Consider the following 144179-nt stretch of genomic DNA (forward strand, 5'->3'; position numbering starts at 1 on the left):
TGGGGGATCGTGCTTGCTTTAAGGGTGTGGGAAAATCGTTTCTAAGGGGTGGGGGGGATCGGGGTACTAGTTGGAAAGCATTTTTTTTAACACGCATTCCTTTACCACGAGAAATCGTGGTAAAAGAATGCGTGCTAAAAGAAATCGTGGTTTAGACGAAGTCGTGATTGCGAACTCGTTGTTAGGGAAGTAGTGGTTTGGGAAATCGTTGTTCCGACATACAATCGTTATTTTGATCACCTTTTTCACTGTTTTGGTTGATAACAATGTCATTTTTTTCCATCTTTGCTAAGCAGTTAAACTGGCAGAAGCCTGCGAATGTCGCATAGCCAAGTTTCCTGTATACAGAAAATCTCTGTTTTTTTTTTCCTATTTCCCTTACATTTTCTTTTTTAGATTGATCTCAGAGACCATTTATGTTCCAGAAAGCTATTCTTATGCCATGCGGCGTGCCCTTTTCTTATTCAACATCATCTAGGGATCCTTCCTCCCAACGCCCCACAGTATTCCTATTTGAGGGACCTTTGTGGCATGATGCCTGGCTCAAGTTTCCCCACCAATTATCTACATCTGAATTATTTACTACTATTTTTAGGTTTCCCAAGTCGGCTTCCTCATCTTCTTCCGTGTTGATTATCCTTACCTGTCTATTTCTTAATCCTGCATCATACCTTAGAAAATTCTTACCCTTCTGCTCCTTCCCTTCTACCTCTATGTGTATTTCCTCTTCGGATAGAATCCGAATCCCTTCTTTCTGTACCTCACCCACAGTTTTTTCAATCGCACTCTTTACTAGATCCGATACATCAATACTCTGGTCACATCCTTTCCTTCTATATTTTGTCTAACTCCCACTTGTCTTAAATCATTTTACCCTACACATTTCAGATTTGGGCACTTGGCAAACACTTGCAGAAGTTGTGACCTATTCAGCGGCAACCTCTTCCTTAACTTCTTACCCCCTCTACCTGTTGGAATTGGTTCAAAGTATAACCACTTATTCTCTTTACCTTCCTTTCTTGCCCCCTTCAATTCTAGCTGTTGTATAATTTGTACCTGATTTATCTGATTGTTTTAGCCTACTAAATCCTACCTCCCGGATATTTCCGGTTTGAGAGTTTCCTCCGAAGCCGTAACCCAGGCAACTACCTGGGTTTTGAGGCTAAATTGGGATTTTATTCCTAGCTTGTTTCCCTTGCGTACTTAGTTTACTATCTAATTGCACCCTTATGGTTTGTTTCTTTGGGGTTTTCTTCTTTATTATACTCCTGATGGGGTTGAGTGACTCTATTTCTTGCACCCCACCCTCGCCTCTTGTCTCCTCCTCCCTCAATCTTTTCTCTATCTTGTTACTCCCCTTTTTTAGTGGTCTCCTTTCTACTCACCCTACTCTGTTTGCTGGTCTAAATCTAGAGACCTTGCCTTTTTTTATTACTCTCATTGGCCATTTTCAAATATAAGTCTCATGTTATTCTTTAGATAAGTCGGCTAGTGCGGGGTGTTCCTCTACTGTGGACTGTGAATTGGTATCTGAGACTGGTCTTAACATAGCAGGCATTTGGCATCTGATCCCTTGTAGCTCACCCTCTATCTTAGCTAGGTACATTTTTTGTGCTTTTAATATGTCATTATTTGTCAGCGTGACTTCTAGATCCCCTTTTAGGGTTTTATGTAGTATTAAAATAAGGCCCAGCATCGATGAAGCGGGTGTAGCAGAAAATTCCAAGTTTAATTCAGAGGTCAGATTCATTTCCACGCTTTGTTCTATCACTGACTTTTCCAAGTTCTCAGGCAATCTTTGCTTTTCATTTCTTCTTTGCCTTAACTCTCTATCAGATGTATCCTCTTCTTCTATCTTTGAGTCCTCCTTTGAGAACTGGCTATACCGGTGTCCTGTCTCCGGTTCATAAGTGAAGAGACCTCGAGGTGAAGAGGACTACCGTGGTGACGATATCAAGAGTTGTAAGGACTGATTGGCCAGGATTAATGATTCAATTGAGTGATCCTCAAGTGGTAGGGAATTGTACCCAATCCTGTTCCCACTATTACTCACACTCTCATTTTTAATCACACTCTCATTCAGTGGCACAGCCTCTTTTATTTCAATGTCTATATCAGGGGACTTTGCCGGTGAGAGAACTTTATTGAAATGTTTCCCCACAAATTCTTTTAGCGATGTTGAGGCGGTACCACTCTGCTTTTTGCGTCCAGTCATACATCGCTTTGCTCTCTTCGTTGCCTCTTTCTCTGGGCTCGGCTCTCTCTTCACTTCCTTCTGAGGCGCTCGGCTTAGCTAAGGTCACTCTTGATCTAAGTTTATGCTCCAAATTCTTTTTGGATTTCTTGGGAGCCATCCCTAATGCTTTATTTGGTTTAGGGTTTCACAGTCTCTATAATATTCAAATTAGGTTTCTTGATCTTTTAGGGTACAATCCTTCAGTCCATTCAACCTTAAGTCCAATAGCCTTTATCCTGTCCTTTAGTTTTACCCAGATGCCCCCAAAATCGACACTTACCTCTGTTGTGCTTTCCCCGCTCCCGTGGCAAAGCCCTTGTCTGGTTGCAGTGCTGCCAAGCGGCGTTTGCGTTCTGTCACAACGGCCGCTAGCAAACGGCCCCTACACGCTATTCTCCTAATTGTCGTTGTTTCTTCCTCGTCGATTGTGCTAGTAGAGCTCAGGTGCTGGCACTACCTCTGAAGCTCGCCACTCATGCTTTTGCTGACGTGGGGCGTTTCGCATAGGGTAGGGCTGGGCTACTGTTGCAAAGAGCAAGGGAGCAGGGTTTTGGCATTAGGCACAACTGAGTCCTCACTCACAGTCAGTGTTGATTATAGCTCTCTTGCGGCTCCTGCTATCAAAGAAAAATAAGGCTTCACGATCCTTGTCACACCAGAAGCCAACTTGCGGCTTCTGCTTTAGGGGAAATAATATTTCACTGCTTCAGCCGCCTTGGAAAACTGGGGAGCGGCACCTGTCACAGTAATGAACGATTTGCGGCCTCTGCTGCTTGAAGGAAATGTTTGGCGGCTCCTGCTGCAATCAATAAGCACTCACGGATGTTACAGAGAGAAGAAAATGTTTTGCGGCTCCGGCCGCAACAATTGTGCAGTGGTGGCTTCTGCCACATGAAGAATAAAGGTGTAGTGGCTCCGGCCGCAGCTGTGAGGCACTTGCGACTTCCACAGCGCAAAGGAAATGTTCAGTGGCTCCGACTGCAACGGTTGTACAGTTGCGGCTTCTGCCGCTGGAATAACAAAGGTGAAGCAGCTCTGGCCGCAGCTGTGAGGCACTCGTGGGGAAAAACGAAGGTGTAGTGGCTCCGGCCGCAGCTGTGAGGCACTTGCGCCCCCGACCGTGGGAAAAATGAAGGTAAAGTGGCTCCGGCCGCAGCTGTGAGGCACTTGGGGCCCCCACCGCAGGAAGAACAAAAGTGAAGCGGCTCCAGCTGCATCCAGCTGCAACGGCTGTTAACTCGCTGCCTCTGCAGCGGGAAGAACTCACAAGGAAATGTTCAGTGGCTCTGGCTGCAATGGTTATGGACTCCTCACGCTCCGCAGCTCAACTCCGTGATTTATGTCGTTCACCCGAAGCGAGTCCGCTGATTCTGTATCCACTGCTGTGAAGCGTTCTGAGCCGTGGACTTGAGTGACATCCCTTGCATCGCTTTGTGAACCAGAGATCGTACTGAGAACCAGGGAAGGTCCTGTCCAGCATCTGATTTCAGCCTTGTACCACTGATTTAGTTTGACTTCCAAAAAAGGGACTAAGGTTGAATGCAAAACTTGGCCACCTCAGTGACTATGAAACCTACATATGTCTTGCTCTGAGCTTTTTGTGCTAAAAACTAGTAGTATTGTCTGGAGCTCAGCAAAAACAAATCTGTTCCAGGAACTCTTGCTGGCCAAAGCCTTGGACCTTGCCTAGCTGAAAGATTTTGGCTTCCATTTGGGAGACTAAACAGAAGGTAAAAATATTCACTGGTTTACCTCATTTGTTGTGTCTGACCTCTACTCCATCATGATCTACAGGAAATTGAGTCTTGATCCTAGTGAACTATTCTTTTTTTAGATTGGCTGTAGTAACTGGCTCTCTGTACAATGTACTAAAATGTACACTATGTACAGAGTCTGAGAATCCCCAATAGCATTTCTGAGGTATAAGTAGATAATACTAACTCTCTTTTTGTGTTAGTGTGGGCAAGCAGTTAGACATATCAGAGGGTAGAGCTAAGCATATGTTGTACTCACAGAGGCAATAAAGGAGACACACACTTAAGAATACATCTGAAACCCATTTATAAAAATAATATCAATGTTATTATCATTTTTAAAACCAAAAACACAGTTCTAAGGTTAGAATGTACAGAGATCCGATTTAGCAAAGTTTGATCGATATATCACATCTATGCACAATTAAGCACCATAGGAAACAATGAGGAAAAAGCAGAACAATGCAGAAAATTCAGTCAATGCTTTCACGAAGTTAACCTTCTCATTTTAGGTTAATATCGGGACCAGGTCCAAAGTTGCAACAGGAGAACTTTGGGAGTGTCCTTGATTGGCCGGGAGCAGAGTGTAGAGGTCTTGGAAGTTGGTGAGCAAAGACAAAGGGGGCCACTTGAAAATGCACTGCACAGAGGGACTTACAGGTAAGCCCAGTTGGCCTCCTTAGATGGAGGAGGCCACAAGGGCCTGTGAACCATGTTAGCAGAGCTGGTTTGTTGGTGCTGGCGGCAGTGGGGCAACTGCAGAGCAAACTTGTCAGCTGGGTGTTGTGCGCCTTGAGGTCCTCGCAGTCAGGAGCAGGCAACTTGGATCGGCAGTCCATGGACAGCTGGGCCACTCTGGAAGTGGTTCTCAGGTGTCTTAATGTCACTCTATTTCTGCTTTCTTCTAGTGTTTCAAGGGTCATGGGGAAGACTTCTTCTTTTTGTTTGCTATTAGGGGTCCGTACCCTGGGTTTTAATATGCCATGGCTCTGGTAGGTCCTGGTATCTTCAAGCTTGATGGGGAGACAGATCTGACCCTCTGGAGCTGTTGTACTTTCTCTTGCTACAATGCTACACCGAGGTCGTGGGAGAGCCACAAGTTGACAATTCGGACTTCACAGGAGCTTCTCAGCAGTTTCTTTAAGGTAGGAGGGGATCTGGTGTTCTCGGAGTCCTCTCAGGTTTCAGGGCAAAACAACAGCAGCAATTGTCAAGTCCTTGGAGCAGCATAAGGGTTTGGTGACTTTTTCTTCTGCATCAGGGCTTCAGTTCCCGTGCAGTGTATCTTCTTTGTCCTGGTCTTTTCTTCCCAGTGAAATCTAATGTTCATGTCTCAGAGTGCCACCTAAATACTGAAGTTAGGGGTGTTACAAGGGAATACATGTGGTAGCCTTTGGGCTACTTATCTTAAGGGTGTCTATTTCCTCTAGTGGCCACTTCCTGTGGGAAGAGGCACTACCCAAGCCCTGACAGGATGTTTTCACATCACCCAAAGATGGTGAGATTTCAGGACAGGGGTTCACATAGCCTACTCCTCCCTATGGGTGGTATAGGCTAAGTGGGGACCCTCCTCCTAATCTAATTAATTCATCCGCCTTTCCTCCCTCCAAAAGTGGAGCAGGAAAGGGGGCTTGGCTTCCCCCACTATCTGAAGCTTCCTGGGTTGGATTTCAAAGGTGACATCACCTTTGAAGGTTCCTGCCTAGGAACCTGAAGCACCTCTGCCAAGAGCAGGCTTTGTCTTTGTCCACTGGGGGTGCTAGCTCTTGCCCCATGAGGTCATAAACATGTCTGGCAGTGCCAGGCTAACGAAAACAAGGCAGGAACCATACCAGTGCTTGGTAGATTTTCTGGGGACTCTCTAAAAGAGTCTCCTGTGGGAATGTAGTAATAAATCCAACATTGGCATCAGTGAGGATTTATTAAGACAAGATGTTTGGTAGCAAACACCTTAGAGAAGTCATCATGGAGCTATGAAATTCTTGTTGACAAGTTTCCAGTCCATATACTCTTTATGGCTTCCCTGTGAACTTACAACATCTCAGAATAGACTGGACATTGTAGGGGCATATCTGCTTATGCTGATATGCCCACTGTTAGAACTGGGGCTCTCTAGTTAGCAATGGTATACACCTTTGTACAAATAGGGACCCTTGCTTCCAAGTCAGGATAAAGGGATTACACTCCTAGATAACCCCTTCTCACCCCCTTGGTAGCTTGGCACGAGCAGACAGTCTTATCTCAGAGGCAGTGTGTTAAGCATTTGTGAATATACACAGCAATACAGTGAAAACACTACAGATGGACTCCACACAGGTTTTATAAAAATAAGTATTCTTTATATAGACAACACAAATGACAAAAATCTACAATACTGTACTTAAGATTGACTTAAAGTTGGTAGAAGTTACTTAGTTCAAGTTGGTGATAAATGCGACACAGTTCTCACAAAAGTACCTGGATGCGTAACGCAAAACAAACAAATGGCTTGCAGAGTGGGAGATGCGTCGATTCCGTGCTCCGGGGGAGATGATGCGTCGTGCCTCAATGCTTGCGCAGAGTAGGGTATGCGTCATGATCGTTACCGTTGCGGGGGTGATGCGTAGGTTCTCGGCCTGCGGCCCGGTTGTGATGCGCAAAATGGCACCTCGATGCGATGCAAGCTTCCAGCTCCCAGCGACACGCAGGCTTCTGCAGATAGAATTCCCAGCAAGGGAATTCAGAGGGGAGCTGGTGGTGAAGTATTTTGTCCCTGAGACTTCAGCAGGAGGCAAGCACAAGTTCAAGCCCTTGGAGAAATATTCTGTAAGATGATGAAAGTTCTTTGAAAGTTCCTTCTCCTTTCCTTGGCAATAAAGAAACAACTGCAGGCCAACCAAGCAAACAGCACATTGGCAGAAGGGCAGTCCAAACTCCTGCAGCTTCCGTGGTTCTTCTCCTTGGCAAAACGTTCATCTTGTTCCAAGAAGTGAACTAAAATTCTTTGGTCTGGGTCCCAATATTTATACTACTTTTCTCTTTTTTCTATGAAGGCAGAGGGGCCTTTGCCCTGTCCAAACCTGTTCTGAAGCACTCTGTTGACAAGACTCCTTATTTCCTTTAACAGTGCAGGGCAGAAACATCAGACGCCCCACAGGAGGTGGAGCCAGCATTTTGGAGGGAAAGCACAGCCCTGGAGCACTTTGTTGACATGATTCCTTCTCTTCTTTCACAGGGCAGAGACATCAGCCGCACCCCAGGGGGTGGGGCCAGCATTGTGGAGGGTAGGCCCTGCCCTATTCAGGTCCCAGGTGCAACTCCTCCCTCCCATTTAGATGCAGATCTCCCTATTCACCACTGGGCTGACTCATTCTGTCTCCTGGAATCCCTCAGCCCTGTTACTCAAACTCCAGACAAGCAATACACAACCTAGCAGAGGCAGGCTTGGATAGTTAGACAAGTAAATACCTGCTTTCCAAAAGTGGTATTTTCAAACACAGATTCTTAGAACCAACATTACTGAAATATGTATTTTATCATTCTAAGTTCAGGCAAACTAAACTAGATTTCTGCCATGTTCCCTGGGTCAGTAAGGATTATAAGATGTAATAATCAAACTGCCCGTTCTGGCCTATGGAGAACAGGTAGCCTTGCAATAGTGAAAAATTAAAATGGCTGTAACTCACTATTAGGACATGCTACACTCAACAGGGCACGTCCTACCTTATACTTACATTGCATCCTGCCCTTGGGCCTATCTTAGGGGTGTTTTATATCATGAAAAGGGAAGGTTTAGGGACTGGCAAGTGGGTGTACATGCCAAGTCGACATGGCAGTCCCAGACTGCACACAGGCCTTGCAATGGCAGGCCTGAGACACACTTTACAAGCTTCTTGTGTTGGTGGCACAACCAGTGCAGCAAGCCCATCAGCAGCATTTGATTTACAAGCCCTAGGCACACATGGGGCACTGTACTAGGGTCTGACAAGTAAATCAAATAACCCAATCATGGAGTCACTAATCAATACATCAATTTAACATAGCGAGCACTTGCACTGTGACACTGAAAAGCCGTGGCACAGTGCCCAAAGCATATAACCAGCAAAACATATCAAAAACAGAGGAGGCAATCAGTAAAAATGGAAGGGAGACTCACGCCAATGATGCCAGGTCTAACACCCACACATAGGATATAGTGTACCCTAACTTTGGGCTTAAGGCCTTCAGTCGGGGGGACTTACCTATATCATATGCAGATTCGGGTGGTATGGCACACAGGGCTGTGTTGCATGTGGACTCTTTGGATTTCTCTGTACCAAGACATGCAATCTGCAATGGCAGAGAGCTCAGCCTTGGTGAGGGGCCCTGGGGTGGCACAACTGGTGCTGCAGCCCCAGAGGACCCTCCTCAATAACCACACCCCCGGTACTAGGGGTACCACTTACCAGGCACATACAGGGGTAATTAAAGTTGTGCCATTCATCGTACAGGTTTTGGGGAAAAAGTTCTGGCACTGGGAACCTGGTTGAAATGGACTCAGTACACTTAAAGGTTGAAAAGACATTAGGCAAAAAGTGAGGGCTCACCCTATATGAAAGGAACTTTCCCATAGTGGCTTTTCACTTTTCTTTGTGTTTTTTACACTAAAACTGAAAAAGCCATGTCTCCTGTTTCCATTAACCTATTTTAATCACCTTGCTGGCTTTTGGCTCAGAATTATTTGATCTATTTTTCTAAGTTGGTTGAGTCATTTGGTTGTGTTGTATCCTTTACTTTGAAATTGTTGGTACTGCTTGAACTTAACATTCTCTTCTTCGAAGAGAGCCTGCTGCTAGTGTTATAACTACTGGGGATTAAGCAGAGATTTTCTAAGAACTGTCTTTTGACAAAACCAGAGTTGGTTTATTCAGTTGGTAGATGTAGCCCCTTTCAAAGTTAACAACCGTATTCCTGACAACATTCAGGGGCAATTTACACAGATACGCTAACATTGCAAAATGAGAGCCCTTGAAATAATTCCCACACCTTATCTTACTTTAAGAATATATCGCAAAAATACATAACAGCACCTGCACAAACACAACTCTATTAGGGTGTACAAAATGAAAAGCAGGAAAGATGAAATGATAAACTTCAGATTAACTCCTGCAAAGCAATAAAAAAGAGAAAAAAAGCATCTAGAAAAGGGAATGGGGAATAAGAAACTGGCAAAGTGAAGGTATTCAGGCTATATAATTAAATTACAATGATGGCTCTCTATTGTTGCCACCTCCACTTATACAAACATTTCCTAGCACCTGTGAAAATGGCCGAACTAAGTTCACATCAAAATGAAAAACAGAAAACATGATAGAACACTGTTTCATAAGTGATTTATAGTGCATTTATTTACCTATGAAAATCAGTCATACACTGGACATATGCTGAAATGGCAAACTTATAGTTAGATCCTCATGATGGGAGACATCATAAGCAACCCATCCCCAGCAAGTTTCACGTCATCTGGCAATGATTGTCTATCTCCGTCACTGAGCCACACATTCAATGATGCTAGGAGGGCAAGTACCAGTAAAAAGAAGGATGACTGAATGAATAAATAAATTAATTAATTAATGAAAGGCTTTGTTGAGCGCTCGGCTACTGCGAGAGTGTCCTGGTACTGAGGCAGAAGGCCATGATGAGGCCAACAACCACCCAACAATTTAAACAGATTAGTATTCAGTTACCTGCAAAACATTTTTTTAAACCTGGAATGCACCTGAGTGGGAGAGGAAGATTGTTCCAGTATTTAGCTGCAAGAACCGAGCTGGCTGAATCGCCCCATTTCTTCCAATTGGGGTAGCAAATGATCAGCTGCTGGCAGACTATGAGCACGGATATCTATTACGGCAGTATTTAAACATGCATTTGTGCAGGTATTCAGTAAGCATGGGCGTAAAATTCGTTCTGCTCGCGGAATTTGCGGATTTTCGGTAAATTCGCAATCCGCGAACTCTCGCGAATTTGCCGAAAATCCGCAAATTCGCACGCAGCAGATTTTTTTGCTTGGTGATACAATATTGCGGCACGCGGCGTTCACTTACCGTCATTCAGCGTTTGCCGAGTTGTTTTTCTCGATATTTTGCGAGTGCTGCGCCATTTTGGATCTTGCTGCGGGATCCCGCGGGAGTTTGGCGACCGCGATTACGTCATCGCGGCTTGCCACCTTGCACAGCGAGAGTTTGTCAACGCAAGTACGCCGTGATCACGTATCGCAGGAGTTCGAAATTGTAGATGCGGCGGGCAGCAACTATCTCGCACTCGCGAAATTACAAAATTTGCAATTCTGCTCAAGAAATCCACCAGCAAGCAGCATAAACCTTCTGAAAATGATGATTTTTATCAGAATAACTCCTCAGGTTGACATTTACCTGCACTTTTTTTTGCAAGGAGTCTATTTTGGGCAGGGGGGGGGTTGGAAGAATGTACCCCACAGTCTCCAACTTCCTGTTCCTGTCCAGCAGGCTCCTCCCAGTGCTTTCTTCATGGTCTGGTCCCTTTCATTCAGATCTTGACCTGGAAGGATTACTTTTTGTGGATGCTGCTGGATATTTGGATTTGAGGCCTTTTTGACTTTCTTTGAATCACTTTTGGATTAGAAATTTCACAAGTAAGTTTGTTTGGGGCATTACAGTTGCTGCAACTACAATTTTGGAATTTTTGATTTTTGGGCTGTTGTTGGGGCCTTTTGCCCTGGGGTAGCTAGTGGTGCATGGACTGAGTCTTTCTGTGGGGTCTCTTTAATGTAAACTTAAACATCATTGAGGGCATGGATGGCATGGGATTGAGCTGATTTTTGTGTGTTTTTCGATTTTTTTGGCTGCTGTTGGGGATTTTTGCCCAGGGGTAGTGAGTGGTGAGTCTTTCTGTGGGGTCTCTTTAATGTAAACATCATGGAGGGCATGGATGGCATGGGATTGTGCTGATTTTTGTGTGTTTTTCGATTTTTTTTGGCTGCTGTTGGGGCCTTTTGCCCAGGGCTAGTGAGTGGTGCATGGGCCTAGTCTTTCTGTTGGGTGTCTTGAATTTAAACATCATTGAGGGCATGGATGGCATGGGATTGTGCTTATTTTTGTGTGTTTTTCGATTTTATTGGCTGCTGTTGGGGCCTTTTGCCCAGGGGTAGTGAGTGGTGCATTGGGCTGAGTCTTTCTGTGGGGTCTCTTTAATGTAAACATCATTGAGGGCATAGATGGCATGGGATTGTGGTGATTTTTGTGTGTTTTTCGATTTTTTGGGGTGTTGATGGGGACTGGCCATGTGGGTGGGGGCCATTTTGAGTGCTGGTACAGGCAGGCCATGTGCTGGGGGGCAAGGGGCCATTTTGAATGCAGGCAGTGTTCTCTGGCCTGCACCCATTTTGCCTAGATTTCATCCAATATGCCCAGGGGTAGTGAGTGGTGCATTGGGCCTAGTCTTTCTGTGGGGTGTCTTGAATTTAAACATCATTGAGGGCATGGATGGCATGGGATTCTGCTGATTTTTGTGTGTTTTTCGATTTTTCTGGCTGCTGTTGGGGCCTTTTGCCCAGGGGTAGTGAGTGGTGCATGGACTGAGTCTTTCTGTAAGGTCTCTTTAATGTAAACATCATGGAGGGCATGGATGGCATGGGATTGTGCTGATTTTTGTGTGTTTTTCGAATTTTTGGGGTGTTGATGAGGACTGGCCTTGTGGGTGGGGGCCATCTTGAGTGCTGGTACAGGCAGGCCCTGGCCATGTGCTGGGGGCAAGGGGCCATTTTGAATGCAGGCAGTGTTCTCAGGCCTGCACCCATTTTGTCTAGCTATCATCCATTATGCCAAGGGGTAGTGAGTGGTGCATGGGCCTAGTCTTTCTGTGGGGTGTCTTGAATTTAAACATCATTCAGGGCATGGATGGCATGGATTGTGCTGATTTTTGTGTGTTTTTCGATTTTTTGGGCTGCTGGTGGGGCCTTTTGCCCAGGGGTAGTAAGTGGTGCAAGGAGTGAGTCTTTCTGTGGGGTCTCTTTAATGTAAACATCATTCAGGGCATGGACGGCATGGGATTGTGCTGTTTTTAATGTGTTTTTCGACTTTTTGGGGGGGTTGTTGGGACTGGCCATGTGGGTGGGGGCCATTGTGAGTGCTGGTACAGGCAGGCCATGTGCTGGGGGGCAAGGGGCCATTTTGAATGCAGGCAGAGTTCTCAGGCCTGCACCCATTTTGCCTAGCTTTCATCCATTATGCCCAGGGGTAGTGAGTGGTGCATGGGCCTAGTCTTTCTGTGGGATGTCTCAAGTTTAAACATCATTGAGGGCATGGATGGCATGGGATTGTGCTGCATTTTTGTGTGTTTTTCGATTTTTTTGGCTACTGTTGGGGCCTTTTGCCCAGGGCTAGTGAGTGGTGCATGGGCCTAGTCTTTCTGTTGGGTGTCTTGAATTTAAACATCATTGAGGGCATGGATGGCATGGGATTGTGCTGATTTTTGTGTGTTTTTCGATTTGTTTGGCTGCCGGTGGGGCCTTTTGCCCAGGGGTAGTGAGTGGTGCATGGGCTGAGTCTTTCTGTGGGGTCTCTTTAATGTAAACATCATTGAGGGCATGGATGGCATGGGATTGTGCTGTTTTTTATGTGTTTTTTGACTTTTTGGGGGTGTTGTTGGGACTGGCCATGTGGGTGGGGGCCATTTTGAGTGCTGGTACAGGCAGGCCCTGGCCATGTGCTGGGGGGCAAGGGGCCATTTTGAAGGCATGCAGTGTTCTCAGGCCTGCACCCATTTTGCCTAGCTTTAATCCATTATGCCCAGGGGTACTCAGTGGTGCATGGGCATAGACTTTCTGTGGGGTTTCTTGAATTTAAACATCATTGAGGGCATGGATGGCATGGGATTGTGCTGATTTTTATGTGTTTTTCGACTTTTTGGGTTGTATAACTGATGCTCCTCTGTCTTCCATTGCTTTTAGGTGCACAAGAGAACCACCAGTGCCAGGAAGAAGTCCTGCAGCGGTGTGTGTGCAGCATAACGTCACGCGACGTCACGTCTGGCCACAGACAAGACAACTCTGCAACTCGTGCAACTGCGGCCTGCTGTTCTGACCTCTGAGGAAGATGGCCCTAAAAAAAGTTCCCCGTAGCTCCTCTAGCAAGAAAGTTGCCAGTAAGGAGCAGAATAAGCAAGTTACCAAGGAGACTGGTGTGCCAGCCGCCATATTTTTTGGGAATAAAAAAAAAAGTACGCCTGCAGCATCAGCGGGATCTGCTGGGGACCAAGCTGGGAGCAGCACCGCGCTCCATTGGGCTCAGTGCCACCACCACCACGCCAACTTAAGTCCAAGCCCTTGAGTGCTGCAGAGGCACTTAATCTAGTTGTTCAATCACCATCGACCAGTGATGTTGGCTCATCGCAAGAAAGTAGCCGCAATGTCCCTCAATCAACACAGATTGTTGTAACTCATCTGATGAGTGTTCAACAACCACAGCCGCAACAACAACCACATGTGCAAGTACAAGCCCAAGTACATGTGGAAGGAGAGGCAGCGCAAGGAGATACGCAAGCAGAGGTGCATGGAGGGGCACAAGTGCCCACAATAGTTGTTCCTCCCGAAGTAGGGGCACATCAGGAAATCGACATTCAAGCCGAGGTAATATTTGAGGAAGCCACTCCTCCTGATCATTCATTGTCTTCCACATCCCTAGCAAGGAAAAGATCAAGGATGGTGTCTACATCTTCTTCAAGCCCACCTCCTTCTGATGATATGGATCAAACTTGGGAACAACCACTGCCGTCTGAGAGTGAGGCACACCATGATCTGACAAAGGTATCTAAGCGCTAAAGGAAGGTCCCCGAAACTCTCGTACTTATGGAGTGGGGTGCTTAAGAAGAAGTGGGCTTATACTACTCCTGCTGATGGAGACTCTCACGACGACGATGCAATCATCATACACGCCACTCCAGCCTCAGCGGGCATGCAGCAAACAGACATTTTGACCCTAGCCCGAAAAGCTGCTGAGCGTGATGTTGTCGACGAGGAGGCAATGGGAACACCATCATTGGAGTTAACTAGTACACCACCACCTACCGCTTCCATATTTCTTTCTCGCCAGAAGGGACCTCCATCCACCTCGACCTCAATTAGTGGTGGTGCAAGTACACAACGTAGTAAAGTTCGGCAACACACATCCTCCACTTCATCTGGCATTAGCAGCATAACCAACAGTATCGCCTCCTCCACCCCTCACAGACATTTCAAGTCCGCAGTTTGGGACTTCTTTAGGGTTTGCCCAAAAAGGAAAAACATAGCCATTTGTAGCATTTGTAAGCTTGCAGTTAGTCGTGGTAAGCTTGGTACCAACTGTGGTACCGGAGGCCAGAGAGGTCATCTTGAGAGACAGCACACTGTCTAATGGCATGCGCACCTAAAGGAGATCAAGGAAGCCCGAATTGGAAGTCAACAAACTGTATACGTTGATGTTTCATCTGATGAAGACGAGGAGGAAGAAGCGTCAAACACTTCACTTACACCCAGCACCCCTGTCAGCAGCACACCCCCTGTGAGCCACACTAAGAGTGTGGGAGAGAGTGAGACACCAATGCGAAAAAGTTCATCATCACCGAGCGTAACTGGGTCGAAGAAGTCATCACCATCATCCTGTAAAATCATGGTCCAGCCCACCATTAGAAGCATGTTGTTTTCAGAAGCGCCATTTGAACGCAACCACCCACTGACACGTCTGTATAACACTAAGCTGGCTAAAATGCTAGCTCTGGACCTTCTCCCTTTTTCTTTTGTGGAAGGGGTTGGTTTTCTTGAATTAGTGGCAACGCTCAGCCCTAAATGGAAGGTTCCTAGCCGGTTCTATTTTGCCAGAGTTGCGGTTCCAGCACTACATGCAGATGTGCTGGAGGTGATTGGGGCAGCTTTGCAGAAGAGTGCTGTTCACACTATACATGTGACAACTGGGTCTCTTTTTCAGGCGTTACAGCAAAGCTAAGGGCAGGTGTTGACCCGGACAATGTTTTTAAAGCTGCTCAGAAACATGCAACACTAGCCATGTTTGACATGGAGACAAGTCATACAGGAGAAAACATTTTGAAGGAGTTTAACACAAAGGTCTTTCAATGGCTGTCCCCAAAAAAACTCAAGATTGGTTATGTTTCCACAGATAATGGCGCCAATGTAGTTAAGGCCATGGAGCTGGGTAAATATTTCAGAGTGCCGTGTTTGGCGCACTGTGTAAACCTGGTTGTTAAAAAATTCTTGAGTGAAGAAAGTCCAGTGTGCGAGTTACTGACCACCTGCCGAAGAATGTGCACACATTTCCGCCATTCTTTTAAGGCCCGGAAGCGTCTGAGGGGCCTGCTACATGAACGTCGACTGCCAGTGAAAGCACTCATCCAGGAGGTGGCAACACGTTGGAACTCATGCTTGAGCATCTGTATGAGCAGTTTACGGTAGTCGATCAGTATTTCTGTACACTGGGTACAGATATGAAGCACCTGAGGCTAGATGTGGAGCAATGGCAGCTAGTTAAAAGCCTGACAGACATGCTTCGTCCATTTGAGGTCTTCACGCTTGCAGTCAGCAGGGAGGACTGTAATTTGGGAAAAGCTATCCCATTGTTGCGCATGCTAGAGCACCAACTGAAGGCGGTGTCTTCTATGTTTCAAAAAGATGAAGAAAAGCAAGAAGTTTTTGTTTTGGCGGAGAAATTGTTACAGCGCCTATTTGGCGATGAACGTCTTCAAATGATCCACTCAGAACAACATTACATTTGTGCTACTATTTTGGATCCACGCTACAAAAAGGCACTGGCAGGCAGAGCAATCTTTGTTTTGGTGACGCAGAAGTTTTAATGTACAAACATTGGCTAGCTGTGTCAGCCATGAGGTTTGAAAGAGAACGGCAGGAAATTGAAGGAAAAGGCAGTACATCAGCATCAGCAGGCCATCCCGAGTCAAAAGAATCCACTTCTGCACCTGTGGCAGAAGTGACCTCTCAGCCATTAATGACACCAGCAACCGGACCATCTGCACCAGACACAACAGTAACATTGTGTGAAGAAGAGCATTGGCTAACTCAGCTTGGGTTTGCTTCTCAAAAGGTCCCAGCAAAAAGTAAGCAAAGTGAAGGAACCGTGGAGAACCTTGAGTCGATGGTGCAGGACTATCTGAATGACTCAACAGAGGTCTATGTTCATGACGACCCATTGGCGTATTGGCATGGGAAAAAGAATTGTGGCAAGAGATCTCCAACCTGGCTATAAACTACTTGTCTTGCCCACTCGCAAGTGTGTCTTCTGAACATGTTTTCAGTGCTGCTGGTGGCATTGTAACTTGCAAAAGGACCCGCCTCTTGCCCAAAAATGTGGAGAGGTTAACAATGATCAAGATGAATCAGCACCTCATACCACCAGATTACAAAGTACGAGAATACACGCCGGAATAAGACGAGGAGGACACCAACTTAGATGAGAGAATTTCTTCTCTGTTAGGTGACCTACTCCCGCTTGAATTCGCAGAGTATGAGGACGAACTCTTCTTCCCTGACACTGAGCCCTGAAAATGAGCCAATGAATCAATAACTTTCTTTCTCGTCCTTATTCACTTTATTCCTGTGTGTATGTCTTTCTTTGTTTTGCAAAGTCAATATAAATAAAAACTTTAATCACCTAATCACAAAAACAAGCCCATCAGCAGAACTGTCTTCACTTATTTGTTTATTGATTTGAAGGTGCCGCAGTCTGCATTCCTCAGGTTCACAGGTTCACAAGAACATGCTCCTCTATCCTCCTCCTGCAGACTCCTATTTCTCTCAAAGCAGAGGGTTGGATTACGCCCAATGAAGAAAGACTCTGCGCTTGTGGGGGTGTTCTACTGCTTTGCGGGTGAGTTGGCGGGTCTTGGAGCATTGCTGGGAAGGTCTAATACCGGATAAAAGTGTTTGGACAAATTCAGACTTGAAAGCGTTTTTGCCTTTTTGCTCACTGTCATGTTTTCAGGGGCCTGTTTGGGGGGCTTCCTGGTATTTGTGGGTGGGTTTCGGGGTCTGGGACCACTGCTGGGTATGGATACTTTTGATTGCAAGAGGTTTGAAGAAAATCCATGGCGGCAAAGGGGAGTTAGGGCCTAGCTGCAGAGCGCGCGCGGAGTGATTTTGGAAATTGCCCTGAAAATGACTAAGTCCCCATTTTTGTACTTTTGCTTTTTGGCTGTTTGGGGGTCTTCTACTTGTTTTCGCCTGGGTTGACGGCTCTGGGGCCATTGCTGGGAATGTCTAATACCGGATAAAACTGGTTTGGACAAAATCCATGAGGAAAAAGTTTTTGCTTTTTCTGACATTTTGCTCAATTTAGCTTTTTGGGGGCCTGTTTGGCGGGCTTCCTGGTGTTTGTGGGTGGGTTTTGGGGTCTGGGAGCACTGCTGGGTATGGATACTTTGGATTGCAAGAGGTTTGAAGAAAATCCATTTTGGCAAAGGGGAGTTAGGGCCTAGCTGCAGAGCGCGCGCAGAGTGATTTTGGAAATTGCCCTGAAAATGACTAAGTTCCCATTTTTGTACTTTCGCTTTTTGGCTGTTTGGGGGCCTTCTACTTGTTTTCGCCTGGGTTGACGGCTCTGGGGCCATTGCTAAAGGTTTAGCTTTTTCTGTCATTTCACTCAATTTAGCGTTTTTGGGGGCCTGTTTGGGGGGCTTCCTGGTGTTTATGGGTACGTTTCGGGGTCTGGGAGCACTGCTGGGTATGGATACTTTTCATAGCAAGAGGTTTGAAGCAAATCCATGGTGGCAGAGGGGAGTTAGGGCCTAGCTGCAGAGCGCACGCGGAGTGATTTTGGAAATTGCCCTGAAAATGACTAAGTCCCCATTTTTGCACTTTTGCTTTTTGGCTGTTTGGGGGTCTTCTACTTGTTTTCGCCTGGGATGATGGCTCTGGGGCCCTTGCTGTGAAGGTCTAATACCGGATAAAACTGGTTTGGACAAAATCGGAGGCAACATTTTTTTTGCGTTTTTGCTGACTTGCTTGTCTTTGAGGTGCTCTTTGGGGGGGTTCCGGGTGTTTGTGGGTGGGTTTTGGGGTCTGGGAGCACTGCTGGCACAGTCTAATTTTGATAGCATTTGTTTTTTCAGGAAATCCATGGTGGAAAACGGGAGTTATGGCCTAGCTGCACAGCGCGTTTGGACAGAATTGAAAAAAGGCTGAAAAATATTGTAAGTATGAGATTTTCCATTTTTGCTTTTTGGCTGTTTGGGGGTGTTGTGCTTTTTTGCGGGTGGGTTGGCGGGTCTTGGGGCATTGCTGGGAAGGTCTAATTCCGGATAAAAGTGGTTTTGACAAAATCCATGCTGAAAAGTCTTTTGGCATTTTTTGTAACTTAGGGTTCGTTAGGGTTAGCACTAGCAGCAGTATTCCATGTGTTTGGGGGTGTTCTAGATTTTTGCAACTGGATTCTGGGGTCTTACAGCACTTGTGGGAATGTGTAATCTTGGTTGCAAGTGGTTTGAAGAAAATCCATGGTGGGAAAGGGGGGATTTGGCCTAGTTAAAGAAAGCGTTTGCCACTATTCTTAACTTAGGGCTCGTTAGGGTTAGCACTACAGTATTGTATTGCATGTGTTTGGGCGGGGATTATAGATTTTTACGACTGGGTGGGGTCTTGGAAAACTTGTTGTAATGTCTAATTTTGATTGCAAGTCGTTTGAACATAATCCATGGTGGGAAAGTGGGGTTTTGGGCATACTTTCTGAGTGTGTTTAGACACAATTTGAAACTAGGCCTCTGTGAGGCAGCAGCAGTATTCTGCACGTTTTTGGGAGGGTAATGTGGGGTGTTCTAGATTTTGGGGATTGTCATCTCTGAAAATGATAGTATACATTTTGCACTACACAGCGTGCCTTACATATTTTTTTCTCCGAGGTGTCTTTAACACTTACTGTTGTATTTTTCCATCATCAATTACAGGCAGGCTTTTACCCTGTGCCATTGATGTACTACTCAGGCTTACAATTAGCCATCCGCAAATCCGCATCAGGCAGGCAGTGGACAGTGTGTTTAGTCACCAAGATTGATCGACGGAGCATCCAATGGAATGAAGGATTACCGCGAATAAGAGGAATGGCTGGATGCATCGACTTCACAAATTCAACGGGACAACTACAAAAAACAGTAACAGTATCCAAAATTCTCCTTATCTTTTAAATGATATTGTTGTGAACTTGAACTTACTTCTACGAGTGTGACTCTGTGCGTTTGTTTGATCTCTGCTTCAAATTCATCCCTCCCTCCAGCAATTAGATACATTTTTGCTATGTTTATTACTAATTTAATGTTCTAAGTGTTTCTTCTCTCTGAGGGCAGAGAGGCAAATTAAATTGCGTAATGACTGCATCCCTGTACTGTCAACTTGTTTCTTCGTAGTTACTAGTAAGTTGCAGTAAGTAGTAGTACTACTTTTCAGTAACCTAACCATCCATTTACTACTTATGGCATGCAGTAGTGCACTTCCTTTATGTCCCTTTCAAGATTTATCAATATCTTCTAATCCAAAGATTTGTTTCTCTTCATTTGTTGTTTGACTGTCTATGCTGTGTTTCTTTTCCTCTCTACCAAACTTTCCCAAAAACCCCAATTCCCATCCAATTTTCAAACCCTAACCCTCTTCCCCCGAGCTGTGTGGTATTTCATTGAGGTGTGACTGATAACCACAATAAATTCCACACATTTGCTGGGGAGCATAAGGTCAAAGCAACCAGAAGTTCATGTGCACCATCGTGGATTGATAAGAACATCCTCGTCCTACACGACGTTAACAACAATGAAATGATTAATGCTTACCTTACGTTGGCACTGCTTAGACTAGGGCACTGTTCTGTACCGTACTATATATTGTACTGTTTCTAATGCTACACTCAGGCCACTCAATGTTTAATTTCCACTTTTTTTCATATGGTGATACTGCCAGTGTGTACCACTACTGCTACCAGCACAACAATGATATTGCATCCGTCGAGGATTCAAGTCAACAACCAACCTTATTCACCAACCGTGATTTGCAAATCACAGGTAAGATAAGCATATTGGGGAGGTGGTAGAATAATGGGCTAGGACTAAGTTTGGAGGAGAGCAGAGACTAACAGTACTACTAGTAAAGTACAGTAGTAGGGCTACTGAATTGACTAACTCGGTTACTTGCATTTTGGTACATTTCAGGACAAGATGTTTCATTCATGCTGGTAAGTTTGAAAAACCAAACGTCCATTAACCACCGCCAACCCCCACACAAAATAATATGAGCGCGTATACTGTGTTTTTGAATGAAAAATATAATTATTAAGAAATATAAATTATGGATGTTGTTGTCGTCACAAAAATAGAATTACCCCAACTCACCCCCCTCCCAAACCAAACCAATGTCCAAAAATCAACAAGTACCCTTTCCCAAAAACCCAATTCCCACCCCCCAACAGTCTTTAAAAAAAGGACAAGGGACAGTCACTTCCTCCGGTGGCGTTTGGACAGCTGGTGCTGCATGTCCCGCAGCTCTTTGCGGAGGTCCCGGAGCTGGCGCTGATGTTTTTCAGCCAACCGCACCAGGTAGTCCACTCGCTTTCCAAGGCGGCGCTGGCGTACCATCCAGGCTCGGGGGGGGCAGCTGTAGTTTTTACTGATGTGTGGCTGCGGCGGGGGCTGTCGGGCCACGGCTTCGTTTGGCTGGAGGCTGGTGGCTGGTGGACCCGGGGGCAGTGGAGGAGGATATACTGGAGGTTGTTGTAGTTTCCTCCTCATGCTCCCGAGCCCACAACCATCGATACTCGACACAAATAGCCTCCATAGATACATGAATGTAGCTATGACCTACATTCATATATATACACACACATAAATAACACAGTCTAAAAGTAGATACTCATCTGATGCTTCCAAATAGTTCTACCCCAGTGTACCTAACCGTAATGTAGTACGAGGTAAGAAGGAGGTGCTGTTTTCTATAGTATGGTATGCTATAGTTCCTAGTCAGCTCCATACCTTAGAAGGAGAGAGGTGGGAATCTCTTTCCGGATCTCAAACTCCAACACCCCACGAAGGGAGTCAGAACATTGGAAGCTGGAATCTCTGCGAGCAGGGAGGACAGCATCCGGTCAGTGCGTCAGGCGTGGACTCAAATTCCTTCCGAACTTGCTGTGGCGGGCTGTATAGCCGAGCTGTGCTGTATGCAGCCATAACTTTCCATGGCAAGTGATGGTATATTTATACCTGACATACTTAGGAATGCTAGCATTGACATAAAGTCAGGCACAGAAAGACATCATGAATGAACGCCTAAGAAATAGTTGTTCATGCATAATAAATGAGTTCATGGAGAAATCAATAATGCAAGCAGGGAATGTCCTAATGGCTTAAGGGTCTGTTTTCTAAGAACTCGTTGTGACGTGGGATAGACAGATGTAGGTGACCATGCCTGTATTTTGGATTGCATGGCCAATGCCTAAATAAGGACTAGGATTCTATGCCTAAATAAGGGCAATGCGAATTGTACCTATATAAGGACATGATTCAGTAAATCTATGTACGGGCATCTAAATCGACACACAACACCCACTCCAATTTCGATAGAACAACATTACTAAATGCTAAGTTCTAAACATGATAAATATGTAAAATAGAGTATCTCATGATTCACTAAAACATATCTAAAAGCATATTCATAAAAATGTCTTGTAAAATAGTGGCTATGCATGGAATGCAAAGGTGCTGTACATATTCAAGCAAAGTTCCATCCTAAGCATATGGTTATAGTAAATGCTAAATGAACATTAATATATACACATGATGATATGGTTCGTAATTACAGGAGAAAAAGTTTGAGAGCATTTCATGTCAGGTTACATAAATGAAACTGACAAGATGACAATTTGTCTCTGGAAGTGTTCAAATAATTATTTTCTCAATGAATAGTTCCACTGTAAGCAGATTACCTTACCCAAAAAAGAAAAATACAAATTTGGAGAAAAAGTTCCAAGTCTTGTCTATGAATTTTTTTTTTAAATGAAGGCCAAATTCAGAGTTTCTCCCGGTACACTGTGTACTGATTCAATAGTCAGTGTACGGGGATGGAGAAAAGATTAAATCCGCTATTCCTGTAGACAAAAAATCATCTACCGTTGTAGGTAAAAGTTGGAATACCTCGTTTTGAAGATTAACCGCACATAGATGCAAAGCATTGCCTTCAGCATTGGAAGCATCAGCAATGTCCATTTCCAATGTTACCTGCATGCCTGTTGTTTCCTCTCGTACCTCAGAAGTAGCAATTTGCATTTGTGAGATCTCAATGAATGCTGTAATCTGGATTGGTAGCCACTGGGGACAACACAGACAGGGCCGGACTGGGAACTGAAAGCAGTGCTGGCAAAATTTTCCAGACCAGCCAAGTCCGGCCTGTAGTGAGCGAGCGCAGCGAGCATGCCCGACCACTACTAAGGGGGTTTGGGGCGGTTCTCCCCCCAAGAAAATTTGGGAAAAACACAGACCAAAATGGTGAAATTTACTGCACATTTTTCATTACATGTTCAATTGAATCTACTTTCAAAGCACAGTAAATAGCAGAACACCAGGTTACACACCTAGTCATATGTACCAATAGACCTTCTTTCAGAGATCACCAAAATTAGACACAAGTAGTGAATCAGAGAAAATAAAGTAAAAGTGAGACCAGCCCCCACATGGTGTGTAGAGAGCAAGCGCATTGAGCAACTACTACTATGGAGAGTTTGGGGGGTTGCCCCCAAGACAATTTGAGTCAGAAAGGCCAAAACAAAGCATTTTTCAACACATTTTTAATTACATATTACTGTATTAACTTTTAAAGCACAGTAAATGATTACCTTATGGAGCACCAGGATACCCAGTCATAAATCACAGACATTCCTACATAGAACACTATAAAATTAAATGTCGACCACGAAATGTGAATTTAAATATAACCAATTTATTCTTGATATAACATAGCATAAAGTCATTTAAAAAAGCATTTAACTTCAAACAATTGTGCAAAGGTTCATAGTAAAAAGTGTTCAAGACAATGTGGACTTCAACCATTGTTGTACCAACACTTTTGCAAAGAGCTGCTACTCTTTAGTGCGACCGGAAGTAACACTTCTAAAGAGGACTGATTTCCTTTCTTGGAGCAGCACGTCACAGCCAGGGTGTAATAACTGTGATAGGTCAGTGACTGCACTTCTGAGGTGAATGCAGCAATATGGGACAGTGAGCACCCACTTTATTTATTTTAAACATTTGCTAGCTCATTTGCAGCAATGCTGTGTGTGGGTTGAGGCATTTTTTGTTTGCTTTTTCTACACACTGAATAATTTTTGTAGTGGTCTGGTGCAACTGCAAGATTTGGGTACCCTTTGGAGTGAGTTGTTCTGCCATAAGGGTGCACTCACTGAATAGTTCTTGAAAAGGGAAGTGTCTAAATTTCTCAGTTCATTGAGGAAAAAAAGGCCCATAATAACAATATTTATTTTTTCTCAGGATCTTCAATGGTGTCATTAGTATAGATAACTTGAAAGAACTCCCGAAAAGCCATCCCTATGTCTAAATTAGATAAACGCGGCAAAGACTCCCTTCCACCCTAATCTGTTTGATATGATTTCGTGCCTGGTCAGATTTTATTTTCCACGCAAGTAGTTTTCCGGCACTTTCACCAAATTCAAAGTGGGAAATTTTACTCTCTTCCCACCTGCGAGCAATTCTCTCCTGGAGAATGCTCTCTAGTTGTTTTTTAAGTGAGTCTAGTTCTAGCGAGTCCATCTCCGCAATTATCCCTGGTTGAATGCTTAGTTTTAATTGTATTCTAGCCATGTCTTCTTCCAGCCCCTTGATAGCATTACTAAATTTATTTTTCCTAAAAGAAGCTCGATTAGTAATGCAGCCTCTCCAGAAAGCGTCCCATACAACTGATTATTAGCTGTGTCTAAATTTGTGTCAAGGAACTGGGTGGTCTCGAGATTGAGATAATTTACCTCATCCTCTGCTAATAAAATAGTACGGTCAAAAGACCACGACCTGGATAGTTGTTTTTGTATAAGAGAAAGGCAAAGACTAGTGCCGAGTGGTCCGATAGATGAGATGGAAAATACTCAATATTTTTACCCAGGTCTTTTAAAGAGTAACTAAACGGCGCATAGTCAATTCTAGATTTGTGGTGGTATTTTAGTTTGATAAATAAAACCTAAGGTTGATCACCTGTGCGTTCCCTCCAGATATCTGAAAGACCAAGCTATCTCAATATGTTAATGAGAGTCTGCCGTGATTTAGAGCGTACTACCTCTCGTGAGTTAGGGGATTTATCTAACCTAGGATCTAAAATGATGTTAAAATCACCCACTCAAATAATGGGATCAGGGAAATCAAGCAAATGGTTACGTATGATATCAAGACAGGAGGGTCATCAAAATTAGGCCCGTAGTAAACCACCAAGATAAGAGGCATGTCCCCTAACAATATTTTTAATATGAGCCATCTGCCGCTAGAGGTCTCCCTACACTCCAATACCTGTGCTCTGGCTTGTTTTTTTAATGGAACCATCACCCACTAATGTTAGCTGACTGGTCTGTACATACAAAAGTGTCAACCCACTTCTGTTTTTATAATAGGTCTGTTGTCTCCGACTTTAATAGATGTGATTCCTGGATGGCAATGGCCTGCGCCGGCGAATCTCTTAAGTATTCCAAGATTTTATCTCGTCTGTTCCTTGTGCGCAGGCCATTGACATTCCAGGACAGAAACTGTATCAATGCCATAATGGATCTTTCATCACATCCAACAAAGCCGGCTCACAAGCACCGCCACAGTTTGATTTTAACAACACCATTTTACATTAAAAAAACAATGAATCTGACAGCAGAGGACTCTGAATTATATCATTATGGAAGATGGAGCACTTAAGATAATAATGGAGTGTCAACAAATGAGTACATTTTGCTTTTATTTCACCAGTGCCCCCCCCTCCAATTGGGAAACCCAACCCTTAGTTCTATGGACTGATAGATGGCCAATTTGCATCCCACCTCACCTGCTACTTTCCCACCCCAACCACCATAGATGTGCTAGTGAAAATGATGAAATTATCTAGTGCTGTCCAAAAAAAGAAAACGTTAAAGCGGTGCTGATTTTCTGGAAAACAGTATTCCCACACATCCCCCTATTTCTCAAAAAGAGAAAAAAAAGCCTTTCTTAATTTTTTCTTATATACTCTTTTTTTTCTTCCTTTTTTCTCTCTTGTTTTCGCTATATCTTTTCCCTATTTTAATTCCTCATGCTTTTTTTTGTTTATTTATTTCACACAAAAGGAAAAAAGAGAAATTTTATTTCCCAATCATTTCTCATTAAAGGGGAAGCGCTGATCCCGCGATACTCGAAATAGAAACCATTCCTTCTCCCGAAAGGCGCTTCTCAAGGATTCCAATAACTCATCGGCCTCATAAGGGGTTCTGATACTATGCATCTTGTTATTGTACATGATCTTGAGGAAGGAAGGGAATCTCATCTGGACTGTAGCCCCTGCTGACCTAAACCTATCCATTTGCTGGCCGAGTTCCCACTGCCGCTCCAGAGTTACTGTAGATAGATCAGAACGCACCTCAAATGAGAAGTCATGCCCCTTCAACAATTTAGCCTTAAGTGCTAGATTCAAAGTCTTCCCCTTTACTGCATAAGTAAGGAAATTTATGAGGATCTTCCTCGATTTAGGTCTACTTGGATTTTGACGAAATGTGTCCCTGTGAATCCTCCGGATATCTTGCTCTAGGAACCCCACAGATTCCTCAAGATTCAACGAGACCTTGAGCAATGTCGCTATATAGGTCTTCAGATCGCTTCCCTCCTTACCCTCCATGAATTTTTAAGAGGCGTAAATTATTCATGTGTGAATTGTTCTCAAGAGACTCGACTCTCTCTCGCAAAACATCACCATCCCTATGTAGTGCTAGGATTTTTACCTCTGCTGACCCCAGGCTGACTTTAAGATGCTCAACGGAGCCCTCCAACGTTCCAGTTCTTAGATTCAGCAAGTCCACCTTCTTCTCCAGGGCATCGCATGCCACTCAAATCTCAGATTGATTTTCCTCAGAGACTGCAAACCTCTGTTTTATATCGCTTTTTATTGAGAGAAAGAGTGCCTCTATCGAGCTAGTATCTTTCCCCTCCCCTTCTCTCTTTTCGTTGTCCACCAAAGCGGCGGCCGCCAACGAAGGAATTTCCGTGAATAAATCAGAGGAAATTAAGTCCTCAGGGGCCGTTGTCTTGGTTACCGGAGCCGAGGATGACGCCAATGGTTGTATCCTAAGGGACATGAGAGGTTTAGAGGTTATATGAGTAGTAGATGTCACCATTATAGGTACGGTAGGCCTTTAGGGTTAGCCATCATAGAAGGACTAGAGGGGGAACAAAAAAGATCTTCTCCAGGAACAGGAGAGCAGCTCTGCTGAGAAGCTGTTACTTGATTTGTGAAGTTTAATATCTGCGTGGAACCTTGAAAAAGGAGCGTAAACAAGGGGTTACCCTAATAGGAGCTGCCTTTGAAGACGCCTTAACAGAGCTTTTAGCCCCTTTAACACTCATCCCCTTTACTTGATAACTCTGAAAGGCCAAATCGTGCCCCCCCCGAGATTCTTCTTGCTGTTCCCCTCTTTTCTGCTTGGGTTTTAGATCTAGTGAATCTTTAGAGGTGTCCAAAACGCCAGCATCCCCTCCTAAGCTGCAAGCGGGGCTTTCCAGCTCCTTCTTATGTAGGGACTTGTCACACTTTCCCACCTCTTTTACATATAGAGAACTTAGACGAGGTCTCAGAGGTATTAGTGCCCATATTCAGGAGAGAAGTATGAGTGGAAGGGCAGTCTAAGACATGAGGGCGAGGAGAACAATCACTCTTACCGGTGCGAACCGGCTTATCTCCACTCCTTCCTTCGGCAGCCTGATCGCGACAGCGCAAGCAGAGACTCTCCCAAACCCGACCACTCCCTCCCGCAGAAGGAAAGTCCCAATGCCGCTTGTTCTGCCACTGCCAGGCTGACCAGGAGGAGACCGCGAGCCGCCGCTCTGCGACCGTGTCTCAGCTCCAGGGCAGCTGGCTCCCAACGCGGCAGGAGCAAGGGGGCAGGGAAGGCGTGGAGAGCTCCGCCCAGCCCGGGACACATCCAGAGAAGCCGTCGCCACACCAAACCACAGCAAGAGCACAGTAAGGACGATAAAATCTGTCAGAATTACAAGTCTGGCACTATGGATCCATTAGCGCTATGGTGGGCATATAGAGGGAGAGAGCACAGAGCTAGGTAGTGCGCCGCCGCTCAACTAGCAGGCGCCATGTTAGGAAAAGATGGCTTGAAAAGATTTGCTTACCAAGCCTCACTAATGAACAACAGGCTGGTTTAGATAAAAAAAATCACTGAAAAGGAAGTTAGAGACGGGATTAACCTTTCTAAATCTGGAAAGGCGTCAGGGCCAGATGACCTCCCAGGAGAGGTATATCGGGCACTTACTGACTCTAATACTCCAGTGTTGGTGAAGCTTTTTAATAGCATACTCGTGAAGGGTGAAATCCCTCCTGGGTCTTGGAGCGAAGCCACAGTTGTCTTAATATTAAAACCTGGGAAATCTTCAACTGACTGTGGCTCATATCGCCCAATTTCACTCCTAAACTGTGATTATAAAACCTTTGCCTCAATATTGTCAAAAAGGTTTAGGGGAGTAGTGGGTAATATCATTCACGAAGATCAAAAGGGCTTTATTCAAGGGCTTCAATTGGCAGACCTCTCCGACGATTTAATAGGTGCCATAGATATTGCATCTGCCTTTACCCTCCCAATGGCAGTTTTAACATTAGACGCGACTAAGGCCTTTGATAGGGTTTCTTGGCCTTACCTCTCTGAGGTGATGTATAAATTTAACATAGGAAGAGGCTTTTGTCGGGTCATAGACTTTCTGTATAAAGCCCCTATGGCCACACTACTCGTTAATGGAGTTTTGACTGACCTTTTGCAATCACTAGGGGCACGTGACAGGATTGCCCCCTCTCCCCTCTCCTTTTTAACCTCTATATAGAGCCATTTGCACAGGCACTTAGAGAAGACAATAACATGGTCCTGTATAAATTTGGGGAGTGGGAGAGGAAGGTGGCCCTGTATGCAGATGACATCTTGATTTTTACAGCTGACCTTGACACAGCTTTTTCTACGATTATTGCACGTGCAGAGGAGTTTGGTGCAATATCTGGGTATGAAATCAATGCTAACAAGACTGAGATAATGGTCTGGAATATGGAGAATTGTCATCACAATATTTCTACCACCATGAGATATCTAGGTATTAGAATAACTCAGAAAGTAGAAAAGATCCCGGAAGTCAACCTCAATCGCATCTTCAAAGATTGCCAAAAACAGCTGAACTCGTGGGTGCACCTTCCCTTAACAATCTTGGCAAGGATTAATCTAGTTAAAATGTCCATCCTCCCAGAGATAACATTTCTTTTCAATTCAATACCACTGGCTTTTGATATGAAACAATTAGCTAAATGTCAAAGTGAACTAAATTCATTCATTTGGAAGCACAGAGCCACAAGGTTAACCTGGAAAAAACTTAGGCATAAGAGGGAAAAAAGGGGTTTAGCATTACCCGACCTGCAATATTATGCATGGGCATTTCAGCTGTCTCACTCACGAATGTTGCTGAAAATGACAACTGTCACAACGGTGGGTGAGATGTTTCGCGCTATGCTAAGGGGGTCTGACTTGTCAGAATCGGGTTTTTTGTTCAAATTTGGAGAGCAAAAATTTTAAAAAAAATTACATTGAAGACTCTTCAGTCAACATCCAGAAGCTGGTCAGCAATTAGAAGAAGAGTTGGGCTGGGCTACTACTCAAAAAGGGCACCATTATGGGATTCCCCGGGCACTCCTGCATGTCTTTGAGATACTCTGAGCAAGCCTCGTAGAGATTCTGGGCTTCAGACGTGGGTAGACTTGTTGAAGGGACCCGTTCTGCTTTTTTGGGAAGATCTTCGTGAGATAGTGGGAGCTGGCTTATCCATGTTTAAATATCTTCAACTGAATAGCTGGTTCCACTCACAGATAAAAAGCAAAGTCCCTCTTGGCAAAGATAGCAATTTAGAAGCTCAACTCATTGTAAAACCTAGAGGGAGAAGAGAGGTTTCATTGTGGTATTGGGCCATAGTGGAGGAAGCAGAAGGCAAATTTAAAGCGGCCGATGAGTTATGGGGAGCACAGTTGAATATCCAGTGTGACTTGTTGTGGATGGATTCATTTCATACTCTCTACTGAATAGTCAAACCTGCTTGGCTCAGGCGCAATCACATCTTTACAGCCCATAGAGCATACCTCTCCCACTTAAACTCTCGAAATTTCAGCCCGGTAAAGTGTGCATCTGATATACACATGTTTAAAGATTGCCACTTTCTATGCGAGTTTTGGGATAAAGTTATAACATCTATGGAATCTATCCTAAAAGTCCCTTTGACTATTAGCTTACAGTTCATTATTTTAGGCCTGGATGATAATATTGTGGGCCCAGCAAATCTTTGGTTTTCTACGCAATGCTTCTGGCAAGGAGGCAAATATGCAAGTATTGGGTAGAATCAACAGCACCGACTCATTCAGAATGGCTGACCTCACTCTATGAAGTCTCCCTGGTTGATTTGGCCAGATCCTGTAATAAGAATAATTTGGCATTTTGGGACTTGTTGAGAAAATGGAGGTAGGAGTCGGGTTTTTTTTTTCCCTCGGTCCTATGATTATGCCTTCAATGCTCCTCGGACTTCCTAAAGGCTCTCCCAGGCATTTCATCCGGCAGGTTTTGTGAATACCTAGATGGAGTACAAATCTTCTTACCATGACCCTCCTTTGAATAATTGAGTGGCTCTGTTTGAGGGCAGTAAACAACGAGAACACCAGGACATGAAATGAAAGATGGAGGCTACTCTTTCCTTTTCTTTCGTCAAGTGGGGACAAGGCAAATGAGGACAAAAAAAAAACAATATATTTTTTTAAAAAGTAACAGAAGACCAGTTAGGTTTCCCCTGAGTGAGGCAATCAATCTGAGCCTGCCTGGCCTATAGCCTGAGGCCAGCCACCACCTTGCTCCACCCCTTCTCACAACAAACAAAACCACTACCCTGGGAAACTAGCCCTGCAGTCCCTTGCCCCTTTAGGCCCCTTTTGCTTTTAATTCATTTCTCTGGCCCGGTTGTGATGCCCCCATACAGTGCCGCCCAGCGCCCACTACCCAGTGGTCGAAGTGGGGAAAAAAAGTAGGGGAACTCTGGGCAGAGAATCAGAGGGTGGGAATAACCTGTGGATTGGGTCAGTGAGTGGAGCCAGAGGTGTGGCAGAAAGAACAAAATATCCCAATTGTTAGTATTTGTTTCCCATTTCCCTAACCGACTTCAATTTATTACGTTATTCAATTTAACCAATGGATACACATGTTTATTTAAGGTTTAATATTAGGTATTGACATTAAAATACATTCACAAAGTGGGATACATTTCCAATCATAGATTGTCCCAAATATCTTTAAAAGTGGAATCACAAGCATTTTGTCTCCCAGCCATGGAGTTTCTTTCATCAGCACTTCTACTCCCTTTTCCACAAGAGCATTTCAAACATGTATGGCAAAATGTCCTAGTTTGCAAATGTGTTCCACATAATTATGGCTCTGTCATATTTGCCACATAATACATCATCTGCTGCATAATTGGATGATGTTCACTAATAAGTTGATTATACCTCAAACGTATCAAAAGTTACTAAGAAATGTGACTTGTGCTGCTGTGAAGTGGAGGACCCCATGAAAAGATTGACTGGTCACCTTTCTCACTGCTGCAGTTGTATGTTCGACTGGTACTAATAAGTAAAAAAGTTTGCAGAGGCTGTTAGCATGTGTAAAAATGTCAAAATCATAAAGTATCAGAAAATTTATAGCACCACTTATACCCATGTAGGGTGTCAGAACGATTTATATCACACATATTACACAGGGAAAATCAATCATACGTGTGTAAATCACTGTATAGGAAATGATACATAAGAAAAAGGACTACAAGGTGTAGGAGTCACATGACAACCATACTGGTAAACAGCATAGTTTAATAGTGATTGGTCTGGAGAAACACAAACTCAGAATTTAAAATGTAATACCATGGCTGGGGGTTCTCTTTATTAATCAGAATGGATTTCTACCCAAATAACCCCTTTTTTGTAACATTAGGATAATCAAAGACTGGGGAAAAAACCACAACACTCTAATTTATACCTTGCAGTTTGCGTGCAGCTCTTACATGAGAGGTAATAGCTCAATGTTCTATGTTAGGATTTTAACTTATTAACTGCAAGTAACGATAGGGCCTCTCTGGCAAAAGCAGGAACCCACTGACCTATTTACATTATGCAAAAACAACAATTGATGAACAGAATGCAGAACAATGTCATGCATTCACCCTAGTACAGAGATCTGGGCCTAAATCCATAGTTTTTTTGCTCACCATGCCATTCTAGTTTGAACCCAGCCATATGCAAATCAGTGTTGACCCTGGGCCCCATGGGAACAGTCCAGCCCGTACTGCCAGGCCAGGTCCTCCCTGGACTAGAAGCAAGCATCCTAGGACCGGTTTTGGGCTTTCAGCCCCATCAGCCAGGATAGCTTAATTCCAGTGGCATGGAGAGCACAGGACTCATGTCTGAGCATACCCGTCCGACTCTGGGTGACAAATGCAAAAACAACAGTTGACGGACAGAATGCAGAACAATGTCATACATTCACCCCAGCACAGAGATCTGGGCCTAAATCCATTGTTTTTGTTGCTCACCATGCCATTCCAGTTTGAACCGAGCCATATGCAAATCAATCTTGACCCTGTGCCCCATGGGAACAATCCAGCCCAAACTGCCAGGCCTGGTCCTCCCTGAACTGGAAACAAGCATCCTAGGACCAGTTTCATTTGTTACAGTTACACTATTTAGATTATGTGCACTTTGTGATCTGTATGGTACATGTTCTTAGCAGCAGGCACATTAACCCTCTTTCCATGAGTCAAAACATCCACTAGACTAAACACCTTCTGTCTCTACTAAGAACAAGATTCACACCGACCCCAAGACCACTCTCAGAGAAACCCTCATCTACAGACCCCCGGGACCACGCTCACACTTCAGCCAGCCATCGCAGACTTCATCAGCCTGCTAGCCCTCGCCTCCCCCAACTACAACCTCTTAGGAGACCTCAACTTCCACCTGGAGAAGTACCAGGACAACAACACCACCGCCATACTAGACAACCTCGCCAACCTCGGATTCAAGCAACTGGTCAACACCCCCACCCATTACGCCAGCCACACGCTCGACCCTGTCATCTCCTCCAGCAATCACATCTCCTTCAGCCACACCACCAAGCTCCACTGGACCGACCACAGCTGCATACACTTCAGCTTCAGGAAAACAACGACCCACCACCGCCCTCAACAAACCCCCCGAAGATGCTGGAGCAAGATGTTCAGGCAAGTTAACGCTGTTACCTCCTCCTGCTTCAACACACTCCCCATGCTCCGTAAGATCTTCCGCTGGATCCCCACTGGAACCAGGAAAACGGTCAGCCAGGCCATCGTCACCAGCCGTCTGGACTATGGGAACGCCCTCTACGATGGGACCACCGCCAAACTACAGAAAAGACTCCAGTGCATCCAGAACGTCTCAGCACGACTCGTCTTGGACATCACCCGACACAGCCACATCTCCGCCCACCTGAGGGACCTGCACTGGCTCCCCATCAGCAAAAGGATCACGTTCAGACTCCTTACCCATGCACACAAGGATCTCCACGACTTGGGCCCCGAATACCTCAATAAACCACCTCACGGTCTACATGCCAACCCACCAGCTCAGCTCTGCCAGCCTCGCCCTCGCCACCGTCCCTCGGATCCGCAGAACCACCACCGGAGGAAGACCTTCACCTACCTGGCGGCCAAGACCTGGGACACCCTCCCGACCCGCCTACGGCTCACCCAGGACCATCTCTCCTTCAGGAAGCAACTCAAGACCTGGCTTTTCGAGCAGTAGCAGCCCCCACTCTTGATTGATTGATTGATTGATTGGAGGTATCATGAAATTTTTATTGTTGCTGAAAATTGTTGAAGGCCAGGAAGGAGGCAGCAAGTGCTGTTAAAACCATATTATACTTGCAAACACAACGCCCCCACCTGAAGTCAGCGCCAGCCATGGCCCGTGCAGGTAAGAGCGGTGGGTGGTGGTGTAAAGGGGGATTTTGAGGGACAATGCATTTTCCCTCTGCATCATCCCTCGAAATCCCCCCTTACCCGGCCCCTCTGCCCCACTGCAATTACCTGCACTGACCGCGCTGGTAAGCTCAAGGGTCCTGTGAACCCAGTGGCAGAGTCACTGTCACTCTGTGGTGTGCTGCTTCATAGGCTTGCCTGCAAGACTGAAGGTGTACTTCAGAATGAATTGTGGCGGACAGGCCTTCTAGGTAAACCCACACTTGCCACTGCTAGGGTCCACCTGCTGGTGCTAAAACACCTGGGCTTCTAAGGTCTTGTAGGGATTTCTAAACTCTAGCATGGGAATGTTCTCCCTCAGGAGAGTGGTCTGGTGGACTGGTCATGAAGGCTGAATCTGGTTCTCCAGTTCCAAATTCAGCAGCTCTGACCATAGTGCCACCTCCACTCCCCCACTGAACACCATAGTGTCCCACTGAGAGAAAATTGCACGGCACTGACAAGCTATAAACACCTGGATGTGATTCAATTTTAATCACGAACTAGATGAGAGAAATATGCTGCCTAAAAAAAATAACAACATTCTAGAAAAAGCAAACACTCATAGGGAATATAAGATTAAGTAAAGCATGTGAAATGTAAGCAGGAAACAACATGGTCACCCTTTTCTTTTTACACTCATTATTCAGAAATTAGTGAATGCTTTTGCCTGAACAGTTAAGGCCATGACTACAGGCGTAGAAGGGACCCGTTTCAATGCCCATTGCGTATATCCTTACAAAACATAAGCAGTATGGTTTAAAAAGAACACGTTTGTGAACACAAAGCCGCTGTACGTATTTTTTGTTCCAATTCACCCATCAAGCCGGTATTTCAATACCTCCAGAAATAGTGCACTTTCCAACCTAGGGCAAGCAATGTTGAGAAATGAGGAAACAAAAGTAGCGCTTCACTGGCATACACTATAAAGTGGTGCTAATGGGTTTAGGTGTGAATAAATCAATCTGGCCACCTTGCAACCACCCTGTCTTGCTTTAGTTTGTTAGTTAATAAAGATTTTTTTTTCTTTTTAATAATAAGGTATTTTTTTCATATTCTGAGTGTTTTATTTCTCTCCACCCCAAGGCTGCACACTTAGAAATCGCAAAATGTTTGAAAAAGAGACATTTCCGCAAACGTGTTTTTCTTTTTGGGATCCATTTCACAGGGGAGAAAATAAATGAAAAAAGGAAAGAGAAGGTAATGCCTAGCTGTTCCTAATGTAATGACTGTCTCTGACTCACGCAGGGGTCGGTTCCAAACAGCCAAATCGGCCCAAACAACAGAAATGGCCCCCTGTCACAAAACTGCCCCCACCCCCACCAGGCAATCCGCCTCCAGCCTACCGGGGGATTGCTCGGTGCCCCGACTTACCAGTCCGGCCCTGAATACAGAGAATGGGCCATTATTAGGTCCAGCAGACTATCGATATCCATTGGCATGACTGATGGGAGTGTGAGACAGATGTCTAGCATGCATTCTTCACCGCAAAGCCTGCAGGGTAGAACAGGTAAGATGCAATCTTGCCAGATTGGTCTGAATGACAGAAACCATGTGGTATTTAATTCTCGTAGATGAGGTAAACCCAAAAGTTGTACTATGCACTCACGATACTTCCTTTCCAGGAGAGCTTTCTCCACATTGCTGGGAGTGACGCTGGTGGATTGGCTTGCCATAGCGTAGCAGTAAGAAAAAAAACAGGATTCCTACAACAAGTGCAGACCACCAAACCCCGAGTGCACGAAGTTTGGAATGATTCCGAGGACTGCTTGAAAAAGTGTTAATAGTCTTGAACATACGTTCTTGAATACATGCACAATACCGCTCATATCAGACATGTTTAAGATACGTCCCAACATTTCTGTGAAATGTGTAGGGCAGTTTGTACTTAACAGAGCCTGTATCTCAGCCAAAGTCCTTGCAATTTGTAGATCATTGGTTTCTTTGGCCGAGGTCAACAAAGGCACAGTTTGTTGCAAAAGAATGGCTTTCATTCTGCTTAAAGTAACAATTCGTATAGAAGAGATGTTCAGTGTAGGCCATAAAGGGGACTCCCTGACTTTGTCTAGTTTGGGGAACAAGACTTGCATACAGCAGGTGAACCTGGAAGTAACCGTTACTAGATACGGAATGGTCGTGTATCAAGAGGGAGAGAGAGGACCAGATAGCCAGTCCGTATCCCCGGTTATATGAAGTTTAATCAAAAAGGGACTAGCTGTTTTTAGGGGGGGTATGACAAGATTAGTATTGCAATCTAAGTGATTCAATCTTGTTTTGTCAAGGGGGTTGTGGCACCTGATGGGTGTCCTTATAAAGCCCTCACCCACCAACCTAGTTGGTGGCATGCTTCATCATCGGGCCCACCCAGTGACACCTAACGTGTCCCGTGTGTGCTACGACGCCTGGTTACAGCGGAGCAGGTATGTCACTGTGTGTGCGGTGAAGGGTGAAACAGTTTGTGAATTTAAAACGGCTTGGCGGAGGTCCCAGTACCCGGAGGGTGAAGAAACTTTAATACCTGGGCCTCCGTCAGCGGTTAAAAATAAGGCAGAGGGACGTTAGAGGCGAGTTACGACCTCCCACGTCCTTTAGTGAGTCAACATGTTTCAGCCAGTGCCTTATGAATATGCTGGCTTTCTTCAGGACAAGAATTAAAAAGTGTGTGCTGTTAAAACTAGTGGGTATGTGGTACAGACTATGTGTCTACACGCCCTAAAGTGTATCTATGTGTGAGAGGGGGGATTCCCTTCTCAAGACCACGCTAGTTTTAGAATGTTTTCTCCTCAAGGTTATTGAAGTGGCAAGGGGTTGGTCAGGATTACTGGCCAGAGCCTGCCTTGGACTTGTTGTGCCTCCTTCGCAGAACCAGTTCTTTAGGGCGTGTAGACACATAGTCTGTACCAAACACCCACTAGTTTTAACTGCACACACTTTTTAATTCTTGTCCTGAAGAAAGCCAGCATATTCATAAGGCACTGGCTGAAACATGTTGACTCACTAAAGGACGTGGGAGGTCGTAACTCGCCTCTAACGTCCCTCTGCCTAATTTTTTACCGCTGACGGAGGCCCAGGTATTAAAGTTTCTTCACCCTCCGGGTACTGGGACCTCCGCCAAGCTTTTTAAATTCACAAACTGTTTCACCCTTCACCGCACACACAGTGACATACCTGCTCCGCTGTAATCAGACGTCGTAGCACACCCGGGACACGTTAGGTGTCACTGGGTGGGCCCGATGATGAAGCATGCCACCAACTAGGTTGGTGGGTGAGGGCTTTATAAGGACACCCATCAGGTGCCACAACCCCCTTGACAAAACAAGATTGAGTCACTTAGATTGCAATACTAATCTTGTCATACCCCCCCCCCTAAAAACAGCTAGTCCCTTTTTGATTAAACTAGATACGGAATACCTGGCAACATGCCACAGCAACTGTGATCATTCAACATATTGTAACTTCCATTTGAAAGTTGGCCAAAAATTGGAATTATCACGACGGCTGGTGAACCCTGCAGGTGACAGGACAAATTTACATTGAAACCATTACAAGGCCCATGCAAATTAAAACCCTGACATAGGAGAGAACCACTTAGTGCATTTTCACAGTGTGTGCCGCTAAGAAACACTTCACGACCCCACTCCAACATCTGTGTGTGTAAGGTAAATCCCAGGATGTCTTGATGTATTCTTTACCCAACCTTTAATATTTGCCTGCTGGTATGTTTTTTAGGCACTCACGGAAGTGCACACCAGCAAACCCCCCGTTACGGAGAAGTACCTTCAGTTTAAAGACTTCAAATTCGTCACAGACTACCCAGAAAGATCAGGACTTTTTGCATTAAACAAAAGGAATCAAAAGAAGGACATGGTTTCCACCAAAATAAGAGGAACAATAGAAGTTTTTACCTAAAGAGCAAAATAAGGACGATATAATTATTGTGCAAAAATTCTTTCTCTCAAACATCTGAATTGAGATTATTACGTGGATGCGCACTGGAGTACATTATGTACTAAGGTATCTATGACCTTCACTTCCCATAACGTCGATCTTGTGCCCAACCGTAGACTTCAGGGGACATTCGAAAAGAGAGAAATGGAATAGGAAAGAAAATACCAGTGTTATATATATCTCAATGATGTTCCACAGATACTAAAAATAATCAATCAGCTTTCTTGAAAAAATCAGAGTCTACGCTTCACCAAAATAAGTTAAAGTTTATGTTGTACACCAGTCTATATGTAAAATACGAATGACGGTCACCTGACGAAGGCCTCCGGCCGAAACGCGTTGTGTTCCATTCTACCGCATTTGCCTTCTTCATAAATCTTTTCCATCGACTGAATATATCGTATAGCACTTTTTTTGTATCTATGTTGAAACTGTTCTGTTCTTTGTCAATATGAGTATTGTATGTCACTCAATGTTATTTATATGAATTATATATGTCTTTTATGAATCAAGCAGCAAAAAATATAGACTTTTTTCTAATATCAAAAAAATATAAAAAGTAAATAAATAGAATGAAAAATAAAATAATCAAATAATTTTGATATATTACTGTCTCAGTGAATTATTATTGTCTATCAGACAGTATTTGAAATGAGGTCGAAATAAGGGCGATAAAACTATCACTGGTTTGCTAGACATTACCTTTCTGAACTTGTGTTTATATATTCCCTACGATTAGCAAACTAACTAGTATGTAGGGGTCCCCATTTTTTCCAAACAATGTATTTTAGGCAATACTGAAATTGGAAAGTTGTAACAGGCAGAGTTATTTTGCCATGAATGATCCATTCAGTAGCTGTTTTTTCTGCTACTGTAAATGGCAATTTCCCCAGTTTTTTAATGCTCAGCACTGTATACTTTGCTCCCCTTTGTGCCAGTTCGACCTGTTTATCAGTGAGATTGAATTCTGAAAACAGAGACGTTGTGTTGATTAAAAGCCAAGGCACATAGCTTGCATGCAGGTTTTGTAGTGTCCAGCCTAATAGCATAATAGAACATAGTTGAGACTGGCTTTGTTGCAGCATGGCCAAGTCTTGTACCATAATGGCTATGGCAGAGGATACAATGTTGCCCAATGAAGTCATTGGAACTGATTTTGACAAGGAGTCGATTGGTTTGCTTTCTGGTAATATTGTAATGAGGCCAAAAGTCTCTACAACACAATTTGAGCACACCTCCAAACCCTATAAACAAATCCAGTGCTTCACATGCAGGTCATACAATAAAAGTGCCTTTCACATACAGTGCAGAACTAATGGGTTAGAAACAAACGTAAACATCCAGGAAACACTTCAGAGCTTTAGAATGATTATGCGATGCTATAAAAGGCAAAATACAGTGCAAAATAATACTGTAGGATAATGCCTCTTTTTGTATGATTATCCCCAAATATTTTGACTCTGGGACTTTGCTAAACATGTCTAACCATTCATGAAGCACTTCAGTGCTTCAGAGTGATTATGCAATGCTATATAAAGGCTTAACATAGTGCAATATAATACTGTAGGAAAATGACTCTTTTTGTATGATTATTCCCAAATGTTTTGACTTTGGTACTTTGCTAACCAAGTCTAAGTGCAGGCGCTTTGACCCCTATAACAAGTCAAAACTGGACATACTCTTAATTGGCACATTTAACTTACCTGTAAGCCTCTAGTATATTTAGTACAAAGTGTACTTAGGGTCTATAAGTTAAATTTCACTAGTGGACTACAACACACATTGTGTCACAACTATAGTGACAATGCAAGAAAACCGAAGGCCTCCTAATGTAGCTGTCTGTGCAGTTTAAAACTGCAATTTTGACCTATGAAACCAATCCCTTAGACAAGCCAAAAGCCTGCTTTTAAATATTATTAAGCCACCTCTAAGTAGGCCTCCATGCCCAATAAAGCATCCTGCATGGTATTATAGGGTAGCAAATGTCAACGTTTAATGTAAGTAGCAAGTTAGCTCTCCCATAGGAAACCATATTGATATAGCATTAAAGTGAAATAGTGTGTATCTCTGCTTAGGATCGAGCTACAAATTACTTACTAGGACTTTTAAAAAATATTTATTTTAAGCCCATTTCACTTGTAAAGTTGGATTTGTACAACATATCTCACAAACATTTACCAGCCTAAAGCCTCTGGAAGTTCATTTGCATGAGCTTCCAGCTGCCACCAAGAACTGAACAGCCCCTTTAGTAAGTTGTGAACTTGCTCCCAGAACTGACACAAAGCCCATGGGTGTGGGCAGGTGTTCTGTTTCTCCTACATGATGGCCAACTGGGCTGTACCCAGGGACAGAATAAACTTCAAAGAGGCCTGCCCTGTCACAGGCATATATAGCTAACACCTGGGCCTGACCCAACCTTTATCCCTCTAATCAGTCAGGCACCAATCCCAGTGGGAAAAGAATTGCCCCTAGAAAAGGTTTTGAGTGACCACAGAGGAGGAGTTGCTCCACTTCTCAGTTGGGCACAGGAGCACTGCAAAGGAGAAGAAATGTTCTGCCATGTTCGATTTAGGTGGAACAGGACACTGTGGGACTGTTTGCAGTAGGGCACCCAGGAACTGTCGTAAAAGTGGGTGGAGTGTAAGGAATTGGGTAATTTGTTGAGAAGGGTGGGAGCCCCACTCATCTAATGAACACAATCCTTGTCAGGGTGTACCACAAAAATCGCTAAATAAACCTATGCTTAACCTTTTGGTAGCATGGCACAAAGTAGTCAGGCTTCACTTACAGGCAATGTGTAAAATAAATATGCGGCACCCAAACAATAATAAAGTGAAAACACACTACAAGAAAAATCCTACACTTATTTAGAAAAAAATAAATTGTACTAAATTATTTGACACCAAAATGACAAAAATACAATCAATAGAATCGGAAAAGTACAATTCCAAAGTATAAGTAATGCACCTGAAAAGCACAAAGTGCCACTTGTGGTTATCTGATCATGCTAAACTTGAGGGAAAGTCACAAGTTCAGGCTGACCACAATGGAAAGTAACTAAGTGAAAACACAACACAAGAAAAATCACAAACAAATGTAGAAAATAGAGTGCATTTTCATAAATAAAATGATACCAAAATGACAAAGAACAATAAGTAGAACCAGAGATATGATTTAAAACAGTTTAAGTAAACATTGTGAGTGAAGATCAGATACAGGAGTCAAATTTGTCCCATTGGAAAGTTTACCTTCTAATTTAGTCCAGTTCAACGCGAACAGCCTGAGTCAGAACTTCGCGTTGGGGGTTCAGTCATTGTGCATACAAACAGCTGGGCACTGGTAAGAGCTTCACGCTGGCGAGAAACATGGGCTGGCTGTTGCCGATGTAAACTGCACCATGCAGATGAAGTTTGGAGTCTGTAGCCGGTAAGTTCGCATGGGCAGGTGGATGCTGGTCCCATGTCATTCTCAGTGAAGTCCGCTCGCATTCTTGAGGAAACCCAGGACAGTTCTTTTTCAACACCAAGTCCCCAGAACCTTTGGATTGTCACCTGGAGTCCAGTTTAGCAGGTTGAAATAATAGACTCTGAAACCAGCCAAGGGCCCAGGACCTGTGGAGGCACTTTTTGGGTGAGAGGTTTCACTAGAAAAGAAGCCAACATCAGGGTCGAGGTAGGCTCAAGTGGTGCTGGTTAGATGACCAGGTGCAGGGTAGGCCTCTGAAAGCCTGTTGTTTCCCCGTAGCTCAGCCAACTGACCCTTGGAATCACTTCTGTGATTCTGAGTTCAAAGCAAGCAGTTTCCATCTTTCTTCAGGCTTCAGACAAAAGGGCAGTCCTTCTTTTGAGTATTTTCCGTTCCAAGAGTGTTATGATTAGAGGTTCTGAGGGTGCCAATCATATATGCATTCCCAATCTGTATGTGAGGGACACATCCTTTTTCCAACCTTAAACTGGCACTGTTCAGTTCTTCCACTCCCTTTCAGTTTGGCTCCAATCTTTCTAGGGGAAAAGGGATAGGGAGGCCCAGGTGTGAACTGCATTTGACAGTGATAGGACAGTCATCTTCAGAAATCATAACAGGTCTTGGGACAGCCCCCTAGGCTATGTTTGTTTCAAGGTCAGTAGGGGCTGAGTACAAACCCCCAGCAATACTGCTCAGGAGAGGAACAGCTTTCCCTACACCCAAGGCCCTTTTGTCCCCTGTCTGGTAGGAACATACATCACACCACAAGAGAGCCAGTAACGGTCATGTGACCCTGGACACTGGCTGAAAGGTACATTTAGTTTAGGTAGAAAAAATAATGATAAGGAAGGTTTAGGCCTGGAAAAAAGGTTTGTTTTGCCTGGCCTACAAAGCAGTTTATAACTGCACTACAGGCTGTATTATTAGGTCTGAGACAGGTTCCTACTTGCACCCAGCACAAAGGAGTGGACTCCAAAGGTCAGTTGGCTGACTTTCTGTTAAACTTTAGGGACACAAAAGCTGCAAGAAGCTCATTTTTCCTTAATAGCCCAACTGACCAGCCCTAACTGGACCTTCCCAAGACCCCATGTGTGGCCTCTGCTGGAGTGAGACCTTGACCCCCAAGTGCTGTTTCTGAGCTCCTGGGCACCATTACTGTGAGAAAGTGTTCTCTTACTACGGCCTAACAATCTGGGAAATCCTGGGAATTAGAAGCTTTGTGCAGACTTGATTCCTGGAGAACCATCTAAAGACCAGGACCAATCTGCCCAGTCAGTCCAACGAAGGTCCATCATCACTGGGCCTGGTTTCACTGGAGCTCCAGATAAGGTATCCAGAATCCATCAATGCTGAGCCCTCTTCAGTGCCAAGCCACAGCTTCCTTGGCATAGTCATCAAAGGAGAGTGACTCCGGGGGATAAAAACTTGAACTTCTTCAGCCGGAGCTTTTCCAGCATAAACTAGTGGTTTCACTGAGGATCCATCTCAACACCAGAATCTGTCAATGTTGAGTCATTTTCTCTTGGTGCTAGCCCATTGCCTGCTTTCAGTGCACACCTGGAGGTAACTTTTCCACCAGAACAAACCTAGTCCATTGATTCCAACTCACGCTTCTTTGGGGTCAGCCTTAAACCGTACCCTTGTCAGTGTCAAGAGCAACCTGATGACTGGGGTTGACACTTAATATTATGTTGATGCTATTTTCATTTAAAATGTTAACAATTCAAGCAAGATAGCACTTGAGTAACATGCCACACCGTTTACTGCAGGTCCCCTGCCTCACTAGATCGGAGTTCAGCAATACTGACTGAGCAATGCAAGGAGGAGCTGTTTCAGCTGCGAAGATTTTGGGAAGAGAGCACCACTGACAAGAGAGCATTCGGCGATACGGCAGTAGTGACTTTAAGCATGGGGCACTGACCTGCCTTGTTTTTGTGGCAGTCTAAAAGCTGGCACAGCACTTTTCCCAGCTTGGAGCAAAACTAGACCCAGAGAACTCCACTCCTGTGGTTATGACTGGACGGGGAACAATAAACGTAAGGAGCGACCTGCAGCTTCTGTAGTTTTGCCTACTGTGGTAACTGGGCGGTCTCCAGGGTATCTACACTAGCTCCACCCTGCTGCAAATTCAAGCAGGAATATAAAATGGGTGAAACAGACAATAAACGAAAACATGATGCTGGCCCATGGAGCATTGCAGCCTGAGTGTGGAGGATATCAACCCTCAATTGCCAACCTGTTTGCAGCTCCTAACACCATAGGGCTAATAGGAGATCTAGAGGAGAAACCTGCACTGAATACCATTGAGACTCTTCTGATGGAAAATCTGACAGAGATATCTAGTGACCACAGGAGCAGCATATATGATGAGCATGCAGGGACGCAGACTTCGAAAATGCTGTTTGGGTCAATGTCTCTAGTGGTCATAAGGGAGGTGAAAGCTGCAGATGTTCAGTGAAATACTTTATTGTATGATTAATTAAAATCCTTTACAAAAATGGAAGAAAATACAAATTAGAAAAAGTTAAAAGTAAGATGCATAAAATCTGAATAAAACAACACGAAGTTAAAAATCAATAATGCTATAAAGTGACTGTACATAGATGACTTTATACCAAAAGTGGACCGTTTAGAGACCGCTCATGTAGGGATTTAACATGCGGGGGATGCACAAGTTACAGAGGGCATACTATCCCTAGTACAAGTTAGTATAGACGTAAATAATATTAAAAGTGCTATGCCAAGTAGTTGCAAGCGCCAGTAGTCCTTTGAGCATGATTTATTCAACTGTCACTTCTCTGGCCGATTGTAAGAACGTTCCAGCAGCCGTGTAAAAACTTCCCAATTAGTTCCAGCTCCATCAGGACTATGGTGGTATAAATATGCCTTAAGGCCTCCTTGCAAGTTCTTACGCTGTGTTGTATGAACATAGTTCTTAGATACATGCACCTTGGGGACAACAAAGCTGGGCAACAGCAAATGACATGTTCCGCAGATTCTAAGTAATGTTGGCACAGACAACAGCCGGGCCCACTTGACAACCAGTTTTTCCTGTGGGCTCTATAGTCTTGTATTGGCAAAGTTAAGAGCCTCACCCTCATGACATGTTGTAGGGCTTGCCTTCTAAGATCTGCTTTTAAATAGTATTATATGAAAAACAATGGCTCCTGTGGAGAAGATACTTAATAATAGAATGGAGAAGAGGCGAAAATTTGCATGTATAGGCAGGGTTTAAGTGAGATGTCAAATAGAACAAATAAGCCAAAAACACAGATTGCGTTTTTTTCTAAGACTGTATTTAAATATGAGTATACAGTGAAAGTCAGTATTACAATAGATATCAAAGGCTATTTACAGTTGTGTAATGTGTATCTAGTGTTACACAACTGTAAACAGCCTTTGATATCTAGTGTAATAATTACTTTCACTGTATACTCATATCTAAATTAAGCATGGGCTGAAAATTCGTTCCGCTCGTGAAATTTGCGGATTGTCCGCGATGTCGCGATCCGCGAATCTCGCGTAATCGCGGTAAAATCCGCGAATCAGCGGGACGAATTTTCAGCTAAGCACTTACAGGTTTACAGCAGCAGGTGCAAAAGTCGAAGCTAATTTTTTGTAACCTTTTACAAAAGGGTTACAAAGAAATTAACTTCAACTTGGGCAACTGCTGCTGTAAGCCTGTAAGTGCTTCCTGTCGCCTCGTTGCCTACTTGCAACTATTCTCTGACCCTGCTCTGACCCTTGAAGCAGGGTCAGAGGATAGTTACAAGTAGGCAATGAGGCGCCTGTCACGAAAATAAACCTCAGCAGGAAGCACTGTCAGATATAAAAACAAGCATTTGCAATGCAATAGGTCTCGCATTAGGAAAGTTTGAGCTATTGGTCTTGTAAATGACAATTTTTTTTATTTATGTGTTGGTTTTGAAAATAGCTAAATTAATAGCTTTGTCATTTACAATGCCAATAATTATAACTTTCGCAAATGTGACACCTATAGCATTTGTAATGCAACATGTTTTGTATTTACGTGACTTAGATGTCTTGATATTACAAATTACAATGGCTTTTAATTTTTTTAAATAATTAATACTTAAATAAAAGTGATTTTAATTTATAATGGCAATAGCTTAAACTTTTGTAAATAACTTTTGTGAAGATTATGTTCAGTGTATTTTATTGTGACGAAAATCCAAGAACAGAAGTGAAATATTAACATCTTTTTGTGACATTTGTAATAAAGTTTGAAACATTGAGGAAACATATTTGAACCAGTTGTTGTTGAATGGTTGCGCAGATTGATGCTGTGGTGGCGCTGAGTGATGTGGTGGTGATGCTGAGTGGTGCTGTGGTGGTGCTGAGTGGTGCTGTGGTGATGCTGAGTGGTGCTGTGGTGGTATTGAGTGATACTGGGATGGTGCTGAGTGATGCTGGGGTGGTGCTGAGTGGTACTGTGGTGGTGCTGAGTGATGCTGTGGTGGTGCCGAGTGATGCTGTGGTGGTGCTGTGGTGGTGATGAGTGATGCTGTGGTGGCGCTGAGTGGTTCTGTGGTGGTGCTTATTGGTGCTGTGGTGGTGCTGAGTGATGCTGTGGTAGTGCTGAGTGATGCTGTGTTGGTGCTGAGTGGTGCTGTGGGGGTGCTGAGTGATAATGTGGTGGCGCTGAGTGATGCTGTGGTGACGCTGAGTGATGCTGTAGTTGTGCTGAGTGGTGCTGTGGTGGTGCTGAGTGGTGCTGTGGTGGTGCTGAGTGATGCTTTGGTGGTGCTGAGTGGTGCTGTGGTGGTGCTGAGTGATGCTGTGGTGGTGCTGTGGTGGTGCTGAGTGATAATGTGGTGGTGCTGAGTGATGCTGTGGTGGTGCTGAGTGATGCTGGGGTGACACTGTGTGGTGCTGTGGTGGTGCTGAGTGGTGCTGTGGTGGTGCTGAGTGATGCTGTGGGGGTCCTGAGTGATGCTGTGGTGGTGCTGAGTGGTGCTGTGGGGGTGCTGAGTGATAATGTGGTGGCGCTGAGTGATGCTGTGGTGGCGCTGAGTGATGCTGTAGTGGTGCTGAGTGGTGCTGTGGTGGTGCTGAGTGGTGCTGTGGTGGTGCTGAGTGATGCTGTGGTGGTGCTGAGTGGTGCTGTGGTGGTGCTGAGTGATGCTGTGGTGGTGCTGAGTGGTGCTGTGGTGGTGCTGAGTGATAATGTGGTGGTGCTGAGTGATAATGTGGTGGTGGTGAGTGATGCTGGGGTATTGCTGAGTGATGATGTGGTGATGCAGAGGGCAGAAAGGCACAAAAAGCAGTCTAACAAAGGACAGAAGGGCAGAAAAACAAGGGAAAAACGAGTCTAACAGAGGGCAGAAAAGCACAAAAATCCAGTCTAACAGAGGACAGAAGGGCAGAAAAACAAGGGAAAAACGAGTCTAACAGAGGGCAGAAGGGCACAAAAAACAAGTCTAACAGGGGCAGAAAGGCACAAAAACGAGTCTAACAGAGGGAAAAAGGGCACAAAAAACGAGTCTAACAGAGGGCAGAAGGGCACAAAAACAAGGGAATAACAGAGGGCAGAAGGGCACAAAAAACGATTCTAACAGAGGGCAGAAGTGCAGAAAAACAAGGGAAAAGTTAGTCTTACATAGGGCAGAAGGGCACAAAAAAAGAGTCTAACAGGAGGCAGAAGGGCAGAAAAACAAGGGAAAAACAAGTCTAACAGAGTGCAGAAGGGCAGAAAAACAAGGGAAAAACGAGTCTAACAGAGGGCAGAAGGGCACAAAAAACGAGCCTAAGAGGTGCAAAATGAATCCCGTCCTGCGTGTTTGTCCATGAAGATACCACCTTTTTGTGCAATACCTCTACTCAACTGGAGCACTTTCTACTGTCTAATCAGTAAGTGCTCCCTCGTTGGCTAAATGTATAGGGGCAGATTTACAATAACTGGCGCATCCCCAGGGATGTGCCAGTTATTGTGCGCCGCAGCTCCGCCACCCATGGTGCGCTGCATTTAAAATGCGTCGCACCATGTGGCAAAAACGGCACAGATGCGTCATGCATCTGTGCCGTAAAAGCAGCGCATTGCTGGAGCTGCGTCGCAAGGGCGACGCAGCTCCAGCAATGCTCTGGGGGGCCCTATCTCCCCAATGCTGCGTCAAGCCTTGCGCCTGCTTCAAGCAGCCGTAGGTTTTGACGCAGCATTGGCCTAAAAGTGACTGAGTGAAATCTTGTAGATTTCACTCAGCCACTTTTAGGAGGCGTCCCTGCACAGGAACGCCCTCCCCTGCGCCGGAACTCCTCCTGATGGCGCAGGGCTTTACAACGTGACGCATCTCTCAGATGCGCACGTTGTTAATACCCATACCAAGAACAGGGTCTGGTCTCACTGGCAATAAGGACAAGCCTCACCAGAAACTAACTATAAACCAAAAGCAGTACCAATATTGCCACACTACTTGGATTGTGGATCACGGGTGATCGCTCAAATTACTGACTGAAACAGTAATTCTCAGGAGATATTTTATCCGGAATGAATCAAATAAGTTTACATTTTTTGCATCACATATATCAAATCAATGAGCAATTTTTTCATTTGAATACAAACGACATTTGTTTAGTTCCACATAACATATCGAAAGAACATAAATTCGACAAACAGAAACACAATGATTTTTTGCAACAAACTCTCAACTTGCATTCGACATTCATACAAAACAACACATAGTATCTACATACATATAACCATTATATACAACTATTTACAATATCACAATTTAGGAAAACATAGCATTGGAAATCAGCAAATAAAGAGTATTGATATATTTGAGAGTCAATCGAGAATTCCTAATGCTGGGTAGAAGAGGTCTACGCGTTTCGATGACCCCTTGTTGTGGGGAAATCTCATCAGGACCGTGTGCCTGTAAATGGAGAACGAGATTGGGTCAACTATAGGGACCATGCCTCTCAACGCTACAGTGGGGTGTGGGGACAACTAATCCTACCTCTCAGTTGCTGGGTTCTCTTTTGTGGTTGAAACTGTGAACAAAGATAGAGTCTCTTTTAGCCTCTGATTCAAAAAAAGTGCTTACACTCTCTTGAATAACACATTCGCTCGTGAGTACTCACATAATTTTACGCATGCCGCGGTTGAACAGTTTCTTGATGACACAAATTCGGGTGGAAGTGGAGATCTAGAAAAATAGAAGGGCTTGTACAATCAGCCATGGGAAATGTCGACACGGAGGCAGAACTACAAGAACTGGTAGTCTCGCCGATCTTCAATCTGTCAAACAAAGTCCTCACTACGTCGGAAACTAGTATCTTAGAAAAAGGTCTTTCCTTTGTCCCTAGGAGACACACCAATTTTGTGAAACTCAAAATGGAGGCACTTGAATTTTGTCGAAAAATTAAATTAAAATCTTTCTTTGCACAAACACCAGTGAATTTACCATTAGAAGTTTCAGGGCTGAGAAAAAAGTCAACATTCTGTCCACCAGGGAATAAAGTTGCAAAAGAAGTAATCACTTTTGAAAAAACAATCTTATCAGCCATAACCAAAATGGAAGAAGGACGGAACTGGTCAAAATTCAATATCTCTCAGGCTGAAAAACGTGCTTTAGAGAATCTCAAAAAGGACACGTCAGTGGTAATAAAACAGGCGGACAAGGGAGGAGCAATTGTCGTATGGGACACTGAAAATTACATAGGAGAAGTCATGATTCAACTCAACAACGCTAGATGCTATAGGAAAATAGGCAAGAACCCCACTACAGAATTGCAACAACAACTTAACCCAAACCTTGGAAAAAGGCTTGGCTGAGGGAATAATTGGAAAGAAAGAGTTTGAATATCTCAAATGTAACACTCCACGAGTACCCTTATTTTACGTCTTACCAAAAATTCACAAAGACGAAACCCCCCCCCCCCGGAAGACCAATTGTCTCCGGATGTGAGTCACTATTTGTACCAGTGTCCAAGTTTGTAGATTTTTTCTTGAAACCCTTTATGACAGAAGTGAAATCATTCCTTCGAGATACGACTGATTTTATCAACAAACTTTCCACCATTCCATTTGAACAAAACGAAGACTTCTTAGTTACAATGGATGTATGTTCACTGTATACCCAGATCCCTCAGAGTGACGGTCTGGATGCAATACAGTTTTACCTAGACCAACGACCCAGACCTACTAGAGTACCAACAGAGTTTATTATGCAATTAGCATCATTGGCATTGAAGAAAAATTATTTTAACTTCAACGGAGAATTCTTTTATCAGACAAGCGGTGTAGCCATGGGATGCCCTTTCGCCCCAGAATTAGCTGTACTATTTATGTCATTATACGAAGAGAAATTTGTTTATCAGTCAAATCCATTCATTGAAAAAATCACTAGTTGGAGTCGATACATCGACGACATCTTTCTAACTTGGAGAGGGACTGAAGAAGACCTAAAGGAATTTCATGAGTGGCTCAATTCAAGAACTGAAGAAATCAAATTCAGTATCAACTTCTCTAAAGTGAAAATGGCATTCCTCGATGTCGAGGTTTACCCAACAGAGGAAGGCTTGGTCACGACACTGTATAAAAAATTGACGGACAGAAACAAGGCCTTGCACTTTAATAGTAATCACCAGCGCAATTTGAAAGAAAATCTTCCATTCGGACAGTACTTACGGATCAAGAGAAACTGCCATTTCAAAGACGAATATATGTTCCATGCTGCAAACCTGACAGACAATTTAGCACTAAGAGGTTACCCCATAAAACTATTGAGAAGAACAATGAAGAGAGTATGGTGGATCCCTCGAGATACACTACTAGTCAAAAAGGCCAAACCAACTCTAAACAGGATTGTATGTGTCTCCACATTTTGCCCAAACTCAAATGTTTTAAAAAAAACTATCCTACAAAACTGGCATCTAGTGGAAAATGTTGACGAGACACTAAAAGAGAAGCCATTATTTGCCTTCAAAAAGGACCAAAGCGTTGCTAATCATTTAGTTCGAGCAGCAATAAAACAGAACATACCAACAATTGGCACTATGCTAGGACTGCCACCGATTCGAGGACATCACAAGTGCGGGTCTTGCATTTGTTGTGCAAGCACAGAAGAAGGAGATCTGTTCCAACACAAACAAATGTTCTGGAAACACGAGAAATTTACAAATTGTAAATCGAGGTACGTTATATATGGCATCAAGTGTCCTTGCGACAAACTGTACATCGGCAAAACAAGTCAGGAGGTAAGATGCCGTATCACCCAACATAAATCACGGATAAAAAAGAATGTGACAACTGCCCCACTGGTTAATCATTGGACGAATCATGAGCACACCCTAGATGATTTAAAATGGACAGTGATCGCGAAAATTGAGAAAGACCCCAGAGGTGGTGACATCGAAGAAAAACTATCACGCAATGAAGCCATGCTTATAGTTAAGTTTAATACAGCGACAAATGGCCTCAATGAACTCTCCGAGCTTTACCGCTTGTAAACTCCTTAAGATGTGAATGAATATTAAAACATCGCCATTCGAGTTGCGGTCTCCTGCGCAGACCGTGAGCCTGTTAGGGATTAGTCGGTTCTTTCCCTTTCTCCTTTCTATCTTTTCACTCTTTTCTAGTTTCCCCTGGTGTCCTCTCTCTGTTTCCTTGTTTTCGGTAGCCCCCGTCCCTTTTCCCTCATTTGGATTTAGGACGCCAGCACTTGGGCTCTGTGCTTGGTTTCTTACCTGGTTGGCGTTTTTCATGCGTCCAGAGTGAGAATTGGGATTTATGACATATCGTGTGATCGTTTGGGAAAGCGTTTCTTCACTACGCGACCTGGCTGGAGGCGGCGTTTCGCTGAACGAGGCTTCGTGTCAGCGGCCCGGATGGGTTCTGCAACGGTCGTCTTCCCGCTCGAGACTGATTCTTCGGAAGCGTAAGAGGAGCGTTCGAGCTGTTTAGCTCGAATACGAACTATTGTCATAATTTGTAGAGTTGAGTTTGGGCTCAAGGGTTTTCCGCGTAGACGAGGGAACCGCGGTAAAGCCGATTTCCGGGTTTTGAGTACCCGAGGTACGGTGTTGTGTGAGCGCTAACACGTCAATTAAGAAGCGTCCTGTAGCTTCTCGCGCTTCACTTAGTATGCGCTTCTAGTCTGTGGCCACAGTTATATTATTTTTTTGTAGAAAACAGTGTAGTGAGCTGCACTTCTAGTTTGTTAGGGGTTTTTTGTCAGAAGTATGACTTTTTCCCCTTCTTGGAAGTAAAGAGTAACTCGTGGATTTGGTCATTTTGAAACAATTGGACTCTCGCTCTCCTTTGGACAATCCAGATATGTTACGCAAGTTAGAAGACCATTCCCTACGAAACAGAAGAGGGTCTGCCTTGCTGTAACATAGAGAGAGCATTGGCTTTACTCTTTCTTTGTTTTACTTTTTCCTACCTTCTCCCTTTGCACGGTTCGCGGTCACGCTGAAAATACGTGCGTGTGGCGATCCGAGCGAGGGCAGAGGAGTGGGGCCATCCTCACTTCCGTGGTTGTGGTTTTGAGTCGGGGAAAGACCCAACAGAAAACCAAGCCCACGAATTTAACACCACCCGAGCGAGAATGGATGAGGATGGGAATGTGTTGGAAGAAAGGGTCCCTACAGTGCAGGAACTGATGGGGGCTGTTAATGCCCTTCAGATTAAGGTGCAAGAATTACAACAAGAGAACCAAGGGTTACGTCAGGAGATGAGTGCAGGGAAGGCTAAGGATCCAGTTTGGGGAATGGGTAAACCCTCTTTATTACAGCCTGCCACTTTTCATTTTGATAGAAGTGCGAGCGGCAGTAATCCACCTTTGACTGTTAATGTTACTACTCCCACCCCTGTCCCTTTGGCGGTCCCAGAAAGGTTTACTGGGGATTCCAGTAAGTACAGTGTATTTATGAACCAATGTCATTTGCACTTTATGTGTCGCCCTGCTTCGTTCCCTAACGACTCTTCCAAAGTAGCTTTTGTCATATCTTATTTAGCAGGTACTGCGGCTTCTTGGGCAGTGCCACTGGTGGACAATGATGACCCTGTATTGTATAATTATGTGGCTTTCAAAGAGCAGATGCATTGTCTTTTTGCAAAACATGCTTTTATGCAAGCTAGCGACGCCGAACTGTTGAAATTGAGACAGGGAAAGCAGGATCTACTGACCTATGTGTCCACGTTCAATCGGTTAGTGTCCGAAACCCATTGGCCCGTGGATAAAAGAACCTCATTGTTTTACCAAGGGTTGTCAGAAGACCTGAAAGATATTGTCTCACAGGTGGTGAATCCTCCTGAAGATTGTGTGGAATTCATCGATCTTGTGGTGAAGTTGAACCATAGGCTACTAGAAAGGAGAGGAGAAAAAAACCGCTTTCAGGTATCCCGAGTGGTTCCCTCGAGAGGCGAGGTAAAGAGCCCAGGTGAGAGTAGGACAACACCGGAACCTATGGAAATTGGTGGAGTACGAGGCCCACTCACTGCTGAAGAGAAGAGTAGAAGACGAACACACAATTTGTGTTTGTATTGTGGGCAAGGAGGTCATTATGCCAGGGACTGCTCAGTAAAACCTTCTTCCTTGTCATCAAAGAAAGTGGTAGCTTGTGTGCAGCCTTCTGCTGAGTTGGTGATGAGAGATAGACTTAATCCTTCCTACCAGATTTCTGGCATAGTCAAAAGAGTCCCCAAACATTTTATGATCACCGTCTGTTTAGTGATTTCCAACAGCCATAGGACTCCTGTTTCAGCGTTATTGGATTCTGGGGCCACGGGCAATTTCATGGATATCAAGCTAGCGGAACAATTGAAAGTGCCCTGGATTATGAAAGATCAACCCGAGCCTGTGAGGGCCATAGATGGAACAGAACTGTCCTCAGGTACTATCACTAGACAGACTGAACCCTTGTGTATGATATGTGATAACGGACATTCGGAGTACCTTGGGTTTGATTTAATTGATGCCCCTTAGTTTGGTATTGTGTTGGGGGTTCCTTGGTTGCAATCCCACAATCCCCGGATCGATTGGTTTCGAAGGACTGTGACACTTGATTCGGTCTATTGTTTACAGAGTTGTTATAAAGTTGCCACTGATTGGGTTACTCCTTTATCTTGTGCAGTAGGAGATGGGTTGAGGTGTGACGTGCAGAAGATACCGGAGGCTTATGTAGAGTTTACCGAGGTGTTTGACAAAGGACGAGCGAGGGACTTGCCTCCCCATCGTTCTTTTGATTGTCAAATTGATTTGATTCCTGGGGCCACCCTACCTTGTTGTCGTATCTATGCCTTATCTGGTCCAGAAGAACAGCATTTGAAGGAGTACTTAGACGAGATGTTGGCTAAGGGGTTTATTCGTCCTTCCTCCTCTCCTGCTTCCTCGGCTATCTTTTTTATTCCCAAACGGGAAGGTGGTCTCCGCGCCTGTGTAGACTATAGGGCGCTCAATAAGGGTACTATTAAGAACAAGTATCCCCTTCCTTTGATTCCCGTATTGCTCGATCAGCTGAGGCATGCGACGGTGTTTACAAAACTGGACCTCCGAGGGGCATATCATCTCATACGTGTCCGTGAAGGCGACGAGTGGAAAACTGCCTTCCGGACTAAGTTTGGTCTGTATGAGTATTGTGTTATGCCCTTCGGGCTATGTAATGCCCCGGCTGCCTTTCAGTTTTTTATCAACGAGGTACTGAGGGAGTTTCTGGATTTGAGCGTGATAGTTTACATAGATGACATTTTGATATTTTCACACACGGATGCTGAACATGAAACACACGTTCGTCAGGTCTTACAGACCTTGAGAGAACATCATTTGTTTATGAGACCTGAGAAATGTAACTTCCATACCGACAGAGTAGAGTTTCTGGGTTTTATTGTGTCGGTTGAGGGCATTCGAATGGATCCACGGAAGATCGAGGCTATTACCTCGTGGCCATCGCTTAAAAATGTGAAAGAAGTACAGGTGTTGCTCGGATTCGCAAACTTCTATCGAAGGTTTATCTCCCATTTCTCGGAGATAGTGGCCCCCATGACTGTTTTGTTGCGAAAGGGTGTTCCTTTTGTGTGGTCCTATGTGGCTCAAATGTCTTTAGATCAGTTGATTGAAAGGTTTACTTCAGCCCCTGTTCTGGTCCATCCCGACCCGGCGTTACCCTTTTTTGTGGAAGCAGATGCTTCCTTGGGTGCTGTGGGGGGGGTTTTGTCGCAGCGTAATGCTGAAACGGGATTTATGCACCCCATAGCTTTCTTTTCAAAAACCCTGTTGCCTGCGGAAAGAAATTACACGGTTGCTGAAAGCGAATTGCTGGCCATCAAGCTGTCTTTCGAAGAGTGGAGACATCACTTGTGGGGGGCTCGCCACTCCATTACCATTTTCACAGACCACAAGAATCTTGAGTTCTTCCGGTCTGCTCGTGCCCTTACTCCTAGGCAGATGAGGTGGGTTTCATTTTTTAATGAATAGGATTTTATTATCACCTACAGGCCTGCCGCTCAGCAATTGAAGTCGGATGCTCTGTCCCGCATCCATGTGAAACAGAATGAGTGGGGGACAGACAAGGACTCGGGGTTTTTTATTCCATCTGATAAGATAGTGGGGAGTATTTCTCTGGACGGTTTTGTAGCCACTGTGAAGGACAAGTTGAGGGGACTAGATTTAACTCCTTGGTCTTCCCAGCCCTCCTTTACAATGAGAGATGGATTGTTGTATCATGACTCACAACTGTTCATACCTCCCTCTTTAAGGGACTCAGTGTTGAAGTGGTGTCATTCTTCTGCTTTGGTTGGGCATCCTGGAATCAATAAAACCAGGGAATTCTGTTTACGTTGGTTTTGGTGGGAGTCATTGACACATGACGTTCAACAGTTTGTAGCTTCTTGTCCGGTATGCGCTGTGAGTAAGCCATCTCATTCCAGTCCATCTGGCCTGTTACTGCCTTTACCTGTACCCCCTGCACCATGGCATACGATTAGTATGGACTTTGTTACAGATTTGCCGTTGAAATCTGGTTGCACGGTGATTCTTGTTGTGGTTGATTCCTTTACCAAGATGGGCCATTTCATCCCCTTACCCAAACTGCCCACGGCCAAGGAAATGGCTTTCGTATTTGTCTCATCCATAGTGCGATTGCATGGGTTACCCTCAGCCTTGTGTCTGATAGGGGTTCGCAGTTTGTGTCCCGGTTCTGGACTGAGTTAGGTGAGGCTCTCCAAATGAAACTCTGCCTGTCATCGGCTTATCATCCCCAGTCAGATGGCCAGACAGAGAGGGTCAATCAAACCATGGAACAGTACTTGAGGTGTCTGTTGGCTTCTTTGACTTGTGATTGGGTAGTAGCCCTCCCTCTTGCGGAATTCGCGTATAATAACAGCTTTCATTCCGCAGTGGGAATGTCTCCCTTTTACTGTTCTATGGGGTTTCATCCTAGGGCAATCCCTATTCAACCTTCTGGTCATGTGCCTGCTGTTGATTCTTTAGGTCTGGCATTGAGCAGGATATGGGGTTTGGCCAAGGAACATCTGGTAAAGGCCAAAGACGACATGAAGCGACAGGCAGATAACCATAGGGTTCCTTCCCCAGCCTATTCAGTAGGGGAGCGGGTTTGGTTGTCAACAAAGAATTTGAGACTGGATGGCCCTAGGAAACTGCAGCCTAGGTTTGTGGGTCCTTTTTCCATAGCTCAGGTGATCAATCCTGTTGCGATGAAGCTGGAGTTACCTGGTGAATATCGCGTTCATCCGGTGTTTCATACTTCATTGTTGAAACCTTATACAGACACCGATCAGACGTTGCCTCCTCCCCCTCCTGTGATGGTTGAGGGTGAGGTGGAATTTGAGGTCAATGCTATCCTTGATGCCCGGAGGAGACGGGGGAGGTTGATATACTTGATTGACTGGAAGGGGTATCCTCCGGAAGAACGCTCTTGGGAACCTGCTACCGGGGTGCATGCTCCTAGATTGGTTAGACTATTCCATCTCCGTCACCCGACTAAACCTCGTCCGGTTGGGAGGCCTTTGAGGGGAGGTACTGTTAGGGATTAGTCGGTTCTTTCCCTTTCTCCTTTCTATCTTTTCACTCTTTTCTAGTTTCCCCTGGTGTCCTCTCTCTGTTTCCTTGTTTTCGGTAGCCCCCGCCCCTTTTCCCTCATTTGGATTTAGGACGCCAGCACTTGGGCTCTGTGCTTGGTTTCTTACCTGGTCGGCGTTTTTCATGCGTCCAGAGTGAGAATTGGGATTTATGACATATCGTGTGATCGTTTGGGAAAGCGTTTCTTCACTACGCGACCTGGCTGGAGGCGGCGTTTCGCTGAACGAGGCTTCGTGTCAGCGGCCCGGATGGGTTCTGCAACGGTCGTCTTCCCGCTCGAGACTGATTCTTCGGAAGCGTAAGAGGAGCGTTCGAGCTGTTTAGCTCGAATACGAACTATTGTCATAAATTGTAGAGTTGAGTTTGGGCTCAAGGGTTTTCCGCGTAGACGAGGGAACCGCGGTAAAGCCGATTTCCGGGTTTTGAGTACCCGAGGTACGGTGTTGTGTGAGCGCTAACGCGTCAATTAAGAAGCGTCCTGTAGCTTCTCGCGCTTCACTTAGTATGCGCTTCTAGTCTGTGGCCACAGTTATATTATTTTTTTTTAGAAAACAGTGTAGTGAGCTGCACTTCTAGTTTGTTAGGGGTTTTTTGTCAGAAGTATGACTTTTTCCCCTTCTTGGAAGTAAAGAGTAACTTGTGGATTTGGTCATTTTGAAACAATTGGACTCTCGCTCTCCTTTGGACAATCCAGATATGTTACGCAAGTTAGAAGACCATTCCCTACGAAACAGAAGAGGGTCTGCCTTGCTGTAACATAGAGAGAGCATTGGCTTTACTCTTTCTTTGTTTTACTTTTTCCTACCTTCTCCCTTTGCACGGTTCGCGGTCACGCTGAAAATACGTGCGTGTGGCGATCCGAGCGAGGGCAGAGGAGTGGGGCCATCCTCGCTTCCGTGGTTGTGGTTTTGAGTCGGGAAAGACCCAACAGAGCCCGGCTGCACATGACCCAATCCAACAGAAACGCATTCCGTTTCCATGACAACGGACAACCAAACTACAATCCCCACAATCCTGTGAACCAGGAAGTGAGTAAAACTAGAACACACGAGATCAGTAACACCGACTGGATGGTGCCGGTAGCTGCATTTACTGACAGAGACCGAAGAGCGTGGACCCCCCGAGTGACTCAGCGGAATCGAACTAAATAGGTAAATTGAAAAGCCGTGGTAGATTAGAACCGCACGAGGAGCGATTTCCGCAAGTATCTTAAAACCTGACATCAGCTCCCTTTTCCTTTCAGGATAACAGAAAAAGTCGTTACATTGTCTTATGCGGGAAGCAGCACCCGACTTAACTCCGCGCTAACACAAAAGTAAGTCGCCCCTTTCAACCATAGCGGCCACCGCCACCAGTCTATTAAGTAGTCCCCTGACAAGCCCTTCTATTTTTCTAGATCTCCACTTCCACCCGAATTTGTGTCATCAAGAAACTGTTCAACCCCGGCATGCGTAAAATTATGTGAGTACTCACGAGCGAATGTGTTATTCAAGAGAGTGTAAGCGCTTTTTTTGAATCAGAGGCTAAAAGAGACTCTATCTTTGTTCACAGTTTCAACCACTAAAGAGAACCCAGCAACTGAGAGGTAGGATTAGTTGTCCCCATACCCCACTGTAGCGTTGAGAGGCATGGTTTTGTCCCTATAGTTGACCCAATCTCGTTCTCCATTTACAGGCACACGGTCCTGATGAGATTTCCCCACAACAAGGGGTCATCGAAACGCGTAGACCTCTTCTACCCAGCATTAGGAATTCTCAATTGACTCTCAAATATATCAATACTCTTTATTTTCTGATTTCCAATGCTATGTTTTCCTAAATTGTGATATTGTAAATAGTTGTATATGATGGTTATATGTATGTAGATACTATGTGTTGTTTTGTATGAATGTCGAATGCAAGTTGAGAGTTTGTTGCAAAAAATCATTGTGTTTCTGTTTGTCGAATTTATGTTCTTTCGATATGTTATGTGGAACTAAACAAATGTTGTTTGTATTCAAATGAAAAAATTGCTCATTGATTTGATATATGTGATGCAAAAAATTAAAACTTATTTGATTCATTCCGGATAAAATATCTCCTGAGAATTACTGTTTCAGTCAGTAATTTGAGCGATCACCCGTGATCCACAATCCAAGTAGTGTGGCAATATTGGTACTGCTTTTGGTTTATACGTTGTTAATACCCAGCACCATGGCGCATCTTTTGTGCTGCCGCTGCGTCACAAAAGTGACGCAACTGCGGCGCAAAAGAGGCGCAAGCGGCTTGTAAATCTGCCCCATAGTACTTTTACTACACTGTAGCTGCGTAAAGGGCCAGAAGATGTGTCTCCAGTGACCATGTGTGCCTGTGCCTGTGTTACAGGCACACATGGTCACTGGAGACACATCTTCTGTCCCTTTACGCAGCTGCAGTGTAGCAAAAGCACTATACATTTACCCAATGAGGGAGCCCTTACTGGATTAGCCAGTAGAAAGTACTCCAGGGTAAATAGCACAAAAATCTGCGATTTCGCTAGAAAATTCGTGAATTTGCGGATTTTTTTGCGATTTCACAGTGATCTCTGTGAATTCGTGGAACGCGAATTCGCAAATTTTGCCCATGCTTAATCTAAATACAGTCTTTGAAAAGCCATTGTTTTTTGTATAATACTTACTTACCCAGGATCCGTTGTGAGTAGGGTTCCCTTGTTCTTTCATTTACGACTGCCTTTAAATAGGGCTGGCATGCAGTAGCTTCATGTGACTTAATGAGGCCATCTGCTCCCAGGACTGATCTGATCCGTTCAAGATCTTGTTGCCTCGAGATATTCTTGCCACACTTTTGTAACAGGATCTTTAGACTGTACATAGTTAATGAGGTGTCTTTTGAAAATTCAGTAGATAGACCCCGTTTTTTTTTGCCTAGCGACTATTGTTATCAGTAAAGACCACATGTAGCGCGGCCCTGAGTGTGCCCAGGCATGCATTGATCACATTGTGTTGGAATTTGACTATGTCTTTTTTGCATTCAATGTCCATAGCTGTGATGTTGAAATCTAGGAGATTGAAGACTTTTCTATATGCCATTGTGTGTAGGCACACCAATTTATTGGTCAGCAAACCAGGGAAGGCGAGGTGGCCATAACTGAGTGTAGACATTAACTTGGCTTGCATTACTTGTCGGATCCCCTCTGTTGAGTGACTAACAAGCTTGTGGTGTAATTTACACAAGCCATATATTAGCTTAGCTGCTTTTGCCTCTAGTGCTTTAACCTGCAGTACCAGTCTGCAGGTATCTATAAATTGTACTCCCAGGTAGATATACTTGTTGGTCGTAGTTATCCTAAGAGGACCCAGCTGCCATGCCACTGTTAGTTTTTTTAACTTGTGACCAAAAATCAGCACTTTTGTCTTAAATGCATTAGCTGTGAGCTTGTTTTCCATGTTGTAATTATGTAGTGTCTCTAATGTCCTTTTCATGCCAATTCTTTTGTGATCCAACAAGACAAGATCGTCCGCGTACTGCATAATTGGCAGTCTGAGGTGGCCCAATTTTGGAGGAAATATGTTAGTTTTTAACAGTGCTTCTCCCAGGTCTGCAATGTATAAGTTAAACAGGGTGGGGGCGATCACGCAGCTCTGTTTTTAGCCCCCTGTTCGTGAAGATCTTGGCAGTAGCACATGTGCTAGTGAGCTTAACTCGAACCCACGTGCCAGTGTAGAGTGATAAGATGGCCGCAAGGAGTTTCCTTGGTATACCTCACTCAACCAATTTAGCCCACAGAATATTCCAGTCGACCCCATCGTAGGCGGCACTGTAGTCCACCAAATATGCGTATAGTGGAGGGGAGGTGGCCCCAGTTCCCTTCGTTGCCAGGTATGAAAGTGCGATGGTATTGTCCATGGTCGATGAGTTCGGCCGAAAGCCAGTCTGGTATTGCGGGATAACATGGTTTTCCGTGATCCATAATTCTAGCTCTTTCAGGATCTTCTTTGCGAATGCCTTGCCTTTCACAACCAGTAGAGCAATCAGTCTGTAGTTCCCAGGGTCAGAGGCGTCTCCCTTTTTATGAATGGGTTGTAGGATGGAGCCTTTCCGTGAATCCGGAACTGCAGAGATGTTGTAGCAATTGTTGAATAAGGCCTGAATGTGAATGCTCAGTATTCACGATCTTCCCTAAAAAGGTTCCTAGGCAGCCCATTGGTCCCTGGCGCCCCATCCTTTCTGATGCCCTACAGGATGGTTTTTATTTCCCTTTCTGCTTGGTAGGGCTCCACCACTGCGCTCTCTTCATATTGGCAGTCTTCTACCCCGACAATGCTTGTAATGGATATTTTTTGGTCAACATAAAGGCTGGTTGCATGATCTGCCCATTTGTTAGCAGGTACAGCATTCAGGGTATGATGGCTGCCGTTTAAACCATTAACATCTCTCCAGAAGTCCTTGCTTTTGTTGGGTGCTAGTAATGCTTAGATATTTCTCAATTTTTCCTCTATACAAGTTTGTTTCAATTGCCAAGAATTTTTTTTATGCGATTTTCTTGCTGCCTTCAAGAGTCTTTCTGATCGAATGGACTTTTCTCTTTTGTGCTTCGCTTCTGCCAAGCGGCATCTCTTTTTACTCTCAATAAAGGTTTTGTTGTTAGTGAAGTTAAATTGCCCCAGTGCTGTCTATTTATTAATAGACCGTTTACCTGAAACCAGGGCATTAGATAATGAAGTCATAATTTTGGCCCAGCTGCTCTGTGGACCACTTATGCATCTGTTCTGCTTCCATTTTGTGTACTTTGCCCGGTTTATGGGGCCCCATTTAATCCGTTTTATGGAAGCTGTTTCATTATGTGGAGTGAGCATGTTGCCTGCAGTTAGATGTTGCTCGTGCATCATGCTGCTAGTGTTGACAAGGACAGAGATTGGTTGGTGATCACTTCGGGAGTGTGCAGTACCTTATACTCTTCACATCTCCTCAACAAATTCTTGCTCATTTAGATGTAATCAAGTGTGAAGATGTTTTTAAATGTAGGTCGTGGAATCATTGACAGCTGCCCTGTGTTATTCGCAGACCCCAGATTAAATTCATTAATACATGCTTCCATAAGATTACGACTGTGATCTTCATGTTTTTGTTCAGGGCCACAGAGGTCTCTTATGTTAAAGTCCCCAGTGATGATACATTTGTGTCCTGGGTACTTGTTGAAGTATTTTCTAATAATCCTAGTGATCCTTCAGATGTTTGTATTTTTCTCCTTCTTTTTTGGATTGACATAATGATTAATTACTCCAAGTTTGAACAGAGTACCCTCTACTCCGAACCCATTAATAGTTATAATCTGGACATCTGGAGCGAGCGTCGGCCATTCCTTGATTTGTAGTTTCAAATTTAATTTTGCAAATATCGAGACCCCGCCACTTGCTCTTCTGAATATATTTTTTTTGCTAGACATTGTGTGGAAGGAATGATAGCCTTTGATGTTGCTGGCTGTTTCCAATCATGTTTCCTGCAAATATAGTATGTCTCCTGTCCTCAATGCTTCAACAGATTCTTCATTGGTCAGGATCGAGTTAAACCCTGCCACGTTCCAGCTTATTAGCCTGAACTTAGTGTTTATTTTTTCCATGTTAGTACCTCTGTGTTTGTTTGTTTTATCCCTCCCTAATGGACCACGTTGTTGCAGTCCGTGAGAATTTGGTGTCTTCCTTATACTAGGAATTTCCCCAATCCTTGGAGTGTAATGCAGAAGTGAGCCATGCCCAATCCTCTTGTTTGTCAACCTGAGAAACGCTCACCTCCTTGCAGAGTCTAATAGTAGTGCCCTTATGAAGCTTAATTTTAATGTCATTATTAAATGATTGGCTTGAGTTTGATTTGGTGCCCCTTAGTGTACTACGCTGTAAGGGAAGCACCTCTTGGTTTTGTAGCCTCTGAAGCAGCACTTGTGAGTACTTTTCAATTGGACAATAATCAATCTGAGTACCCCAATTCATCAGTGTGTCAATTTCTGCCATAATATTTTGGATGTCTGACTTATTGAGCCACTTTAGGGTCGACTCCTTGTTTCCTATCTAGGTGTATTTTTTAAAGTGCACCGGTATGAGTTGGCCAGATGTTAAATAGGCCACTGAGGGTATGCTTGTCAGAAGAAACAGCATGTTTGAACGATTTAGAGTGTCGCTTTGGCCCCTTGTCTCGAATTCAGGGGTGAAGATCAACATGTGCTCCATGTCTGCCAGAGGAGCAGGAGCTACGACATTTTCCATACCCCCATGGATCAGTCCATGGGTTGTTTGTAGTGTGGGCCTTGTTTGCCCATGATTCCAGCCAGACACATCATTTACATCCTTTACCATGTTAATATTAGGATAAATAGGCTGCTCACGCATCTGACTCCTTTGACCAGGCGATGAGGTCTTCATTGCTTGTGTAGTCTTCCTTGTTTGTGTGGAGAGAGCACTTGCTATGTTTTGCGCTTTGCATTTGCATCCCATGTGAAGTTGATGGATTTTCACTACGCCGGGGTCCTTCTCTGTTGCTGATGTGGATCGCTTGATTTTGTCTCTTCGTTGCTTTTCGATGAGCATCTGATCTGTTGAGTGGGCAGTCATACAGTTGCTGATGTCTGGCCTAAGCCTTGCTTCCTGGTTTTCTTTCCCTCTCAATGGGTCTACTATAAGGTCACGCCTTTCTGGCCCAACAGCTATGTTGCTAAAGTTAGTGTTCACCGCCTCAGCATATGTTTTTGCTTGTTTGTTTAAGGGGATTTGGTTGTTGCAAGGTAGTGATTTTCCTTGTGTGGGTTTTCTGTAAGCTGCAAGGTCGGGCCTATCGGCCCTGGGATTTCCTGACTGTTGTTCTCATAGGATACTTTGGGAGCGGCGCTATTTCCTATTTGGAAAATGGGAGAAATCATAGATCCCTTTTCTGTACAGGCATTGCCAGTGTGGGCCTGATTACCGGGTTGGATTGAAGAGTGTGTTCTTTCTTGCTTTTTTTGCGTAGGTAACATCCCACCTATTTGTTTGTATGTTTTTAGAGCTTTACAAAGTTTTTTCTTTTGCCGTCTGGATAACTGCCCATCAGTTGCCTTTTGGCCTGTGTTCTTAGTTTGTTTGAGCCCCCTTTATTTGGTGCCAAGCTAACCATTTTGTCTGGGGTCAAGCAGATGTTTGTCGCTACTTTATCGTTTATAGCCACAGAGACCCCGGCTATAGGGCTGTTTATGCAGGTGTTTGTAGCTGCTTTATCATTTGTAGCCTCTGAGTCCATGTTTTCCCGGGCCGCAGTCATGAGCCTATTTTTCAGAATTCTTCCTGTTTAGTGTGGAATTTATCCGTGCCTCACTGCATTGATTTATTAACATTGTCAACAGCTCTGGGAGTGTGGTTAGTTTCTCCACTATTGCTTCACTAAAGCTTTTTGCTGGGCTTGTGTAGCTCCCTTTACCCTTTTCACTAACAACCAGCCGACTAACTTTGTGGCTGATCTTGTCCACTTTTCCGTTAATTGCCAAGACAGTTTGTGCCAGCATGTGTATTAGGTCCACCTGAATCTCTAGTTTGTGTGATTGCCAAGAGAGTGCCTTTACAGCTTCTAGTAAGGATGAATAAATTATGTTCAAGATATATTCAGGACCATTCCTATCGTTTATGTCGTGTTCGTCCCTATGGGCTCCCCAGTGTCTGCCAGTTGTGGCTTCTCCAAAGCCCTCTCCCAGTGGTTGCAGTTTAAGATCTGCTGTAGGTGTTATTTTTATTAATTCAGGGGATGCCCAATCTGAAATATTGGCTGCACCAAATTGTTATTGTATTTGTACCCTGCCTTGATTTCTGGGCGTGGAACAGCTCTGAGTGCTCCTCTGGCCACCGGGGTAGATGGAAGTATCCAAGTTGTCCTGGAGCTGGTCGTTTGAGTGGTGGTGAACTAGCGTCACTATGTCAAATGCGCTCTTGGTGCAGATAAGCCCACTTGATTGAGGTGTATATGATACTGCAATATCATTTTTAGTCGATGATATCTCAATGATTTTCTCTGGCCCATGTTCCTCCAAAAGCTGTAGATGTTATAAAGACACCCAAAATTTTGCAAGACGTTCCTCCCCCCGGGTGCCTCAGGGGGACAGGGTAGTGACAAAAATATTCCCACTAGAAAATTGGTCCCCCAGCTACCATGTACAGCAAGCTTGAGGAAAGGGAGGAGGACATTGATATTTCCCCTGAAACTGTGAGAGAGAAAATGTTCTCCTTAACTTATAAATGTTAATATTCTAATTACGATAACAGATCTTCAAGTGAAGTGATGATGCACCTTTTGATTCAGGTAGCAGCAATTTAATGAAAGAGTGGGTGATACTGACCCAAAAAAAGAAATCATCACTAAAAAAAGAGAAAAAGAAAGGTAATGGTTTATAGCTATAATGGGACTACTCCGGGACTACTCCGCCACACAGCTTGTTTATCCTTATGGAGAGAAACCCAAAAAAGAACCAGGAGTAGAGCGGGAGACCATGGTGGCAGCTAATTCTCCTTTTTCTATAATGCAACTACAGGATGAAGCTCAGAGTGAAAGCCACCCTGAAAAGCCAAAGTACATCCCAAGATTCTATCATGACTGATGTCATGTGGGAGAATAGGCAGAAAAGAAATAACTTAAGATTTCTGGGGATACCCGAAAGTGTGGAGGAGGGTATTGCCAGAGCATTCTTTGTAAACCTCTTAAAAGGTAAATTTTCAGATGACAAAATGGAATTTCAACATGCGCATTGTTTCCCATTGACACTGAAAAAAAAGTAATCCAATAAGGTGGAGAGGCCTTGAGCAATGCTTGTGTACTTTGATACTTTCCTGCTACGACAATATATATAGGAATATAACCAGGCTCGTCCAAATGCAAAAAAAGAACATGAGGGGGTTTCATTCTATGGTAAACAGGACTTTGCACACGCCACAGTTGAGCGTAGATGGCATTTGTAACAGTTGTTTGTTCCTTTTCAGAAATTGGGTGTTGAAGTGCACCTACAAAATCCTTTGAATCGAAAATTATCTTTAATGGACGAACTTGCAGTTTCATTTCTGAAATTTAGACACAGGAATACGTAAAGGAGCTTAATTGAGGGCCTGTCACACTAGTTGGATAGCTCCAAGGCATCCCGTGGGGGAGGGGGGTATGGCTAGGTCGGTAAAGAACACATAAAGCAGCAATGGCTGGGAAAGATGCAGGTTAAAGCTGATCACATTTGAGGTTCTTCTTTGGTAAGGGGGCTAAGGGGTGGGTATGTTATTTAAGGTGCACATCATTCAGGCTTGGCCTAATGGCTCATTTTTTGGGGTTAGGGTTAGGGAGGTTGAGGGAAGGGTGAGGGGGTAGGTCTGGTGGGGTTTTAGGTGGTTGGGAAGAGGGGCTTCACACCTTGGTGGGTCATTGAGATAGAGAATTGGAAGTTACAGGACAGAAGTTTCAGAGATCAATACCTTACCTTGTGTATAGGATCCAGAGGCTGAATGCAAGGTCTGAGATCTAGGATGTTCTTGATGGTTGGCAAGCAGAAGCTGCGGACAACTACTATCAATATTTGTAGGCTGAATGATGCAAAAAAGGCACAGAGTTTCATTAGGCTTTCAAATGCTATATGTTGATATTATCTGTCAGCAAGAAACTCATCTAGAACGGACACGGAGGGATGCATTTAATTCACTCGGGTATAAATTGATCAGGGGCACCCCTCAAGGTGAGCATACTGGTGGGGTGGCAATTTTAGCCTAAAATGTTGATGCACAGTTCAAACAAACATGGGTGGATACGCATGGTGGCGGGGTCATTGTTGAATGCTAGTCCTCTAATGGATTCAAATTCACATTGTGTTCAGTGTATGGATGTGTAATAGATGATCCTTGTGTATTTGAATGGCTTTCAAATGAGTTAGCACTTTGGCCACTGTCAATTATATTTAGTGGGGATACGAACATTATTCTACATGATAACTGGTTTATGGAAGAATATCAAACATATGTCATATGTAGGTTGGAAACCTAAATGATATCAATCACTGAAGAGTTTATGTCAGGATCATGGTTTGGTCAATATATCGCACAGTCAAAGATCTACTGACATGGCTATACATACTATTCAGCACTGCATCAATCCCATGCCCGATTAGACAATTTTTTGCATCACATGCTTTAATACAGGATGGCAGAATTGAAACCTACCCTTGGTTTTTGTTAGACCATAACCCTTCAGTGCTAGAGATTTATGGTGGCGGGTTAAAAAGAAAGATGGTTCCCTGAAGTTTTGAATGGGTCCTGTTAGTTAATGAGGAATATCGCAAATGTATAAATGCATTCCTGTGCTTTTAAAGGAGAATGTAGGGAGTGCACCAATAGGGGTAATCTGGGACACTATGAAGACATGTATACGGGAGGAAATGTTACAATTTTCTACGAAAAGGGGGAAAGAAGAGAAGCAGATATTGCAAGACTGACAGATTATTTTGGCTTTGGCTGAGGAAAAATTAGTAATAGCTGTGCAATGAGGGAGGGAACTGCAGGAGTCCCAATTGGATGTGGCAGTGGCAAGCACAGAAGTTGCTTAAACATTCACAAAAAAAAACAAGTGATACACTAACAGTGTGGAGAGGAAGATATTTTGAGTGTCGTGAACATATAGGATACCACTTATCCATGAGAACAAGACAGAGAAATATATAATGAAGTACAGACAATCAGAGATCCAAATTATAGGGTGGTTTCAGACTCATCAGAGATCCAAATTATAGGGTGGTTTCAGACTCTGCTGAGATTAGGGCCTCCTTTCAAAATTAATATCAATCCCTGTACATGGAGGGTACCAGAGGGGAGGTAAAACTGGTGCCTGAGTATATCGATGAGTATCTAAACACAATATCTCTGAATCAATTATCCAGAGAACAAGCGTTGCTAGAGGGACCGTTACGGGCGGAAGAGATTCACCTTGCCTTGACTAGTCTACCAGAGGGAACGGCTGCTGGTACTGATTCTAGCCCCACTGAATTTTGAGATAACTTAAGGAATAATTTATGGCCTTCTTTGAGCAAATACATAGGCCCCGGTCCTCTTCCAAAATTATTGTATTTCGTAAGAAGAAGAAACCAATGCAGGAACTTTGAGCCTGATTACGAGTGCTGGTGGTTGTCCGTTAGCTGCATTACGACTCTAAAGTCATTGCGGCAAAAGGACCACCGGCTGTTCCAGAGAACAATTATTCTGAGGTAATAGCGGAGCTGTGACACATTGCAACATGGTCAACGGGACTGGCCTAGTCCCGCTGAGCATATTACGAGTTCCAGTATCGACAGCCATTTCATGGTGGGAGCCCTGCTGTGAAAATGGTGGCAGTGCAGAAAAAGAGGGGGCCCTGCAGGGCCCCATGCCACCTCTCACCATGGGGTTACATTCAAGGGGCACAATGTGTGCTCCCATGTCTGTATTCCTCCATAGTTCCAGCACAGCATGGACGTCACCGTCCATGTCATGATGGGATTTTTTTTTGGTGATGCCATTGCAGTGCGAGAAAGGCAAAGAACAGTCCGCCTTCCATGCATTCAACTTGTAATAAGGCGGGTGGTCCTTGGGCTGCTTTGGCAGTGCTTTGTAGGTAGGGAGTGGTAGCAGCACCGCCAAACTCGTAGTTGGCCGCTTGGTTCCTAACCATCCAATTACTTTGATTATTGGAGTTTCAAAAATGTATTCAAAATATTTTGGCACACGTCTGTCTCAAGTAATCCATAGGATAATTTCTAATCAGCAACTCAGGTTTATTCCCAGGAGAGGTAAAACAGATTATACCAGAAGAGTTACCTCTCTCTTTGATACAGCACAAGTGACAGGGGACCTTAAGGCTTTGATCCTATGTGATGCGGAGATAGCTTTTGATAGGGTCTTCTGGCACTATCTTTGATCACTTACATTTCTCTTGATTTCAAAAGAGAGGAATGGGTGGGCCTGTGGTTGGGCCCTGCCTAACCGTAAGTTATGTTACTTCAGTATTGTAACATTTTATTACAGGGACATCCTATTGGAGGTGAAGAGGATTTTACCCTCTCTCCCTTTGAACTTTTAATTGGGAAGAGGCATGGGGTTTCCTTTGGCGATAGCTGGAACTCACTTACTACAAGAGAGTGCGTTTGAACACTCTTTTAAATGCATTTAACGTTTGGGTGTCAGTTTGTAGATTGTTGGTATAGGCAGGTTGAATTTTTACCTGCCCCTCTTGAATAATAGGAACCTACCAGAGATTTTCAGGGATCAATGCATGCTAACCTGATTTAATTCAACTTTGGGCATTTTCTCTTTAACTGTTATTGTTTCATTTAATGAACTCTAAACTGAGTTTGATATTAGTCAAAAGATATTTTTTTGATATCTCCAAATAAGAGATTTCCTGAAAAGGCAAGTGGGGAGGATCAGCAGGAGTTTTAAAAATCGAATTAATAGACAGACTGATGAGTGAGAATAAATGGCGATTTGGGGCATTATACCTTCTTTTGGATAATACAATGGAATATGATCTAGGAAAATTTTCTCTAAAATGGCAAGATAAAGTGGGCAGATCAACCATGGTATTTTGCAGATCCTTCTCATTGGCACAGTCTGTTTTAATGTCACAAGTCTACCAGCTCAGTTTTATAAGACATGTTTCTTTTTATACTATCCACCACACAGGATTGCTAAATGGGAGGAAGGCAAAGGAACTTGTAGTCCCGCTGTGCTTTATATGGAGCTGATATAGTTTACATGTTTGCTTCGTGTGGAGCCCTTCTTCCCCAGACAAATCAAATTATTCGTTTTTTTAAAGATATACTCAATCTTAAGCTATCCATAACCTTGCCACTGATTGTATTGGGTGCACAAGACGGAGAGGAGTTAGAGGAGCATGGAGCCTTAATATGTGACTCTATGGCTATTTTAAGAATATGTATCACCTCAGCCTGGTTGGACCCTAATCACCCAAAATTTCAGCAATGGTTGTCTTGGTTATGTTCGGTGTATAATCTAGACAAGGCAGTTTATGCAAGGAAGGGTGATCGGTCACAGAAATAAAGGACAGAGTATTTGGAAACGACTGACTGGGTTAGTCAGTCCTCTAATTAGTGAAACCATAGGGGTCTCTTAATACGGTACTTAGCTGCTACTGTACATGTCACTGTAAATAGTATGGGGGCTATTAGCCTAAATTGAACTGTACTGTATTATACTGAACTGTTATTAAACTGCATCTGATTAATTGTATAGGTGGTGGTATAAGAGGGGATCATGCTTTTTATGATTGTCCACACAATGTCTGGGGTGGGTTCCCTTTGGGATTGGAACAAGAAAAAGAGAATTAAAATTCATATCTCTGGTTCCCCTTTTGTAATTTTGGCATTTTCTATCATTTTGTTAATTAAATTATTCTATGTTTTTGTTTGCAACTTTTTAACTGTTTTGATACTTCTAAATGCTTCACACATATACTTAGGCGAAGTCTGCTCTATGCCACATCTACCAGGGGCTGAGCTCAGGTTTAAAATACTGAAACCTTTACCAGATCTAGTAAGAATATTGACATTATTACCTGTTGTGGACTATCCTTCACCCCAATTAATAATCCACTTTCTCACAAATAAAATGTTTCTTAAGACATTTTTATTGGTTGCTTAATTAATATGTTGTCTCATTTTTAGGTTGAGCTACACAGCGCATGCGCTTTCTCTTTGAGACCTGCTGTAATCAGTCTTTGGGCTTAAAGTCTGCCTTTTTCCATCCCCCCTCTTGCTATTTGCTGGCTGCATTGTCATTTGTTCATTCTTTATTTTTTTAGGTTGAGCCTAGAGGCAATGCGCATGCGCTGTTCACTCTGTGAGGCATTCTGTATTAGGGTATGCACTAGCATATCTCCCCCCATATTTGTCATTGGCTTTGTGTCATTGTCTTTCATAAAGGCTGGCTTCTGATTCATTATGAGGCTTGCTAGTCCCTCCTTAGTACTGGCTTGTCTCCATTTGTTACCGCCCATAAGGACTGGCCCTTTCACTTGACGTATTACACAGTCAGCTTTATCTAGTAGGTAAGCATTATTTTGATCATGGACAATGATGGGTACAATGGCGGCTGCTTTTTTTTTGTATATGCATGCTAAGCGTGGTGCTCACTTTAGGGACGCGCGCTCAAATGTTATTTTAACTAGTAGTTGTAGAACAGCTGCTTAGAAGGGGGTGAATAGGAGATATTTTGGAAGAGGCTGATCTGATGTGTTGATTATTTGTTTTGAGCCTTATGCCACCATGAGGTCGACGATGAATAATGTTTTTCTTTATTTTGAACCTGTCATTCTTACTTACTGCAAGCATAATAAATTTGAAGCAAACAGCGAGAATATAAAGAAACTGATGCTTGTGCGCGTTTTCCACTTGGTGTGAGAGAGGACAGGCCTGCTCTCGTTTCTTAACGTCTGCAGCAGCCAACAGCTCTGAGTAGAGTTTGCTCACTCAGTGGGCCTTCTTTTTGGTAAACTTAAATGGGCGGGTATCCAGGAGCCGATTCGAGACATTGTATCCTATCCTGTTCAATTTTGTTCCCGAGCGTGACTCACAATCAAAGCCAGAAACGATCAAGGTGTGAGGATGGGACAGTTACAGTGCAAATTTGGAAAGGCCAATTTCTGAACGAAATTACTTTTTTTTAATAAATATTGAAACATCATTAGATAAATAGAAATCGTAGCCATTTGGTTTTAGCTAAGGAAATCACAATAGACTCAGCTATTTGTCAAAATTTGTGGGGGAGCGTCAGCTAAAGTTATGCATTTTCGCTCACCTATAAATTGACCTTTTAGTGGTTTGGTACTTCGATGAAACTCAAATGTTTTCATTAAAAAATCACTGCTTGGTGACCCACGTACTTTTGGATGTTAAGCGGTTGGGGCGGGGCATATGAGATGGGCTTTCAATGAGGAGCTCATAAAAATACTTCGCTATTTCCAAGAATTTTTGGAACAGAGCATTGTAAGCATAACTCGCAGATTAGAACCACTAAACTACCACTGTGTCTCCTGTCTGATACTGAGATACAAACAATTGAGGCTCTGTCCAAAATCCACAAATGGGCCTCTGGGAATCCTGCCACAGTCCATGTGCACAACTGTCAGCACTGTGCCTTAGATCGCTTCAAAGTGTAGTTATGCAAAGGTCCTCCTCATGTGGAGCCCACTGGAGGTGCACAAAGTGAATTCTAGTTTGTGTTTCTATTAGTGGTCATGTTATCAGCTTGGTCCTGTGCTCTAGAGATGCACGGTTCTTTCAGAGGTGTGTGCTGCAAAGGACAGATGCCAAATCCACGCTTACCCCTGGGAGAACCTAAACTTGGACCTAGTATATGCCTGCATCTACCACCAGTTTTCTCTACATCCGGGTCTAGGCCTTCCAAACACGAGTATCTATTGCTCCGTAGGCTCCAGGCCTTCCTTCTCCTTAATGTGGGGAGCATGCTGGATCAAGGGGAGGAATGCTCTAGCTCATAATAGTCATGTCGCTGGCCACCACAAGACTGCGCATTTAATAAATACGTAGTTGGTTGACATTGCCCGGGACACCGGACATCCTTGGGGTCAGAGATCTTAAACCGCCATGGACGCCGCTACCCGGATAATCTCACAGGTAAGCAACTGCTCCCAAATGTGAGTAAACTACAGCTACACTACTGTGGCATTACACATTTGTTGATGTCTGTGGTCAGGCCCTCACTATTGTGCATGCCACCATTACCTACTGGCCTTGTCGATGGCTCCAAAGCTGTGAAACTTAAGATCACACTGTGCTTCGCCACACTGTGTCACCTTACTTCCTCCTCCTCATCATAAGCACCACCGCTAGCGCAGGACTAGATGGGTACTTGGACAGTTGAACAAGGTGGCTGAAAACTAGACATATGGTTCCTGGTGGATGGCGTGGCTGTTAACCTGACACGTGGTTCATGGTCCATGGACAGATTGGCTTCCAACTAGAGGTATTGTTCCTGGGAACAGGGTGGCTGATAACTTGATGTTAGGTACCTGGTCAATGTGTGCACTGAATACTAATTAGACTTGCAATGGAAGCCCCTCCCACTCTCTGCCCATATTTGTCATTGGCTTGTGTCAGTGTCCTTTGTAAATGCTGGTTTCTGATTCATAAACAGGCTTGTTAGTCCCTCCTTGGCTACATTTGTTACCTCCCATAACGCCTGGACCTTTTACCTGGCTTGTTACACGGTCTGGGACATAAGTGGGTGAGCACTATTTTGTTTATTCACTAATGGGGACAATGGCAGCTTTTTTTTCAGGTCGAGCTTAGCGCCAGCGCGCATGCACTGCTCGCTCTGCAAGGCATGCTGTATTGGAGTATGCACTGGAAGCCCCGGCCACTCTTCGCCCATATTTGTCATTGGCTTGTGTCATTGCCCTTCATACATGCTGGCTTATGATTTGTAAAAGGCTTGTTAGTCCCTCCTTGGTTCCGTTTTGTCTGCATTTGTTATCTCCCATAATGACTGGACCTTTTACTTGGCTTGTTACACGGTCTGCATTATAAGTCGGTGAGCACTATTTATTTTTTTACACTGATGGGGACAATGGAGGCTGCTTTTTGCATTTGCAGCACTCCCATAAAGGACAATGGCAGCTGCTTTTCTCTAACTTGCATGCTGAGCGCTCAGTTTCAAACTTTTTTTTAAAAACTTTCATGTTGAGCGCGGCGCCCGCTTCAGGGACACCACGCTGTTTTTTTAGTTTTTTTTTTACTTTAATACTGAGCACGGCACCTGCTTCATGGACACAGCGCTCTGTTTCTTTTTTCTTTTTTTGAACTTTAATACTGAGCGCTGCTCTTGCTTCAGGGACACCGCGCTCTGTCTCTTTTTTTTTAAATCTAATAGTGAGCATGGTGCCCGCCTAACAGACACCGCGCTCTGCAATACAATAGGTATCGATTTTGCAAAAGTTTTAACTATTGGTATTATAAATGACAATGCCTTTTAATATTATGAAAGGCATTGCCATTTACAATGCCAATAACTCAGAATCTCGCAATTGCGAGACCTATTGCATTTGTCTTTCCTCTTTTACTATCATCCCTCCCCTGGAGCACCAGCCAAGTACAATCTTCTTCCTCAACGTAGTTCTTTTCTTTTTTTGTTTCGTTATTTCGGCTTCAAAACGTATTCATAGTGCCCTGAATAGAATCCCACGGTATATTTTAAAAATGCAGCCTTTGTTTTTCTGTTACCAGCAAAACCCGTCAAACATGCAGGCTTTAGTACATATTTAAACGCTACACGTATTTCCTTTCAATTTGCGAACAGATCATTTTAAACACATTTTTTACTTGCTCCTATGACATGCCTGCAGCTGCACGCTGCACTCACTGCTCGGTCAATGAATTGTAACTATATAATGGCAGGAGTATAATAGAAATATTTAATGCGTTTTTTAAATTGTATTTCCAATGGACTTTTTTCCTTTCCCATTCTCCGCTGTTTCCCAGGCGTCTTTATTGGACTTCCCGGTTCAGCTTGTAAGTCTCACCAACCTCCTCTCCCGTCCTTGCTTGAGCTGCGCCCTGTTGCTTGTTTTTATGTCCTTTGTCTCTGTATTCATATTCAGACACACCCCTGCACATCTCCTCTTTCGCTGCTCTCTCCTTTCAACTGGAGCATATTCTACGACCTGCGTGCTTTGACTTCCGGTACAACAGCCGTTTTTAAAAGTTTAGCTAGGAGTGCAGGGGTCAGAGAGGGTGAGTACCATAGAAGTTGGGGATGTTGAAGTGCACAGCCAGCATGTAAGCTTGAGAATCAATCATGTCTGATCATAAATCAGCCACTAGACAGTCATGATCTTAAATTGTCTTAGCCAGTGCCAACCAGTTCTTGGTCTGGGCACTACGAGTTGTAGAATTGAGTATGACAAATAGTGGGCTTTTTAGATGTGATATAGTTGTCTGGCCTTTTTGCCAAGATAACTTTGCTGACATTCTTTAACCCATACTTATTTTCAGAATGAGTTTAAAAGCCTTAGGGCCCCATTTATGACGCCATGCGTCACTTTTACGCCGCCGGTGTGTCACTTTTTGTGACGCACCAGCAGCGTAAAAAATGTGCCTTGTTGCACCATATTTACAAAGTGACGCATCTAGGTAGATGCGTCCCTTTGCAAACCCCATGCTACATTATACCTACGCCAGGTATAATGTATGCAGGGGGGGCGTTCTGACGCAAGAAAGGGTCATAAAAGTGACGCAGTGAAATCTATAAGATTTCACTGCGCCACTTCTAGGACACAAATGCGTCAATTTCCTACGCCTGCCTCCCAGCGGGCGTAAGACTTATGCAGGCCCTTTCACTTGGGGCTTGCCCCATGTGAAAGGACACATTGCTGGAGTTGCGTCACTTTTGTGACACAATCTAGCAATGCGTCACTTTGCGCCATACAAATACTGACGTAACTGTAACTCCTTGCGCCATGATGCGTCATACTGTAAATATGACGAATCATTGGTGCGCAAGGAGGGCGCAGTGAAAAGTGACGCATCACTGTTTTCTCGCAGCGATGCGGCACTTTTCATAAATGAGGCCCTTTGAGTGCAACATGCAGTTGATTCAAAATCCGGGGCTGCTGAAGCTGTCACATAACATTGGGTCACAAAATTACGTAGAATTTGTCCGCAAAAACCCTTATGAGAACAAAGCCAAACAGTGGTATAAATTGTACAACAACAAAAGCAAACGGGCTAAATTTCCAGTTTCACAAATTATGGAAATGAAATCTTCACAAACCTCCACGGATGCAATCCAAATTATATCTACGTATTCAAAGTGACCAGAGTAGCCTCCTTTATAAGGAAAACACTTTCACTATCCTATGCTTCCCTTTTACAAACCATTGTCATGAAGAGGGTTATTCGGATTATTTCGTGTTAGCAAATAAGTGCTGCAGTACCAGAATGAAACAACAAAAAGTTCCCTCTGGTCGCAGCACAAATGGGAGACCTTATCAACAAGGAAAACTAAATAGATAAACAGCAGGGAGTAATTAAGTGTGTATTTAAACAAAAAGTGAACTTTCAGATCGCATTCAATTTGACAAATGATACGTTACTTGCAAGGCATTATTCACTGTCTGTATAATGTGCATTTGGTGGTTTCACTTGCTTTTTACAAATAATGAATGAATGAATGTTGGATTTATAGACCACGTGGTTACCCTGGAGCGCCCCAGCGCTGTACCACTGGGAAACCCGTCCTGGCTTTCCCTGTGAGATGGTCCCTTTACTGGGCATCCCCAAGGTGCAGCCAGGAATCCTCGGTGGTGATGGGGCCGGAGTGGAGATTAAGCAAGCTATTGCCCAGAGTTGCAGCATGGGACTCCATGGTTAGAGTGGCACCGAGGCGAGATTTATCGGGCCGCTGACATTGGTCCTGCACCCGGCCGCGTCGGGAATTGAACCCTGGTCCAGGGACGACCTCTGCCTCTGGGTCTGTCGCCTCTAACCGTTGAGCCACATTTCTCCACTAGCCCTGCATGTCTTCATGCCCAACACTTATAAGAATAGAATACCATCATAATCATACAGTCTCTAAATCAGGTTGGACTCATTCTAAAACATAACTGAAAATGTGTTAAAATAAAAACATCCTGTCTCCTATGGATAAAAACAAAGGTCATCATTAATCGCACAATGCGGGATAACTTATGCAGCACAGAACTTGTGCCGAAATTAAAAAGCTTCTTCACCCTGAGGGCAAAACAAACTATTGTCTTCCAAGTTTTGCCAATTACAGACCTGCGACTCCACACCCACTGTGAATCAGAGTTTGAGACATTCTCTTTCCTTATGGACTTGTACAGTTTATTATTATCACAGATTTCGTGTGCATGTCCTTAATGTTCGAATTTCACTTAATCGCTGCTCCTTTTGGCAGAGAAAGGCCAATTCCGAGCCATGTTTAACATGTTTTACCCTTTTCAGGAGAACATGAAGCTCCCAAAAGGCTGTCAAGCCACAAAATGCTATATCTGAGCACTGAAGAGCGGGGATAACTCAGTGAAGATTGTTGAGATGAATAACGTTACGTTTTGTATAATTATTTCTGTAACGTTGTTGTAAATGCAAATGCATTTTGCATTTCTGTTTCGTTTTTCACTCATTACGAGCCAATCAAATGTTCCTTTTTCACGCACTGCACACTAATTTTTCTTGACACACAAAAGAACTAGAAAAAAGGGCCTGGCGACATATAACCCATGACAATCAGCAAGGATGATGAGGTCGAGGTTGGTACATTACATTGGTTTATAAGCCACAGGACAAGCAGTGGTTAAACTTAAGTCCAGAAGCATGTTTGTGCTTCATTTTCTCAGAATGCAAGCCTTGTGTGCAATAAGTCTCTTCTCTTAGTATGATGTTTCACTGCTATCCCTACTGGGCCAGATTTACACCACTCCCAATGGTAGCTGCCAAAGCGCAATATAAATAGGATCTCACTTGTATCCAATGCAGCAAAGTTATAATACTGTGGAAAATGCCCCAGATTTGCATGATTCAGTTAAAGTAAATTTTCTGATATAACCTTTGTTTTGTATCTTTGTAATTACTTGACAATGACAATATAGAGGAATGAGACCATAGGCTGAGTACCTTTTTATAGTTATGAAACTCCAAGGTGACTTGCAATATCCTTATAATATACAGCAGATGGTACTTTGTTCCATTTAATACAGAGGCAAATCATCACCTTTATCCCAAGCCATTTAAATACTTTGTACACAGCTCTTTCATATGAAAGAAACAGCATGTTTGCAAACATAAAGAACAAACATAGTATCTATAGTACAAAATTAAACACATCAAAACAAGCTGCTTGATAGTTGTTGCATAGAGATAATCAAAACAGTTTATTACAAGTCATTTTTTTTAATGGCTCAGTAGAAACCTACAGAAAAATTTTAACTTTCTGAAATTCCTCAAGGAGTGCAAAAAATTAACATAATGCCATCTATATCTTCTTTCTGCTTGTCAGTGTACAGGAGGAAAAACATAACAGAAGAAATAAAGTCAACCTTTCATTTTCCTTTTTTTAGCAGTTATGTTCCATGACTTCACTTGCCTGTTCCCTAGGATGCTGGTTCTGGCAGCAAGCACTGTGATGCCAGAACCTAACAGTAATACATTATTACAGTTGAGTTCTGATGCAATTTCTTTATACCCAATTGTAATAAATTATAACAATTGAGCTCTGAAGTTATTTCCTTATATTTGGCGACTTGGTAGTGCTATACACCAAGGTATTAAGTGGGTTGTGGGAAAAATCATGGTGTGGCCATGTATTATATAGGATAAAGTAGCCCCTGCTGTACATTATAAGAAAATTGCGAGCCACAGAGGAGTTCCATAACTATATTGAACGAGGCCAATGATCAAGTTCCTATAAAAGGTTATGAAACTCTTAGGGGATTTGCAATATCCTTATCATGTACAGCAGGGGCTGTTATGTTTTTATAAATCCTGGTGCTGGAAAAAAGGCCCAAATCATTTTTCCCATTGAAAATCCCTTGCCACATAGGTTAACATGGCAAGAAGTTATTAACTAATAACTCTTGATAGGAGAAGGCTAAAAGTACCATTCAAAGACTTCCCAGAATGGTATTAATAAACTCAACAACATTATATTGTTAAATTTCTCCTAAAATGTACATACAAGAAGTTATAAGACTTTCTTGTTTGTAAGTCCAGATTCAGCCTTCCAGTGGTCTGTCCTGATTGATCAGAGTTAAGTGGATTAACCAGGCTTCTTTGAAGAGGTGATGAAGAGCCTCCCCCTCCACCCCCTCCCCCGGGTTGACCAGGGAGGGCGGTGTTCTGTTACACAGGAATCCCAGAGCACGGGGGGAGGCAGAAACAATGTTCTACAGGGGAAGGGGAAGACATCAGTGTCATTTACAACTCTACTCTTTTGAACCCAGCCAGAGGCTAGGATTAAGGAAGGAAGGAGCAGATGCAAGGGGGAGAGACTATGGAGATTAGCCATCCTAGGGGTGTTTTTAGCCAGCTCTTCTCTCCCTGCTGGAAGATCAGCCATTATGAATTTGGAAGAATTGATGCACTCTGGAACAAAATAGTGCCACACTGTTAGAAATGGGAGTCTGTAGTTGGCAGAGGAAGGCACCATTGTCCAAATAGGGGCCCTTGCTTCTAGTCAGGGTAAGGGGGATACACTGCTAAAATAAACCCTGCCCAACCCCGTTGTAGCTTGGCACAAGCAGACAGGCTTATCTAAGAGGCAATGTGTAAAGCATTTGTGAATACATACAGTAACACAGTAAAACCACTTCAAATGGACACCACACCAGTTTAGAAAAATAAGTATCTTTATCTAAACAAGACCAAACAGCAAAAATCAGTATTCAAAGGATCCTTTAAAATGGGTTATTCACTTAAATCAAGCTTGTAGCAACAAATAACTCCACAGGAGTTACAACAACGTTGTGACCGGTGGAAATCCCAAAGTACGGCGCTGACTGCAAGGTGCACGGCTTCGGGCCCGGAGCCAAGCAGACCCCCAAAGAACAGTGCCTTGAATTGATGTAAACAAAGACAGTTCATGGCATCGGGGAAGTGAGGCTTCATAGGCACTACGTGGCGTCGGTTCCTTACGACCCCAGGGGAGGTAAAGCTTCTGTTCCTTACTGCGTCAGGTAGGTGATGTCATGATGGCAACAAAACCACAGTTCCTTACGATAGCGCAATGTCGATGAATTTGGGGTCACCCGTGTTTGAGGATCAGCTCCACGATGATGAAGTCGGCTTCAGAGTCGATGTGGCACAGCAGCAGGTGTCTGGCTCACGTCCCAAGTCGGGCATCGCTCACAGCGTTGGGCAGGTTACGGCGTCGTTAGCTGGCTTCGATGTGGCACAGTGGCTGGCGTCGGGTCTACTTTGCAAGTCGGAGCAGCGCTCACGGCTTTGATGCAGATTACGGCGTCACACGCTGGCATCGGTGCTGCAATTTCCTTCTGTAGCAACTAAAACAGCAGTTCTAGATACAGGCAGAAAGAAGGGGTGAATTTTTTGTGTTCTTGAGACTTCAAAACAGGAGGCAAGTTCAGTTTCAAGCCGTTGGAGATCTTTTCTCCAAGCAGTTGAGAAAGCAAAACAGCAACGTGTTTTTTCTCCTCTCCTTGGCAGCAAGCAGCCACTGCAGGCCAACCCTAGACAGCAAACAGGACAGGTGCAGTATTCCTCCTCAGCTTGTCAGTCTCTTCTCCTTGGCAAAGGTTTCCTCTTGATTTTCCAGAAGTGATGTAATAGTCTGGGGTCAGGGCCCTTCTTTTTATACAGATAATGCCTTTGTTCTCAGGCAGAGAGTGTCTGTACCCAGCCAAAACCAGTTCGTCTTCTCTGTTGCAGCTTCCTGGCAGGAGGTTGAGACATTATTGTTGAAAGCAGACCTGGCCCAGGCAGGTCTAAAGAAAATCTCCTCCCCCTACTTTAACCCCGGTCCATTCAGCCCAGTCCTTACTCAACAGACTTCTGGATCCACAGTCCTCACCAGCCCCCTGTCATCCAAAAGCCAGACATGCAATACACACACATAGCAGAAGCACACTGGATGGTTAGGCAAGAAAATATCTACTTTTTAAAAGCGGTATTTTCAAACACAGAATGTTAAAATCACCCACACTAAAAGATGCAATTTAACATTCTAAGTTCAGGCATACTAAACTTTATTTTGATATATTTTTCCCTGGGTCAGATAAGTTTATAAGATGTTATAAACTAACTGTCCATTCTGACCTATGGGAGCAGATATTCCTGCCAGAGTGAAAATAAATTGGCAGAATTTCACTATCAGGACATGTGAAGAATTATAAAGGAGAAACCCTTTCAGAGAAAAGGGATGGGGTTATTAGATGCTCTAAAAAAACAAAAGTTCCCTTTTTGTAAGTTTTTTGAAGAGGAAATACTACCTCTGAGGGATTTTCTACCAGCAGGTTAAGGATGAACCATATGATGTATTCACGGTTGCATAGAGATTAACAAATTTACAAAAGTAACAGTTTTCACATGAAGTCTGTTTGGGATTATTTAAACCCCCAAATCTAAGGAATGCATACAAAGTTACTGCACACTGGTACCCTAATGAGAATATGCACAATCACAGGAAAAATTTCATTATAAAAATATCTTTATTAGGTGATTTAACCGACCATTTGATTAAAAACAAGATCATTCACATTTATTCATTAGAAACATTAAAATCTTAAAGGACAATATTTTAACTATTAAAATCACTATTAAAAAAATACAAAGATTACAATTATTTCCATTCTCTTGAGTGACCGAAATCTTTTCACAAATATTAACACACTTAGTGCTACGGTGATTCCTGTGATAATTACATTCAAAATGTTCATTTATTTTAAAAAACCTGTGCATATTCTTCATAGTCTCGACTATTTTCTATTAGGCCTTAGTCTACACAAAACAATGGATTTGGGACAAACATCATTTACTGGTCATTAACAAGCATAAACAAACATTTGTAAATCTCACAACCTTCTATGGTCTAACCTTACTCCGGTATCCCTCTTTGCACCGCTTGAAAAATCCTCAGCACCCTTTTTTTAAAATTTAGAAAATTGTACTGTCTTTATTGTACAATGAAGGGCACCTATTTAAATTGGTGGCTGTGACTGGGCTATTCGGTTTTGTTTACTTAGACCTCCTGCCCTGGAGGAATAACATACTCCTTCTCTCCTCTCATTTTCATATATTGAATAAAGCGATCAATGAACTACCAAGTAGGTAAGTTCTACAAATAAAAGTTCTGAATGACTAAATACCAATTCATGAAAATGAGAGGAGAGAAGGAGTATGTTATTCCTCCAGGGCAGGAGGTCTAAGTAAACAAAACCGAATAGCCCAGTCACAGCCACCAATTTAAATAGGTGCCCTTCATTGTACAATAAAGACAGTACAATTTTCTTAATTTTAAAAAAAGGGTGCCGAGGATTTTTCAAGCGGTGCAAAGAGGGATACCGGAGTAAGGTTAGACCATAGAAGGTTGTGAGATTTACAAATGTTTGTTTATGCTTGTTAATGACCAGTAAATGATGTTTGTCCCAAATCCATTGTTTTGTGTAGACTAAGGCCTAATAGAAAATAGTCGAGACTATGAAGAATATGCACAGGTTTTTTTAAATAAATGAACATTTTGAATGTAATTATCACAGGAATCACCGTACCACTAAGTGTGTTAATATTTGTGAAAAGATTCGGTCACTCAAGAGAATGGAAATAATTGTAATCTTTGTATTTTTTTAATAGTGATTATAATAGTTGAAATATTGTCCTGAAGAAGGTGACAACTGACATCACCGAAACGCCGCGTCGACACTTTTTCAGCCCTTTTAAGATTTTAATGTTTCTAATGAATAAATGTGAATGATCTTGTTTTTAATCAAATGGTCGGTTAAATCACCTAATAAAGATATTTTTATAATTAAATTTTTCCTGTGATTGTGCATATTCTCATTAGGGTACCAGTGTGGAGTAACTTTGTATGCATTCCTTAGATTTGGGGGTTTAAATAATCCCAGACAGACTTCATGTGAAAACTGTTACTTTTGTAAATTTGTTAATCTCTATGCAACCGTGAATACATCATATGGTTCATCCTTAACCTGCTGGTAGAAAATCCCTCAGAGGTAGTATTTCCTCTTCAAAAAACTTACGAAAAGGGAACTATCAGGACATGCCACACACATCAGAGCATGTCCTACCTTTCACATATAATGCACTAACATGTAAGTATGGGCGAAATTTGCGAATTTACGGTCCGCGTATTAGCGCTAAAGCGAATTCGCGATCCTCAAAATTCGTGAATTTGTGCGAATTTGAGGATTTTTTTTGCGTGTTCGCAGGGTTTTTTGCTTATTTGCGTGCCGTTTGCAGTGCACCGACCGCGAAGTTACCCATGCGGGCATACATGGGCGTGGCCATCTTGTGCGTGGTGCGTATTTCCATTTCCGGGCGTTATTGGCAATCTCGCGTTGTGTGCGGCGCGCTATTACGAGTTTGCGTGTGTTATTGCGTACTCGTGGGGGAAATATCGTGCAAAACTTAACCACGCGGTCCTCAATGGGCGCGTCCATCTTGTTTTTCATTCATTGCTATGGTTGTGGGCATGCTTTTTCTATCCAGCTTCAATCTTTGCCATCCTTTGTTTATTTGAAGAGTTTTTTAATCTTTTTTACTTATTATCTATCGCTCTATTTTTCGAAATCTATATTTTGTGTTTTCTCCTACTTTTGGTTACTTTAAAACTACTTTTTTTACCTCTTCTTTTATATACTTTTTCCCTATTCTCTTTCCTATTTGTTATTTCCATTCCTGTCCAGGACCATGGCAAAGGGAGCTGGGAAGGAGAAGGGGAAGGGTCCCGCACCCCGTACCCGGCTCCCATGCGGGCGATTGAGGGGGGAGCAAGTCATAACCCGGGAGATCTTCGGCGCGGAGGAGGTGGCCGTACTGGTTTATTATGTGCAGCGCCGCCTCCCCAAGACCATCGCGGCAGGCGGCAGGATCGCTAGCGGGTACGGGCTCCCGGAGTGTCAGAAGCTGTGGGAGAAGGTGTGCCGGGCCATCTGTAAACACTCTCGGGTCCGGCGCACCTACAACCAGGCCACGCACAGGTGGTCCGACCTCCTGGACCGTGAACATGACCTGCTCGACCTGCTAGGCGTCGAGATCCCCGGGCTTGGTGAGTAGAAGTAGCTATTTAATCACTACTCTGTTTTCTCCTGCTCTATGTGTTATCATATTGCAAATTTTAGATTTTTTCGAAGAGCAATAATGCTGCAGATTACATTGTAGGTAAATTATGTTTCAAAATCTTCTGTGATTGCATTTCAGGTGCACTGCTCTCCTGCTCAGTGGCGGTGCAACTATGCTTATTTGTTTTCGATTTTGTGCTCATTTCATTGGCCTGAGTAATTATGTATGAGTGTACTTTACAAAACTGCGTAATGCTAGACACTATGGGGCAGACTTCCAATTACTGGCGCATCCCTGCAAATAAGCAGGGTTGCACCAGTAATTGTGCTCCACGCCTCCACCACCCATGGTGCGCTGCATTTACAATGCGGCGCACCATGGGGCAAAAATGACACAGAAGCGTCACGCATCTGTGCCCTAAAGGCGGCGCATTGCTGGAGTTGTGTCGCAACCACAACGCAGCTCCAGCAATGCTCTGGGGTTCCCTATCTCCCCAATGCTGCGTCAAACCGTACGTCTGCTTCAAGCAGGTTCAGGGTTTTGAGCGACGCAGCATTGGCCTAAAAGTGACTGAGTGAAATCTTGTAGATTTCACTCAGCCACTTTTAGGATGCGTTCCTGCGCAGGAATGCCCTCCCTTGCGCCGGAACACTCCCTGATGGCGCAGGGCTTTAAAACGTGATGCATCTCCCAGATGCGTCACGTTGTAAATATACCCTGCACCATGGCGCCTCTTTTGCGCTGCCGCTGCATCACAAAAGTCACGCAACGACGGAGCAAAAGAGCCGCAAGGGACTTGTAAATCTGCCCCTAGAGACTCAAGTCCAGTCCTTCCTTTGTACACCTGCCACTAAGAAGAGATAGTGGCGGTGTATTGATAGTTTAAGTATTTTAATGACTGGGTATGTAGTAGGAAACTTACGTTTTAGTGTTCTCACTGGTCTACAATCACGATGGACTTTGTCTGTCACTTCGCATGCTGCGAAGTGCTGCCTGCCAGTCCTAGTCGAACCGTTTTGTAGTTGGTTTAGTGAGTTACATAACTTTCCAAGTCGACGGTCCGCGAATCCAGCAATACTAATATCCTAGTAGACCACATCAGATGGGTCAATAAATGTAGTGCAATTGTTGTCTATTTGCTATTTCGCCGAAATAATTTGTTATTGTTCTTTTTAAATGTTTGATTTGGTTGACAACAATCATCCATGTTTGGGTCTTTCTTTCATGTTGTACATCAGCTCCCCCAGGGGCAGGGGAGGAGGTAGTGGCGCCGGCGGAGTAGGAACAAGAAGGCCAGGATCGGTCCAGCGAGGGCTCCTCTGCTGGCCCTAGTAAGTTTTCATGTTAATATTAATAATTATACTTCCCTATCTTTTAGAGTACCTATTTTTTACTAACGTTCCTCATTCGATTATTTCTAAATCGGCCTTGATCTTTTTGTAGACAGTTTCTAAATTCTTATCCTGCCTCTATTATGACTCCCTGTGGTACTACTAGATTATTATTATTAGTCTGTATGTGCCGCTAACTAAGCTTGCACCGTTGGCAAAAGGTGTTAAACAAAACTCCCATTCTATTCAGCAATAGCTCTATGCACTGATTGCAGTTCTCTGTGTTGTCCATAATGTCTTTTGAAGTCTTCTAAAAGTTTATGCTTTGACAATTCCCAACAATAAAATGTCAATGACGACCAAGAAAGAATAAGATACTAGTTTACTTTTTGATTGGATAGGAGGACAATCCATGCTACTATTGTTGCAGGGACAATTCTGCACAAACAGAACTATGGACACTAAATAGTGCTTTCGCTCACTCACTCATGACTAAAAACCACAGAGTCTATGTAAGTTTTAAAGCTTTGTTAAAAGTAAAAACATTTATTAAAATCAAGTTCATCATACAACATAAACGGTGGATTTAAAATGGAAAAGTGCTTAGTGATTTCACACATTAATTGTGGGTGAGCCCTCAACTGGTTGGAACTTCAAATCTTCTTTGTGGTGCTGAATCATTGCTGACTCCGTCCTAGTGATAATGATCTGATCTTGCTCTTGTTCTTAGAAGGGAAGCTTCCGTCTGTTATGAGAAAAATGGTGCATGTTAAAAAGAAAGCATTCATCAGTTGTGCCAAAAAGTGTAGCAAGACAACACCCTTCCCTGAAAAAAGGGCAATTTTTAGTTTTGACTAGACAGTCACAGATTATTAAATTTGTTTGTGTAGTCGTAGTGACATTTTTTCATTCCTAGACAAAATACTAGGGAGTGGTGTATATGGCATCTAAGAATCTGAAATGTATTTTCTAGGCGGAACATCGGCACAACCATCCACCGGTGCCGGGACCAGCGTGGAGGTGGGCACTCCTGGGGCAGAGGCGGTGCAACAGCCAGCGGAAACTGCTGTGGGGGATGCCACGGTAGTGGCGGACAGTGGTAAGCTATTATATTCCTTACTTATTGAGATTACAGACTGCAGAGTGTGCTCTCTGCACGGGTGTATATGTTGTACAGTACAAGTATACTATACTGTTAAGAAGACTTACAAATTTAGAACTATGTTTTTATCAACCAGGTAGTAGCCTCCACTAAATTGACTTCAACTCAGCTGTGAAAGTTTTTTCGAGAATCCAAGTCAGATCAGAGATGAACTTGATGGATGGGATGAACAAAAAGGAAAAGAAGGGTGTAAGTAAGTGTGGAAGGACGAGCAAGTTAAAAGTAATGATGACTGGCAAAGAATGATACGTGTTTTTGAATGCTGCCCGAGGTGGCTGGGAATATGATGCATGGCCGGTTGAAGGATGAAGCCAGGATGGGTGGAAGGAGAAAGGGAAGAGGACTGCCTGGGTGGGTGAAACAGAAACTGTATGTGTGCTCAATATATCCTTTGGTTGAAATTCAAATGGAAGTCAAGCACGGATGCATGGCTTGCGGTTTCCAAAATACAATGAAAATGTTGTTTTTCCGTGAGAAAAAGTAAGGTTTGTCCAGTTGAGACATTAAGAAGAATGATTGACATTTACTTTGAATGGATGAATGCCTGGATCATGGTACTCTCTGACTCATAGATAGCATATATGTATGTAGAGAGAGTAGACGGTCCCTAAATGAACTAAGTGTTACTTTGAAGAGCATGTAACACTGCACCCGCACGTCCGTTCCAGTGTAGGAAAGGCAAGGAAAAGAAGTTGTAATTTTTCTGAATACTACCATTAATAGTAGCAGTAGTTTGTATTGCAAGCACAGCATATATCCGGCGATTACGGGGGCCACTCACTACCTCTGTTAATAATTTTAGTACAACTCTGTCATTCATGTGTGGCCTATCAGTGTTCACTCAATAAAAAAAGCACCTAAAGTCATCCCATATGTAATCAAATACATATCCTGTGAAGGGAAAGATAATCATATTATTTATCTTCTTCATTTTCCTTTTCTAGTAGTCATTGGCACTCTAGGGTGAAAGTTAAATTAATTAATCAGTAGCCCTTGTAAAAAAAAAAAGCAAAAAAAGCAGAACACCCCCAAACAGGCAAAAAGCAAAAATGCAACCGCCAACCAGTCAACATCGGTCCAAACGCGCTCTGCAGCTAGGCCCTAACTCCTCTTTCCCACCATGGATTTTCTTCAAATTACTTGCAATCAAAATTATGCTATCCCAGCAGTGCTCCCAGACCCCCAGACCATCCCCCAAAAATCTAGAACACCCCCAAACAGCCCCCCAAAAACACACAATACTGATAGGCCTCAGTTTAAATTGTGCCAAAACGCTATCTGCAACGAGGCCCAAACCCCCCTTTTCCACTATGGATTTTCTTCAAACCACTCGCAATCAAAATTAGACTATCCCAGCCGTGATCCCAGCCTCCCCGACCCACCCCCACAAATCTAGAACACCCCCAAACAGCCCCCCAAAAACATGCAGTACTGGTATATTCAAAACATGGCAAATTGCGCAGTTCACAAAACATTGCTGTTTTCAGCACTTCCACTACTTCGATCCTCTTGAAACTTACCTGGACAGTCACTTGTTCCAGCGATTCACAAGAATCTCAGCAAGGCAGAACAAAATCGAACCACTGCGCTCTTTGAAGAAGAAGAAGAAGAAGAAGAAGAAGAAGAAGAAGAAGAAAAAGAAGAAGGTCTACGACTAGTTTTCACTTAGTTTTCACCCAAACACACGCACCCGCAAAACACCCAAAAAGGCCAAAATTCTACCAATTCTGGACCAAAGTACACCAAACCCCCCTAAAACCTTGCCAACATCATTATGAACGAGCCTGCATCAGGCCCCGAGCCCTAGACTCAGCGTGAATCATACCAACTTAAAGCCAAAAACCCTAGTAAATCGCACTGAACCCTAAACCCTAGATATGCATTGTGTGTCTGTGTCAAAGAGCCTAGGTATGCTACATCAGGAGGATGCTTCACTCAGTGGTGCCTGCCGTGACCATCTGCATGGCCCTGCCGCACCATGGGCCAAAAATCCGTTCCGCTCAAGAATTTTCGCTTTTTCGGTAATTTCGCGAGATTTGCGAAATACAGAAAAACAGCAAATTTTGCAAACATAACAGATGTTTGCCCTCAGCTTGAGGCAGTGCCATGCAGACGGTCAAGGCAGGCACCACTGAGTGAAGCAACCTGATGCAGCATACCTAGGCTCTTTGTCAGACAGACAAAGAATATCTAATTGTATGCGTCAAGCGACAAAGCTCCAATTTTAGATGAACTGCTGTTTGGAGTGGACTCTGCCTGGCATAACAACAACAGTACCCGGCCTCGACCTCGACCACTACATACCATGAATAGACAGGCATGTAGTTCTGCTGTAGTAGGTGTTGTAGACTGGTTTACCTGTTTGCCACTCACAAATTGGCCATAGTTGTTCCGTAAACCCAACCGACGCTGATGATCCATCCATCCCAGTGAATGACTGTAAAGAAAAAAGATATATTATTTAATCAATCATCATGGTATATTGGAAAGTGAGTACGCTGCAAGGACATTTTGCATATTTTGAAATGCAGCATAGTGGCCCCTGAATTTGAAGTACAATTTGAATTAAACAAGGTAAAAAAACAGAGTAGTTGACATGAGTTACAACTACTGTGTAAAAGATTAAATAATAACTAAGACAAGACATATGATTCATCATTTCATGCACAAAAACAAACAGCAATTGGTTTCATTAGAGCAAGACAGCCATTGCTGTCCACTGCATGCCATCTTCTCAATTATTCATTACCTGTTCTACTTTTTGTCCGCATCTTCTTCGGAAAGTGAGGGCCCACAGGGCAGCCTCTCCTGTCAATATCAGAAGTCTGTCAGCAATCAGCAAGCATGTAGTCAGTCAGTAATTTCAGTCCCACTTGAGGGGACGTGTCGTAATCCATCCATCTGCCTAGAGGGAAATGGATAGGGAGAGTCTGGAGGCGGAGTATAGAGGAGCATGATTGAGTTGTGAACTTGTGAACCTCAGGAAGGCAGACTGCGGCACCTTCAAATCAATAAAGAATATAAGATGAAGACAGTGCTGCTGATGGATTTGTTGTGATTAGGTGATTAGAGTTTTGTTGTGGTAAAAGTTGCAAAACAAAGAAAGACACACAGGAATAAAAGTGAATAAGGATGAAAAAAAGGAGGTCATTTTCAGGGCTCGGTGTCAGGGAAGTAGAGCTCGTCCTCAAACTCCATGAATTGAGACGGGATAGGTCAGGTAACAGATAAGAACTTCCGTCACCTAAGTCGGTGTCCTCTTCTTCCTGCGTGCATTCACGTACTTTGTAATATGGTGGTATGAAGGTCTGATTCATCTTGATCAGTGTTAACCTCTCCACATTTTTGGCCGAGAGGCGGGTCCTTTTTGAAGTTACAATGGCACCAGCAGCACTGGAAACACAATCAGAAGACACACTTGCGTGTGGGCAAGACAAATAATTTACAGCCAGGTTGGTGATCAGTGGCCATAGAGCCATTTTCCTGTACCAATACAGCAATGGGTTCTTTTAACAAAGACCTCTGTTGGGTCATCCGGATAGGCCTGCACCATCGACTCAAGGTTCTCCATGGTTGTTCCACTTTGCGTACCATCTGTGGCCTTTGCAGCACTGGAACGAGCAAACCCTTGATGAGTTAGCCAATCCGCTACCGACAATATTATGGCTGGGCCTGGTGCAGGTGAGGATCATGATACGGTTGCTGCTGGTGTCGTTAACAGCTGTGAGGGAAAGTGACTCTCTTCTAAGCATGGGCGTAAAATCCGTTCCGCTCGCGGATTTCTGGTAAATTCGCAGTCCGCGAACTCTCGCGAATTTGCCAAAAATCCGCAAATTCGAACGCGGCGGATTTTTTTGCTTGGTTAAACAATATTGCGCCGCGCGGCATTCACTTACTGTCATTCAGCGTTTGCCGAGTTGTTTTTCTCGATATTTTGCGAGTGCTGCGCCATTTTGGATCTTGCTACGGGATCCCGCGGGAGTTTGGCGGCCGCGATTACGTAATCGCGACTTGCCACCTTGCACAGCACGCATCGCGAGAGTTCGCAATTGCGAACACGTAGATGCGGCGGGCAGCAACAATCTCGCACTCGCGAAATACAGAATTTGCAATTCTTCACAAGAAATCCACCAGCAAGCAGCATAAACCTTCTAAAAATGATGATTTCTATCAAAATAACTCCTCAGGTTGACATTTGCCTGCACTTTTTTTTGCAAGGAGTCCATTTTGGGGGGGGAAGGGGGTGGGAGGTAGGAAGTGCCCCACAGTCTCCAACTTCCTGTTCCTGTCCAGCAGGCTCCTCCCAGTGCTTTCTTCATGTACTGGTCACTTTCATTCGGATCTTGACCTGGAAGGATTACTTTTTGTGGATGCTCTGGATATTTGGATTTGAGGCCTTTTTGACTTTCTTTGAATCACTTTTGTATTAGAAATTTCACAAGTAAGTTTGTTTGGGGCATTACAGTTCCTGCAACTTCAATTTTGGAATTTTCGATTTTTGGGCTGTTGTTGGGGCCTTTTGCCCAGGGGTAGTGAGTGGTGCATGGACTGAGTATTTCTGTGTGGTCTTTTTAATGTAAACATCATGGAGGGCATGGATGGCATGGGATTGTGCTGATTTTTGTGTGTTTTTCGATTCTTTTGGTTGCCTTTGGGGCCTTTTGCCCAGGGCTAGTGAGGGGTGCATGGGCCTAGTCTTTCTGTGGGGTGTCTTGAATTTGAACATCATTGAGGGCATGGATGGCATGGGATTGTGCTGATTTTTATGTGGTTTTCGAGTTTTTGGGGTGTATAACTGAACTGATGTTCCTCTGTCTTCCATTGCTTTTAGGTGCACAAGACTCAAGAGAACCACCAGTGCCAGGAAGAAGTCCTGCAGCGGTGTGTGTGTGCAGCATAACGTCACGCGACGTCACGTCTGGCCACAGACAACTCTGCAACTCGTGCAACTGCGGCCTGCTGTTCTGACCTCTGAAGAAGATGGCCCCAAAAAAAGTTCCCCGTAGCTCCTCTAGCAAGAAAGTTGCCAGTAAGGAGCAGAAGAAGCAAGTTACCAAGGAGACTGGTGTGCCGCCCGCCCCTTTTTTTGGGAATAAAAAAAAAGTATGCCTGCAGCAGCAGCGGGATCTGCTGGGGACCAAGCTGGGAGCAGCACCCCCGCTCCATTGGGCTCAGTGCCACTACCACCAAGCCAACTTAAGTCCCAGCCCTTGAGTGCTGCAGAGGCAGCCAGTCTACTTGTTCAATCACCATCGGCCAGTGATGTTGGCTCATCGCAAGAAAGTAGCAGCAATGTCCCTCAATCAACACAGGTTGTTGTAACTCATCTGACGAGTGTTGAACAACCACAGCCGCAACAACAACCACATGTGCAAGTACAAGCCCAAGTACATGTGGAAGGAGAGGCAGCGCAAGGAGATGAGCAAGCAGAGGTGCATGGAGGGGCACAAGTGCCCACAATAGTTGTTCCTCCCGAAGTAGGGGCACATCAGGAAATCGACATTCAAGCCGAGGTATCATTTGAGGAAGCCACTCCTCCTGATGATCATTCATTGTCTTCCACATCCCTAGCAAGGAAAAGATCAAGGGTGGTGTCTACATCTTCTTCAAGCCCCCCTCCTTCTGATGATATGGATCAAACTTGGGAACCACCACTGCCGTCTGAGAGTGAGGCACACCATGATCTGACAAAGGTAGCTAAGCGTTAAAGGAAGATCCCCGAAACTCTCATAGTTATGGAGTATGATGACGTTCAACAAGAAGTGGCGTTTACTCCTGCTGATGAAGACTCTCACGACGACGACGCAGTCATCATAGGCTTCACTCCAGCCTCAGCGGGCATGCAGCAAACAGACATTTTGACCCTAGCCCGAAAAGCTGCTGAGCGTGATAATGTTGTCGATGAGGAGGCAATGGGAACACCATCACTGGAGTTAACTAGTACACCACCACCTACCGCTTCCATATTTCTTCCTCGCCAGAAGGGACCTCCATCCACCTCAACCTCAATTAGTGGTGGTGCAAGTGCACAACGTAGTTAAGTTCGGCAACACACATCCTCCACTTTATCTGGCATTAGCAGCATGACCACCACCAGTATCGCCTCCTCCGGCCCCCACAGACATTTCAAGTCCGCAGTTCGGGTCTTCTTTAGTGTTTGCCCAAAAAAGAAAAACATAGCCATTTGTAGCATTTGTAAGTTTGCAGTTAGTCGTGGTAAGTTTTGTACCAACTATGTTACTGGAGGCCAGAGAAGTCATCTTGAGAGACAGCACGCTGTCCAATGGTTTGCGCACCTAAAGGAGATCAAGGAAGCCCGAATTGCAAGTCAACAAAATGTTGATGTTTCATCTGATGATGACGAGGAGGAAGAAGCGTCAAACACTTCACTTACACCCAGTACCACTGTCAGCACACCCCCTGTGAGACACACTAAGAGTGTGGGAGAGAGTGAGACACCAATGCGAAAAAGTTAATCAGCGAGCGTAACTGGGTCGAATAAGTCATCATCATCATCCCGTAAAATGGTCCAGGCCAACTTTAGAACCATGTTGTTTTCAGAAGCGCCATATGAACGCAACCACCCACTGACGCGTCTGTATAACACTAAGCTGGCTAAAATGCTAGCTCTGGACCTTCTCCCTTTTTCTTTTGTAGGAGGGGTTGGTTTTCTAAAATTAGTGGCAGCGCTCAGCCCTAAATGGAAGGTTCCTAGCCGGTTCTATTTTGCCAGAGTTGTGGTTCCAGCACTACATGAAGATGTGCTGGAGGTGATTGGGGCAGCTTTGCAGAAGAGTGCTGTTCACACTATACATCTGACACCAGACATGTGGACCAGTGGCGCAGGCACTGATTACATGTGCATCACTGCACACTGGGTCTCTTTTTCAGGGGTTAAAGCAAAGCTAAACGCAGGTGTTGACACAGACCAAGTTTTTAAAGCTGCTCGGAAACATGCAACACTAGCCATGTTTGGCTTGGAGAAACGTCATACAGCAGAAAACATTTTGAATGAGTTTAACTCAAAGGTCTTTCACTGGCTGTCCCCAAAAAAATGCAAGATTGGTTATGTTTCCACGGATAATGGCGCCAATGTAGTTAAGACCATGGATCTGGGTAACTTTTTCAGAGTGCCGTGTTTGGCGCACTGTATAAACCTGGTTGTTAAAAAATTGAAGACAGTCCAGTGTGCGAGTTAGTGGCCACCTGCCGAAGAATGTGCAACCATTTCAGCCATTCTTTTAAGGCCCGGAAGCATCTGAGGGGCCTGCTACATGAACATCGAATACCAGTGAAAGCACTCATCCAGGAGGTGCCAACACGTTGGAACTCAACCTTTTACATGCGTGAGCGTCTGTATGAGCGTCTGTATGAGCAGTTTACGGTACTCGATCAGTATTTCTTAACACTGGGTACAGCTCAGAAGGACCTGAGGCTAGATGCGGCGCAATGGAAGCTAGTTAAAAGCCTGACAGACATGCTTCCTCCTTTTGTGGTCTTCACGCATGCAGTCAGCAGGGAGGACTGTAATTTGGGAAAGCTATCCCATTGTTGCGCATGCTGGAGCACCAACTGAAGGCGGTGTCTTCAATGTTTCAAAAAGATGAAGAAAAGCAAGAAGCTTTTGTTTTGGCGGAGAAATTTTTAGAGCGCCTACTTGGCGATGAACGTCTTCAAATGATCCACTCAGAACAGCATTACATTTTGCTACTATTCAGGATCCACGCTACAAAAAGGCGCTTTTGGTGACGAAGATGTTACAAAGTACAAACATTGGCTAGCCTTGTCAGCCATGAGGTTTGAAAGAGAACGGCAGAAAATTGAAGGTAAAAGCAGTACATCAGCATCAGCAGGAATCCACTTCTGCACCTGTGGCTGTGGCAGAAGGAACCTCTCAGCCGTTAAAGACACCGGCAACCGGATCATCTGCACCAGACACAACAGTAGCATTGGGTGAAGAAGAGGATTGGCTAACTCTGCTTGGGTTTGGTTCTCAAAAGGACTCAGCAACAAGTAAGCAAAGTGGAGGAACCGTGGAGAACCTCTAGTCGATGGTGCAGGACTATCTGAATGACTCAACATAGGTCTATGTTAATGCTGACCCATTGGCGTATTGGCATGGGAAAAAAGAATTGTGGGCACAGATCTCCAACCTGGCTATAAACTACTTGTCATGCCCACTCGCAAGTGTGTCTTCTGAACTTGTTTTCAGGGCTGCTAGTGGCATTGTAACTTGCAAACGGACCCGCCTCTCGCCCAAAAACGTGGAGAGGTTAACAATGATCAAGATGAATCAGCACCTCATACCACCAGATTACAAAGTACGAGAATACACGCCGGAAGAAGATGAGGAGGACAGAAACTTAGATGAGGGAATTTCTTCTCTGTTAGGTGACACTGACCTACTCCTGCCTGAATTCGCAGAGTATGAGGACGCACTCTTATTCCCTGACACCGAGCCCTGAAAATGAGCCAATGAATCAATAACTTTTTTTTTCGTCCTTATTCACTTTTATTCCTGTGTGTCTACCTTTCTTTGTTTTGCACAGTTAATATAATTAAAACTTTAATCACCTAATTACAAAAACAAGCCCATCAGCAGAACTGTCTTCACTTATTTACTTATTGATTTGAAGGTGCCGCAGTCTGCATTCCTCAGGTTCACAAGTTCACAAGAACATGCTCCTCTATCCTCCTCCTCCAGACTCCTATTTCCCTCAAAGCAGAGGGCTGGATTACGCCCAATGAAGAAAGACTCTGCACTTGTGGGGGTGTTCTACTTCTTTGCGGGTGAGTTGGCGGGTCTTGGGGCATTGCTGGGAAGGTCTAATACCGGATAAAACTGGTTTTGACCAAATCAGACTTGAAAACGTTTTTGACTTTTTGCTCACTATCATGTTTTCAGGGGCCTGTTTGGGGGCTTCCTGGTGTTTGTGGGTGTGTTTCGGGGTCTGGGAGCACTGCTGGGTATGGATACTTTGGATTGCAAGAGGTTTGAAGCAAATCCATGGTGGCAGAGGGGAGTTAGGGCCTAGCTGCAGAGCGCGCGCGGAGTGATTTTCGAAATTGCCATGAAAATGACTAAGTCCTCATTTGTGTACTTTTGCTTTTTGGCTGTTTGGGGATCTTCTAATTGTTTTCGCCTGGGTTGACGGCTCTGGGTCCATTGCTGGGAAGCTCTAATACCGGATAAAAGTGGTTTGTACCAAATCGGATGCCAAATTATTTTTGCGTTTTTGCTGACTTGCTTGTCTTTGAGGTGCTCTTTGGGGGGGTTCCGGGTGTTTGTGGGTGGGTTTTGGGGTCTGGGAGCACTGCTGGCACAGTCTAATTTTGATTGCATTTGCTTTTCAGGAAATCCATGGTGGAAAACGGGAGTTATGACCTAGCTGCACAGCGCGTTTGGACAGAAGGCCGAAAAATATTGTAAGTATGAGATTTTCCATTTTGGCTTTTTGGCTGTTTGGGGGTGTTGTGCTTTTTTGCGGGTGGGTTGGCGTGTCTTGGGGCATTGCTGGGAAGATCTAATACCGGATAAAACTGGTTTGGAGAAAATCTGTGCGGAAAAGCCTTTTGGCACTTTTTGTAACTTAGGGTTCGTTAGGGTTAGCCCTAGCAGCAGGATTGCATGTGTTTCGGGGTGTTCTAGATTTTTGCAACTGAGTTCTGGGGTCTTAGAGCACTTGTGGGAATGTATAATTTTGGTTGCAAGTGATTTGTAGAAAATCCATGGTGAGAAAGGGGGGATTTGGCATAGTTAAAGAAAACGTTTGCCACTATTCTTCACTTAGGGCTCGTTAGGGTTAGCAGTATTTGTTTTGCATGTGTTTGGGTGGGGGGCTGTTTGTGGGGGGGTTTGCGAGTCTTGGAGCGATGCTGGGTATGGATACCTTTGCTTGCTTGCAAGTGGTTTGAATACAATCCAAGGTGGGTAAGGGGGGATTTGGGCCTACTTTTACTTTCAAAGTACGTTTTGTCACCAGTTTTCTACTAGGCCTCGTTTTTTGAGATCTGATTGGGTTTCTTCTACATTTTTGCGACTGGCTTTAGTAAGGGTCTGGGTGGGAGCACTGCTGGGAAGGTCTAATTTTGTTCTAAAACACAGTTTACAGTACACCTAGCTGGAGGGGAAAGATCCGCTAAATTAATTTGCCCATACTTATTCATCCTTCAAAAGAAGACTCAGACAGAGTACGCACTTTCAAAAATATTGTACTGCCTATTAGGAAACTCAAAGTGTGACTTTTTGCACTACACAGCGAACATACCTTATATTTATTTGTCAGTGGTGTTCTAATATCACTTCCTGTTTTTCCATCAATAATTACAGGCCGGGTTTCAGTGTGTGCAATGGGAAAAAAGGATAAAGTCAGGCTTCATACTAGCGAGCCGCAATTCAGCATCCGCCAGGCAGGCATTGGACAGGGTGTCTTCTGGTCACCAACATTGATGGACGGAGCGTCAGCTGGAATGGAGGAGTGCCGCTAATAAGAGGAATGGTTTGATGCGTGCAACTTACTTACCAAATTCAACAGGACAACTACAACAACATACAGATACAGTATCCGTTCTTTTCTAATTCTCTTTTAAGTAATGTTATTGCTGTGAACTTCTATGAGTGTGACTCTGCATTTCTTGGATCTCTCTCTGCTTCTAAATTGATCCCTACAGCCATTCTATAGGTTTTACTTCGGCTATTTTTTAAACCTAATTTAATGTAAGAAGCGTTTCTCTGAGTGCAGAGATAGGCAAGTGAAAACGCAGCAGCCCTGTACTGTCGTATTCTGTCATTCACGGTTGTCGAAAGTACTACATACTTTTCAGTAACCATGCATGCAGTAGTGCATGCACTTCCTTTATGTCACTTAAAAGATTTATGGTTAGCTTTGTACCCAAAGATTTCTTTATCTTCAATTATTGTTTGTCCATGCTGTGCTTTTTTTTTCTTCTCTCAAAAAAACTTTCCCAAAATCCCCCATTCCCATCTATTTTACAAACCCAAACCCTCTTCCCCCGGGCTGTGTGGTTTTGATTGATGTGTGACTAAATGACAGCAATAATTCCACACACTTGCTGGGGAGGATAAGGTCATACCAACAGGCTGGTGAAGGAATCCGAGGATATATTCTATTTTTACTCAGCTTCACACTCAGTCACTATTGGCAAATGAAAGCAGATTTTCATGTGCGCCATCAACTTGATAGGTCATCAAGAACATCCTCCTCCTAGAAGTGGCAAATTATTACGCTGCTGTGTCCTTCACCTTCAGTACTATTTCTTGTAATAGTAGCCAATGTCAAAGAAATTCAACGCAAGTACTAGTCATACTTTCAATACTTTACCATTTGTTAGGCTACATTGTGGCACTGTTCTGGTGTACTGTCACCTGCTATATTCTCTATCGTACCTTTCTAATGCTACGGTAAGGACAAACAAGGTTTCATTTTCGTTTTTTTCAGATGCTGCAACTGCCACTGTGTAACGCCACTAGTACCAACGCAATGATGACATTTCATCTGCTCAGGATTGCCAACCTTAATCGCCATTTGCCGTGCAGCCAGCCCTGTGCCTAGCCCTATTTTCAAACACAAATTACAGTTAAGATAAGCATTTGGGGGGAGGAAGTATAATGGAGTATTAGGAGAGACGAGAGACTGACGCTAGTACTAGTAAAGTCCTAGGACTATTGAATTCACTTACTCTGTGGGAGGCACTTAGTTTTGAAAACATTTGGGCAATTAATTACACAACTTGAATCAAGATGCCACTTAAGTGTCACCAAAAAAAAGTTACTGTTAAACCCCCACCCACCAGCCTCAAAAGCAGTAAAAAAACATGTATGCTAAGATACAGTTTAAACTATATTTATATCCCTGACAAAAATAATCTCCTACAAGACCCAACCCGCCCCCACTCCCTAACACCAACGAATGTCTGTGAAAAGTCCAAAAAAGTGAAAAAACCCAACTCCCAATTCCCAACCCCCAGAAGTCTTTAAAAAAGGGGCAAGGGACAGTCTCCTCCTACTGCTGGCTGCTGCTGCTGAATTTTCGGGCCAGGTCGGAATGCTCCTTGCGGAGGGTCTCGAGCAGAGTTTTCATGTTGAGCAGCTCCTGCTCGAGGTAGGAAACCCTCAGGGAAAGGCAGTGCATGCGTTTCTTGTAACTGCTGTGGGGGGCAGCTGATTTCTTTGCTCGGCGGTGGCGGGTGTCTGCGGTACCCCGGCTCGGTACCGCTGGAGACCTGCGCCGTCCGGGTGACCCAGGGAGCGCGGAGGAGGATGCAGCTGTCCCGGTAGATGTTGTGGTAGACTGCTTGTCCCCCTCCTCCTGGGCCACCAGGAGGCGATATTCAGCGATAGTGGCCTCCAGCCTCCCTTGCCGGGCCCGTCTAGCCAGCTCCTTCCGGGTTGGTTTGGAAGGAGCATCTATATGAAGAAAGAAAGACATAGTCTGTAACCAATGCTCTTTAAGATTAACAAAACATGATTCAGCAGAAAGTTGTGTCACAGTAGAACTAGCAACTTGCAAGTGCAGTACATAACTATTGTGGCCAGTATCTATCTAACCTCCAACTTCTTCACCCTTGCTCTAACATTAGTGGGAATCAATTCTACGAGCACTATGGACTCACTCCATTAGAGTCGACTATGACAGTACACCAGTCTTATTCTTCTTCTTCTCTCTTGTTTAGCAAAATTGGTACGTTAACTTCTGCAAGCCGGCATAATGCCAGCGCAGTTAACTTGCACCCGAGGAAAACAGATGCCCACCATGATGAGTGAGACAGACTTGCGTTACTGTACCAGTCCAGTACATGCAGGTGGTGATGCTCTTACTTTTCTGTTACGGGTGGCACTGAGAATACTCTGTTACAAGGGTTACTGCTTAATTAATTTAACTTTCACCCTACAGTGCCAATGAATACTAGAAAAGGAAAATGAAGAAGATAAATAATCTGAGTATCTATCACTGCACATGGTATGTATTTACTTACATATGGGATGACTTTAGGTGCTTTGCTTTTTATTGAGTGAACAGTGATAAATCCACACATGAATGACCGAGTTCTACTAAACTTATTAACAGAGGTAGTGAGTGGCCATCGTAATAGCCGGATATATGCTGTGCTTGCAATACAAACTACTGCTACTATTCATGGTAGTATACAACTTCTTTTCCTTGCCCTTCCTGCACTGGGACGGACGTGCGATGCGGTGTTACATGCTCTTCAAAGTAACACTTAGTTCTTCCAGTGACCGTCTACTCTCTCTAGATACACATATGCTATCTAAGAGTCAGATAGTACCATGATCCAGGCATCCATCCATTCAAACTATGGGGCAGATTAGGATTGCGGATTTCCCGCATCCTCCGGGCCGGCGGAATCCACCGCCGGCCCAGAGGATGCGGGAAATCCGCAGCGGACTGAAAAAGACCCCCCGCCAGATTAGGATGGCTGGGGGATCGTTTTTCAGTCCGCAGCTTTTCCGCCGCGGTCACCTCCCGTCCGCGGCGGAAAAGCACTAACATGGCTGGCGGTGTCTATCAGACACCTTCAGCCATATTAGGATGTCTGGAGGAACATGCCTTTACACGGCGGCATTTCCGACCTGCAAAGGCATATGGATTTTTGTTTGGGGGGTCGTTGCGGGCCCCCAGAGGTGAAGGGGGGGGTGGGGGGGTGCACATGGGGGATACCTACGGTACCCCCCTGCATTTGCCTGCACAAAGAGGCAGGCACCGCGCGGTGCCTGCCGCTTTGTGCATGCAGTTGTGCAATGCAAATGCACAACTTACATTTTTATCATTGCGGCGGGTGCTGCTTCAAGCAGCACCCGTCGCAATGATAAAAATACAGGACGTGACCGCCAGGGTGGCGGTCACATCCTAATTACCACGGAGGGACCGCCGCTGCCCCTGTGGACGGTCCCTCCTACTCTATGGTGGCTGACGGACTCATAATAGGCCCCTAAATGTCAATCTTTCTTCTTCATATCTCTCACCTGGACAAACCTTACGTTTTCTCACGGGGAGTAGCACACTATGCAGTCTGCAATCTCAATAAGTAAGGAATATAAGAGCTTACCACTGCCTGCCACTACCGTGGCAACCCGCACAGCAGTTTGGTCCGGCACTTGCTCCGCCTCCTCCCCAGAGCTTCCCTCCACCTCCGCGCTGGGCCCAGCACCAGATGTTCCACCTACAAAGTACATTTAAGAATGTTAGATGTCATAGACATACACCACTCACTAGTATTTTGTCTAGGAATGAAGAAATGTGAATACAGAAACCAATCTAATAATTTGTGACTGTCTACTCTAAAGTAAAAATGTCCCTTTTTCCAGGGAAGGGTGTTGTCTTGCAGCATTATTTGGCACAACTGATGAATGCTTGCTTTTTAACACACACCATTTTCCTCATAACAGATAGAAGCTTCACTTCTAAGAACAAATCATTAGGACGAAGGGACCAATGATTCAGCACCAAAAAGAAAAATGAAAGTTCAAACCAGGTGAGGGCTCGGCTCGCCCACAATAAATGTGTGAAATAAAAAATGAGTATAAGCACTTTTCCATTTTTAATCAACCCTTTATGTTTTATGACAAGCTTGATTTTAATAAATATTTTTACTTTAAATAAAGCTTTAAAACTTAAATAGACTCTGTGGTTTTTGGTCATGAGTGAATGAGCAAAAGGTTTTGCAATTTGCAAGCATGGGTCTGTGCCTCTGACACTTCTGGACGCTGACTCCGTACTCTTGTCCTGCGTTGGATAATCATCATTGGGGATCAATCATCGAAGAATTCAGGAGCTAAATGACTCTGCCACACTATCTAGTCAGTAAGGAGATTGAGGGTTCTTCAAAGTCTGATATCACTGAGGTATGTGGAAAGTCTACCTGCGCCTATTATAATTGATAAACAATGCACTATTTACTGTCCATAGTTCTGTTTGTGCAGATTTGTCCCTGCAACAGTAGTAGAATGGATTGTCCTCCTATCCAAACCAAAAGTAAAGTAATATCTTATTCTTTCTTGGTGGTCATTCACCTTTTTATTGTTGGCAATTGTCAAAGCATAAACATTTAGAAGACTTGAAAAGACATTATGGACAATCCCAGAGGACTGCACTCAGTGCATAGAGCTATTGCTAACTAGAATGGGAGTCCAATGGAATTGCCAAATGTGCAATCTTACTTAGCTACACAGACAGACTAACACGAATAATCTAGTAATTCCACAGGGAGTCATAGTCGAGGCAGGATAAGAATTTAGATACAGTCTACAAGAAGATCAAAGACGATTTAGAAAAAATTGAATGAGGAAAAAATAGGTACTCTATATCAAAATTAAAACTTACCGGGGACAGCAAAGGAGCCCTCTCCTGACCGATCCTGGCCTTGTTCAGCAGCAGCAGCAGCCTCCTCCAATGCCCTCTTGCCCCTGGGGGGAGCTGATGTACAACATGAAAGAAAGAAAGACCAGAAAACATGGATGATATTTGTCAACCAAATCAAACATTTCAAAAGAACAATAACAAAATATTTTGGCGAAATAGCAAATGGACAAGTATTCCACGGGATATATTGACCTATCTCATGTGGTCTACTACGATATTAGTATTGCTTGATTTGCGGACCGTCGACTTGGAAAGTTATGTAACTCACTAAACAAACTACTAAAAAGGTTCGCCTAGGACTGGCAGACAGCAGTCCGCAGCTGCGAAGTGACAAAGTCCATCGTGGTTGCAGATCAGCGACATCACTAAAAAGTTTCCTACTACATTAACCAGTCATTAAAATACTCAAACTATCAATCCACCACCACTATTTCTTCTTATTGCCAGGTGTACAAAGGAAGGACTGGACTTGAGTCTGTAGGGGTTGATTTAGAAGACCCTTGCGGCTCTTTTGCTCCATTGTTGCGTGACTTTTGTGACGCAGTGGCAGAACAAAAGAGGCGCCATGGTGCGGCCTATATTACCAACGTGACGCATATGGGAGATGCATCACGTTGTAAAACCCTGCACCATCAGGGGGCGTTCTGGCACAAGGGAGGGCGTTCCTGCGCAGGAACGCTTCCTAAAAGTGGCTGAGGGAAATCTACAAGATTTCAATCAGTTACTTTGAGGACAATGATGCGTGACTCAAACCCTGCGCCTGCTTGAAGCAGACGTACGGCTTGACGCACCATTGGGGAGATAGGGCTCCCCAGAGTATTGCTGGAGCTGCGCCATCGTAGCGACGCAACTCCAGCAATGCGCCGCCTTTACGGCACAGAAGCGTAATGCTTCGGTGATGTTTTGGGCCCATGGTGCGCCGCATTGTAAATACGGCGCACCATGGGTGGTGGTGGCATGGTGCACAATTACTGGCGCATCCCTGCTACTTTGCAGGGATGCGCTGGTAATTAAAAATCTGACCCTTAGTGTCTAGCATTACGCAGTTCTTTAAACTACACTCATGCATAATTTCACAGGCCAATGAAAGGAACACAAAATCGAAAACAAATAAGCATAGTAGCAGCGCTACTGAGAAGGAGAGCAGTGCACCTGAAATGCACAGAAGATTTTGAAATATAATTTACCTACAATGTAATCAGCAGCATTATTGCTCTTGGTAAAAAACAAAAATTTGCAAGATAATAACACACAGAGCAGGAGAAAACAGAGTAGTAAAGAAATAGCTACTACTACTCACCAAGCCCGGGGATCTCAAGGCTGAGCAGGTCGAGCAGATCGCATTCCCGGTCCAGGAGATCCGTCCAACGGTGGGTGGCCGGGTTGTAGGTGCGCCGGACCCGAGAGTGTTGGTACATGGCCCGGCACACCTTCCTCCACCGCTTCCAGCGCTCCTGGATCCCGTACCCGTTAGCGATCCTGCCGCCTGCCATGATGGTCCTTGGGAGGCGGCGCTGAACATAAAAAACTAGTGCAGCCACCTCCTCCGCGCTGAAGATCTCCCGGGCTGTGACTGTCTCCCCCCTCAAACGCCTGCACGGGAGCCGGGCACGGGGTGCGGGACCCTTCCCCTTCTCAGGATGCTTCCCGGCTCCCTTTACCATAGTCTGGGCAGAAAGGAAGCTAAATAATAAAGAAGAAATAGAATAGGGAAGAAGAAAAGAAAAGAGTTTAAAAAAGTAGTTTAAAATTAACCAAAAGTAGCAGAAAACACAAAAATATAAAGCTAGAAAAATAGAGGGATAGATAATAAGTAAAATAGATCAAAAACAACTTCAAACAAGCAAAGGATGACAGATATTCAGAGAGGATACAGAAAGCATGCCCAGAACCATAGCAATGAATGAGAAACAAGATGGCCGCGCCCGTTCACGACCGCGTGGGTTGGTTCGCGCAAGATTTTCCTTGTGATCACACGTGAACTTGTACTAGCGAGCCGCACACTTTGCGAGATTACACATCGTGCCCGGAAACGGAAATACGTCATGCATACAAGATGGCCGCGCCCGTGAACGACCGTGAGGGTAACTTCGCGCCGTTGCGCTACAAGCGTGCGAGCGGGCTCAAAGGATGCAAGGACACAGTATCTTTAGATTCAGGGGATTTATTAAGGTTCAACAAAAGTTTTCTCCTTCTAGGACTGGGACGATAATAGGGGATTAAGGATTCCGCTTCTTCTTCTGGCACCGGGCAGCTCTTTAGAGTTCGTCGTCTCCTCTCCAGGATGACTCCTCACGTGACCACGTCCCCAATGAAAAAAAAAAATGAAAAGATGCAGTCAGGAAATGTTCTCTTTCCTACTGAGTACAGGGAAAGGAGTGAGGGAGGCACACAGTGCGTTTTATACAAAGGCACACAGTGAAGGCAGTGCACAGGAGGGGTAGTGGGTGTTTGGATGTCGGGGTCTTGTGAGGGGGTTGATTCACACTCTCCTCCCTGCCCATCCCGCAATTCGCGCTCGTACCTGGTGGAGCCACTCTTCTCCTGAAGAGCGGCTGGGCGGCACGTAGGAACGTTGGCCTCCTGGCTCCTCTCGTCTCCCGCTCAGGATGGCCTCCGTCGGACTTCGCAGGTTCGCTTGATCTTCCAGCCTTTCTTCCGCGTACTCCGTCTCCTCCCCGGATTCCGCTACGCTCTTTTACGATGTCTCGCACACTCCACCAATAAGCGCGTTGTCTTTCAAGCTGTCCTCCCCGATGACGTTGGTGAACGGGGCGGGAACACCCGCAAGCTCTGCCCAGTTAAAGTAATAGGGCTCAGGTTCAGGCAACGATATCGTGCATGGAGCATGAATGGGCGGGGGACACTGTGAAGAGACAGAGGAGGAGGGGTTGAGGTCAGTCTTGCCATGCTGCGGCTTCTGTTTACATCCTATTGACCCCACTGCCAGGTCACAAAGCGGCTCGCTAAAATGCACAAAACTTTGCGAACTAACACGCCGCAAAAAAACAAATCGCATATTCGCACGAATTCGCGGCTTCCGAATTCGATCTCGCGCAAATTCGTTCCCCGCGAATCCCGCGAATTTGCAGAAAAACAAGTTTTGCTAAACTGAAAGCACTCAGCAGGTGCAAAAGTTCAAACTCATCATTAGTAACCATTCCCTGTAGTGCTTCCTGAGGGGCCCCTCCAGAGTTCAGTTGCCTACTTGCAACTATTCTATGACCCTGCTCTGACACTCACAGCAGGCTCATAGAATAGCTACAAGTAGGCCACAAAGGTCCTGGGAAAAAAAATTGCACTGCAACAGAAAGCAAATTACAGATAAGGAAGCAGGTGCCAGACTGGAAGTTTAAATTTAGAGACACATTAGTAAATCAACCCCAAATTAATTCATGTCATGAAGCAGGGCAGGTGTGCTTGCTTTTCCCTCTCATAATCTACAGTGATGAACCAGAGGGTGGCAGTGATGTACCAGAGGGTGGCATGGGTGAACCAGAGGGTGGCAGTGGTGAAACAGAGGGTGCTGTGAACCTGTGAAGATGAACCAGATGTATAAACAACATAGTCGCGACCGTTGCGAGCTTACAAGTAAGTTCACAATTGCGAACTGGTACAAAACCCTCGCGAACTGGCAGAAACCCTTGCGAACACAAAAGAAAAAATCTGCAAATTCGCGAGACTTCGCAGATTTTGCGGATTGCAAATTCGCGAATACGCAAATTCGCGAACGTCAGATTCGCAAAATTCGCCCATGCTTACTCCCTTCGCCCACAGATTCAGAAGTGGAACTTGAGGCCGTATGGCCTGCTGATTCAGTTGGACTTCTGCCGGCTCCTTGAATTTTCTGCCGATCTTTTTCTAACCGAGTGGCTGACACAGCTAGCCAATGTTTGTACTTTGAAACATCTGCTTCATCAAAAGGAATGAATGCTTTGCTAGCCACTACCTTTTTGTACTGTGGATCCAGAATAGTGGCACAAATGCAATGTTGTTCTGTATGTATTTCTTTAAGCCTTTCATTGGCAACTAGGCGGCTTAATAAGCTCTCCGCCAACTGATATGCGTCTTGCTTTTCACCAGCATCTCTGAACGTTGAAGACACCGCCTTCAGTTGGTGTTCTAGCATGACCAACAATGGGATAGCTTTGCTCAAAGAACAGTCCTCCCTGCTGACTTCACGCGTGAAGTACTCAAAATGACGAAGCATGTCTGTCAGGCTTTTAACTAGCTTCCATTCCTCCAACTCTAGCCTCATGTCTTTCATAGTAGAACCTAGTCAAAAGACATACATGGCCTTAACTATATTACTGCCATTATCCATGGAAACATAACCAACTAAGTGATTTCTTGGATGCAGCCATTCAGAGACCTTACTGTTAAACTCCTCCAAAATGTTTTTTGCAGTATGAGATTTCTCCATGGCAAACATGGCTAATGTTGCATGTTTCCAAGTAGCTTGAAAAAGTGTGTCCAGGTCAACAACTGCACTTGACTTGTCTCTAACCCCTGCAAAAGAGACCCAGTGTGCAGTGATGCACATGTTATCAAGGGCTTGGCAACCGGTCCACATGTCTGTTGTCAAGTGGATAGTGTGAACAGCACTCTTCTGCAAAGCTGCCCCAATCACCTCCAGCACATCTTGATGTAGTGCTGGAACCGCAACTCTGGCAAAATACGACCGGCTAGGAACCTTCCATTTGGGGCAGACTGTTGCCACTAATTCTAGAAACCCCACCCCTTCGACAAAAGAAAAAGGGAGAAGGTCCAGCGCTGGCATTTTAGCCAGCTTTGCGTTATACAGATGTACAGTTGGGTGGTTGCCTTCAAATAGCGCCTCCGACCAAAACATGATTCTAATGGTGGGCTGGACCATTTTACGTGATGATGATGATGATGATGATGCAGACTTCAAACCAGTTATTTATTATTTATTTATTTATTATGCAACTTGTATCGCGCAAACTAAACCAGAAGGTGTCAAGGCGCCTATCAAAAAGATCAAAAATGCAAAGCACCACTACAGCTAAGCGCGTACAAAAAGGTGGGTCTTCAGGGAAGATCTAAAAGATTGAAGAGTGGGGAGAGACCTTAATTCAAAAGGGAGAGCATTCCACCACTTTGGGGCCAGATTGGAAAAAGCTTTCCCCCCCCATCTAGTTTTCCGAATACGGGGAACAGAGAGAAGACGTCTGTTAGAAGAGCGAAGGTTCCTGCCAGGATTGTAAAGGGACAAAATAGATCCAATGCCGGTAGGGCTATTTTTAGCTAAAGCCTTGTAGACCATGCACATGGTCTTAAAAAGAATCCGATCCTCAACAGGAAGCCAATGGAGCTGCTTCCGAGCAGAGGTGGCAGAAGCACGTTGGGGTAGATCCAGAACGAATCTGGCTGCTGCGTTCTGGACCACCTGCAAGCGCTGTAGCTGACTTTTATTCAGTCCCGCATACAGCGCATTGCAGTAGTCCAGACGGGAGCCCAGGAGGGCAACGGCAAGTTGCTTTCTTGCCTGCAAAGAGAGGTAATGCCTGATTTTCCTCATGAGTTAGGCTCATTTATGGACTTTTTTGCATTGGTGTCTGTCCCAGACTCTTAGTGTGCCTCATACATGTTGCAGGGGTAGAGGGTGTGGGCGCTACCACTGCAGTGTTGCTGCCAGGGGTACTGGGTGTACCAGAAAAAATGTCGCTCGATTCTTGACTTTCCCCCTGCACAATCAGCCCCTCGTCAGCATCAGATGCAATGTGAATGGATACATTTGGATCAGTTCTACTTTGTTGGGCTTCCTCGATCTCACTTAGGTGCGTATACCATTGGATAGGGTGGGTTTTTTAAGATGACCTCTCTGGCCTCCGGTACCATAGTTGGTACCAAGCTTATCCCGACTAACGGATACTTTACAAATCAAACAAACGACCATGTTTTCCGTCTTTGCGCTAACAGTAAAGAAGTCCCAAACTGGGGACTGGTGATGTCTGCTGGTGGTGGAGGTGCTACTTTGACTTTCAATGCCAGATGAAGTGGAGGATGGGCGTGGCTTAATTCGTTTCTGTTGTTCACTTACAGCACCACTACTTGAGGTTGAGCTGGATGGAGGTCCATGCCGGTCGTGTTGGTGTTGTTGTTAACTGCGTTGGTTGTGGTACCAGTGCCACGCCGCCCATATCTCGCTCAGCAGCCATTCAGGATAGGGTCAAAATGTTTGTCTGCTGCATGCCCGCTGGGGCTGGAGTGACGGCTGTGATGACTGGGTCGTTGTCTGACTGTTCATCAGCAGCAGAAGACACCACTTCTTGTTCGTCGTCATCACACATAAGTCGAAGCCTTGCGGGAACCTTGCTTTTAGGCTTAGCTACCTTTGTTAGTTCATGGCGTACCTCACTCTTAGATTGCACGTGTGGGTTCCAATCAGGATCAAGGTCATCAGAATGAAGGGGGGTTGAAGAAGAAGAAGAACTTGTAGTAGTAGTAGCCCTCCTTGACCTTTTTCTTGCTGGGGATCTGAAAGACAATGGATCATTCTCAGGAGGAGTGGCTTCCTCGGATGATAACGCTTGAATATCAGTTTCCTGCTGTGACCTTACTTCTGGAGGAACAAGCGTTGAACCTCTAGTTGCACCCATCCATGCACCTGTCCATGCGCCTCTCCTTGCGCCTCTCCTTACGGCTCTACTTGCGCCTCTCCTTGCACCTCTCCTTGCGCCTCTTCTTGCCCATGTACTTGCACTGGTACTAGTTGCACCTGTGGTTGTCGTTGCAGCTGTGGTTGTTGAACACTCATCAGCTGACTTACACCCAGCGTTGATTGGATGGTACTTTCTTGTGATAAGCCAATATCACTGGTCGATGGTGATTGAACAACCAAAGTGGCTGCTGCAGCAGCACTCATTTTCTTGGACCTACTTTGGCGTGGTGGCACTGAGCCCAATGAAGCGGAGGTGCTGCTTCCAGCTTGGTCCCCGGCGGACACCGCTGCTGCTGCATGTGTATTTTTCTTTTCCCAAAAAAGGTGTCGGTGGGCACACCAGTCTCCTTGGTAGGTAGTGCCACTTGCTTCTTCTGCTCCTTCTTACTGGCAGTGGCACTGGCAACTTTTTTCGCTGAGGCGCTACGGCCACCTTTCATTGGGGCCATCTTCTTCAGATGTCAGAACAGCAGGCCGCAGTTGCACAAGATGCAGAGTTGTCTTGTCTGTGGCCACACGTGACGTCATGTGACGTTGAGCTGCACACACCACTCCAGGACTTTTTCCTGGCACTGGTGGTTCTCTTGTGCACCTAAAAGCAATGGAAGCCAGAGGAACATCAGTTATACACCCCAAAAAGTCGAAAAACACTCAAAAATCACCACAATCCAATGCCATCAAAGCCCCTCAATGATGTTTACATTCAAGACACCCCACAGAATCACTAGGCCCATGCACCACTGAGTACCCCTGGGCAGAATGGTTGAAAGCAAGGCAAACTGGGTGCAGGCCTGAGCACACTGCCTGGCTTCAAAATGGCCCCTTGACCCCCACCACATGGCCAGGCCCTGCCTGTCCCAGGCCTCAAAATGGCCCCCACCCACATGGCCAGGCCCCAACACCACAATACAATGCCATTCATGCCCTCAATGATGTTTAAATTCAAGACACCCCATAGAAAGACTAGGTCTATGCACCACTCACTACACCTGGGCCTACTGGCTAGTGAGGCTTTACAGGCACCCCAAATTTAAAAGAAAAATCAACATATAACAGTGAGCTTAAATTCCATGACATAAATGACAATTAAGTTAAGAAAATCACAGAAACAGTTGTATCATGCACCCATGACTAACCCTGGGCCTACTGGATTCTGTGACTACCCACAATATATATTTTGTTAAAGTTGTGAAAAAAAGTTTTAGAACTGTATTTGCCTCAACTGCAATGCCCCAAACAAACAACACCAACTTACTTGTAAAATCTCAAGTCCAAAAGTGATCCAAACTCCAAAGTCCAAAAAGTCCTCAAATACAAATATCAAGCAGCAGCCACAAAAAGTAATCCTTCCAGCTCCAGATCCAAATTAAAAGTGACCAGGTCATGAACAAAGCACTGGAAGGAGCCTGCTGGATGGGAACAGGAAGTTGTAGACTCTGGGCCACTTCCTTCCTCCCACCCCACACCAAAAAAAGGACTCCTGCACCAAAAAGTGCAGCCAAATGTCAATCTGAAGAGTCATTCTGATCAAAATCATAATTTTCACAAGGTGTATGCTTCCTGCGGTGGATTTCTTGTGCAGAATTGCAATTTTTTTCATTTCGGGAACGCGAGCTGTTCAAATCTCCCGCCGGAAGTCAGCTGCGCACCACATCTACGTGTTCGGCATTGTTTACTCCCGCAATGCTTGATCGCGGGCCTTTATGATGTACTCGCGTTGTCAAACTCTCGCTGTGCAAGATGGCAAGCCGCGATAACGTAATTGCGTTTGAAAAACTCTCGCGCGATCACGCAGCAAGATCGAAAATGGTGCAGCACACGCAAACCGGGAGAAAAACAACTCGGCGGACTCAGAATCACGGTAAGTAAACACCGCACACGTGATGTTGTATTTTGCAAGCATGATCAATCAAAATAATTCGTAGTTTGCGAATTTGCAGATTTTTTGGGCAAATTCGCGCGGATCGTGAAATTGCCAAAAAATTCACAAATTCGCCCGCGAAATGGACTTTACGCCCATACTTACTAACATTTAGAAAAGGGAAGGTTCAGGGACTGGCAAGTGTGTGCACTTGCCAAGTCGACATGGCAGTCCCGGACTGTGCACATGCTCTGCAATGGCAGGCCTGAGCCACATTTTACAGCTGCTTCTGTGGGTTGGCACAATCAGTGCTGCAAGCTCAACAGCAGCATTTGATTAACAGGCCCTGGGCACACATGGTGCACTGTACTAGGGCCTGACAAGTAAATCAAATGACCAATCATGGAATCACTCATCCATACAAAAATTTACAACAGGGAGCACTTGCACTTTGGTAATGAACAACAGTGACAAAGTGCCCAAAGCATCTAGACAAGAAGAGCAAAGGAGGCAATAACAGAAAATGAAAGGGAGACCCCGACAAATGGTGCCAAGTCTAACACACACTCTGCAGGAAGTTTTCAGACTTTGGGGTGGTACCCTACAACCCATTTGACAGGAGTGACCTCCTGCTTCACCTAGATAACTTGGAATAGGTATCTGAGAGGGGCAGAGACTCTCAGATCTGCTGCCTGAAACCTAAGAAAGCAAGACGGTCCATGCTGAGAAGTTTGATGTGCATTTCCTAAGGCATGCACTCTGAAGAGTGCACCTTCTGTTATGTTATGTTATGTTATGTTAGATTATTTGTAAAGCGCATGTCTGCCCCTGCATTGGGGGGTCCCAGCGATAAAGTTTAACACAGAATGATAGGACAAAGAGAGAGAGGATTAACAGTGGGAGAAAAGCCAGATCCTCACCAGCCTTCTGAAGGTCAGGTGAACCTGCTGCAGATGTGAAGGGGGAGGGAGTTCCAAAGGGTGGGAGCCAACAGCTTGAAGGATCCTCTGTATCTGCGTGACTCTAGCCAGGAGCAAATCTGCTGAGCACAGTGCTCATGTTAGTGCATAGTAGGAATGGTACACAGACAAAATATCGAGATTTAAATTTCGAAATACAATTATATCGAAGTTTAAATATCGATGGGACATAATATAGAAGGTAAGTAATATCGACAGTCTTAATATCGATATTAGTATGATATCAGTAATTTCGAACTTTGAAATATCGATGTCAATAATATCGAAATCAATAATTTCGATGTTACTAATATCGATTTTTAAATACATTTTGTGTATATTATAATGTATTTATTATGTTTTATTATGTAATTTTTAATGTAATTTAATTAAATATTGTCTTTTAGTACTGTAGCGGGCTGTGGGTTTATAGGGGAATAGGGTGGGAAGTAATTTAATAATAATCAATTAATTAATATATGTTTGTAAATATTTGTAATGAATAATTAATTGGTAATTAATTAATATTAATTAGTTAATTCATTAATATAATTTTGTACATATTTTTAATTAATAATTAATTTGTAATTAATTAATATTAATTAGTTAATTACATTAATTAAAGTAATTGTTTTATATATATAATTTTTTGTTATTGTTAATTAATTAATTGGGAAAAAATAATATTAATTATTAAATTTAATTAATTACAGCTAATGTGCTAATATATTTACTTTATTGTTATTGTTAATTAATAATTAATTGGTAATTAAATAATATTCATTAATTTTGGGTAAAGGAGTATTTTTAGGGTTCAGGGTCAGTTTTGGGTTTTTGGGTAAAGGGGTATTTTTAGGGTTCAGGGTCAGTTTTCAGTTTTTGGGTAAAGGGGTATTTTTAGGGTTCAGGGTCAGTTTTCAGTTTTTGGGTAAAGGGGTATTTTTGGGGTTCAGTGTCAGTTTTCAGTTTTTGGGTAAAGGGGTATTTTTAGGGTTCAGGGTCAGTTTTCAGTTTTTGGGTAAAGGGGTATTTTTAGGGTTCAGGGTCAGTTTTCGGTTTTTGGGTAAAGGGGTATTTTTAGGGTTCAGGGTCAGTTTTGGGTTTTTGGGTAAAGGGGTATTTTTAGGGTTCAGGGTCAGTTTTGGGTTTTTGGGGTACAGTCGTACAGGGTAAAAATAAAATAAATTTAAATTAAATCAATTAAATGAAATTAAAAAATATAAAATTACATTAAATTATTAAGTTTTTAATTTATTTTAAATGTACATGTATTAGTTTTAATTTTTTAATTATGTTTTAATATTTTGTTTAATATTTGTAACATTATATGTATTTTATAATTATTTTTACATTATTATTAATACATTTAAAAAAACGATATTTTTAATTTTAATATTTTTGTACTACGATATTAATTTTTCGATATTTTTGTACTTACCTTGTTAGGGATAGGATTCCTATATTTTTGACTTCGATATTTTTGTTCCGATATTTTTGTATTTCGATATTTTTGATTTCGATATTTTGTCAGACATTCAGTAGGAATATAGATCACTCAAGATTCTTGGGCCGATGCCCAGAAGGATCTTACGGGTGATACACAGGATTTTGAAGCGCACGCTTCATTCTAGAGGTAGACAGTTTAGGCATCAGAGGAGTTTGGAGACATGACAGTGTTTGGGAAGGGCAAAGATAGCACGAGCTGCATCCTTTTGGTCATGGATTCGTTGCCACCCAGAAGTAGCACATTACAGTAATCCAATCTGGCCAGGAGTGATAATTGGATGATCAGCTGCCGAGTTTGAGAGTTTCTGCACCATCTGAAACTTCAGCCTGTGGATTACCTTGCTGTAAAAGGACTAAAGAGTTGACTCCCTGCAAGCTACAGGTTAACTGAGCTCACCTGGAACATCACCACCAAGTATCCTCAACCTGGAAAACTACCAGTGGATTTGTAAGGGTTTTTTCCAAGTGGATTGTGGGAACTGATGTCCTCCACTTTCAAAGACCATCTTGGAGATTCCAGACCCTTGGAGTGAGTTTGAGACACTTTGGGACCCTTTGGGGAACTTCAGGACGAAGTTCCAGGAGTTTGGAGAACTTTGGAAAAAAGTTCCATAAGGGGACCGACTCAACGTGGCCAGCCAAGCCACCTGCCTTCAACTGTGAACCGGCCTGCCATCCAGGTTCGTCCCGCTGAAAAGCTCCATAGGTCCTACTTCCAGAGTTTGACGGGGAGTAGGTGAAATCCGAGGCCGGCAAATCCTCACCAAATCTGGCCTGGTGAAGAGAAGCTCCAGAAAAGTTTCTAAGTCTGAAGATAAAAACTGTGGCCGAGGCCTACCGCAAGTGGTATCCGAGCAGGGCTCCCTTGCGGTCGGACTGAAACTTTAACTTTGACCCGGTCTATTGCAACCAGAGGTCCAGATAAGGCGCTATAGGTTTCTATGTGCTAGAAATTGCAAAATCTTTGAAAATATATATCTCCTGTTCCCGATATTGGATTTTTATTGTTTTGGTGTAATTGTAAAGATAAAAATATGTTCTATTTTTAATAATTGGGGTTGGATTTTTAATAAGCCTTTTGTCTTAATTATTTACTGAATTGGTGTTTTTAAATGCTTTACATACCTGTCTCTGAAGTTAAGCCTGCCTGCTCGCAGCCAAGCTACCAAGGGTTGAGCATAGAAATAATTTCTAAGACCTATTCTGAGCCCTATACTGTGTTAGTGGCCTTATTGCCAATGGCATATATACATTTGCCCCTGCTAATAATCCACTTTCCAACACTTTATAAACTCCAGTCTCGAACCTCTTTATATTTGTCAACTTGTGGTGAATCCAGACGCCTATCATAAAGAAAAGATGTTGGAGCTCTCAGCCATTGTAAGCTATTACAGTTAGGTTCAGACTGGGAACAACAACCAGCCCTGGCAGGTTGATGCTCGGCCGGCCCTGGGAGCGGAGGAGATGGGTGGGGGGTGTTATAAGAAGAGGAACCGCTTCCACTTCTCTTACAGGTGGCCTGTAAGAAACGCGGGTCTGAGGCCACAAAACTGGCCTCACCCGTCCAACCCACTGGGGAAATGCCCGGTGCCTGCTACAGCCAGTCCGATCCTGAAGGCAGTCCAAGTCACGGAGCATAATTGAAACAGCTGTTCAAAGCAAGGAAAATGGAATATTGTTTTTCTTTCTTGAGCTCTATTTTTAGCTCCCAATTGATGGCAAGCAGAGAAAACTTGTTTATTTCTGCACTCTTTAGATATGTTATGTTGCAAATTTTTCCAGAGTGCATATTCACCAATCGGTTTCATGGCACTGCGGTAATTGAAACTTAGCATGTGACAGTGCTAGCCTAAAAAGCCACGTCTTTAGGAGTTTTCTAAATGCAATATAATAGGAAGTGAACCTGATTTCAGGGTGCAGAGAATTTCAGATGCATGAATCAACTAATGCTCACCTGGAGCTACCAGTGTTTTTCTTTTGAAGGTTGGGATAACAAGAAGGTTAGCATGCAAAGACCCAAGATTGAGCGTTTGGGTATGTTTTTGTGTTTGTGCACAGACAAAAGCGAGACTGCCATTCTGAAGTGATTTAAAAATAATACATCCTCCCTTAAAAATGGAACACTGTACCACTGGAAGCCAGTGCAGATTCCTCAGCAAAGGAGTGATATGGCAACTCCAATGTTGATGATGCAGTGGACTAGCTGCTTGATGTTGAACCAATTGAAATCTGCGATTCAGAAACTTAGGGAGACCCAGATACAGGGAATTAGCAGAATCAAGCCTTGAGAGGACCAGTTCAATGACAGCTAGAGTGAGAACCTCTTGGATAGAAGTTTGATAATCGTTCTGATTTTTCTGAGATTTAAAAAACCATGAAAAAATCACAGCCCTGAGTTAAGGTTTCAGAATCAGATCTAGTCCCGTGTAGTGTCCTAGAGATCCAAAGCTTTGGCACAGGTGATCAGAATGTCATGGTTGACTGTGTCAAAAGCCAACAAAACATCAAAGAGCACCATCACCGGGCTGAGATCCCTGTCAGGAGCCTCAGGATGATCATCCAAAACTGAGAGAATAACTGTCTTGTGGAATGGGCTGGTCGGAAACCCGCTTGGTGAGGGTCAAGAAAGTCCATTGACTCCATTAAAGAGCAGATACATTTGGCTACATGGGCCTCAAGTGCCTTAGCCAAATAAGGAAGCAGATATATTGGGTAAAAGTTTTTCAAAATAGAGGCCTCATCACTAGCTTTTTTTAATGTAGGGATCACAATCACCTCCTTAAAAGAACTCTGAACTCAGGCACAACTCAATGAATTAGTGAGAAAGGCTAGGTCAGGGAAACAGGAGAAAACAGTTTTTGGGACCAGGGGGTGGCAAGGTTCATTTACTTTATTCAAGCAGACCATAAGGTGCTCTTTGCTGATAGCAGTCAAAACGGACATCGTTGCCAATTTGCAATATAAAGTGGAAGTGGTTGTAGCAGTAGAATTAGGAGGAATACTTGCTTTAAAATAATGATCTTGTCAATAAAGAAGGAATTTAGGGCCTTGCATAAGTTCCGTGTGGGAGTGATTGTGAGTGTCACTCTGTCAGGGTTGGACAGTTCATCCACAATCTTAAAAATTTCCTTTAATTATTTGTTGAGTTAGTGATTTTATCTGAGCAGTAGATAGATTTAGCTTGAAAAAATAGCCTTTTATACTGTTTGAGAAGTGACAGATAAGCTTCTTTTTTTATCAGTGCAGTAGTTTTTCTGCCAATAGTGTTCCATATGGCATCGTTTAAGTTTAGCTAACTTCAGGTCATCTAAGAACCATTTTCTTGTTTTGTGGAGTTTTATGAAGCGCAAACTGGGCCCGGAGGTATCAGAGCGCTTTACATGTCAAGTCAAGTCAAGTCAAAAGATTTGTATAGCGCGCTACATACCCAGAGGGTCTCAAGGCGCTTGAAGAAAGGTGGGGAGTTACTTGTCGAATATCCACATTTTGAGTTGCTTTCTAAATGCTAGGTGGTTCTGAGTAAGGCGAAGGTGAGTGGGAAGTGAGTTCCAGGTTTTAGCTGCTAGGTAGGAGAAGGATCTACCTCCCATGGTGGTTTTGTTGATGCGAGGTACAGTGGCAAGGGCTTGGTTGGAGGATCGTAGCTGGCGGGAGGGGGTGTAGAAGGATAGTCGTGTGTTGAGGCATTCGGGTCCGATTTCGTAGAGTGCTTTGTGTGCGTGGGTTAGGAGGCGGAAAGTGATCCTCTTATTGACGGGGAGCCAGTGGAGGTTTTTCAGGTGATCAGAGATGTGTTCTTTACGCGGGATGTCTAATATGAGCCTGGCTGAGGCGTTCTGGATGCATTGTAGTTTTTTCTGGAGTTTTGCGGTGGTGCCGGCGTAGAGGGTGTTTCCGTAGTCCAGTCGGCTCGTGACCAGAGCGTGGGTGACTGTTTTTCTAGTTTCGGTAGGGATCCAGCGAAATGTTTTTTTGAGCATGCGAAGAATGTTGAAGCAAGATGAAGAAACGGCGTTGACTTGTCTGTTCATCGAGAGTGAGGAATCCAGGATGACGCCCAGGTTCCGTGCGTGGTCCGTCGGGATGGGTGCTTTTCCAAGGGCCTCTGGCCACCAAGAGTCGTCCCAGGCGGAGGGGGAGGTACCTAAGATGAGGACTTCTGTTTTGTCTGAGTTCAGTTTCAGACGGCTGTGCTTCATCCATTCGGCTACTTCTTTCATTCCTTCGTGCAGGTTGGTTTTGGCCGTGTTAGGGTCTCTGGTGAGTGATAGGATCAGTTGAGTGTCGTCGGCGTAGGAGATGATGTAGAGGTTATGTTGGCGTGCGATGGCCGCGAGGGGGCTCATGTAAACGTTGAAGAGGGTGGGACTGAGTGAGGACCCTTGAGGTACGCCGCAGATGACTTCAGTAGCCTCTGACTTGAATGGTGGAAGGCGGACTCTCTGGGTTCTTCCGGAGAGGAACGAGGTGATCCATTTCAGTGCTTTTCCTTGGATTCCGATGTTTTTGAGGCGCTGTAGAAGGGTGCTATGGCAGACTGTGTCGAAGGCTGCGGAGAGGTCGAGGAGGATGAGGGCGACTGTGTCTCCATTGTCCAGTAGAGTTCGAATGTCGTCTGTTGCTGCGATGAGTGCGGTCTCAGTGCTGTGTTTGGCTCGGAAGCCGGACTGTGAGGAGTCGAGGGATTTGTTGGTTCGAGGAATGCGGCGAGCTGGTTGTTGACAGCTTTCTCGATGACTTTGGCCGGGAATGGAAGGAGTGAGATAGGGCGATAGTTTTTGAGTTCGGTGGGGTCAGCTGTGGGTTTCTTCAGGAGGGCGCTGAGTTCGGCATGTTTCCAGCTTTCCGGGAAGGTTGCGGAGTTGAGGGAGCAGTTGATGACGTCTCGGAGGTGCGGTGCAATAATGGAGTCTGCTTTGTTAAAGATGTGGTGAGGGCAAGGGTCTGTGGGGGATCCTGAGAGGATAGAGTTCATCAGACGGATGGTGTCCTCAGTGGAGATTGGCTTCCAGTCATTGAGGATGTTCAGGGGGGGTGGGGGTCCTGCAGGGGATTGGGTGGGTTGGTCTCCGGGTTGGTTGATGAAGCAGTTGTGGATGTCTGCAATTTTGCTGTGGAAGAATGAGGCTAGGGAGTCGCAGAGGGCTTGAGAGGGGGTGATGTCGTTGGAGTTGGCTGAGGGGTTGGTAAATTCCTTGACGATGTTGAATAATTCCTTGCTGTTGTGTGCGTTGTTATCTAGACGGTCCTTTAAGGCTGCTTTCTTGGCATTTCGGATTAGTTGGTGGTGTATGCGGGTGGCGTTTTTGAAGGCGTCCTTGGTGCTGGTGGTTGGGTCTTTTTTCCAGGCCTTCTCGAGGGAGCGACAGAGTTTCTTAAATTTCTTAAGGTCATCGTTGAACCAGGAGGCCTTCTTGCTGCCTGGTTTAATTTGTCGTTTTTTCAGTGGTGCTAGGATGTCGGTGCTGTTGGATAACCATTGGGTGAGGTTGGTGGCTGCTTGGTCTGGGTTTGAGGAGTGGGCGGGGGGCTTTTGAAGAAGCGATGAGGAGATCTGGTCGATGGTGATTTTGTTCCAGTTTCTTTGCAGAGTGGGTTGGGGGTGGTTGTTGGATGTGGGCTTGTTGTAGGTGAAGTGAACGCAGCTGTGGTCAGTCCAGAGGAGGGCTGTGGTGTGGCTGAAGGAAACATGCTTGCTGGAGGTGAAGATAGGGTCGAGTGTGTGACCTGCGATGTGGGTGGGGGTAGTGACAAGTTGTTTAAGTCCGAGGTTTGCGAGGTTGTCCAAAAGGGTGGTGGTGTTGCGGTCGTTGTTCTTTTCAAGGTGAAAGTTGAGGTCTCCCAAAAGGATGAGAACCAGTTACGTTAAAGACAGACACATTCATGTTTGTTAGGCACGGGGAGATTAAGTGATTTGCCAAGAATCACAGAATGTTGAGCTCCCTGCCGAGACTCAATCTCGGTTCCCCAGCTCTGAGGTCGACCACCTTACTGTTATGATGCCTTGGTGGTCTGGCTCTTTAAAGAGCAGTATGAGAGTCACTGACGTCTGTAAGCCAATTCAAAATTCCCTCCACCAGTCAATTTGGACTGTCCTTACCGCCAAGCAGGGGGTTTGCCAAAGAACTACAGAAGGAGTCAATATTGACATGTGCATAATTTCTAAAAAGATCTGCCGATGCTGAGTTGAAGCTTAGGGAAGATCCCATCAGCAAGTAAGAATTTAATTGGAAAGTGATCTGACCATATTCATGCCAGTAAAGTTATAGGGAAGACTGAGAGAATGGTAGTCCAGGCTTGATCTAAAGTGTGGCCTTGTCGAGGGTTGGTGAGGAAACATGTTGAGTAAGTTTTAGGCGGCAGAGCAGCTCAGTAAAGTCTAGAGAAAGTTGACCTCCGGTGTCCTCGTTAACCCAATAATTGAAGAAACCTGTGATTAAATCTTTGGAAGCTTGAATAAAAGGGAAGAGATGTCTTCTCCAAAGGCCTGAGGCAAGAGAGGCATGTAACCTGAAGAATGTAGCAGTAGGAGCTCAGGTGTAAGAAATATTTTCGGCATAATAAGGCGCTCCAGGCACAGACAGGCTTGCCTTTGGCGTACCTTCGGCATGCCCATGCTCTCCGTCTTTTGAACGACTGCGCTGTTCGTGGTATTAAGATGGCAAGGAGCTCTTACAGATTTCTCCCCAGCCACCTGATTTTTTCCCCCCAGCCAATCAGGAACAAGAGGTGCGCATCCTCATGAGCAGTGCTGCAGCAGGAGACAGCAAATTTAAAACAACATTTAAAATCAATTGAATAAAGTAGTCATGAAGAAATGGTGAAAAGGCCTAGCAATGTGCATCAAATTGCAATTGTAGTACAAAAAAAAGAGAAAAGGTGGAATGTTTCTGCATGTTTCCACACACTCCGAGCTATTGCAGCTTACTGATTTCTATTGAACTGTTTCTAATACCAGTGTGCAACAAATGACTAACAGCTTTTTGATGTGTTTGATTTTGCACTAGAGGTTTTATTTCTATTCTTTATATTTGCAAACATGCTCACTTCTTCATATGAAAGAGCTATGCACCAAGGTTTTAAGTGGTTTGTGGAAAAAGTGATGGTGTGACCATGGATTATATGGGATAAAGTACCTCCTGATGTACATGGTAAGAATATTTCAAGTCACCTCAGTGTTCCATAACCTTATAAAGCATTGTGGCCTTTGGCCTTTTTTTCTATATAGCTATGGAACTCCTCGGAGACGTGCAAAATTCTCATAATGCATGGCAGGAAATACTTTATCTCTTATATAAACTGCTTGTGAGCATCGAGGGGTTGTGTTTGTCTTCCAATTACATAGTGGGTGTATACATAACAAATGGCCTGGTTTAGAGTTTGGCGGATGGGTCCTCCACCGCATACATGACAGTTATCTCTTATTACAAGTGTATTATATTGTAATGCCTTTGTTTTAAAGAAGGACAGGAAATTGGTCACATTTGTAATGAAGTGCCCATTCCTAAACCTCTAAGTCAAACCCTAAGTCTCCACTAGTGCAAGCAATTTAAAGTCCTCCATGCAAATGTAAATTTTACGTCAGTGTGCAATCAGCTTTATACCTCTGTTTTGTGTGAGCATCAGCTAATAGCACTCAGACAGTCAACTAAGTAAATCATTCTTGACCAGAAGAACCGGCAGTTACATCAGAGCAACACATTCTCAGATAAATATATCTTGCATTCTTATGCTTTTTCTACAAACTACATATGATACCCAGGTGGGATTAGATGCTCTATTCCCTCCTCGATTGCTGCCAGGCCTCATAACCTTCCACAGAAAATCTTCGGTGACCTGTAGTTTCCTCGTTCTTTACAGTTTCAGGTCACTCTTGCTTCTGAATGCCTTGTCAAATCCAAGCGCTCCTTATTAATTCTTGAATGTCAACCAAGCTCATTATGCAGCATTTGTATGCTTATAGTTCTGCATTGATTTCTTCACATTCAGGCCTACACTGAAGCTGATGTCGCTGAGACAAAGTAATAAAGCCCAGCATGCTAACCATTTCTGTCATTGATTCAGCTAAGTTCAAATTGGTTTTCTTACTTGCATCGGAACAACCTCTTTAAACGTGCTATTTTTGACTTTCATGTTCAAAGGAGAGATTTACAAGAAAGCATGAAATTCACTTCAGTTATACGTTAATCAGAAAGTCGAATCGCATTAAGAAAATACATTTTCTATGTATTCTTTTGTGAAGACACTGAAATGTAACAGTGCCTCACATTTTCCATAATTCACATTTCAATCCATTTTGAAAAGATCTGACTTATGGGTTGTAATGTGTTTTAGCTTTTGCAATAAAGTATAAAAGGTTCAGTTATTATTATTATTAGTAGTAGTATTTTTGCTTTCTAGCATGCTTTCTTTTCCTAAGCCACCGTAATAAATAAAACATTCTATATGGGCTCCATAGCCCTCCACTGTCATCTGAAGGTCTTTCAAAATTCGGTTATTCACTGCATTTCTGTCAAAACAGTGCAAAACAAAGCTTGTTTTCCACTGCTGTGAGATAACAATGTTCACCTTTTAAGCTCCTTTTAGCTGACAGGACACAAACAAAGAGCAAAACCAAAGGCCTTTCTTAATTTAAAGCGACAAATGGCTAAACATCACACTTTTACCATGCACAAACCCTGCACCCAGTTCCGAGTAAACAAACTTTTCTTTAATCACAGCCATTCTACTATTTTATTTTAATAAAGGAAACAGTACAATTCAAAATCTGTCAAGCCAGTTAACGATCTTGTATGAGTACTGGAATCATATATAAGAAATAATTATAGCGATGGGAGCTGCCAATCACCCAATGCGATACATGTGTGTGTTTATGCAGTTTTAAGATGTCATATTTTTGAATTTAGGAGCTTATGGATCATTTCTGAACTGTAAGAGAGTTGGGCCACTTCAGATACGGATGGAGGGAGGAGATGGTGATGAGATGGATTTCAGGGCCGTAGATGGAAAACTATAGGATAGAGATGGAGACTTACTGGAGGCCATTGTTTTTACACTAAACAATATCAAACCTTTACGATACCATGCACAAACCCTGCCCCCAGTTCTAAGTATAGGTATACTATACAGCTAGAATCTGTGTCATTAAAGAATTGTATGGACTGACCAACATACTAATTGTTTGGTTCATAAAATTCTGATTTGGAGTGAGTTGTAGTCCGACCTACCAGAGAAATATTATTTGAGATAGGTTGCAAACTGTGAATCACTTCGATTGGAAAACAAGGATGGTAGACTGCTGAGGAAAGCAAACCACTTTCCACCAGATGCATCAAGCATCCATTTGTGATTCCTTATTAGCGAAAAATAAGGAATCGCTAACAAGGAATAGCAAAATGCTATGCAGGAAGAACTCTCTCAAAAAATAGTGAATTCTTAAAATTCCTTAATTGTGACTCGCCAATTGCGACTCGCAATTAAGGAATACCTCCCCATTCATTTTTATGGGCCTAGAGGCCCATAGGAATGAATGGGAAGACATTCTCAATTTGCGAATCGCAATTAGTGAATCGCAAATTGAGAATGCGATTTCAAGGGTGCAGGGGTGTCCAAAGGACACCCTGTTGCACCTCTGAAATTGATCTGTGCACATGTGTTGCGCACACACATGCCCTTAGGGCATGTGTGTGAGCAACATGAAACTTTGAAAAATGCACATAAGTGCATTTTTCAAAGTTTTTGCAAATTACTATGAATTTGAACTTCATGGTAATTTTAAAACTCCTATTAGCGAAATCACAAATTTTTTAACTTTGATGCATTGCATTTAAGGAATCTCAATTTGAGATTGCAAGTAATCGCAATTTAGCGAATTCTTAATTTGCGATTTTTGCATTTGGGATGATGCATCCCAAATGCAAAAATCGGCCGCAAAGGGGCAGATTCTGAGAATCTGCCCCTTTGCGAGCGGATTTTATCTTGATGCATCTGGGCCTATGTCTGTAATCATTTTTCAATAAAATAAAAATGCTTTAAACGCAGCTGAACTTCAATTAAAGTAAAGGGAGCTGTGTTAAAAAAAATCACTTTGTTTTCTAAGTTTGTGTGAGGGTTGGCAGCAAGTGGTAACCTTTTAATGTTATGTGTACTCATTTCGATTGCAAACCTTTGATACATTGCCTGCCGATTTTGTATTTGGAAGGCATTCCTGTAACACTTCCTTTTCGAACACCGATTTGGTATTGGGTCACAATCTCATTTTAGAAGTCACTAAAAGTTTAAAAGGTCTTAGAATGGGGTTTAAAAAGCAGTCTTGTGGCTGCAAACTTCAAATTGGACTATTTGTGATTGCAAAAATACTTTTCACAACTGGCCTTTACAACTTAAAGAAGCACATTCTATTTGTTTTATGATATGGAAAAACAAAAAATCGAAACTTAGTCTCACAAGGTGAACTTTGCTTGCCATTGCCATGGCTTGCCATGGACTGATACACGGTTGGCGATTAGCACATGCATAATGCCATTGCCAGTTAAAATTGCAACACATACGTTTTCATTAGAGATGTAATCACAATTGATCAAAATGAATTTCAATGTATCAACAATTCATTGCCTTCACTGGACTCCACATATAAATAAAGAGCAACATAAGGTAATTCTAGGAGTCACACTTGATAGTGCTTCAAGTTGTGCATCACCTGGAAATATAGGAAATTCTAGGTATATAAATGGCTTGGCACAGAGCAGACAGGGCTAATCGAGGTAAATGTGTGAAGCATTTGGTAGTACTAAAAAAATAAAAAAATTGCTTCCAATTTATAAATATTAAAACTAATGTATTGGACAAAATGAACTCAAAACAATAAAGATCCAATAAGAGGAAGCAGAGATATGAATGTTTAAAGTTTAAGTGCAAATATTGCCAAAAACTGTTACATGAATCGGGACCTAGGTGGGATTTCAGGCTGACCATGATGGATTGGGGGTCAGATTTGACTCAGTCGCAAGTGTTGTCTTGTGGCTCTGTATATTTCTGAAGTAAAATCATTTTGTGAAGAAAGGCAGCAGGCTGGGGTCGAGGAGGGCTCTTTGACATCGGATACACATTGGATGAGGTCCTGGTGAAGCCTTAGGGGTCCATTAGGATGGCGGGCGAATTGCCCCCGCCAGGCTGGTGGTAGCCACCGCCAGTCTGGTGGGGGCAATCCGCCCGCCATCCTTCCCTGTATTCCCCCCGCCATATTAGAATTGCGGGGGCACCACGGCAGAGCAAAACACCGCCCGCCACTTTTCCGCCCCGGTCGCATTGTGGCCGGGGCGGAAAATGATTAATATGGTGGCGGTGTCAAGCAGACACCGCCAGCCATATTATGATGGGCTGAGGGTAATGCCTGCCACGGAAAGGCATGCGGTCTTCACTCCGGGGGACCCCTGCGGGCCCCCAGAGTGAAGGAGGGGGGTATTGCACACGTGGTACCCCCTTCATTTGCATTAACAATGCGGCAGGCACCGCGCGGTGCCTGCCGCTTTGTTAATGCAAATGCAGAAATGCATTTCTAGCATTGTGGCGGGCGGTGCTGAGAGCACCGCCCGCCACAATGCTAGAAATGCAGGATGTGCCTGCCACTGTGGTGGGCACATCCTAATACTGGCGTCGGGACCCCCGCCCTTAAGGCGGGCGGTCCCGTTTACCGATAGGGTGGCGGGCGGGCTTTGCCCGCCCGTCATCCTAATGGACCCCTTAGAATTTGGTGGGAAAAGATCCAGGAGGGAATATTTTACACCCAAGGAAGTTCCCTCACCAGTTTGCTACTTTTGGGACCTTTGCCCAGTCAAAAGTTCTACTTTTGGAATTAGGGCCTGCTTTAGATATTGCCACAATGGTGGTCCAAAGTATTCCATCAAGCTGTTGGTGGTCTGCCCTCCCAATTTAGATGTATGCTGGCTGAATCTCCGTCTGCATCGACTGAGTGTTTCACGCCACATACGTGGTTCACTCTGCTGGTGAATAGTACACCGTTGCCAGCATAGTTGTGCTGAGCTTATTTAGATTTCCCAATTGTGCTGGCAGTGCTCTAGCGGTGGGTTGGCAACAAAGTGAATCTGTTGCAGTGAATATTCCTGTCACTGTAGGCTGGATAGTAGCATCACACAACAGATGTGTCATGTAGATTTATTTGCACCTGCATACCACACTATAAAACACACTCCCTTTCAGGCCATGATCATTTGCCATTCGACTGCACCACAAAATTTGAAAAGTGAAATTTGGTCACTGAAGTCATGTTATTTTGTTGCTTTTCCCTGTTTCTTGTCCCTTTTTCTTCTTTAATTTATTTCCTGGTGGTTAATTAATTTAATTTAATTTCATCAAATGTATTTGGATAATGCCAGGACACAAATATCCACATTTCAGTAAGGGAGGATTATCAATCATGGTGGATGAAATCATAAGAGAAGAGCCACAATTGTTCGGAGGAGGCAAAGTCCAAAATACACCCTTATCTTGGAAAAGGTAAATTTAGACCAGAATATTCGATAAAGTGAAGACTGTAGCAAACAACCTGTGCACACAGGACAACATTAGGAAGAGGTAGAACACCCTGAGGTAGAGAGTGCTTTCCCTGGCCTCCGAGCATCTCCTGGAGGCTCAGAGGACGGGTGGTGGCGGTCCCTGGCCCCCCTTACAACTAATGCCCTGGGGGGATAACGTTTTGCAGATCCTACATCCTGAAGGCTTGACAAGAATCTCAAGAGAATTGATACATGGTAAGCTATACATTTCAACGTGTCACTAAACCTAAATGCACTGTTTGCTTTGAAGTTAGCTGTTGCTTTTTTCTTTATTTTATTTCATATAAAACCCCCATCAAGCAGACGTTATCTATAATTTACAACTTATAAATCAAATAGCATTGATTTAAACCTATATAGTTCAACAGAGAAAACAAGCAAAACAGACCATACTAAAACAAAAGACTCATGCAAGTTATACATAGAATCTAAACATATAGTTGCACAAGCCTATGACCATAAATACAAAATTTCACTCCTTAAACCCCACACCTTGCTAACCATATTTTCCTGTAGAAGCATTTCCCCCCTTTTTCTTAGGTTATTCCCCCAAAGTGCCTAAAGAATGCCTATCACTCAGGGTGGCCAATACTTTGGACATATTTTTCAAGTCATTCTTGCCTTTCCTAAATACACTGCTTTTTCCAATTGATAAATAGCCAATAGTCACACTAGCCATTGGTGAAATGGTGGAGGGGTAGGGTCAAGCAAGGCTGTTCTCAGACACTGACTAACTACTGCCATTACGACAAACATAAAAGGTTATGCTTTAATTGGTATTACGTCATCATGAACACCTAAGAGCATTAGCTGGGGAGCTAAAACTATATGCACTCTCAATTTATTTGCCAATAATTCGGTAATTTCGTCTTTAAGGCCCCCTAATTCTGGGCATTCATCCAGCATATGCACTATGTCTTCCCATACTACCGGTAATCTGGGCACCATGTCCTGTTATCCCTCCCTACTTTGCTATTTTCCCTGGGGTTAAATACAGATTAAAGCAGGTTTTAAAATGTTGAGCCTGTAGATTAGCAGATATTAAATAATATCTGGCCCCATCTAGTGAAATAGCCAAACCGTTGGTTTGAACATTTATTTTATCTACCATTCATTTTGCGTGTTTAACTATGTCATCGTACATTGTGCTGTTCAAAACACGATCTGTGGTTCCAATTGGGATATCTGCACCAATAATAATCTCAACAATTTCTACCTCACAGAACCCTACCAGTCCCCATCCTTTTTTCCTCAAAAAATCTCTGCTTTGTAAGTATTACAAAAATTCCTTATGATCAAGCTTAACATTTGCTTTATAGCCTCAATTTTTTTTACCATGTCCATAGTGACAAAGTCCCCCAGTCTGTATGGCCCATGAATTACCCACTTATTGAAACATGCATCACAAAGATTTCACAGTAAAAGAGGGTTGCAATGGATTGGTGTGTAAAAATTAAAACACAAAAGTAACAGTTGATGGACAGAAAAAACGAAAATTTAAAACAATCAATACTTATTATTTTCCGGACCTTTACCCATATACGAAGTTAGCTGTTGTTAATGTTTTCAGCACAATTTATTTTACATGAAAAACAAAATATATCAATAACACTTAGGGCGGACAAACGAAGATGGACCCGCCCGCCATAAATGCGGAAGTCCCATGTGGGAGATTAGGAGGCACCTGCCACACTGGCAGGCGCATCACTCATTTTTAACATTGCTGTGGGCGGTGCTTGCAGCAGCACCCGCTGCAATGGTAAAAATGCATGTTGTGCATTTTCATGCACAAAGTGGCAGGCACCACGTGGTGCCTGCTGCATTGTGCATGCAAATGCAGGGGGGTACCATAGGTACGCCCCCCATGTGCACCCCACCACCCCCAATATCCTGGGGGCCCGCACCGGGCCCCTGTAACCGAATTTGCACGCTGTCATGGAAAGGCTTGTTCCCTCTCGGATACTAATATGGATGGTGGTGTCTAGCAGACACTGCCACCATATATACTCCCTTTTCTGCCCGGTCACCTGGTTAACCAGCGGAAAACCTGCAGGCAGTCTTGCCCTCCACCAGGATCCCCCCTGCCATACTAATTTGGTGGTGGGAAATGGGTGGCAGGCGGGGTAGGATGTAGGGTGGACATCACCGCCATTGTGGCAATGGTGATCTGATTTACACCCTGATGGATCCCCTAGTCTGGCTTGTTTGTTTGAATGCATTAAGTAGTATTAAAGATAACATGTTTCAATAGCCTTCACATTTCACATGATGTTATAATGCATGTAAGTGTTTGTACTCCAAATAACAAATAACATATATGTGTTTCACATAGTAAATGTCTGTTATATTGCTAATGCAGATTTACACAAGTTATTTTCAGGTCTCAATTTGGCAAGCATTGTTAATGTTTCATTGAAATAACCACAACTACCATGATCCCTTGTTTAAGTTTTGTGATATTAATATAGCCATTACATTTTGCTCATTCTCCCTTTTCTATCATATCTTCACCTATCCTTTTCTCTCCTTGTTTTTTTAGGTGCTTTATCTTCGTATAATAGTTATGAACAGGGACTAATTGTGTTGAAAAAGACAGTTTTGTTGGCTTAATTACAGATTGTTGAAAATCAGGTGTTTCATGTAATATCAATTGATACCATGACAGGCAACTGATCCTCAGTCCTGATGATGCTCCCATATCTTTACGGGATCGAAACGTCATCAACATACACTCTGACCTTTTACACTATTCTTTGTAGAATTTTTGTTTTGGGTGCAGTAGTGGTTTGCTTTTAATAAGAAGTGACCTAAATGTGTTATATTAATGTTGGTCACTGATTGTTTTCCTGTATATGTCTATATGTTATTTATTGTCAGTTTTTAACACCTGATTTCTTTGCATTATTGTATGATCATTGAAACTGTTTAGAGAACTGATTTTTGTATCCAGAACAACTGTAATAATTTTTTGTCAAGGAGCAATTGTCTCTAGAATTACTCAAGTACCATTGATCATTTACGATCTTTGTGTTTCCCTTGTATACAAATACCAACAAAATACAAATATCAAAAACTGGTCAGTATTTTATTATATGTGAAACGTAGTGTTCTGTCAAATATTTATCAAACATAACAAGCCATACAAATCACAAATGCTCAGTGACATTTTTACATTTCCAGTTCCACACCTTGACACCATGCAAGTGATGTAATCAAAGGGAATCAGATTTAATGTGCAACATATTATTGGAGTATGTCATCAGCTGGAGCCAGATCTTCTGCCTCACAATAGGAATTGCACAACAATAACACCAGTAGTCCCAAATCCTGTTAGTGCTCAATTTTGTGGCCACAGTATCCCTCCAATACACTATTGCAGTATCTGTGGGAATGTAACAATCAACTTTAAGTGGTGTGCTATAATACGTTTTTTCTACAATGATGAGGCACATCAACATATTCATATAAAATGTACATTTGGCCAATATGACGAGGGATGGCTATGCTTTTTTGTAGATTACCACATGTGGTTAGAGCAAATCAAGCAGCACATACTGGCTTGGTGCCACCATTCAACAGAAATCAAGTCAAATGCGATCTTATAAACTTCCATTTAATCAATGCGTATGTTGTCTCCGTAAAAGATATGCACACACAATACCTGTGTGTGTCTTCCACATGAACAACCCATGGTCCTTTTGTACTTCGAAACCGCACAATTTAACTGCAAATGTCACAACTTTGAAATGTTCAAATGAAGATGACATGGTGAAGATCCCTAAAACAGATTAAAATAAAAAGGTGAGTAATGAAATATAATAAAACAGGTACATTAAAAAGTCATATTTTCTAAAACACAATCAGAGATAAACAATGAAAATGAACACAGAAGTCAATGTGTCAAAACTTTGATCGAGAAAGACCTGTGGCATGGATTTGCCTGAACTTTACCTTCCTAAAAAAGGTCCAACACATACTTTTTTCCTCATGACATCAATAGTTGGTTTAACAGTCAATGTGCTAATATATATTGAGATATTTACACTCATGTAAGGAAGTTTTCAATGGCTTCCTGACATGAGTCAACTCCTTCCTCCTCACCACTTTCATATGATTTGGCATTTCATGATCCTAACCTTGTGTCTCTTCATAGTCTCCATCTTTTGCAATGTAAGGGGTGTTCCATAACAGGGCTATGTTGAGAGCATCCAGGATACCATTGGGATTTGGCAATATTCGGGTGAGTAGAGGTGGGCTCCACGAGTCATGTCCAGACAGGGAAATCTGGTCTTTAGGAGATGGAAAGCCCGCTACACTGGCCTCTGTGTACTTCGTTGGGCCTCACTGAAGCAGACTTCCTCTGGTATTATTGGATTCCTCAGTGGTGCCAGCAACCATGGTTGGTTAAGATAATCTGAGTCTTCTAAATGGAAAAACAAGAGAAGAGCCAAAATATGTAACACCATTTCAGATGATTCATCTTGAAATTACACAAACAAAGTTATGTCCAATTGTACTTATCAACAAGTCAGGCCCTCTCACGTCCACGTTGGTGCACTTGCAGAGGTATAGTGGTGTTTCATAGTACTAAAGAATCATATGCTGATCCAGGGAAATGGACACAGACACTTGTGATGTACAAATCAGCTAAGCAGACAAGTTGCACATTGATTGAATGGTGTGATTCCGATTCTGGTAGACTTGTTCCCTGGCATGTGGTGGTACTGGGACAACAGGGGAGAGAATGTGGCCTAACAGCTAGGGTGTTCGACCTCGAAGCTGGGGAACCAAATTTGAGTCTTGGCTGGTAGGATCAACATTCTGTGATTCTATGGCAGGACCGGAGGCTTCAGATTATGCATTCTTCCTTCACTTTATTACTACACAGCAGCAAGAAAGACAAAACAAAACTACATTTCCCATGAACACTTGGGAAAGCAAACAGTCTTTTTGGGAGTGCTTCGTCTCTGTCCGCACTCTGGCCAGCTCCCATCATGCCCTGCTGCTGTTTCCTCTTCCTCTTTCTTCGCTGCTCAGCAGCAAGATAAGTGTTTATTCTCTTCTTTCCTGGGTTTTGGGGGTGATTCTTGTGCTGTTGTAAAGATTTGGTCAGTGCTTGGCGGTATCCTTTCTGCAGACTCCCCCTGATAATCGCGGGACGCTCTGGCGCTCCTAACGCAATTTTTGACCCAGTGTAAGGTGCGGTGTGGTCCTCCCACCGCTAGGGGGTGGGTTCTCCTCTCTGTGGTCAGCTCGACTGTGAGGCATTTTCACAGTGTTTTTTCATGCTGCCCACAGAAAACCTGTCCTGCCTCCCGCCACCCGGTCTGACACCCTGAGGGGTTGATTTTTCCTCCCTTTCTGCAAACCTTAACGCCCTGGTGGGTCAGTATTTGTGTGCCTGAACACCCCGAGGGGTCGCAGTTTGCACCAGCCTTGAGTGGTGCGGTGGGGCGCTTTACCGGGTGGTGCCCTGTGACAGTGAGGGCTGAAGTGCCCCCTGGGCTTGTCCCTCTTATTGTGTGCTTGCGTGCCACCCACATTTGGGCCCCCTCCCAGCCTAAATTGGTGCCCATGAGGGTGCAACTTTGATTTCTGCTGCCTGCAGCTCTTGTGCCTGCAGAACCTAACTTAATTCATAATACAGGGGGAGCACGACCAGTACCAAGTGGAGGACCCCCTTAACTACGTGCCCTGTGGGGACGACTTTTATCATTCAGTAGACGATTCTATTTACAAGGCAGTAGACCAGACCATGATTCCCCTAAAGCAGCACCTTACAGCACGGTTAGATGAGGCCTACGCGAAGCTGGCAGCCCTTATTCCCACCCAAACCCCTGGCCCTGTGCCCTCTCCTTCCCCTCCCCCCAGTAAGAAGCAGTGCACTGAGGAGGTAGACTGGCAGGCTTTTGCGCGAGTTAAAAGCGCATTTTTAGGGCATGAGGCTCTCCAGCCTGTCCCAGTGCCCCAAGCGGACAACTTCCTGCCGACCCCTAGGACTGCATCCCCGGAGCCTCGGAACAATGGGGATTCCCTGGATACTGATGAGGAGGGCTGCTCCTCTAGGTCCTGGCTCCCTTCCCAGGCTCCAGTCTGGGCTGGGCCATCTGACATGTTGGACTCGGACGATAACGTCCATTCTCGCTCTTCCAACTGGGTGCCTGTGGACAAAGTGGCCCAGTATGTTGCAGGCCGTCTCCGCAAGCCAGTCGATAAGGACGCTCGCAGCTTCCCTAGGGCGGAGTGCCCACGCCCCACCTTAGAAGGTAAGGTTGCGCTAACTCACGATATTGACCCAAAAATTGCCAAATTCCTAGCGACATTTGTTAGAGACCCTAGGAAGGGTATAGACCGTTCATGGCGTAACTGCCAAGACAAACTGCTGGATGCAGTAGGCCCTATGACCAAAATTTTGGATATGGCCGAAGAGGCCAAGGTGTCAGGGGACCTTATTTCCCCAGAGGTTCTCTCCAATTGGGCGTAGCGGGCCATTGTGTTCCTAGGGAACACCAACTGCGCTCTCTCAATGGAGAGGCGGAGGTCGCTCCTTATCAAGATCGACCCTAAACTGGGTGATCTTGCCTCTTCAGAGGCTGGAGCTGTGGTGCAAGGGGGCCTGTTCGGTTACCTCTTCGTCAAGGAGCTCCGCAAGTTTGTGGCTACATTTACTCCCCTGGACAGGGCACAGTCCAACATCAAAAAGCTTTTTGCCCCACAGGTTTTTGAAAGGGCCGGACGTGGCAGGGGCGCTCGTTCGGCCGTGGCAATAGCTCTGATCGGGGGCAAGGCTCCAGCCGGGGGCAGTTCCAGAACAACCCCCGCTTCAACAACTTCTACCCAACGTGAGGACAGCGGTTCTGTGGTCGAGGCGGCCAGAGAGGACAACAACAGGGTGCTGGAAGAGGTGAGTGTGATGCCCCCTGCAACCTTGCGGGTAGGGGGCGCTTGGCGCAGTTTTTTCCAGCTTGGGTTTACATCACAAGCGATGCTTGGGTGCAGCAGACGGTCAAGGGCTTCCAACTGGAGTTTTATGGCCGTCTGTGTCAGCTGTATCGCCCGCTCCATTACTTTCTCACAGCGAGATGCAGACTTGGTGCGCGAAGGGATGGTTTGTTACGTGCGCGAACACCCTGGGGGTTTTCTCAGCAATCTCTTTTTGGTCGACAAGGTCGACGGCGGTCGGTGGCCAGTCATCAACTTGAAGGAATTCAACGAGTGGCTGGTTTACCGCCATTTCAAAGTGGAGGGTATACACCTCTTGCGGGATGTGTTACGTCCGTCGGATTGGATGGTCAGGTTAGACCTGAAGGACTCATACCTAACAGTAACAATCTTCCCACCTCATCGGCGTTTCCTCCAGTTCAGGTGGGAGAGTCAGGTTTACGAATTCACCACACTCCCTTTCAGGCTTTCCTCCGCTCCGTAGTGCTTCACAAAGGTGCTTCGGCCGATTGTGGAGTTTCTGCGGGTGCGAAGTTTGAGAATGATCATCTACCTGGACGATATGCTGTTCATGGACCAGTGTACCAGGCGGCTGTTGGCCCAGCTGCAAGTTGCAGTCAACCTCCTTCAGGGACTGGGCTTCATTATCAACGAGAAGATGTCCCTTTTGGTTGCCGTTCAGCAGGCTGCCTTTTTGGGGTTCAGCATAGACTCAGTGTCTTCCACCCTAAGTCTTTCCGCCAAGAAGATGGCGAAGATCAGGCACGAGTTGCGCCAGACTTTGGCGAAGCCTCAGATATCTCTCCGGCAGTTGGCACGGTTGGTAGGTCTCCTGTCGTCCTCAATTCAGGACATATTCCGCGGTCCCCTTCATTATCGGGCCATGCAGCATCTGAAAGCGTTTCACCTCAGGAAGGGCCTCACGTATTCTCAACTGATTCCGTTGTTCGAGGAAGTGAGAGATGAAATGCAGTGGAGGCTCACTCACATGGAGGCTTGGAATGGCCGTGCAATTTTCAGGTCAGCCCCGGACATAGTCATTGAGTCGGATGCCAGTTGGATGCCAGTCGCTCTGGCTGGGAGGCCAGGTGCGGGGATTTTTCCACAGGTGGCACCTGGTCCACTCACGAGCAGTCGTTGCACATAAACTGCTTGGAATTGCTAGCAGGGTTCTTTGCTGTTCAATGCTGGACGAAGGACAGGGTGCAGTTGTGTGTCTTCCTCAGGATGGACAACGGCTTGGCGGTCCGGTATATCAACCACCAGGGAGGTACCAGATCCAAGATGCTAGCGGACCTTGCGAGGGAGTTCTGGCATTTTTGCCTGGATCATCAGGTATCGGTCACGGTGAGTATCTGTGGTGTCAGCAGAACGAGGTGGCCGATTGGCACTCCCGGCACCTTCTGGATGCCAGCGTATGAAAGCTGGACCCTCAGGTCTTCTCCCTGCTATCGGAGAGGTGGGGTCCTTTCTCGGTGGACCTGTTTCCGTTGCGTTTAGACCATCAACTCCAGAGATTCTTCAGTTGGCGCCTGGATCCATTGGCGGAAGCAACAGATGCTTTTCTCCAGAATTGGTCTGGTGAGCAGGGGTATGCTTTTCCCCGTTTTCAATGATAACGCGAGTATCAGCGTTGCTACGGCGCAAGTTGGCGGAAGTAGTGTTGATCACGCCATGGTGGAGGTCTCAAGTTTAGTTTCCGGTTCTACTGGAACTTTCTTGGGATTTTCCAATCCTACTCCCCCACTCTCCTCACGTTCTGCTCAATCCAGACCTGGTTCCACACCGGCTAGTCCAGGAGGGGTCGCTGAGGCTGATGGCCTAGAGGATCTCCGGCGTCGCTGGTCGCTCCCAGGCCTTTCAGGAAAGGCTAAGGACCTTCTCTCCAAGGCATGGGCAGATAGCACGATGAAGAGGTACAGATCAGCCTGGCATAGATGGCGTCATTGGTGTGTGCGATGGGGTTTCGATCCCGTGGGAGCAGATGTAGTCCATGTGCCTAATTTCTTAGCGAGTTTGGCTCAATCAACACTTTCCGTTCAGCAATCTCAACTGGTCATGTGTTAGTGCAGGGTTCCCCGATGGGGGAGCACCCCCTGGTGTGCAGGCTCCTGAGAGGAATACACCTCTTGTTGCCCCCGGAGCCACGTTACTCGGTCCTCTGGGACGTGAACAGAGTTTTGAATCTATTTCTCTCCTGGCAGCCGAATCGGTTTCTTTCTGTTAAGGAAGTGACTGCCAAGTTGGCTATGCTTTTGTGCATGGTTTCCTGCAGGCGGGTGTCGGATGTGCGAGCCCTAGACATTTCTGCCAGAGTCTTTACCCCGGAAGGGGTGTCTTTCACAGTGAGTAGACAGACTAAGTCCAACACAAGAGTTATTTCATATCCGGCTTTTCAGGATTCCCCTAAACCGTGAGTTGTGCAGTGCCTCCATGCTTATGAAGACATTACCGAAGATACACAGCCTCCGGGTGGGAGACAGCTTCTCATTGCCTTACGTAAACCGTACAAGGCAGTTTCATCCCCAACAATTGCCAGATGGGTGCGTTGGGTAATGCAGGAGGCGGGGATTGATACTAAACAGTTTGGTGCTCATTCAGCGAGAGGGGCGATGGCCTCTAAAGCGTTCGCCCTAGGGGCGTGATTGGAGGATCTGATGCGGGCGGCCGATTGGTCCTCAGATTCCACCTTTAAGAGGTTTTACTTTAAACCTGTGTTGAAGGTGGCAAGGCTAGTTGTCGACAAGCTTTGAACTGGCATAATCAGAAGCCTCCAGTCCTGTCATAGAATGAAAATTTGCCTAGCCTTCGTGCTGGTAAGTTTCAATTCTATTAAGGACTCAGAGGCGAGGATTATCCCCCCAATGAGTTCACGGAAGTGGACCCTCCCCGTACGGAATGTAAGTAAAACGTTCATGTGTTTTTCTGCTTGTTTATGGCGGTTGGTGTTTGCTGTATTTTCTCTACATGCGACATGTTGGCTCATTGAGTCCTGCATCTGACAAAACCTATTTTGCAGGAAACGATGGTCCCAAACAGAATGCGTGAGAATGAAACTTTAGGGGCTTCGTGCGAAGAAAGAGGAAGAGGAAACAGCAGCAGGGCATGATGGGAGCTGGCCAGAGTGCGGACAGAGACGAAGGACTCCTGAAAAGACGGTTTGCTTTCCCAAGTGTTCATGGGAAATGTAGTTTTGTTTTGTCTTTCTTGCTGTTGTGTAGTAATAAAGCGAAGGAAGAAGGCATAATCCTCGCCTCCGAGTCCTTAATAGAATTGAAACTTACCAGCACGAAGGCTAGGCACATTTTCATTCTGGGCAAATCACATAATCTCCATGGGCCAAAACAAATATTAATGTGTCTGTCTGTAACATAACTGGTGCTCATGTAAAACGCTCTGATACCTCCAGGTCTAATTCGCGCTATATGCAACTACACAAAAAAAAAACAATATGTGTGCCATTGATTACTCCAACCACATGTGCGAGGTGATCCAAACCATAAAAATTGCTTTTCATATTGTCAAATTCATCAAGTCGTAAAATTGACCATATATATAGGGTTCAACTCCATGACGGACACAGCCATGGGACAACACTTTGGAAAGCACAATACGAAGGCCAATGGCTATATCCATCTCTGCTGATGATCACCTATGCGGCGTATGTTTAAAAAAAAAAGCTCACTTGCCCTTCGAACACTGCAGGATTTTGCCTATGGCTCCTTATCTGTGTGATCTACGGGATCATCATCACTAAAACTGGTTATAACTGTATTAACTATGTTCACAGCTAGAATTAAGAAGGAGTAGTAACACATACTTTATTTGGAGATATTATCATTCGAATCATGGGATTTTTGTGATTAGTTTAGTGTACACCTAACAATTGCTGAATTTTTTTATGTCTGTTACTGTAGGCGGCGTACATTGAAAGAGAATTATTACCGACTAGGGGTACCATCCCGCTTACACAATTTTGGTTTGTTTGACCCTAATGATAGGCTGAGCGGACTTTGTTATCTGGTAAACTCATCTTTGGGATCACTATTATTTATACATAAGATGATCAATTAAGTCCCATTCACCTATTTTTAAAGTACTGTTTGCTTCTTATATTTATTAAATGTATATTAAATTATGGTATTAGATTATCCATTTTTTGCTTTGCTTCTCTCGATCGACACTGGTATTACAAAGACAGGATTGTAAGCAAACATTGCAGTTATAAGTTAGGCTTATTCCTAAAGGTGAGGACTTTAATCTGTTTGTCTTTCTTTTCACCTTTCTCCTGCTTCCTTTTTGCACTTTATACTTTCCAAGTAATATTCACTAAAGATGTACCGTTTGTGTTCCTTTTTGGTTGAAAATTTAGTGCCTGCGTGTCTAAGATACATAACCGTTAATGAACAGGGATTTAATATCACATTTTAAAGATTTAAATCAGACAATGAGGTAAAAATTATGAGTGTTACATTTGAGATTATGAATTAAAATATATGGTGAAACAATGTCAGTTTTAGTGTCCCCCATATCCTAATGTCTAATAATTTATATATAAAGAATCTTATACTAAGCGTCTAAATATGTGGCCGGTACCTGCAACAATACTCCTTGTTTGTGACCATTTTATGTATAAACTTTTGTAATTAGGTGTGTTTTTGTGTGTATTAATAATTGTAATAGGTTGTATTTATGTTGTCTACCAAATTGTTATGGTTTTGTGTGCCTTATATATGCTTAATGTTACTCTATCTACAACCCTGAGGAAGTTCTCCTAGCAGTTTGCCAATTGGAATGAAACACGTTGGCTGCTTCTTTTTTAAGAAATGCATACTTGAAATGATAATAAAGGACTAAAAAAAAAACGATAAAGAGACTTAAAGGTTTTCTGTTCACGTGCATTGCTTTATGTAAATTATATTTTTGGAATCTGTGAACAGTGGCACCAAGGAGCAACAGGTGCTGAGAAGTGTGCACGAACCTGGCATATAACAGGCCAACATTATTCATGCGTGGTGCTTGTGTCCGATAAGCCGGTGTTCATCTGATTTTTTAGAAGTGATCGAAACCTCCTCCACCTTTGCTTCTATCTGTGACCTCTGGATGCTATGATGCCAGGTTGAGCAGTTGATAGGGCCCCTGAGGAGCTGGAGTTGCCGGCAAAGGAGGTCCTGTCCCTGTATGGCCAGATCCATGGTTTACCAGTGGAACAGGTACATGTTTGAAATGCATATGTGAATCTGGTATTCTCAATTAACACTGGCTTTAATGTCCCTTTGAGTTTTTCAGTGAAGTATAGTGATTGATGTGAAGTGTCATATATTTTTTTGCTCACATAGGACAACAATGTTGGGGATGTGTAAGCACTTTACAATGTTAAAAAACAACAACATTAGTATGTGTTGTTTGTTTAAACCCGTAGTTCCTATTTGGTGTGTATGTATGTGAATTACATGTGAACTGTGTAAATCTCATCATATAAATTAAAAAGCATATAATATTGTCTTTACATCTGTTCATATATCGGTTTTCTGCACAAACTAAATGAAATTATGTTTAATATATGTATTGTTCCACATTTTACTCAGCCTAGATCAGGGGTCTCCAAACAGTTAATTGGGACCTACTAGTAGCTCCCAAACCCCTTCTGAATAACACACAGCCTTGATGTTAGTTAGATGGGCATAAGGTCATTTTTTCATATAAAAGTTAAGGGACAGCTAGGTTAATTTGACATCATGATCATCAGGCTGCAGATCGCAGGGCCCAACAATGAGTAGTGCTCAGTCAGAATCATAGGCCAGGCTAGAGCTGTGTCACAGCAGCAAATAACTGAAGCACTGAGGTATATCTGTCATAAAAATATTTTCTTGTCAACTCAAATTTGAAGGTGTGTGCAAAAATATGCATTTGAATGTTTTTATTGGGACAAGGTTTGAAATGGAGTTATCTAATATCTTGAGCTAACACTTCAATTCATTTTACTCCCATTTCAAAGTGTTTCATTTCCAACTGCAGGCTCCTTACTCCCAGTGACCAGAATTCACAATGCTATAAGTATGTATGCAAGATACAGTCGTTTTTACATGTGAGAATTTTAAAGTGCAGAAAAAATGTTCCATGATATGAAGTGTTTGGTATAATAATTCTCAGCACTTTTAAATTCCACCAATTCAAAAGGACTTACAATTGTATTTTTGTGTCATCCATGTAACGGTGCCACATGCAGCAAAAGGCGTGTCCTGTGCTATAAGTACATACCACACAGACTCTGTCACCCATACAGCTATAGCCTGTTCATTCGTACACATGTTCATGCAATACCAAAGAGCACACTCTCACTAACACACATGGCAACTCTTTCATAGTGCCCTTAGTCATAGTATGTAATTTAAACCATAGTATCTAGTTCTATGGACGTTAGGCATCAAGTCAATGAACTGGCCGTGAGAGTGTCTGGTAACAATGCGCATGTTGTTTAGCCTTTAGTAGCTCACAGTATTTTTTTCACTGATCAGAAGTAGCGCACAGCACAGATAATGTAGGAGACCCCTGTGCCTGATGATGTCACTGGCCAGGATTAGTTGCTTGAGGACATGACAAGGGATGAGGGTAGTCAACAGGTCACTACAAAAGTGTGTAATAATATAGTTGTTTCGGTCAGCATGTGAAAATACACATGTTGCATGATAACTTATGAGTCATGCTTGTGATAGATGTAGCAAAATTGTGTTACATGAAAACAGACAAACAAAAATTCATAAAACCAATATTTTTTTCTTTCATTTCCTGCATCCATACAGGTCAATGCCCATCAGAAGCAGGATATGTGGAAAGCCATCACCAGGAAGGTGCAGATCCTAGGGTTGGAAGGAACTACTATGTTGGACCAGAAAGTCAGCCAAAGCCCAGCTCAGGCAGTCCACCCAACCTGGGAAGAATGTGTGCCAAACCCTGACCCCCTCTAATTGACCTACATTCTTGCGGTGTCTATCCCCAGCTTGATGGGCAGTTGAGAGCCCAACAGCAGAATGAAGGGGGTAAGTTCTTATTTGAGTTCCACATGTTACGTGAATACTTTTTGTTACAGCCAGGATTTTCCCATCAACATTAAAGGTGAACCATGCACAACACACAAGAAGAGTTCTTGAAGGTGTAAGTTTTGCACAATGTGTATGATTATGTGTTTGTCTATTAATTTGTTGGACTGAATCCCACCTAATTCCTGTTCACTACCATAGGACTGTTCCGAGCAGAACATTGGCTGCCTAAACTACACATATGCATCATGTAGTTTGTTGTCATGAGGGACAGTTGTACCAAATAGTCTTTGCTGTGTCCGATGTGATGTTCCTTCATTATTGTGGACTATGTGAGGGTACACTAATTACATGTGACATAGCATACTGAGAACATATGACACAGTGCATGTTCCAAATGTCAAATTATTAATTTGGGACTTTACACAAACAAGAGTGAGCATGTGAACAAAAATCAATAGTCACATCAAAATTACCGGCTACATTTTGGAATCTACACATATCCCTATTGTGTTTAGCATCAGATATATCATTTCATACATGTTGAAAGAAACACATTTGCATGATTTCTTATTGCTTCACAAATGTGTATGTAAGTTATTGTGTTTTTGAACAAATACTTGTGATAGGCATACCATTTTTGTAGAGCCACAGTCAGGAATGTATGCAAAATGGTAACAGAGTAACACATATCTCAAACCATTTTTTAAATATCCTTTGTTATGTCCAGATAAGAGCTTAATGAGGGAGAAAAATGGGATACGTGAAGGGATTTTGGCAGATTGCATGTTCCATCACCTATATGTTGGCCTATCCTATTGTGAAGATTTAATATCAGGCCTAACTCATGACTCATTTGAACAATAGTGAAGTGCATCAAGGTGTGATCTGTTTCATCTTGTGAACTGCAATTGATTAGTTGATGTGGGAATTATATGTGAATCAGTATATGTTATGTTTACGGTGATGTGGTACCACTTTTTGCCTATGGTGAAAGCTGCCATATCTTGTTCAACAATTTTACAATATTTTATTTATTTCTTTGAACTTGTATTGCGCACAGCTACCCTCAATGGGTTTCCCGGCGCCAGGGATAGATAAAGAAGGAAGCAGCAAAGCCCAATAGAACCAACGATGTAGAGGGATTAGTTAAACAGCAAAGTCTTCAGTTTTTTCCGGAAAGAGAGGAGATCAGTCTCAGCTTTCAGGGCTTGCCGAAGAGCATTCCACATCTTTGGACCGAGATAAGAGAATGAACGGCGGCCCATTTTGGCCAGTTTTATTCTAGGGACCAAGAAATTGCCACTAATGGAGGATCTTAAAGTGCGGCCAGGCTTGTAAACTTGAACCAGGTTCTGCAGATATTTAGGAGCAGAACCCTGCCGGATTTTAAAAAGAAGGCATAAGGTTTTAAATTTTACACGGTTCGGGACTTTGAGCCAGTGAAGATCACGCAGAGCCTGACCTGCGGAAGATCTCCGGGGTACATTACACAGTAAGCGAGCTGAGGAGTTTTGCACCACCTGAAGCTTATTCATTGTGGCCTTATCGGCCCCGAGATAGAGCACATTTCCATAGTCAATGCGGGAGATCACAAGAGCCTGGACGACAGTTCTCCGAGTAGAGCAGGGCAACATCCATAGGATCTTCTGCAACCATCTCAAGATGGAAAAACAGATTGCAGCGACCTTTGTTACCTGCTGTCTCATAGAGAGCCTGTCGTCGATGAGGAAACCGAGGTTGTGGGCTACGGGGGCTGGATTCGGCAGAGGACCCATGTCGGAGGGCCAATGTCGTGGGCCCCACAGATCTTTGTTCTTGCCCAAAATGACGACCTTGGTCTTGTCACCGTTGAGCTTGAGCAGATGGTCGTGCAGGCCAGATTTCAAGGCAGAGACCTCATGGCCCTCACTGCTAGAAAGAGAGAACACAATCTGCGTGTCAACAGCATATAAATAAATTGTCAGGCCGGCGTCCTCAACGATGGTAGCAAGGGGTCTGATGTAAATATTAAACAGCAAAGGGCTGAGAATCGACCCCTGGGGGACGCCGTGTGCCGATGCGTAGACAGCAGATTCAGCTTCTGTCGAAAACACCTGGAAGGTACGTCCACCTAAAAAGGAGGCAATCCAGGCCAACGCAGATCCAGCAACACCAAGGGAGCGGAGGGAGTCAAGAAGAATAGGATGGGACACGGTATTGAACGCTGCACTCAAATCCAAAAGGATGAGTGCAAAGGTCTCACCGCGATCGATGCTGTGCCGAAGCCTCTCCGTCACCCCGAGGAGTGCGGATTCAGTGGAATAATGAGCGCGGAACCCGGATTGGGACGGATGGAGATATCCCACGTTTTCGACAAATGAATTTAGCTAGGTGTTCACGTGTCGTTCCAAAATTTTGGAACATGCGGGCAGCAGGGATATGGACCTAAAATTGGCAAAATTAGTGATGTCTGCGCTGGTCTTTTTTAACAAGGGAACGACCATAGCATGCTTCCACTCCTGTGCCACCATAGACTCTGTAAGAGATGCATTCAGGAGTCTAATTAGGACTCTCCGAGGTTCGAGATCCAACAGTTTTAGAATTTTCATAGGAACAGGGTCCCGAGGGGAGCCTGATCTAATACTGTTCAGGCACGATAGAAAGGTAGTGTCATCAAACAGTAACCAGTCGTTGATGAGCATTGAGAGGAGGGGGAGAAGACTACCACAAGAGGTCGCCGGTAAGGACTTAACAGAAGGCGGAGGAGTAATCAAAGATTCATAGATACGCTCCACTTTAGAGATAAAAACATCTGCAATGGCATCACACTGTGGTTTATCCAAAGCCGGAGGAGAAGGTACTGTATCTGCTCCCGTTAGCCTCTTCACCACTGCAAAAAGAGTCCGTGGACAGTTCTGTGCCTGGGTAATTGTGGATGCCGTGAAGGTGGCCTTTGCCAATTTACAGTTGGCATGATAGCTTTTTAATGCTTCTTTATAGGCTGCCTTGCTAGGGGTTGAGTAAGAGAGCCTCTATTTCCTTTCCAAGGCCTTGCACTGGGCACGTTGTAATTTTAGCTCATTAGAGAACCAAGGTGCAGGAGGATGAAGGGATCTGTGGTTATTAGACGTAGAAGGAAGGAGTGCAGTTACAGCATCCCCTAGCCACTGGGAGACTACAGCATTAGATTCTAATCCCGATTTTTCCAATGACGGAATATATTCAGTGAGATATTGATTGAATGCCGCCATGTTAAGCTTGTCCCACCGATAGGACGGCTTACCCTTACCAACACAAGGCTTAGCGTTGGGTAGGGATAGAGGTAGCATGAAGTGTACCGCAAAATGGTCAGTCCATCCTAAAGGGCGAGCCCTTTGGGAACAGTCATAAAGTAGATTAGAAATGATCGGATCCAACAAATGACCGGCCGAGTGGGTAGCCCCAGAGTTTCGCAGTAAGAGATTGAAAACTTCAAGATCAGACAGTAACGACTGACTGAGAGTACCTTCAACATCTTCAAGATGGATATTGAGATCACCAAGAATGGTGAAATTAGCGGTTTTAAGTAGTACAGGGGATAAAGTATCGGCCAATGACGATATCCAGGGGCCAGCATTACCCGGGGGCGGTATATTAGAAGACCGGAAAGCGTTAATTGAGGGCCAATCGTTAGTTTAAATAGAGCAGCCTCACATCCAGGAAGGGGAAACGACTCCAACTTGCATTGGTAGATGATTTAAAAAATTATTGCAATCCCCCCACCCTTCCCGGAGGCCCTGTCCTGACATACCATCACGTAGTTGTTAGGCACGGCTATGGCAATGTCAGGTCCAGAGCTTTCGTGGAGCCAGGTCTCAGTTAGAAACAGTGCATCTGGCGGCTCTTCATTTATAAAGTCAAACAAATTAAATTTATTTTTAGGGAGCGATCTACAATTAATACTCCAAAATTGTAGAGGAGGGGAAGTATGAAGTTTCTTAGTGGCCTTCCTTTTGCCCCTATAGTGTGCCTTAGTAATTTGTGTCTTAGAACATTTTACCTGTCAAAAAACCACAGCCTGCACAGGTAAAATAATGGGTAGGTAGAATACAGGAGGTGCAGGAGACGTGTAAGCGGGATCGTAGAGATGTTAAAGTAAGAGCGGAATACGTCAGACGAATAGAGCGATGGTCAGGAGTTAACCTACCTGAGCTGGAAGACAAGATGTCATTGTCAATGGACAGCCCGTCATGCAGCCCGTCCTCAGCGCGGACGGGTGCAGACGGGCTGGACTCTGGTGTGACTCCGGCAGTGATCCGGCGTTCCAGCTGCGCATGACCGCTGCGCGTCAGCATGATCTCCTTATGAGGGGGTCGAGCGTCCTTGACGCTAGAGCAAGCACTGCCCGACCGGCGAGCTTCCTCACCTAAGATGGCTGCCAAACAATTCAGCTGCCGAGGGGCAGAGACAAAAGGATCAGGGACCCGCAAAACGCGGTGTAAAGCCGGTTATTGGGCAAGTGTTGGGGAGCAGCCCTTAAAAACAGGGGAATAATAAATTAAAACATAACCAAAATGAAAAACGAGGAGTTTTTAAAATATGCTAGTAAATCAGCAACATGCTTCTCTATAGCGCACAATGCGGTATAACCGCTCTGCACAGATCAGGATCTTCAATTAAAGGCTTTGCAAGCAAGAGACAACCTTGATATAATTTGAGATATTTTGGAGTGAAATGTGAATAAGTACTTTCTCTGTACTAAAGTCGATCAGAAATGTATCAAGCCCTATGTATTTACTTGTGTGTAAGTCATTTATGTATCCACAATAACAATATGTCTAAATGTCTTCAACAGGATAGGTAAATACACAGTGTGTGATATATTGATCAGCTACTTCAGTACTGAAACCATATAATATATTGTGTGTTTTCTACTATACTTGAGTTAAGTGTTACCATTGTGAAACGGCCAAACAAAGGAGTTAGGCATTCAGTTTGTATAAATATTGATACAACAGTACAGTATTTGTTGACAAACATTGATTCATATTTTACTTTTAGTGTTTGTCATTAATGCAGCTTTTTGCCCATATATACACAGTGTCCAAAGGTATTCGCGGTGTATATTTTTCTTGATGAAATAAGTTCACAATTCTGGAGAACAAAGGCCAACCATTCAGAGGTGTTCAACAGTTCCTTTAGAGAGAATAATATGGTTAAAACACAAGATCATATATGATGCAGGTGCTATAATAAGGAATTACAAATCTGTGACCAAAAGGTTTCAGAAGATGTTCCCTACATGCATGAGATGATGATGTAAACTACCAAGGATTGTGAGCGTTGTAGCAAGTGCAATATGGAAATTAGAAAAAGGTTTTGTGCTGAAAGTTATTCATTAGTTCTATTCACACATCTACAATAAGTAGTGTATATGTATTTTCAGCTTCATCCAGATCAGGCAAAGGGGACGTTGGCCACATAGGCGGGGGAGCAGCTGAGCACTGTGTCTTAGCTGGTGAGACCACAACATTAAAGGACACAGTGCCACATAGAGTGAGGGGACTGGCATGGAGGCCACCAGCTTCACATCTACTTTGAATGCTTCCCCAAGTGACCCATTCCTAGTTGTGGCAGACCTACTTCTCCAGTTACACCTGCATCCTTGTCCACCATCCAGATATCCATCTCTAACCTCCCTTTTGCCCATTCCAGGTGACTAACCACCCACCACCCGCCATTTGGCTTTTGAAATTTTGAGAGATGTATCTCATTGTTTGGAATAAATCCATCATTTTTATTTCACCAAGTTAGTCCTGACATTCATTTTCCTTTGCAAATGTTTCATTCCTAGTACTTATTTTCCCTTGCCATAATGGCAGGTAAAGTACCAGATTGTATTAATTACTACTTTATTAAGTACATACACTGGTTAACATTGTATGTGATGGTCATTTGAATAAAGGTGAAGGCATTCATCATACTAATGGCCACTTGCACCAACTAATTGTTGTATAAAAGATTGTTGGGATGCGTAACTACAGGTGTGCTTTTTTCTCCTTGATTACTGATCTGTGTTAGCATATCTGCATCACACCTTATAAAATATTGTGACTATCGAAATTGGACACAGTACATGACTTTCACTAGACAAAGGAAAATGTTTCATGGATGTA

This window comes from Lissotriton vulgaris, chromosome 6 (assembly GCF_964263255.1).
Source record: "Lissotriton vulgaris chromosome 6, aLisVul1.2, whole genome shotgun sequence".
In the NCBI taxonomy this organism is placed as follows: domain Eukaryota; kingdom Metazoa; phylum Chordata; class Amphibia; order Caudata; family Salamandridae; genus Lissotriton; species Lissotriton vulgaris.